At 37.1% G+C, this 114,595-nt stretch overlaps 7 protein-coding genes, 1 long non-coding RNA gene, 2 other non-coding genes and 4 pseudogenes across 20 annotated transcripts; 7 read left to right on the top strand and 7 right to left on the bottom strand.

Moving 5' to 3' along the window:
• Positions 1-3,323: 3,323 nt before the first annotated feature.
• Positions 3,324-4,814, bottom strand: LOC147936318 (S-protein homolog 25 pseudogene; annotated as a pseudogene).
• On the top strand, positions 4,048-6,688 carry LOC104719326 (uncharacterized protein At2g29880-like). Of its 7 annotated transcripts, XM_087468403.1 has the most exons (7): positions 4,048-4,184; positions 4,333-4,372; positions 4,870-4,952; positions 5,045-5,103; positions 5,238-5,332; positions 5,591-5,949; positions 6,037-6,688. In XM_087468403.1, the coding sequence occupies exons 6-7, from the start codon at positions 5,608-5,610 to the stop codon at positions 6,613-6,615; spliced, it is 921 nt and encodes a 306-aa protein (XP_087324529.1). In that variant the 5' UTR covers positions 4,048-4,184; positions 4,333-4,372; positions 4,870-4,952; positions 5,045-5,103; positions 5,238-5,332; positions 5,591-5,607; the 3' UTR covers positions 6,616-6,688. The 7 variants fall into 7 exon arrangements, with proteins under 7 accessions (XP_087324529.1, XP_087324527.1, XP_010435527.2 ...); XM_087468401.1 differs by lacking the exon at positions 4,048-4,184 and having other exon boundaries at positions 4,250-4,372; positions 5,242-5,332; XM_010437225.3 differs by lacking the exon at positions 4,048-4,184 and having other exon boundaries at positions 4,250-4,372.
• A 23,957-nt stretch (positions 6,689-30,645) lies between these two features.
• On the top strand, positions 30,646-30,752 carry LOC147936317 (small nucleolar RNA R71). Its single transcript, XR_015569768.1, has one exon. It is a non-coding gene; the product is annotated as a small nucleolar RNA R71 (small nucleolar RNA).
• A 10,168-nt stretch (positions 30,753-40,920) lies between these two features.
• On the top strand, positions 40,921-42,033 carry LOC104719325 (NDR1/HIN1-like protein 6). The gene is made up of 2 exons (XM_010437221.2): positions 40,921-41,467; positions 41,557-42,033. Exons 1-2 carry the CDS (start codon positions 41,017-41,019, stop codon positions 41,850-41,852), a joined length of 747 nt encoding a protein of 248 aa, XP_010435523.1. The 5' UTR covers positions 40,921-41,016; the 3' UTR covers positions 41,853-42,033.
• A 5,410-nt stretch (positions 42,034-47,443) lies between these two features.
• On the top strand, positions 47,444-49,730 carry LOC147936316 (uncharacterized). Its single transcript, XM_087468682.1, has one exon. The coding sequence runs from the start codon at positions 47,444-47,446 to the stop codon at positions 48,509-48,511; it is 1,068 nt and encodes a 355-aa protein (XP_087324808.1). The 3' UTR covers positions 48,512-49,730.
• An 822-nt stretch (positions 49,731-50,552) lies between these two features.
• On the top strand, positions 50,553-55,265 carry LOC147936315 (uncharacterized; annotated as a pseudogene).
• A 2,630-nt stretch (positions 55,266-57,895) lies between these two features.
• LOC104720502 (uncharacterized protein At1g43920, Chloroplastic pseudogene) lies at positions 57,896-58,442 on the bottom strand (annotated as a pseudogene).
• An 8,376-nt stretch (positions 58,443-66,818) lies between these two features.
• On the bottom strand, positions 66,819-68,404 carry LOC104719324 (uncharacterized). The gene is made up of 2 exons (XM_010437220.3): positions 68,123-68,404; positions 66,819-67,270 (listed from the first exon to the last, which is right to left on the bottom strand). Exons 1-2 carry the CDS (start codon positions 68,307-68,309, stop codon positions 67,044-67,046), a joined length of 414 nt encoding a protein of 137 aa, XP_010435522.1. The 5' UTR covers positions 68,310-68,404; the 3' UTR covers positions 66,819-67,043.
• A 356-nt stretch (positions 68,405-68,760) lies between these two features.
• LOC104719323 (protease Do-like 10, mitochondrial) lies at positions 68,761-72,124 on the bottom strand. The gene is made up of 8 exons (XM_010437219.3): positions 71,584-72,124; positions 71,269-71,514; positions 70,802-70,997; positions 70,290-70,549; positions 70,085-70,212; positions 69,742-69,945; positions 69,390-69,440; positions 68,761-69,160 (listed from the first exon to the last, which is right to left on the bottom strand). The coding sequence occupies exons 1-8, from the start codon at positions 72,041-72,043 to the stop codon at positions 68,909-68,911; spliced, it is 1,797 nt and encodes a 598-aa protein (XP_010435521.1). The 5' UTR covers positions 72,044-72,124; the 3' UTR covers positions 68,761-68,908.
• A 2,383-nt stretch (positions 72,125-74,507) lies between these two features.
• LOC104719322 (polygalacturonase-like) lies at positions 74,508-81,166 on the top strand. The gene is made up of 4 exons (XM_010437217.2): positions 74,508-75,014; positions 75,139-75,428; positions 75,567-75,627; positions 80,814-81,166. The coding sequence occupies exons 1-4, from the start codon at positions 74,553-74,555 to the stop codon at positions 81,039-81,041; spliced, it is 1,041 nt and encodes a 346-aa protein (XP_010435519.2). The 5' UTR covers positions 74,508-74,552; the 3' UTR covers positions 81,042-81,166.
• Positions 81,167-81,485: 319 nt separating this feature from the next.
• Positions 81,486-85,751, bottom strand: LOC104719321 (cationic amino acid transporter 3, mitochondrial). Of its 3 annotated transcripts, none has more exons than XM_087469280.1 (16): positions 85,399-85,751; positions 84,900-85,101; positions 84,707-84,791; positions 84,193-84,333; positions 83,977-84,095; positions 83,799-83,895; positions 83,547-83,719; positions 83,381-83,447; positions 83,085-83,243; positions 82,910-82,987; positions 82,608-82,770; positions 82,399-82,507; positions 82,177-82,289; positions 81,981-82,056; positions 81,778-81,892; positions 81,486-81,683 (listed from the first exon to the last, which is right to left on the bottom strand). In XM_087469280.1, the coding sequence occupies exons 1-16, from the start codon at positions 85,568-85,570 to the stop codon at positions 81,585-81,587; spliced, it is 1,968 nt and encodes a 655-aa protein (XP_087325406.1). In that variant the 5' UTR covers positions 85,571-85,751; the 3' UTR covers positions 81,486-81,584. The 3 variants fall into 3 exon arrangements, with proteins under 3 accessions (XP_087325406.1, XP_087325409.1, XP_087325408.1); XM_087469283.1 differs by having other exon boundaries at positions 83,085-83,168; positions 85,399-85,697; XM_087469282.1 differs by having other exon boundaries at positions 81,486-81,892; positions 85,399-85,718.
• A 2,540-nt stretch (positions 85,752-88,291) lies between these two features.
• Positions 88,292-89,657, bottom strand: LOC104719319 (uncharacterized). Of its 2 annotated transcripts, XR_756592.2 has the most exons (4): positions 89,454-89,657; positions 89,008-89,138; positions 88,849-88,884; positions 88,292-88,493 (listed from the first exon to the last, which is right to left on the bottom strand). It is a non-coding gene; the product is annotated as an uncharacterized LOC104719319 (long non-coding RNA). The 2 variants fall into 2 exon arrangements; XR_015568048.1 differs by lacking the exon at positions 88,292-88,493 and having other exon boundaries at positions 88,683-88,884.
• Positions 89,658-92,102: 2,445 nt separating this feature from the next.
• LOC147936314 (TMV resistance protein N-like) lies at positions 92,103-96,536 on the top strand (annotated as a pseudogene). The gene is made up of 8 exons (XR_015568244.1): positions 92,103-92,584; positions 92,732-93,801; positions 93,910-94,185; positions 94,268-95,179; positions 95,296-95,894; positions 95,971-96,030; positions 96,159-96,230; positions 96,494-96,536. The product of XR_015568244.1 is annotated as a TMV resistance protein N-like (transcript).
• Positions 96,537-103,301: 6,765 nt separating this feature from the next.
• LOC147936313 (small nucleolar RNA R71) lies at positions 103,302-103,408 on the bottom strand. The gene has a single exon (XR_015569747.1). It is a non-coding gene; the product is annotated as a small nucleolar RNA R71 (small nucleolar RNA).
• Between the last annotated feature and the right edge of the window lie 11,187 nt (positions 103,409-114,595).

Genomic DNA, 114,595 nt, shown 5'->3' with positions numbered 1-114,595 from the left:
ACAAATAAAATATTAAAAAAATATTAGTCAAATATATAGTTAATTTACTAAACAAATTACATTTTTTTTTAAATAGCTCCGCGGTATACCGCTGGTGAAAATCTAGTTTGTTAGTTACTTTTTTGTAATTTGTATTTTTGTAATGTAGTTTTTTATTTTGATTTATTTTATTTGTTTATATAGTGTTTATTTGTATATTTGGGGTTATGCGGTAAATTGGAAATCCTAATAGAGTAAGTAGTTTATAGAATGTAGCTTTTCACGGAAACAGACACACCGTAATATTGGATAGTAGTTTTGTAAGAGGATAGACACTCTGAAATATCCGATAGTAGTTTTGTAAGAGGATAGACACACGACAATATCGGATATTAGTTTTGTAAGAGGATGTGTTTTTCTTTATTTTGGTTTGTCGTCAAAAGAGGAGAAGTTGTTTGTTAAATTTTGGTGTGATATATTTCAATGGTTAGGAAACCATTGTATTTATAGTGAGATTAAGTATATTTAGGTTATCATTTAGAAGTTAGTATTTGATATATCAAATCTCAGCAAAATATATCTTGTTTCTTGTTTTGTTATAACTAAAAGATAATATTTCATGTGTAAGATTATCCCAAAAGATTGTTTTAGATTTGCAGTTAAAAATAATCTCTGCAATCAAGCAATTATGTAAGATTTGGAAATCAAAATATATGGTTTTAATTAAAACCATTGAAAAAAATATGTGGCCAAGATATAATTTTATTTTGAGAATCAACGGATAAGGTTTAATGAGAAAATCAGATCAAATAAACCAATTTAATTTATAGTTTGATAAAAATGCATGTTTTAACGGGTTTAACTTAAACTTTTTTTATATTTTAAAAATTTTCAGAGTAAAAATATTAATATTACATAAATATTTTATAGACTTTAAATATATTATCATATTTGAAACTTTCGACGGAGTTCAAATATTTATAATAATTTAAACATTCTGTAAAATTTAAATATTTATAATATCTAAAACTTTTTTAATAAACGTGAATATATTATAATATGTTTACTTTTTAAAATATTAAATATGCTCAAATATAGAACCGAATTAAACTGTTAAATTTGGATATCTAATAAATCAAACTTCCTGCTTATTTGTACTCAAAAGATATTAGTCATATATTTATAGTGATTATAAACCATATTCTATAATATTTAGTTGATGTGGGATATACAATACATTTTTTCTGTAAATTAGTTTACAACTTTACATATATATAATTTATGAGATTTTATTCTTTCCATTCATAATTAATTACTATAATTTTGTTAAGGAAATATTGATAAATCTAAACTAAATGATGATTTGTTTTTATTTAATTATACTAGGTTTTGAACCCACGCTATGCGTGGGTATATTTGATATATTTTGATGAAACTATAATGATTGATGACAGTAGTAAAATATTATCTTATAAAAAATTTGAATTAGTATTAAAGAAAAAGTTAAATTTCATATACACAATTTTTTGAAATATAAAAATCAGTTGTGTTATAAATCAAATCCGATAAAAAAAAAATCATGAATTTAACTTGACATCCAGGCGAGACGAATTAAACTGATGACCTCACATATCCTAAACCATTTCTTTGACCACCAGAAAAACAAAACAATTTTATCATCATAAATTTAAATCGTTTTCATATTTAATTGATCGCTACCACCTATGTTTTCGTGTTTTTTATTCAATGTTTTCTTATTCTTCATATTCTTTCTTGTCATTTCTATTGTCAAATTTTGTGGTAATTGTCATAATTACTTTTACCGCCTGGTTCTTCGCTGTACTCTTTTTCTTCTTCATCCTCGTCAACTTCTTCACATTCTTCCACTAAAAAAACCTTTTTTAGACTACCACACAACTTGTTAATCCATAAAACTCCAAGAACAAAATCATTTCTTTTCTCATAAAAATAAAAAATAAGATAAAAAATAAAAAATTAATGAAAGAGTATCAACTCATCTATAAAATCATACACAAAAATATGTTTTACAGCTCATAAGAAATAAAAAACAAAAACGTAGATAAATAAGATAATTTATTTTTTACATAAACACTTATAATATTTCAAACTTTTAAAAGGTTTTGAAATATAAATTTTGAACCTTTTAAAAAGTTTCGATATTTATAATATTTTAACTTTTAAAATTTTAAAATTATAATATTTAAAAACTTTTTAAAAGCTAAGAACTTTTAAAAGTTTCAATATTATAAATATTGAAATTTTTAAAATTTTTAAATATTAGAATATATTTTTTTGAAACTTTTTAAAGTTTAATTTGATTAAATAAAAAACTATATCAAACCGAATATACTTTTAAACTTGGACGCCTGATAAATCAAGCTTTTTTATAGCCGATGTGGGATATTGTACATAGTTATACTGGTACTGAATCATTGTTTAAAAATTTATAGCCGATGTGGGATATTGTACATAGTTATTTTATTTCTATAAATTTAAAATTTTCCTTTTTCTAAAAAATTCTGGAAATTCAAAAAATGTTAATGAATGACATGTCAAATCCTGATAGGTTGTTTAAAATAATTCTTAATATAGAAAATTCTGAAAATTTTTAAAAAGTTAATTAGTGAAGTGTCTAATCACAATTGGAGGTTTAAAATCCTAGGTGGACGCCTTTAGGAGCTTATAGCTTCTATTTTTTATTAGTATAGATTAAGTTGATTTGTTGTTTCCCTAAATATCTCACAATATAAAATCAAACCAAATAAGTTTACATATATATATATATATATAATTTCGTATTTAATCTATTGATTATTTTGAAAACAACAAAGTCACAATCGATAAGTATTAAAAATTTCTCATTATTATTAATATTCATAATAATTATAGTGATTAAGTATGGTAGTAGTTAATATTTGATATTACTGAAACCATTAAATACTCGGATACCAGTTTCCTTATTTATAGGGATTATACTCTGTTTGGTGACGGGAATAACTATTCTTGAATCAAACCTAATATACGATCCAAATAGTGTCAATCCGGGTTACTAACGGACTCACGTGTTTTGAAGTCTACTATTGTCGGGCCATACGGGATCCGCGTGTCAACCCGGTTGTAAATATGTTTCTGCCCTATGGGGTATAAATACCATTTAGATAAATCAAAACTATACGGTAATTTAATTAAATTAGGCAATTTTCTAACCATTTTTAATGAAAAACATACCAAATAAAAGTCATGCTCTAATTTGAGTTTAGTGAGTATTCATGCTTTAATAGTATAGATGTTTTGAATTATACTATAAAACAAAATTAGGTTGATGACTAAATTTCTTATGACTCATTTCATAAGACATTATATTCTTATTACTCAGTTACATAAACATTATGTCTTTAGGAAAAAAGTACATTATTATCCTTCATTCCAAAGCAACGCACGTACCAACGGTGTATTAGCCTTTCTTGCAAAGTATATTCCATCGGTTCTAGCAGCCCATATGCGTAGCTGACCACATCGAGGAATCACTCTTGCTCCTGCTTTGTATACTTCAACGTCAAATGAATACTCCATGCTAGGTCCTTGTCTTAAAATACAAGCCCATTTTGTTAAATTGGGTATTTCATCATGGAATCTAATGATATATGGAGGGCTATTGAAGTTTAACTTGTTCACGCCTAGATCATTATCTCCGGAACGACAATGAATCTCAAGAATACTATTAGGAGCGAGTTGGTTAAGAATTTCTACACGGTTTTTCACGCAAGCTTGATTTAGCACAAGATACGGAATAGTAACTAAAACAAAAAATTTGAGATGATTCATTTTTTTTTGGATCTAAACCCAACTATCGGAGTAATTACAACATCAACATGTAGTATTTATAATTATCTTGTGTGGAAGAAGACGTTTTTTCCCTTTGATAATATTTTTTTATGGCTTTAGCTAAATTTAAACATTGATAAGGACCAGTTAAAACCTTTAAGCTTATTTTGGACGTCAATATGAACCAATTAAACCTTTTTATGGTGTTTAGTTAAACCTTCTATATTTGATTTTAATCAACAGTAGGATAAAATTTTTATATTTAAAAAGTAGACTTTTAACTTTGATTTGTTTGTTTTGCAACGCCGTGTCATGAGAAATAATGAAATATTATAGTTTATATGAAGAATTGAAGTAGGGTCAGTTTAAATCTTATTGGTTGATTTATTGATATAACAAATGTTAATCAATTATTAGTTTAACCGAATTTTTGGTCGGTTTGACTTTAAGGGGGTGGTGGAAAAATCCTATAATTTGTTGATGTGTAATCGAGTTCATCTTCTGCAGGTTTCAATGGATGGTATCTGGAACTTCATAATAGATAAAGGTAAACTGTCTTGTATCTTGATTCTTGAGTAAAGCTTCAAATCGTTTTGTAATTAACCTCTTGAGAATCCTTACAGCTTATTTTCCCTAATCCTTTAAAATTTCTTAGGTACTTTTGAATTTGCAAAAAACCCAAAAAAAACTGCAGATTTGATTCACTTTTTGATGAAATTGGTGTTAATTTGATGGTATGATATCAAATTCATCAAACGTGAATCAAATCAAATTGGTGTTAAAAAAAAACATGTCTTTATACGAACCCATGATAGCAAATGCTTAGGCCTCTCTCTGATCAGATTTGTACGAACCCATGATAGCAAATGCTTAGGCCTCTCATCTGTTTGGTATTGGCTGCCATAAGAAAGTTTCTGGAGGCTGCAAATGGAAGAAGTTTGTATTGCTTTTGTTAACCTCATTATTTGGCTATTCTTGTTCACATTCATTCTCTAAATGCGATCCCACGGGTGATGACTACAAATTGCAATCATATCTTTGTAGGGACTTTGATTTTGCACTGGTTGCTATTTTTGCCAAATGGACTACCGGATGGGACTGAATTGGCTTACTATTGGAAATCAAAGGTCTGTTATCGTGCGCTTAATTGAATAACTCTGTTTATTCTTTTTGCAAATTTAAGTCTGAATGGTTTTGCTGACACTTGTTTTTCTCGCAGAAACTTCTGCAGGGTACAAGCAAGGAAGTGGTATAGTATGTAGCTGCTGCGATACAGAGGTAACACGCTGAATGCAGTGACTAATGTAAATTGACATTCTTTCTTTCTGGCAATTTTTTAGCATTAATGGGCTGCTCTTTTTGGATCAAAGAATTCTATAATATATGGGCTTTTCCCCTTCCTTTCTTGTTAGCTAGGGTTAGTTTATTGGTGTATATATATATTCAAGATCGGCAGCTTTCTTCTCTCCTACTATCATACTTGAGGTTTATTTTCTTCTCTGTCAAAGTGAGTATTTTCTATTACTTTTTACTTTTCTTTATTTCCACGTTTTGTATCATGTTGCTCACTTTGGGAATAAAGAAAATAGAGAATACAAAACATGTTTGTGTGTATGTTATCCTATAGATATACATACCAACGAAAGAAATTTCTTAAGTTGGATTCGATTTGATGGCCAGCCAGTTTATAAATAATACTTGTTTGAGATCTGTGGGATATATCATAACTCATGAATTGTTTTTTTTTTTTGTATGGTATGGATAGTTAACATACACACTACAATGGGAGATTCACAGGATGTGAAAGCTAAAGGTCAGTATAACCAGTGGTTAGAACATGAAAGCAAGATGTTAGTCCAGATGCTAGTGGATGCAATCAATCAGGGTTTTTGTGATGGTAATGGAAAGTTCAGTAAATTAACCGTGGAGACAAGAGTGTTACCGACACTAAACCAAAATCTTGGCATTAACAAAAGCTTCAAGGAGTATAAAAATAGGTTAAAGATCTTGAAGAATAAGTACAATGGCTTGTCAGATCATTTTCGTTTTAGTTTTTGTTTTGGGTGGGACCCTGAAACGAAGAAATTCACTGCTCCAGATGAAGTATGGGCTGACTATTTGAAGGTAACCAAATTATAACATAGAATTTGTGAACATAGTAGTGTTGCTCATATGTATCAAAATTACTAAAATGTTTTTATTTTCAAATAGGCTCATCCAGGTAAAACAAATCTGCGTGATGACTCATTTGAAGATTTTGGAGATTTACGAATGATTTTTGAATCAAATACTGCTACTGGAAGGAATGCTGTGGGATTAAGTGATGCCATTGATACAAATACATATGACGTTAGAGAGCATGAAGGGACAACTAATTCAAGTCGTGACCAAATAATAGAAGATGAAGAAATAGCATATGAAGAAACATCTGTTCAAGAAGTTTTCTCTGCATTAGAGACAAGAAGAGGGGGAAAGCTACCTCCAAGAAAGAAGGCTAGAACTGAAACTGATGCACTTAACTCAAACAAGGCTGTTGATGAACTGCAAGATTCAGTTCAGCAGATTTTTGGCATGATACAAAAAAGATGGGAAAAGGAAAATGAAGAAAAAGAAGCTGAGGACAAAGCTAATAACGTGTGGGATGCTATCAAAGAAATTCCTGATTTGGATGATGGTTTGTGTTATGAGGCCATGACATTGGTTCACAGCTTAGGTATGAAATATGGATTCGTCCATATGTCTATAGCAGATCGCAAGGGATGGATTCTAGGAAACCTTTGTAAACCATGAGATTGAAGTTGAATGCATCAACAAAAATTGAAGAGGGTTTTTATTTTATTTAATAGTTTTCGTTTTCAAATTAGCAATACCTTATGAGCTCTCTTTTTATTTTATTTTTGATTTAAGTCATTTCTTCCTTTTAAAAATAATCAACTCTTTTGTTGTTTCTTGAATGAAAGTTGAACAAGAGATATTTAACCAAAACAAAATTTGCAAAAGAATCATAAATTTGCATCTTTTACTTTCCTATGGCGGGTAAATTATGGTTCGTACCAATATTATGGCGGGTAAAAAACTAAAGACCATATTAGGGTGAATATATATATATATGATTTCTTTCCTTCTCTCATTTGTTCTCCATCTCCACACTAGCCGCCGCCTTCCTCCGCTGTTGCTGCTCGTAAGTTCTTCACTCCATCTCCACATTGTTATATTATTATATGATTTTGTGTCTTTATATAATACATGTTCTCCATCCTGGTACATGCTTGTTCTCCATTTCCACACTAGCCGTTGCATCCTCGTACGTTTTTCTTTTTTTAAATTAATTGTTATATAAAAATGTACGTACGAAGATACACGTTTCTCCATCCTCGTACATGCTTGTTTTTCTTTGTATCTTTATATAATACATGCTTGTTCTCTAGTCGATGATATACATGCTTGTTTATGTGTAAACTTTCTCTATATGATGATGTTTCTCTCTATAAAATACATGTTTTGTTTATGAGGTCTGTCAATGGTTTTGTGTAGGATTTGGATAATGGATCACATTGTTCATGAAAGCGAAGAGATACAAGCTAGAAAAAAAGAAGACGGATGAGAAATTTCAAGTTAGATATTGATATCATGATGCTGGTTTTGTCAATCATTGCGAAGATTCAATATTCCGTTCTGCAGATACCACGCCAGATAAGAAAGCCAGCTTCAAGACTTGGACATGAATACATACAATACCAATTGGTTCATGAGAAACGTGACACTTTTCGACGTTTGTACCGTATGGACCCAGAAGCATTTTTGAATCTATGCTCTATTTTGAGATTGGAGATGGGTTTGAAAGACACAAGATATGTTTCAGTTGAAGAAATGCTTGCCACATTTTTGTTCATCGTTGGTCAAAATTCAAGATATGTTTCAGCTGAAACTAGATTTCAGAGATCAAGATTTTCAATATTTTAATTTTTATGTTATCTAACTTATATTTGTATAACTTTTAAATTGTAGGAAAATATTATTTAGTTGATTGTGGATTCGCCAATCGTCGTCAATTTTTAGCTCCATTCCGAAGTACTCGCTATCATCTCCAAGACTTTAGGGGACAAGGAAAAGATCCTGTAACTACAAATGAGTTGTTTAACCATCGTCACTCTAGCTTACGAAACGTAGTAGAGAGGATTTTTGGCATCTTCAAGTCAAGATTTCTCATTTTCAAATATGCACCACCCTTTCCATATAAGACGCAAGCAGAGTTAGTACTTGCCTGTGTTGTTTTACATAATTATCTTCGTCAAGAATGTCGTTCAGACTTGTTTGAAGATGTTAGAAATGCAGAAGGAACTGACGCTGATGAAAGAGTTGATGATGGGAATAATGAAGAAGAACAGCTTCATGGTACTCAAGACCAACAAAGAGTGCTTGCTAATAACTGGAGAGCAACTATAGCGGAAAACATGTGGACAGATGCTATGAATATGGAATCATGATACAATACTATTGTGCTTTATATTAGATTGTTTTCATACTTTCTATTGGTTTATTATTTTTTATCCAATACTTTTTTTATTGAGAAATGCTTTGGCTCCTTTTAACTACAATGTCTATTTTCTTCTTAAGTGTGATCGAATGAAATGTGATTCTTCACATGACGTTGAATCAAGCTGTTTTTTTTTTTTTGTTTCTTTCCTTTTTTAATTCTAAAATCACCTAAAATTTATAATCAAATCTCACCAAATCTCAAAACCCAAATCTCAAAAAATCTGCCAAAATATCAAAATCTCCTAAAATTACACTCAAATCTCCCAAAATTCTAAAATATTAAAATCCCAGCAAATCTCCTAAAATATCAAATTCAATACACCCCCCTAATTCTCTCGGTTTATGGCCGGTATTAGGGGTTGTGTGGTCATCTAATTCCTTGGGTGAATAGAAGATTCACATGAGTACTGAAAGGTTGGAAGTAGCTTTCACTGAAACTCTTCAATGCCTTACAGGTTTGCTCAACTGCTTAGTCATCATGTGTCTAAGGACAAACCAACCGGCGGGTAGTGAGTCTAGATCGATAAATGAGCATAATGTCAATTTTGTGATGTGAATGGATGGAGGTACATGTACCAGTGGCTGTTGTGTGCTCATCTACAGAAGATTGTGTTACACAAGTTGTTGGCATGACCATCATGTTTGTACAATATGTTATTGTTCATTGAGTCTCATATTTGATCAATGTGTTTGATGCAAGGTACTGTTACTAGAAGCTGGATTGTGCTACGAAGCAAGTTTCCTTGCTTTACTAGTTGTTTGACGTGTACATCATCTTCACTGGTACATACACAACAAGTTTCACCTCAGATCACTACTTTATCAATTTTCAATGGGTTTAATAAAGACAATGAATGTTCTTGTCAAGAGCAGGGATTGGATAAACTTTCAGTTGTATGATCAACTCTCTATGTGATCGTGATGAAGTAGATGACAAGACTGTGTGTCTAAGGAGGACTAAGGTAAAATGTGTTGATGATCTTGTGTTTCCTATAGATGACAGATCACAGAAGGCATATGTGCTTAGTTCATATGTGCGTAAGAGCAACATGACCCTGTGAAGAATCGATCATAGAAACTGACTTAGATGCAAGAATGAAGGATATCTACAATCAATCAGAGGTAGTAAACTGTAGAAACTAATACACAAGATGTTGTTTCAGAATGGAAAGCTTATGTATGATCCAGTTCTTAAAGTAATCCAATCTAAGTGCTACTTGCTGTTCGAAGCCTCGACTATCAGCGGTCTATTGTTCCACCCAGTTGGGATTGAAGGGATAGTCAAAGCGTCTACATACAAGAAGCTTATCCAACAGGCGATGATATTAATTATCAAAGTGCTTTAGGATACAAAGCACTGTTTAGCAGGTAGTGATTCCCATAACTTTGCTTACTAATGTGATACATATGTCTGTTTTTTTACTTAGTTGATTTCTCAAGTAGGGGGAGAATGATTATGGTTTTGCTATGTGTAATGATGTTTCTACTTGATTTAGGGGGAGAATCATTGCTTATGGGGGAGACTTAGTGGATTAATTGGTTGATTGTAGTCTGTTTAGAGAACTATTTAGAACATGATTTCCGCTGCAGCCAGCTGAGGTTTCTGAATTTTAAGTTCTTAATCATATTTATGTTTGAACAAGATGTTGATTTATTTTGCTAGATAGTGATTGATGTTTTATTTAGTTGTTGCTTATTCTGGTTTTGGCTTGTGTTTGTTGAAGTATCATTTCAGGTTGACCCAGAGAGATGCTTGAGTATTAAACTCAGTAAAAAAGGAGGAGATTGTAGATGCAGCTTCTGGAACAGCTCGCTCTGAGGAATAGATTGATGTGTCGAACAAATCGTTCTGACGATTACGAAGCTGTCTCAAATCACAATAGATGACATGGATGTGTGAAATGATGTGGCAGAGCTTGAGTGGATGAATAACAAGCTAATGAGTTGCCGACTTAGTGAGGAAGCAAAAAAGTGTTGGAGTTGTAGAGATTCAAGAAATATTCTCTACAACAACTAAGGAAAATGATAAGCTTGAAGAACAAAAAATTTCATATTTCCGTGGATACTTGGAGATTCGCCTTCTAGGATTTTCTCGTCGTGGTATAAATATTATAGGAGTTGGCCATGAGCCATTCTTGAGCACTCTAGAATATTGTTGTTGAGTTGTAAACTTTGAAGCTACAGAAGGAGGTGAGAAGTTGGGTGTTCGATTCTCTTAGATCTTCACAGATGTGTGTTAAGATAGAAGAGGGAGACGCGTAGATTCGTTCTTAATCAGGGAAAACCCTTTTGAGTATAATAGGTTGGGTAAGGTCCGAGACCAAAATTGTATCCTTGTAAACAATCGGTTTTGTTTACAAGAACGAGTACAAAGCGTTGGCACTTCCCAAGTGAAAAAAGTGTGTGCGTCTCTATACATTTTAAATCATCACATCACATAGTGGTCAAATTTTTGTCTAACATAAAACTCTTACCCGAAAGTTGCTAAAGAGGAGTTGAGAAGGAACATATGCAACCGTTTTGAGAAAAGTGCACGCCTTAGCTTCTACGTAAGTCACGAATTTATAAACATGCTTAAAATCCCCAATCCCAAAAAAGGCTCAAGAATATAGAAAAAGATTATGGATTTCATATTACCAGACGTTGCATTAGGAAGTACTTTGTTTTGGGAGACAAAAGATATAAGTTCTAAAATCCAAGAGAAGACAATAGCGCTGCAGGAAACAAGGTTCACTTCCGATATTGATCAAGAGGGCCAAGACGCCAAGGACGTGGAAGACCTCCAAGTGATTGATCAAGCTACCCAAGAGGGGCTTCAAGAAGACTTCTACTTGAAGAAATAGAAGTATGATATGTCTACATTTTGCATTTTTCATGCATTTAGCGAGGATAACTCATTGTTTTGCATCATTGATAGTCTCTTTTGCATAGAATGTATTCTTAGGTAGTTCTGCATAAATCATGCATAAATCCTGCATTGCATTGTGTATTTTGGAGTATTTCAGGTGTTTAGGAGATAATCCGACTCAGGCGCACAACAAAGGACTCAAACCATCCGACTGAGGTGCACAACAAAGAACACAACGTCATACTTGATCACTACCGCAAGTAAATTGATACTAGGTTTTTTGTATGTCTATCCTAGCAGGTTCAATTAACCTTTTGTGTTGTAGTACTTAAGGTGTCAATCCAGTTGAGAACTTCACTAACAATTAAGATGCAACCAAGAAATCACAAGTCAAACCAATTCAAAGAGAGTGTTTTTGTCTAACAATCCTAGAATGATCAGAATGCAAAACGGAAATGTGTTCTAGGACTAGAAACGAGAATGTATGACATGAAGCGAAAATGAATGAAAACAGAAAACGAGTCTAAGCATGAACTAAAAGGCAAGACACGAAACAGTCTCGGGAATGTAATAAAAATCAGGAAGAAAGAGGTCCTAAGGATGGGAGTAATTGATGTCGGTGAATTCTCCTAGTCTACTAAGTGTTTAACATGCCACAAGCAATCTATCCCTAGACAATGAACATCACAACTTAGCTAATCCAATCTCTTGGTAAAAGCTACTCAGACTCAACCACTTCCATACCCAGCTTTCGCTAGAGAAACATGGTTGAGCAGGCATGACAAACAAGTTCATTCATGTCAACAAACATCCTAGAAAACTAATCTCTTAGGCTAGGAACGTAAGTCTCTGGCACTAGTTGGTCATACATTTCATCAAACACCTTTTGGGTGTGGAAATGTCTCGAACCTAGTTCTAATTGATCAGAGAAAAACTAGCATTTCTAACACTAGTCGAGAAGGGAATCATAAAAATCAAAGCTTAAACACTCTACATCCTAAGATCCTCCACCTAATCTATCCCATCCTCAAGGACTACTACACTACTCAGATCCGAAAATAATTATCCAAGATACAAACACATAAAACTTTGAAACAAGCATTATTAGGTAGATAAAAATAAGATGAACAACTTTTGAGAAGGAATCAAGTACAAAAACTGAATAAACTCGGAGATGTCGGATTACAAGTCTAAGAACGTTTTTAGGTGGCTAGGTTAACCTTAAGAACAAAAATGAAAATGAGATAAAAGATCAGATGTCTCAGCCAAGACTTAACAAAACGTATTTATAGTCATCCAACATGGAAACCCCTAAAACTTAAAACGACAAGGTAAGGAGTCGGTTTTGGGAATTCTCTCAAGCGTGTGAGATGGAACGTCTTCCCGGCATGTGCGAACGAGTGGTGGCTCGAGTGGTGTTGGGTCGGCTTGAAGGACGTCGACTCGAAGGGTGCGACTCAAAGAACGAAGGGTTGACTCGAAGGACGTGACTCGAACGGTGAAGGGTCAAATCGAAGGACGCGACTCAAGCGGCACGACTCGAACGGCGTCGACTCGAACGACGTCAACTAGAACGGTGCCGACTCGAACGGTGCGACTCTGACGTCTCCTAAACACCTGAAATACTCTGAAATGCACGATGTATGCGAAGATGATGCAAGAACTACCTAAATATGCAAAGTGTGCAAAAGAGACTAGACATTTATGCAAAACAACTAGTTATCCTAACTAAATGCATGATAAATACATGCTTAGCAGAGACAAAATATAGACATATCACAGGTGTGACGTCAGACTTGAGCACCACCTTAGGAACAAACGCATGCGACTCGACCGTGCGACTCGACCGTGCGACTCAAGCACCATGGGAGAGGTGTCATTCCACCCGAGCGCAACCAATGAGGAGACATTATCCGACTCAAGCGACACCATCTCCAAGTCTCCCACTCTAGCACCTCCAAGAGGATGACACCTCCAACTCGAGCGCACCTTCAATATTCCGTTGGGATTCAGCTTTAGGGTACTTCACAAAAATTATGTGAAATTGAGTGAGCTTTCCAGTGGAGGTGATATTAGGCCAATCTGATGTGTGGTTAGTGAGTTATTGATACTAGGACTTTTGTATTTCTCCTAGTAGGTTCAATTAACCTTATGTAGTTGTAGTAGTTAAGGTGTCAATCAAAATGGGATGATGCTATCACTCAAGATGCAATCAAGCAATCACAAGTCAAGCCAATTCAAAGAGTGGTTTTATATCTAACAATCGTAGGATGATCAAAATGCAAAATGGAAATGAGCTACAAAACTAGAAACGAAAATGTATGACAAGAAGCGAACATGAATAAGTAAAAACCAAAATGAGTCTGAGCGTGAATTAAACAGCAAGAACCGAAACACTCTCAGGAATGCAATAATAATCAGAAAGATAGAAGTCCTAAGGATGGGGTAATTGATGTCGGTGGAGTCTCTCAGTCTACAGAATGTTTTACATGCCACAAGCAAGCTATCTGTAGACAATGAACATCATGAATTAGCTAATCTAATCTCTTGGCAGAAGCTACTCAGACTCAAACACTTCCAAACCTAGCTCTCGCTAGAGAAACATGGTTAAGCATGCATGAAGAACCAGTTAATTCACGTCAACAAACACCCTAGAAAACTAATCTCTTAGGCTAGGAATGTAAGTCTCTGGCACTAGTTGGTCAGACATTTCATCAAACACCTTTTGGGTGTGGAAATGTCTCAAACCTAGATCCAATTGATCAGAGATAAACTAGTGTTTCTTACTCTAGTCTAGAATGGAATCATACAAATCTAACTTAAACACCCTACACACTAAGATCCTCCACCTAATCTATCCCATCCTCAAGAACTATCAACTACTCGGATCAAGAAATCATCATCAACAATACAAACTCAGAAAACATTGAACCAAGCATCATTAGATAGATAAAAATGGGATGAACAACTTTGTAGAAGTAATCAAATGCAAAAACTGAATAAATTCAAAGATATCGGATTACAAAGTTTTAAAACGTTCTAGGTGGCTAGGTAAACCTTAAGGAAAATAACAAAAACGAGATAAAAGATGTCATGGGCAAAAAATTCACAAAATACATATATAGGAAAACATGGAAATCCCTAAAACTTAAAACGACAAGGTAAAAAGTTGGTTTGGGATTCTCCTGCAGTGTGTGAGACGGAGCATCATTCTTCTTAACATGTGCGATCGAGTCGGTGTGCGTCCAATGGCTCGATCGAGATGGCTCGAGTAAGGTCGAGTGATGCGCGGGGAGGCTGGCTCGAGCAAGGTCGGGTGATGGCTCGAACGAGGTTGGGTGATGGCTCGAGCGAGATCGGGTGATGGGTCGAAGGTCGGCTCGAACGGATGCATATGCATCCACTAAAACGATGATGACTCTTGAACCACGCCTCTGATTGGCTTGAAATAAATGGCGTTGGAAATATGACTCAATACCCTACAACTTTGATGAAGATGTCGAAAGCTGAATCCCAAAGTAAAATATTCACTCGGCTCGATCAAAGATGTGGAAGGTTGGGTCGTTGGGTAGTGTAGGTTGAGTCGCATGATGTCTATTTTGAGCATGCTTGGTCGACTCGCATGTCTCAGTCTCCATTTGGTTCTAACAATCTGGACATCTCTTAAACACCTGAAATACTCCAAAATGCACAATGTATGCAAAGATGATGCAAGAACTACCTAAACATGCAAAGTGTATAAAAGAGACTAGAAAATGATGCAAAAAAATGAGTTATCCTAGCTAAATGCATGATACATATATGCTAAGGAGAGATAAAATATAGATATATCAACTCCCCCAAACTTATTATTTGCTAGCCCTCAAGCAAACAATCAAGAACAAAGTATGGAAGAGGTGTGAAGATGAGGTCTCAGAGCCTAAAACATGTTGAATAAAATAATTAGAATCAAGGTCCTTGTTTTTAGTTCTATGATACATGGTGAAGGAACTTTTTTTCTTTAATTTACACATGCAATCCTTTCAATCACTCCCTTTAACATTCATTAAAAGAGAACCGTGAATCAAGCTATGCAATAACGTTGAACTCATTTGGCTCGGGTGAAAGGTTAGAGACAAAGATGGTCTCCTTCTCAAGTGGTTTTATCAATACAGAATAAGGTTCTCTCATGAAAAGGAGTTGAGCTTAAGAGAAGGCTAAAGGTTGAAACCAACTAATACATACAAGAGCAGCGCCCTGTCTACCCAAAGGTCCCAAGGACACTTAGCTCTAACATTGTAACCCTGGAGTCGGTCCTATCTCTACTCTTCATCAATATCTCTTCTCAAACCTATTCTCTTATTCTTTGCACTTAGTCTTAGGAGAGGTCACTTATTATCATTCTAGTGGATTGAGAAATTTTTTTTATCACTATGGTTCTCTTTCTTTTCTTTTCTAAATTCTAGACATCTTATGTGTTTTACTTTCTCTTCCTTGTCTAATCTTTTTATTTTATGCCCAAAACCAATATTACTTTGCTCAACCGAAATCCTATACTAGACTTGTAAACCTTGAAAACACATTCCCCTCCTAATGACTCTTTACCCTTTTGTTTTCTCTTTTACTCTTCACTTTTCTGCTCAAATCCCATCCCAATACCCAAAATCGAGTTCTCACCTAGTCCTACTAGTCCGAATAATGAGAACTAGAACTACACAGGATCCTACTCTTGTCGGTTAGAACCTAACACTTTCTAGCAAGCTCAACTCGGAACAGGCCTGACACTCAAGAATATAATTGGCTTGAAAGAATGGTTGGTTAAGAGTGCAGGAAACTGTTCCAAAGATGGTAATCAGCTACTTGGATTAACAAGGGTGGTAAAAAGGAGAAAGATAATCCAAGTATGTATATGGCATCCATGAGTTTAACTTCTAGGCATAACGAGATAATTGCAATTCAGGATTAGGTTCAGGTAGATAGGGAATGATCTCAATTCAAAAAACATGCTTCAATCTTACATTTTCAAGCTCAATCAACATGCATCAAAGAACTAATAACAAGGGTCTCGATCCTATCCTATTGAATTCAGCATGCTAATAAGGTTACAATCATCATCAACCCCTTTGCGAAATGCAATAACCCTATATGAATAACACTAAATTCAATCCTAATATGCAAATGCAAACTACAAGAACACTCTCTTATTGTGGGAATTTTCGATTTTTTCAAATTTTTATGTTTTTCTATGCAAATAAATGAATGCAGACTCAAACATGATATGATGCAAAAAATTGAAATAAGAATAAAAAAACAACATCAGATACATCATCTCAAAGCCTCCCCCAAACTTAAATTACACAGTCTCTTGTGTAAGAAAAATTTGCAGAAGGATTTGAGAATCACAACAGAAACAATGCATGAATGAAATGGTATATACAAAGGAAAGGCAGGAGTGACTTCGGCTGGTTGGTCGACTTGCTGTTCAACCGCCTGCATGTTCTGATAAGTGTTTGGATGCTCGTCGCACTGCATGTCGTCGACTCTAGACTCACCATGGTCCGAGACTAACACTACCACCTCTGTAGGCTGATAGTCACCCTAATGCTCGGTTTTCTGCTCAACCTCCTGCATACCTTGATAATCACCATGAGCTTCATCCCGCTATTCAACCTTTTGCCCACCTTGAGCTGCAGAACAATGTGCGGATCGACGACTTGAGGAGGCTCTGGAACCACATGAACGTTGAATCCTTCTCTCCCTAGACTCATGAGATGAGTGTCGTGAAGGAGCGGGCGTACGCTGACTCTCCCGTCATGCATATGAAGATTGACGTGCTGGAAAAGGAATCAGAGAGGGTGTTCTCTGACGAGTTGGCTCGAGGCTCATGGAGGGGCGTCCCGACATTAGTCTGGTGTCTTCGGGGAAAGACCCTGGGCAGTACTCTTCTGTGTCCTCCTCCATCGGGTCTGCTCCTGCTGCCGCAACTTCCACATGCTGCTCCTCAACCTCAGAATCATATAGGGTGTCCGTGGGCGGGATGAACTCGATATGTTCACCCCCCAAGATCGTAGTCAACTGGACGCAAGGGAAGATTAATCTCAAGGGTCCGATCTCAGGATGCACAAACTTGTAAAGCAACCGTCTCTTCCTCAAACCCCACTCCAGAGTGCGTAACTGCCGCAAGTTTTTCACGTCGATCCAACGTGGTAGGTATGACTTGGATAGTAGCAAAACACCAGCAGGCTCAAGAAACCAAGTCACCACGCCGCCCATGCACATCACTCCTGGTGTGTGGTTACTGTTGAGTCTCGAGACCCAAGACCTGTACGACATTAGGTAGTTGAGAAGGTATAGCGAGACGGAAGTGTTGGACGTGTCACCTTGCAGCGCGGTGAAATCCATGGTAGTGAACGAGAGTCCCTTAAGCACTAGATCAATAATCTCAAGCTCGCCGTTCGTGATGTATTCCTTAATCTCTTTGGCGTAAAATGCATTGGCAACCGCCTTCTGGAAGTAATACAACACTGGGCTTCTCAGGTTCATCGCCTTTGTTTCCGATGAAGTGAATGTGGGCGTGCTTACGATCATTGCCCAGAGTGTGGATACCTCGTTCCTATCAAACTGCGGCTCAGTCCCCGTTCCGCTGGGAAATCCAAATATCTCTTCGACGGTCCAAAAGGTAAGAGTGTAGAACTGGATGTGAATGCTGAAGGTAATGTAGCCCAGACCTCCATCAGACATCGTGCCCAGCTCATCCGCATTTAAGTGCATCTCCAGAGTAGAGAGGAACTCGATTGTCTCCTTCCAATATCCATGCTTAGGGGTGTTTATGATTTCGTCCAGATGGCACCGCCTAAATAGATACTGAACATCCTTCGCAATCCCGAGTTGCTCCATCGTCTCAACATGGGGATATCTTGTTACATTGAACTCCAATTGCTGAAATAGCTCGTAGTACTCCTTGGGAGTCAATTTCGTCTCAGATTCTCTCCTTCTTACAGATTTCCTGCTGAAATAGCTTGTACTGGTCTCTTCCCGCGACTCTTGCTCCTAGTGAGCGGTTTAGCAGGTCTGATTGACCCTGTTGCTTGTCCGGAACCGTCTACAGCTTCTTCGACCATGTTCTTCATTTCTAAGAAACGCTTCGCCTTAGACTTAGGTGATGAGCGTTCTACAACCTTACAACCATATGCATCACTCATTTCATCGATAAGTTCAGTGCTCTTTCTACTTCTCTGAGACATGTTCAACTCAAAGCTAAGTGTTAATAGATTAGTGAACAAATAATAAGAGCAATAATCGAATGTGAAATTTGCAATGTTAAGAAACGTTTGTTACAAAGGGTGGTCGAGATGTCGGGACTGAACCGGATCGAGTGGAGAATGATGTCGGCTCGAGCGGGATGCTGGCTTGATTGAGTGGATTAGTGTGTGACGGTAAAGAAGACGGGATGAGAATGACGAGATAAGGTGAATGGACAACGGCTTGAGTGTGCTCAACAGAAACGGCTCGATGGTGTGGACGACTTTGTTGAGTGGTGCCTTGTGTTTCTCGAGCGGGTGAGTTGCAAGCAGTAATGGCGGATTGAGGGAGAGAGTGTGTTGACGGTGAAGTGCATAAGACGTGCGAGGTGTGGATCGAGTGGATGAATTTGGCTCGACACAGGTTGGCTCGAGTGTGATGGCAGTTAGGCGGGTGAGATGTGCAACGTGTGGATCGAGTGGATGACTTTGGCTCGACACAGGTTGGCTCGAGTGTGATGGCGGTGCATGAAGGGAGGCAAAATTGAGTGGTAAGCAGATTTCTGTGGAGTGAGAGGGCTCGAGCGTGCGAAGTCAGATTGATCGAGTGGGGGTGTGTTAAAATCGCAGAGGTCTGGTCTAGTTGGAAGGATGCGTCGAGGCTCGAGTCGCATGCTAGGACCTCCAGTTTAGTGGGACACGGATCGACTCGAGAGGGGCGGCTTGAAGGAACAAGAGGTGTCGGCGGTCAACAACACGTCGGTCGAGGCAGTGTCTATTGGTGCTGATTCAAGCTAGAGATTTCGGATCCGGTGAGTGAAACACATGCGGAGATTGCGAGACTATGACTTGGACAAGAAGGGTCACCATCAGTCGAGTCGTGCGCTCCCCCGGAACAAGTAAGGACTACGTGCAGGTCGAGTGGACAGCAGCTCGGGTCAATTCATACATGCGGGGTTGAGCGGGACTACGACGGCGGGTCAAACGGAGGCGACAGAGGCGGCTTGAGAGTGCTCAACAGAGGCGGCTCGAGAGTGATCAACGGAGGCGGCTCGAACAGAGGTTTTTTGAGTAATGCAGCTTCCTTCAGCGGATCAAGCGAGACGTCTTCTCTGGATCAAATGATGAGGCGGTGCGTGACGTTTGAGGGACGTGGTGGGTCGAGCGAACGCACCTAGACTCGAGCTGGTGGGATTGAGTGGATTTGTGTCTTGGTTCCGGTTGTGATGCGAGCGAAGGTTGAAGACGGCGGTGAGTGGAGTTGACGATAATACTCCGGTTGAGACTTCGTGAAGTCGAGTAGAGATGTGAGATGATGATGTTGAGTAGAGAGAGTGAGAGTTTTTTTTGGTTGGTGAGAGTAGAGAGTGAAGGACTGGTGAGGGTGAGGGTAGAGATGGATGTGAGTGAAAGAGAGAGTGTATAAAAGAGACTTGGTTTGATTTGTGGACAAGAAAAGTGAGGAGAGTATTTAATAAATAGGGGGTGAAGGATGAATGTCGAGTAGGGTTGGGGGAGAGAGAGAGAGTGGTGGTGGAGTGATGGGGGAAGATGGGAAAGAAAGTGAACATGTCTAGTAAGAGGGAACAAGAGATGAGGGAGGGTGAAATGAATGGCACGGGTTTGCGAAAAGGGGGGGGGAAGGTGATTTCGTGGGAGGTGGAAAAAGAAGTATGCAGTGGGGTCGCAAACAGTGAAGATTGCCTCTCTAAATTTTTTTTTCTGCTCCTGCATAACACCAACACACTCTGTATGACTCTCCCTTTCTTTTAATTTCTCTGTATCCTCAATTTCTTCTGTAAAACTCATCATGCTTGGCTTTGCTCTGAGCTCACTCTCTTGACTGCTACTTTTTTTCCTTTTCTTTTTCTTTGCCCAAACTTCCTTCTATAGGTTCCTGAACACCAGAAAACTAAAAACAAAAATCAAAAACACAAGGATTCTACAAAAATAATATTTACAATGATACCTTTGGGACTTCCTCCCAAGTGAGCTTGTTTAAAGTCTTTAGCTTGACTTTTCTGCTTTTTATGCTTTTTGAGGTTCATAGAGGAGCACAGAAGATCCCTCTGGTTGGACTTGATCAGATATATATTTCTGAACTCTCTAACCATTTACTGTGAATTCGCTACCATCCTTGTTCAGAAGAGTGATAGTTCCGATTGCCAGAACTTTCTTGACTTTAAAAGGTCCAGACCACCTTGACTTAAGCTTTGCAGGAAATAACTTAAGTCCTGAGTTGAAAAGCAAAACATGATCTCCAGCCTTGAGCTCATTGACAACAATCTTCTTATCATGAAAATTCTTTGTTCTTGCTTTGTAAATTTTTGAGCTCTCATAGGCATCAAGTCTGATTTCTTCAAACTCATGTAGAGCAAGAGTCCTCTTAGCCTGGGCTGTATCAATATCCAAGTTCAGCAACTTGATAGCCCAAAGCATCTTGTACTCAACCTTAACAGGGAGGTGACATGCCTTACCATTGACCAACTGAAATGGTATTTTTCCAATTGGCGTCTTGAATGCTGTTCTGTACGCCCTGAGAGTCTCGTCCAACTTGACAGACCAATCCTTTTCGAAACCCCAACAATTTTTTGACAAGATACCCTTGATCTGCTTGTTCGAAACTTAAACCTGTCCGCTGTTCTGAGGGTGATACGCAGTAGAAACCTTGTGCTTCACACCATACTTCTTCAGCATACTTTCAAACACCTTGTTGACGAAGTGAGTTCCACCAACACTGATTACTGCTCTAGGCATCCCATACCTTGGGAAATTATACTTTTGAACAACTTCAGAACAACCTTGTGATCGTTGGTAGGACTGGCAATGGCTTCAACCCACTTAGAACGTAATCAACTGCCACCAGAATATAGACATTTCCATTAGATGGAGGGTTGAAAGGTCTCATGAATTCTATACCCCAAACATCACATATCTCTACTTCTAGGATAGGATTCTGGGGCATCTCGTTTCTCCTTGTGATGTTGCCTATCCTTTGGCAAGCATCACACTTGGTGATGAAACTGTGAGCGTCTTTGAACAAGGTTGGCCACAAGAGACCTTCTTGAAGAACCTTCTGAGCTGTCTTGAATGTGGCGAAGTGACCTCCATAGGTGAAGTCGTGACAATGCTCAAGCACTCTCTGCACTTCCCCTTCTGCTATGCATCTTCTGAATAGACCGTCAGAACCTCTTTTGTACATATAGGGCTCATCCCAGAAGTAGTGGTTGACCTCTCTGAAAAACATTTTCCTCCTGTAGGGATCCATGTCTTCAGAAACTTCACCACAAACCTTGTAATTCACAAAATCCGCATACCATGGTGCAGTCTCAGAAATGATCACCATACATTGGAGACTGAGGTTCTCAACCTCTGTATCATGCATCTGCTCACAAACCTGGGCGACTAGAAGTTGTTCCTCAGGCATTGAGTCATCAATCAGAACAACATCTTCAATCCTCATTCTTGACAAGTGATCTGTAACTCCGTTTTCTATGCCCTTTATGTCAACTATCTCCATGTCGAACTCTTGAAGCAGCTGAATCCATCTCAACAGTCTTGGCTTAGTATCCTTATTCGAATAGATGTGTCTCAGAGCAGGATGGTTGGTATACACTATGACCTTCGAACCCACAAGGTAGCTCCTTAATTTTTTGAATGCAAACACAACTGCTAGAAGTTCCTTCTCTATGGTTGGATACCTTCCTTGAGTCTCGTCCAAGGTGCGACTTGTGTAGTAGATGACATGGAGCTTGTTGTCAATTCACTGTCCCAGATCTGCTCCAACAGCGAAGTCTGAAGCTTCACACATAATCTCAGATGGGTGATCCCAATTCGGAGCTTGTACTATGGATGCTGAAACCAAGGCCTCCTTGATCTTGCTGAAAGCTTCCAGACATGCTGCTTCCAGACATGCTGCATCAAATTCGAACTCAACTTCCCTGCACAGCAACCCTGTTAACGTCTTGCAATTTTTGAAAAGTCTTTGACGAATCTTCTGTAAAAACCCAGCATGTCCTAGAAAACTTATGATGCCCTTCACCGTCTTAGGCGGTTGAAGCTGAACCATGACCTCAATGTTCGCTTTCTCAACCTCAATTCCTTTCTCAGAAATCTTGTGTCCTATAACGATCCCTTCTTCAACCATGAAGTGGCACTTCTCCCTGTTCAGGACCAGGTTCGTCTCCTCACATCTTGATAATACCCTGCACAGATTTAACAAACAGGAGGAGAAATTAGAACCGTATACAGAGAAGTCGTCCATAATGATTTGTGTGGATTTTCACTCCAAATATTTTACCTGAAAAGACCACACGATGACTGAAAGTGCACAGTTAATCAGTGTAGTATTTTAGGATCTATCCCACAGAGAGTAATAGCTAACACAAATTGATTTAAAAGAGAATGAACTATGGCTAAGACTAAATAAGAGCTGGGGGGTTTGGTTTTCCTAATATGTATTGCAAATAAAGAAAGCGTAAATAAAAGCGGTTTAAAACTATAAGACTAAGGCATTGGGTGTTTTGGGAGTCATCCCAGGGTTTTCATGGTTCTAAGCAATATTAAGTGTAAGATATAACAAGTAAATACTAATTTCGGTCTAGGTTCTCAACTACGAAACACTAATAAACTAACAAGCTATTGTCATAGAATGAAAGTCTAAAGTTTTCATACTCCGTTACTCAACTTTCGCAGGTGATCAGCTCAAATTGTAATACCCTAATGGTACTAACAGCCTTGCATTTTTAATACTTTAGGGGTCGAATCCACAAAGACTCAAGATCAAACACAATAGATTATAGAGTTTTGTTATCACCTTAAAATAAATGGTTTATATCAACAAAAGCAATGCAAAATATGAAACTAAACTTGTTGTGAATTCAGGAAATCAAAAGGTTAGGCCTAGAGAATTACTCAAGCAATTAAAAACAGATCTAGAACTCTAAACAGTTTTGTAAAATAATTCAGTTCTCACTGCAAATATTATCTGTAACCAGAAAATCTAAATCTCTTTGTAAAATTCTAAGTTAAAAATCAGCTTTAAGAACAGGTTTAGAAAACTTCACAAAATTACTAAATCAAATCTCTTTGTAAAAAGTAATTTTGTTCATCAATGGTTTTAATCAGGAAAACAATTATAATTCTAGATGAAGATCATAAAAGATTAAGAACCCTTAAAATCACAGATCTAATATATCATAAAAACCCTGTGAAAAACCTTAAACCTAACAAGCAAATTACTCAGACATGTTAAATGAAGAAAAAATCATTATGAATAACATGCAATAGATATTGAAAAGTAAAAGAGGGAGTTTATCACCTTGAAAAGTAAAAAACACACTTATATCATGGTTAAAAACCGTAAAAACCATGATATATCAGCAGGCAATGACACATGTCAACCAGCTAGTAAAAAAAGTTTGATACATTCACCAAACTCCGCAACTCAACTTACGCAAGTTACGACGCGAGGTTTCGGTATAGCACTAGTTCAGGGAAGTAGGATAACGCGGTTAACGCTCACGTTCTCTAGATCAGCACTTGGTGATCAATCCAAGGACATGCATTAAGATAAATATTTCCCAAAAGAAATAAGAAGGAGTAGAAAGAGAGAGATGGTGGATCTTCAAGCTTCAATGGAACGGCAAGCAAGAGAGCTTCTCTGGTCGTGGCTAGGACTGCACGGCGGCGACGGTTTTTTGAGGCAATGAGAGCACACAGGCACAAAGGAAGCACACTTGAAACCCTAGGTATTTAAGAGTATTTATAGGGTTTTGTCTTGGATTAGGGTTTGTGACGGTAGAAACGTCTTTTCCTCTTGAGTGCAAGACAAGGGGCGGCGAAAGAGGCTTCTGGACTGTGGAAGAGGCTTGGACTAGGCAGCAGTGATGGTCGCTGGTCAGGCTTTCAATAAAATCCCATCGGCTGGATGCTTCTCTTAACGTCGGTTTATAACACGTCTCGGTAAATTAGGCATATCTTCCGGTTGGCTGGATGGATCGACTTGATTCAACTTTGAGGATAAAGATGACGCTTTCAGATTTCCATAGACACTAAACACGTCAATATGTGAGTTCTGAAAGGTTTTCAAGAGTGTCCCATACTGTAAAGCTCTGAATCTGTCCTGAAACGTATTTTCCTTGTCTTTTGGTCCTTTTTGCTAGAAAACCTGTAAAACCTTCTTGAAACCTAAAATACTTGATAATAGACCATTGATATCTAATGTCTCATCAAACTCTTCCTAAATGCATATGAAAACTATAGCTAATATGGGTAAAATAATGATGTTATCAACTCCCCCAGACTTAGACTTTGCTTGTCCTCAAGCAAATAATCAGAATAAATCATGGAAAAGAGGTTTTGAAAATGATGGGAATTCACTTATCTTTGGGGATATCGTCTTTGCAATTTTTGTCACCTTGACATTAGGAACTTACATTTGTAATCGTCCATGAGAATCATCAACGCTCCTTGATCCCACAATTCTTTGGAGTTTCCGGAATCTCCATTGTCATCTCTTTACATAAATTAAAGCAATAATAAAAAGTGAAATCTTACCAAGGAAAATCGATCAAAGGTTTTTCGACTCTCTTCAAGCCAAGACTTTCTTCGTATGATTCCTTTCCTCTTCCTTTTCTCACTTCCAAGAGATCTATTTTTCCTTAATTTTCTAGGGTACCATTTTATTTTATTTTATAGATCCCTTGCTCTTTTTTTTTTTAATATATACTGGACAGGCTTCCATGAAATCCAAAGTATGCACAGGTTTACGCGACATCCCTTGGCTCACTTCTTTGCTACCTATATCCTTATTCTTTTCTTATTTTTTTCCTTTTTCTTTTCTTTCTCTCTTTTTTTTTAGAGTTTCGAAGGGAATAGAGAGGGGAACATACTTTTGAAGAAGTGCAATGTCTTGTGTGGCTTGAATGTAGAGATCTAGTCCAATGTATACCAATTCTCAGGGCTTGATAATTAAGTCCGGTTTAGGTCCTATAAAAATTTAGAGACAACGTTAGATCATCTGTATATCCATCGAATAGGGACTTTGGAGATTGCTGCGTTGGCTCACAGTCTTTCCAAACTTTGGTTCTGTTGTCAAGCATAAGAAAGATTCATAAGAGTGTTAATCCAAATCAAATAAACTGTTAGAATAAGATCATAATCCCCTACTAGTTTTGACTCAATAAAAAAAATATGACTCGATAAAAATGTCAAAATTATTAATGTAAAAAGTGGAAAGAGGTCTCAAGTCAACAAAATAGAAAGTAGCATTGATATATGATGGAACATCCTTCCCCAGACTTAAATCACACCGTCCTCGGTGGGCTAAAAGAAAGATTTGTGGATTAAAAATCATAAGGAAAAGTGTAGGGTTTAAGAACAATGTCACCTTGATGGAATGATGTTGTGTCGACTCTAGACGTTTATATTCGCCCAAAAATTGTCTAGAGGTCGGCTGTGGAATGAAAATGTGGTGACTAACCATTTGTACTTCCATTGGTTGCTTGACATCGAGTATGAACTAGGCTAAGTTCATTCGAATTATGTTTGATATATCTCTAAATGCATCCTCCTTGAAACAAAAACCTAAAACCATCAATAATAATGATAAAATAAAAATAAGAAAAACATACCTAAGTGATAGAATGGTGATGGTTGGTGGTAGGATGGTGGTGGTTCGGAGTTGTCTCACGGTACACGGAAGAACGGCCGCGGACAACAGCATTTGGTATGGTGAGTGTGGGATGCGGTACACAGGACATGGTATGTGGTACGTCGTACATGGTACACGGTATATAATACATAGTACATGGTACACGGTACATGGTACATAATACATATTACATAGTCCATAGGACATGGTATGTGGTACGTGGGACACGCCATTTGCTAAGGTTGGTATGGCTGGTGGGGACTCTCGGCATCGATCACATGAGGGTTGTGATCAATCTGTTACCTTCAGCGTACGATGGTCACATTGAACATGTCCGGTCAGTAGGTGTTACTTGCCACTAGTCATAGTGTGCATTGCCAATCCATGGACCTTCTTCTTCTTCTTTTTGGCTTTTCTATTTTCTATTTTTTTTGTGTGTTTTTTTATGAAAACCTGAAACTAAAATGCAAAAATATTTAAAATAAAAGAAAATAAATCCTAAAAATAAAAACTTACTAAACATGGGTTGCCTCCCACGAAGCGCGCTTGTTTAACGTCGTTGGCTCGACGTTAGCGGCCAAGTTAGGCTTGAGAAGCGTTAGCTTCGGGAATCAATACTCCTTCAGCTCCTTTGATATCTTGATAGTCTGCTCCGGGTTCAATAACAAGTTGTCCTTTTGCAGAAGTTTCAAAAACATTTGTATGAAGAAGAACTTCTTTAGTATGCCTTACCATCATTTGGATATGTTCCTTGCTATCGCTACTTAGCTCAGGAGGAACTATGATATTGATCTCTAAATTTGAGGTGGCTTAGGCGGTTTAGGTTGCTTGGGTAGTAGGTTTTTGGTACTTGTGGATGCTCCTTGGTTGAATTGCTTCAGCTTGTTGGTGTTAGGATCCATCGGCTCATCATGTAATGAGTTGGCCGACCATGGATTCGGTCTGGAGATAGTCGGATATGAATTTTTCTTGTTGATGTTAGGAAAGGTTGTCCTCATTGACTTGTGATCGATGATAGCTCCAACAGTAGCTAGGAATGGTCTTCCGAAAATCATAGGTCTCTCGATCTTTTCTTCCATCTCTAAGATGTGAAAATCAGTAGGAACTATGAAATCTCCCACTACAAGTTGTAGGTCTCAAACTAAACCGTCGGGAACCTTTTATGATGAGTCTCCAAAGACTAAACTGAGGTTGGACGGCGATATGTTTCACAATCCTAGTGTATCGGCTACACTTCTTGACATAACATTAACATTAGAACCAGAATCACAAAGAGAGTTAGAGAATTCAATGCCTGTTATGGAGCATGAGCAAACAAAGCATCCTGGATCTTCAGCTTTAGGTAGTCTCCTTAAGGGATAGTGGCTTGCGGTTTCTTCATCAAATGGACATGTCATACGAATAACATCTTCATAAGAGTCAAAGAGTGGTACCATAGTTTGGCTTTACGGTAGGTGAGGGCTGGTACGGCTGAGATAACATTGCAATATCCTTTAGGATTCTCTTCGGGTTTTCCCGGAAGTACACCAACTTGGCGTGGAACGGCGTTAGCGGTCTGATCAACTTGAGTTTCAAGCTTCTTAACATGGATATAAATGCTTTAAAACTTCCCATTCAGTTAAGCATATATGTTATCCATCCTTGTGTTGATGTCTCTTGATTGCTTTTGAAAATCAATAAGGAGTTCTTGCATCTTTATATCGACGTTGGCATCAGCTTGAGAGGTAGGCGCTTGGGCTGTTCTAGATTGGAAAGGTGGCTTGTTGTTCTTGAATTCAGCTCGCGGCTGAAAGTTGTTGTTGTTTCCACCGAAGTTGTTGCTTTGAAAGCGGTTAGCTTGCTGAGGATAATTCTGATCTTGGGGATTCTCCACATTCGGGTTCCTATAAGAGAGGTTAGAAGTATTTCTAAAATTGTTGTTAAAGTTGTTGTTGTACCCTCGGTTTTGGTAGTATCCTTGAGCACCAATATAGTTGACATCTTCTTCTTGGTCATAAGAATCTCCTTGGAAAGGCTCCATGTTTCCATTGTTAATAGTCTCACAAGCGTTTACTCCACGTTGTTGGTTCCTTAGAAGTTGGTTCATCATGTTCTTAAGATCGGCAACCTCCTTAGCGTCGGAATTGCTAGAACGGATGTTTCTATCAAAATTGGTGCAAATTTTGCTACTATTTGCGGCAAGGTTGTTGATGGGAGCTCGTCCTTCTTGAACGGTCTTTGTAGTAAAATCTCCATTGCTGGTCGTGTCGAGTGAATGTTGATACTTAGGGTGTAATCCTCTATAGAAAGTACATAAGATGTTACCTTGAGCAAAACCATGATGGGGACAGTCATGTTCATAGTCCTTGAAATGGTCCTTGTTGAAAACTTTGCAGCTTGTTGCGAAGAGAGTTGACTTTGTGTAGAAGTGTCTTAGAAAGGCTGACTTGCATCCTTCCCAGCTAGTGATCGATCCAAGAGGTAGAGACTTTAACCATCTATGAGCCTTATCGGCTAGAGAGAAAGGAAAAAGCTTACACTTCAAGTAATCTTCGGGAATTCCATTGGTTCTTGTTGTAGAGCAGATTTCTTCAAAAAGATCAATGTGGTCCATCAGATGTTCAGTAGAAAGGCCATGGAACTGATTTTGCTTCACCAAACCAATAATTTGAGGTTTAATCTAGTAATCACGTCGCGGAGGGTGAGTGATTTGGATGGCAGCACGGTCTTGAGGATATTTATTAGGAGCATCATAGTCGGCGATGGTACGATTTGGAGCGGCACGTCTTAGAGGGTGCACATAAGCAGGTTGTCTTCTGCCAACTTGAGGTAGTGGTGGATTAGCGACAAGAGCAGGCTGGTGAGGAGGAGCATCGAGGTTGTCTCGCATGCCTAAAGGATTAGCATCACGAGGATCTTGTTGATGGTCTCAGACAACTACAGGGCCGAGTTGAGGATCATCGGCTTCAAGGTTAGGATTGCCACTTTGTGCGAGAATTGGTTCTCCTTGCTCGTTGAGGGCAGGAGGTATCAGCGGTTTGTCAAGGTTAAGGGGACCTTGGTCCTTGTAACATCTGCGAACCGAAATCCCGGTTTAGTGCAGACAAATTAAGTTAAACGCTGCGTTTTAGGTAAAGGAAAACCCTTAACTCGAGTTTTTGTCTCATTAGTCGTGTTTAGCCGCTTTTGAGAGAGAAAAAAAAGAGGGAAAAAGTTCCCTAAGTGTTCTTGAGTGTTCTTGGTGTTTTCTTGGAGTTGGAAGTTTTTTCTGTAGAGATTTGTAGCTAGGATCGTTGTAGGAGCTTCCTAGGAGCATTTTCTTCCTGTGTTAGGGTCGGATTTCTTTTGTGGCAAAGGTAACTGCATGACCATGGCTTATCTAAGCCAGAGATTCTCTGATCTCTGTGTTTTTGTGTTGTGTATCTTGTTAGAATATTTTTTAGGTTTGGGTGAGGCTTTCTTGTGGCTTGGGATCGAGTCTTGTGGTTGTAGAAACAAAGATCCAGGGAGAAGCTTCAGGGAAAACGATGCTCGACATGTGCATCGGCCGATGATGCAAGTGCGAGGACGGCGCATGAAACCTTAGGGTTTTCGTGCTATGTCAAGCATGTGTCGATCGATTCAATGGGAGTATCGGTTGATGCAAGTAACCCTTGCATCGGTCAATCATACCATGCATCGATCGACGCAATCCCAATTGGAGTCGTTCGATGCATGTTTGGTATCGGTCGATGAAGAGTCCTGGTTTGTTATTGTGGATTGTTGATTGTTGGTTGATGGTTATAGATGTCTCTATTGCTTGTGTGTATAGCCCAGTAGATGGGAGAATTGCCTTACTGAGTGTTTATAAAATACTCATGCATTGCAAATTGTGTTTGTGGTGAAGGTAAAGGCAATGTCTGATTGTGGAATCAAGGCAATGAAGAGGAGGATGTTCTAGGGACTTGATTGGATGTTGTCTGGGATTGCTAGGTTGCTAGAGTTGGATCATTAGAAACATTTCTAGGTTGCTGGTTCTATGTTTCCGGAATCCTGGCGGTGGTCCTGAGGGAGTTGGATAACCTTGTTGGAATTGTTGTTTAGGCACGAATCCTTGATTGTAAGGCGAAAAAGGTTTTTGTTGAGGAGGGTACAGTTGATCCTGTGGATTTGCAACGTTGGTGCTCCGGAAAGACAAATTGGGGTTTGTCTTACAAAGGTTGTAACCCTTGTTGTATCCACCTTGATTTTGGACGTAGCTGATTTCTTCAGACTGCTCACCCTCCCCATCCTAAACTTGAAAAGGGTCATCCTCAGATACGAAATGGACAGTCTACTGCTGACTTAGCAAGAGGCGGTCAAGTTTGTCATTGATATTCTTAAGGTTCCTCTTGTACTTCTCCTCAGACCCAGCGTCGCCTCTAACTATGCGGTCATAGTCTTCATTGTAGTTCTCATCAGACTGGGCAAGATTTTTAACCAGTTGCCATCCCTCATCAACGTCTTTGTTCAGGAAGTTACCGTTAGAAGCAGTGTCAAGCAGCATGCGGATTTTTGGAGGTACACCACGGTATAGAGTGCTCAGCAGTGACTCGTTGCTGAAACCATGGTGTGGACACTAGCTCTAGTAACCCTTGAAACGCTCCGAGGCTTCACAGAATGATTATGAGTTCTTCTAAGTAAAGCTGGAGATATCATTCTTGAGACATATTGTTCTGGAGTTGGAGAAGAACTTGGCTAGGAAGGTGTTCTTATAGTCGTCCCAAGTGGTGATGGATCCTTTGGGAATTTTTTTCTCCCATTGATGAGCTTTATCTCCCAGGGAAAATGGGAAGTGTCGCAACTTGTAACCATCCTCACGCACTCCATTAATCTTGGTGAGACTACACAGACGGTCGAACTTGTCCAGGTGATCGAGTGGATCTTCCATAGGCTAACCATGAAACTTGTTCCCTTGGATCATGGAGATCAGACCACTTTTAATTTCAAAGTTGTTATTCTGCATCGAAGGAGGGACGATTCCAGCACGCCGAGTATGAGAGTTCGGTGCATTCCCAGCACCAATGTGTCGCGGTCTCGGATTGGGTCCGTTAGGTTGTTCCATACTAACTTTTGCGGGATGATTAGTGAAAGTACGAGTTTTTTATGGTCTTTGCAACTGATTGATGTCGTCGATTGCAGGAAGGAGACTATGATGTCCTTTTGATCTGATGTGCATGCAAGGTTGCAATCAACAGGTTCCTGAAATGCAAAACAAACAAGCAGACAACCAAAACAAGTCAGTATTCAGAATGATAAGTGTAACAGAACTTAATCTTGCAAAACTTGAAATCTTAAATGTAGCAAAACGAATCCTAAATGGCAACGGTGCCAAATTGATACTAGGATTTTTGTATGTCTCCTAGCAGGTTCAATTAACCTTATGTAGTTGTAGTACTTAAGGTGTCAATCCAAATGGGATAATGCTATCACTCAAGATGCAATCAAACAATCACAAGTCAAGCCAATTCAAAGAGTGGTTTTATATCTAACAATCGTAGGATGATCGAAATGCAAAACAGAAATGAGCTACAAAACTAGAAACGAAAATGTATGACAAGAAGCGAACATGAATAAGTAAAAACCAAAATGATTCTAAGCATGAATTAAACAGCAAGAACCGAAACAGTCTCAGGAATGCAATAAAAATCATAAAGATAGAAGTCCTAAGGATGGGGGTAATTGATGTTGGTGGAGTCTGTCAGTCTAAAGAGTGTTTAACATGCCACAAGCAAACTTCCTTAGACAATGAACATCACGAATTAGCTAATCCAACCTCTTGGCAGAAGCTACTCAGACTCAAACACTTCCAAACCTAGATCTCGCTAGAAAAACATGGTTAAGCAGGCATTACGGACCAGTTCATTCACGTCAACAAACACCCTAGACAACAAATCTCTTAGGCTAGGAATGTAAGTCTCTGGTACTAGTTGGTCAGACATTTCATCAAACACCTTTTGGGTGTGGAAATGTCTCGAACCTAGTTCCAATTGATCAGAGAGAAACTAGTGTTTCTTACTCTAGTCCAAAAGGGAATCATACAAATATAACTTAAACACCCTACACACTAAGATCATCCACCTAATCTATCCCATCCTCAAGAACTATCATACTCCTCGGATCTAAAAATCATCATCAACGATATAAACTCAGAAAGCATTGAATCAAGCGTAATTAGATAGATAAAAATGGGATGAACAACTTTGTAGATGGAATCAAATGCAAAAACTGAAGAAACTCAAGGATATCAGATTACAAAGTCTCAAAACATTTTAGGTGGCAAGGTAAACCTTAAGGAAAAGAACAAAAACGAGATAAAAGATGTCCTGGGCAAAACTTAGCAAAATGTATATATCTTCAAACATGGAAAGCCCTAAAACTTAAAAAGACAAGGTAAAGAGTCGGTTTGGGAATCTCCTGAAGCGTGTGAGACAGAGCATCTTTCTTCATGACATCTGTGATCGAGTCGGTGTGCGTCAAGTGGCTCGAGTGAGGTCGAGTGATGCGCGGGGAGGCTGGCTCGAACGAGGTCGGGTGATGCTCGAACCACACCTCATATTGGCTTGAAATAAACGGCATTGGAAAGATGACTCAATTCCCTACAACTTTGATGAAGACGTCGAAAGCTGAATCCCAAAGTAAAATCTTCACTCGTCTCGATCAAAGATGTGGAAGGTTGGGTCGCTGGGTAGTGTAGGTTGAGTCGTATGACGACCATTCCGAGCATGCTTGGTCGAGTCGCATGTCTCAGCCTCCATTTGGTTCCAACAATCTGGACATCTCCTAAACACCTGAAATACTCCAATATGTACAATGTATGCAAAGATGATGCAAGTACTACCTAAACATGCAAAGTGTATAAAAGAGACTAAAAACTGATACAAAACAATGAGTTATCCTAGCTAAATCCATGACACATATATGCTAAGGAGAGACAAAAATATATACATATCAGTTATCATAACTTTAGTAAAGGTATATACATCTAGATTGTAGATGCATCCTCCCACTCAATCCACCATGTCACTCAACCTCCGAATCGAGCTGCAGGAAGACCGATCGAGTGGGAGGAGTAAAACTTGAGAGAGAGACGCTCCGCTCGATCCATATTGCTCATAAAGACCTATCAATCAAGACGATGAAGCATAGGAGAAGAATCTGTCATATTCATAACGATCCCCTCGACGATCGAGTTGAATGAAGATTTTCAGTTGGGATTCAGCTCATCACGTCTTCATCAAATTTGTAAGGAATTGAGGTATCTTTCCAATTCCTGTTATTTCAAGTCAATCAGAGACGTGGTTCAAGAGTTAGTACCGTTTTAGTAGACACATGTATAACCAGATTTCCGACTCGGCCATCACTCATGGGAGAGATTTAAGCGACCCGTCTCGCACGTTCCAAAAGATTTCTGAACCGCCTCTCTATCTTGTAATCTTATGTTTTAGAGTTTTCTATGTTTTGCTATAGATACTCTCTTAAGTGTTTACCCAAATGACATTGTTATTACCCTAGAATTTATGAGTACCCTAGAATTCAAGATTTCTCTTAATCTATTTAGCTTTTGCATTTGGTTTCTTCTACAAAGTTGTTTATCTCATTTTTGTCTATCTGATTATGTTTGATTTAATGTTTTCTGGTTTTGTGTTTTTGGTGATGATGATTTCTAGGGTTTGTGTTGTTGGTGATGATGATTTCTGGGTTTGAGCAGTGTTAGTGTTCTTGAGGATGAGATAGATTAGGTGGAGAATCATAGTATATCGGGTATTTAAGCTTAGATTCGTATGTTTCTCTTCTAGAATAGAGTTAGAAATGCTAGTTTCTCTCTAATCAATTGGAACTAGGTCTTAAAAAATTTTCACACCCAAAAGGTGTTTGCTGAAATGTCTAACCAACTAGTGCAAGAGACTTACATTCCTAGCCTGAGAGATTAGCTGTCTAAGGTAATGGGTTGACGTGAATGAACTTGTTTGTCATGCATGTTTGATCATGTTTCTCTAGAGAGAGTTAGGTTTGGAAGTGGTTGAGTCTGAGCACTACAAGAAAACAGGACATTTACGACTACGATTGGCGACTAAACTCGTAGTCACCAAATTTAGTGACTATATAACGACTGCTTAACCACTATTTTACAACTGATGACTATTAGTCGTAAATTAGTCGGTTTTTACCGACTGAAATGAGTAGTTGGTTCAATAGTCGTTAATTAGCGACAACTTTACGTCTGAAAGACAAGAAAGTAAATTTGTCAACTAATAGTAGCTAATTTGGCGACTACATAGGGACTACTGCGGCTAGTCATTAATTTGCCTACTAACATACGACTACAACTGTTAGTCGGCCATTTGCCGACTACTAACCGACTAATGAGGTGAGTCATAAACATGTCGGCCAAAAAGAAACATGTTTTATTCGTTTGTGGGGTTGGTAAGCTTTGTTTTTTTTGCGACTGTTAGTTTGAGTCACTTTACAGTCGTTTAATAGTCGGTAAGTAGTCGCCAAAAAACTCTATATATACCAGACCTTCGTTTCTTATTTCATTCACACCACAAGCAAGAGCATTAATAAGAAAGAAATCCAAAGTGAGAAAAAAAAATCGAGAGTGAGAAAAATAAAATCTAGAGTGAGAAAAAAAAATCAAGAGAGAAAAAAAAACGAGAGTGAGAGATCATTAATAATGGAGGGAAGTTCTAATTATAGTCATTTTCGGGAGTGGATGTATAAGAGGCTTGATAAAATGACGGGAAATTTCACGGAAGAGTTCAGCACCGAGGTAGAGGAGTTCATGGCTTTTGCAAATAGTCAGCGTTTAGCACAAAATAATGATGGTACGTATGTCGATCGCAAGGCCGAGAAGATCTTTACAACTTATGAGAAAAACTTACAAGCTAAGCTATCTGAGATCGAGTCAGATCCTTCACGAGTTCAGGAGCTCACAGCAGAAGATTATACCGCTATCTTTCTTCAGGTAAAGTTACATTTCTCACAATCTATATTTAAAGAGTCTTTAACTTTCATATTCTCTATTTACAGTTTCACCTTTTCTTTTCTCAGTCCACTGAGAAGGATTCACGAGGTAATATTTTTGGGCTCGGAAGCCTCAAGGATCATCTTCAGGATCTTCTCAATGGCAACATCTATCATCAACAAGGACAGTCGTCATCGTTTGTAGCATTGCAAGAGAAAATGAAGGAAGCTCATCATATCATTGAAGAACAAGTTGCCTATAATACAAAACGTGATGCTGAGATTGCTGGTCGTGAAGCAGAACATTCCAAAGTTGTGGCTGAGCAAAAGAATAAGATAGAGCACTTGGAAAAGTTCATGAGCAAACTTGATCTGGCCTTTGTTGAATTCCATGAGTCTGAATCAAGTGATGCATCCATCGACCCTCCTACATAAAGAGCATCTCCTCCTTAGATTAATTATTAGGCTACTTATCTCTCTCTATTTCTTACTCTAATGAACTTGACACTTTGGGATGATGTGTTGTTCCTTGTCACTTAAGAGAATCATAGTTTTAGGATTTATCATTCTGGTTCTCTCTTTTGGTTGTTATAAATATGGTTCTCTCTTTTTGTTATTGCTAATGTGGTGTACTAATTACAATTATGGTAAACTTTTGGTTATTAAAAATGCAAATTTTAGGGCTTTCTTTGATTATAAATTCAAATTATAAACAAAACAAAAATAAAAAAATTCTGGTTTTTAACCCCTATAGTCTTCAAATAGTCATTAAATCTGGCTTTACATAGTCGCAACACAGTCGTCAAATATTCGCAACACAATCGTCAAATAGTCGTCACGTAGTAGCCACGTAGTCGCTACATTTAACGACTACATCACAACAATTCTCAAACTAATCTCTTTCACATCGCATTAATCGTTAAAACTGTCATCAAATAGTCGTAAATGTTTACTGACTAATTTACGACTACATGTACACTACGAATGCTCACACTTTTATTAATCGTAACATGGTCACCAAACAGTCGTAAAATGTTACGACTATATTACGACTAATTTTACGACTACGTGTATTAGTCGTAAAGGAGTCGCTATTTACCGACTAATTTACGACTGAATTTCTAACCGACTAATGTTTTACGACAACAGTGATTAGTCGTAACGTAGTCGTAATTTTTGATTTAGCGACTACTAAGCGACAATAAGTGCAGTCATAAATTGCATGTTTTCTTGTAGTGGAGTAGCTTCTGTCAAGAGATTAGATTAGCTAAGTTGTGATGTTCATTGTCTAGGGATAGTTTGCTTGTGGCATGTTAAATACTCTGTAGACTAGGAAATTCCGTCTACATCAATTACTCTCTTCCTTATGATCTCTACCTTTCTGATTGTTATTAGATTCCTGAGACTGTTTTCTGTTCTTGTTGTTTAGTTCATATTTAGACTTGTTTCTTCTTTTACTTATTCATGTTCACGTCTTGTCATGCATGTTCTTTTCCAGTTCTCTAGTTTATTTTCGTTTTGCATTTTGATCATTCTAGGATTGTTAGACATATACACTCTCTTTTAATTGGCTTCACTTGTAATATCTTGATATTGTCTTGATTGCTAGTAAAGTTCCCAACTGGATTGACATTTTAAATATTACAACTGTATAAGGTTAATTGAACTCGGTAGGATAGACATAAAAATCTTAGTATCAAAGTAGAAGAAGGGATTTAAGGAGCAAATCAACTAAGTAGTATAGGAAGTGACTCGAGGAGCATCAATTCAGCTTAAATCACACTCGGATAAGTTTTAATGAATTTATAGTATTTTTGCAAGTTCAACCAGCCCCAACAACAACTTGACTCGTCAGAAAAACAACACACAAAAGAGAGTTAAGTCAGCAAAAGTAGTTTTCTTATTTTGTTATTTTACTTTTCAAAAACGATAGGTTTGTGTTTGTGCGTTTTTCTTGTTTCTTTGTTTGCGTTTTGTTTTTCTTTTTGGCTCTAGGGTAAACTAAAAGACTCCTTCAAAGTCCTTCTGCATCAGTTCTAGGATTTTTGACCTTTGATTATTAATAAAAAAAAATATATATTACTTCTTCCCTTCGAGTGTACTGGAGAGAATAAGTTTTGTTCTTTGTCTTGTTTGTGTGATTCACCAAGGTTAAGTTCTTGTGTAGTATCAGAGATCAATCACAACTTTGCGATCTACTTCAATACGTCGACACTTCCCCTCAATCTGATTTAACACAAGAGAAGCAAACGCCATCATGTTTAACCTCCATATCTCAACGACCATCGTGTCTGTCCTCCATCAACGTTCATCAGTCTTTGGCAAATGCGAATGATCGTCAATTTGTGAAGCCAGCATCTCCATCTCCGTACAAATGACGTGTCACTACCGAATCTTGTGTCAATTGATAAAAGAAAAAACATTTACTGTAAAAACCAATATAGATGGAGTGTTCTTTTTAAAACAAACACATTTGTATAAATAAAGATATGGTGTCATAATTTAAAAGATTAATCAATATACATGGATATCAAAGGAAATAAAACTTTATTATAATATTTTGTAATATATTATAAAACAAATTTGTGTTGGTGTGATTTTTCTGTGGCTTAGTTCTTAAAGATGGAGAAATGTCCTTTCATAAAGCACCTTATGATTTGTTCCAAGATAACACGCGTACAAACGGTGTATTATATTTTCTTGCAAAATATATCCCATCAAGTTTAGCAGCCCGAGCGCGTAACTGACCACATCGAGGAATAAGTCTTGGCCCTGCTTTGTATACTTCAACATCAAGTGAATACTCCATCTTAAGTCCTTGCCTTAAAATACAATTCCATCTTGTTAAATTGGGTATTTCGTCATGGAATTTAATGGTAAATGGAGCGGCATGAAAGCCTAATTTTTTTATGCCTAGGTCAATATGGTTTGAATAGCAATGATGTTCGAGAATACGATCAGGAGCGAGTTCGTTAATTATTACTACATGGTTTTCTTCGCAAGCTTGATTTAGCACAAAATATGTAATAGTAACTAACAAAAAAAGGATGAGATTATTACTCATTGCTGGATCTAAAACCAGTATTGGCGTAGCAAAGACATCAACATGTAGTAGTATTTATAGTTCTCTTGTGTGGCAGACGTTTTTTTATATATTTAATTACTAGATAATGTTTTTATGGCTTTAGCCTTTAGGTAAATTTAAACATAGATGTTAACCAATCCAACCAATTAAAGGTTTTACCTAAATTTAAACGTAAATATGAACCACTTTAATATTTTAATGGTTTTTAGCTAAATCTTATATATTATATAGTAACATTTCTCTTAAATACAATCTTGTGAAGCTCACTTTTGGCCATTTTTGACATGTGTTTATTTTCTTATTTAGATATACTATTATCTATTTATTGAATTAAGTTATATCATTATACTAAAAATATATCAATGATACACAAGTTTTTCTTTATCATTTAATGTTATATCAATGCTATAATAATTTCAAGACAAAAAGATATGTGTTTTTGGATAGAAACAAGGGGCCGGAAGTTTGCAAAAATACATATTTCTATGCCATTTTGCAAAAGTACATATTTCTATGTCATTTTGTAAAAATACCCTCGTTTATTTTCTATTTTTAATAATATCATCTTCTATGTACAAAATGGCTAATGTCTAAACCCTAATCTCTAAATACTAAACCATATATCCTCAAAAGTCAAAACTATATCCTAAATGTAAAATAGAGAACTCAAACCTATAAAATAAAAACAAATTCTAAAAATTAGTTTAATATATTGTAATTGTAGTGTTAAAAGAGTGCAAAAATAAAAATAGTAAAAAATGTATTTCTAAAAAAGAAGTATATACAAAAGGGTATTTCTAACATTTTCTCTAGAAACAATTTCATAATACCTTTTATACATATATCCAAATATCTGAAAAACTTTTTTTTTTTTTGAACAACTCCAAATACCTGATAAACATAACTCACAAATTAAGAAGATTCAACAGAATTATTTTGTTATTATTATATTTTCCATATGTGACATTTTCCCATAGAAAGTGTCATATTTTTACCTTTTTGTAATATTATCTCTCCTTATATTCATAAGAGCCACAGTTTTTTCATTTTTAATACTATTTTATAATAAATAAACGTAAGTAATTTAGAAACAAAAAGGTTCTCTCTCTATATATATATATTTATAGGGACACTATCTTAAAACCTCTATTTTATAAATAATAACATGTACTTAAATTGTTGACAAAAAGACATATCATTAAATTAAAATATAACAACCTAATTAATATAATTAGTAATGCTCCAAATTCAATTTCTTTTAAAGCTAACAATGCATAAATTTTTAATTTTCCTTGAATCTTACAAAAATTTATACATCTATATTGATGTCTCATTTTTTAAATGGTTTTAAAAGTTTATTTAACATCCACTTGTAAGTTCTTTTGCCGAGAATTTTTTTTATTTTAAAGTATTGAGTCAGTGTCAGCTTAACTAGGAGGGCGGACAGTGCGACCGCCCCGGGTACATAGATTAAAGGGACATATATATATATATAAGAAAATGGGCACCAAAAAAAATTTGTAAGTTAATAAAGCATTAAAAATGAAAATTTATAAGTTAAAGGGGCACAAAAAAATATATTTAAGCTAGAAAGGGCACAAAACAAATATATATATAAACAAAAAAATCCAAAAAAAATTAATAAGTTTTTAATAGATTAAGGGGCATTTTTTTTTTGTCCAGGGACATGTAATATGTTTAAGCCGGCACTGTATCGAGTCATTATAGGTTTTCGCACATGATGGACTCAAGAGAGGAGTTTTGGATGATAAATTGATCAAAATATGTTAAGGGAAATAAGATGCAAGGCAAAAATCAATCAGTACACTTATGCCATCGATAGGTAGAGAATACACCAACATCGGTACATTAAGTGTACCGATCGATAGAGACTTTATAGAAGTTCTTGTTTCCTTCTTTCTAACTCATTATTTATAAATAATGGGTCTTGATCAAAATCGCAAAGAGATACTTATGAGCGATTTGAAGCTTTATAAATCTGAACGCCTAGACAAACTAAAGACATTTTCGAAATTTCTCCATATTTATAAGTATTTACTTATTTTTACATTAATGTTTAGGGGTTGATGAATTGTATATATATAATATAATATAAACTTATTTTAGTAACAATTCATAATGACAGATAAATTTTCATGCAAATTTTTTCTCCCAATAATTATTTTCCCAAAAAAAAAAATTTCCGCCAAATTTTTTCCGTAACTCCTTAAAATCCTTAAAAAAAATCCCTTTGAAATCATTGAAAACTCTTGGAAATCTTTAAAAAAAATCCTTGTAAATTATTTTAAAACCCTTGTCAATTTTTTGAAAATGCTATAAAAACCCTTGTAAACCTCTTATAACCCTTGTAAATTATTTTAAAATTTTAAAAACCACTTAGAGTATGATGTCGCACATTAATATGTTTCTGGTGTAAAATTAACGTAGCTCGTTTATAGAGCGGCACATTAATATAATTTAACACACAGTCCAGTTATAGAGAGGTTAAAAAAGCCGACTTTTCTGTTGTCATACACACCTCATTGCATATCCGAAGTATGTAAAAGAACTTTCGTAGCCGCCGAACCCCAAAATTGACAATTAACTTATTCTTGCTTTAACATTAATCGAGCAGTTACGATTACGGTCCAAAAAAGGCGCAGGAAATTCAAAAGACACGTTTGGTATGAGAATTAAAATAATTCGTTTATTACGTGCAAGAGTCGCTTTTTCTACTTTTCTTTGCATACTATTAAACAACACCTACCAACTTATATATACAATTAACCAAAAGAAAACATGAAGATCCGTTGCTTCTCTTTTGTAACATTAAAAAGACTTGCTTAATTCTCTCCAAGCAGAATCAAGAACGTAACTAAACATGTCCGAGCAACAGAAAATTTATCCGGTAAGCGACCCTGAAGCTCCACCACATCCAACAGCTCCACTGGTTCCACGTGACTCCTCGAGATCAGAACACGGTGATCCCACCAAGACTCAGCAAGCACCGCCGTTGGATCGTCCGAGGAACAAGAAAGGATCAAGAAGCTGTTGGTGCAAATGCGTTTGCTACATGCTTCTCGTCATCTTTCTCCTTATTGTCATCGTAGGAGCCATCGTTGGTATACTCTACCTTGTCTTTAGACCGAAAGTTCCGGATTACAATATCGACCGGTTACAGCTCACCCGGTTTCAACTAAACCAAGACTTGAGTTTATCCACGGCGTTTAATGTCACTATTACGGCCAAAAATCCTAACGAGAAAATCGGAATTTACTACGAAGATGGAAGCAGAATTAGCGTCTTGTACATGCAAACAAGTCTCAGTAATGGTACGTCAAAAAATCGGTTCGCTATTCTAGTTTTGTTTGGTTTAAATTGGTTCAAAATGGTTAACCGGGTTTTGTGATTTTTTCTACAGGGTCCTTGCCAAAATTTTACCAAGGACATGAGAATACAACTGTTATAAACGTAGAAATGACTGGTTTTAACCAGAATGCAACAAGTTTAATGAATATATTGCAAGAGCAACAACGGTTAACGGGAATCATACCGTTGCGGATTAGAGTTACCCAACCGGTTCGGATCAAACTCGGGAAATTAAAGTTGATGGAAGTGAGAGTCTTGGTTAGGTGTGGTGTATCCGTTGATAGCTTGGCTGCTAACAGTGTGATTAGGGTTAAAAATAGTAACTGCAAATACAAGTTTACACTATAATATAATTTCATTTCTTATTCATAATTATTTTAATATTTATTCATTACAATTCGGAGGGGTTGAGTGTTGTTGTAGTCCCCCCCCCCATCCACGGTCGTCTCCTTAAATTTTTAAGAAAGAACAATTTTGTTTCACACTTGTAAATAATTAATAAAAGAAACATTATATTTGCAATTGTTCATAATTTGGTTGTTTCTATCTACTAAGAAGTTTTGGATCTCGAATCTTGAACTATTTATTGTAGGGTAGATAAAATTTGTTAGTTACCTCTTCTTTTCGAATGTTTGATTTAATTGAAGGATAAAAAGACTAATGAACGGAAAAAAAAGGAAAAGAAAACAAAACAAAAAAAAAAATCTCTTGAAAAGAAAGAATCAAGAAAAAATGAAATTATAAAAGAAATTTTCATCATGCACGCTTAATCAATCTTAGATTGCATAATAGAGTTAATGTATGTCGAAAGATGGAAAAATTCTAGTTTGTAGAGCCAATATAAGTTTTGCTAAGCTTATTGTTGAGATGCGATCCAACTTGAAACACTAAGTTGTATTGGATCAGAAGCTTGTTTACGTTGGTTTAACATGGGCCTGTTTGGTCTGTTAGAAACTAGGCCAGATATTGGTCTGAAACCCATACAAGAATCGACTATGTATTAGGTATAAATACATAAGGTCAAACAGATGAAAGGATAAGAGAGAGCAAAAGAAAAAAGGAGCTGCGCTGAACACTAGTTCAGGCGGTTCTGAAGAGGTGGACAGAGATAGAGAGAGATGTAGATTCTCGGTGTATCTAAGCTCAATCTCTTGTTATTCTTCTTTCATATGTTGTTCTTGTGAGACTCTATCTAGGATGTCAGATGAGTGTGAGAGGTATGTTGTAACCATAACACATATGTAACTCTTGATCTATAATGGATGTTGAGGACTCTGTTTCCTCCCCAAACGTAGCTGCTGATGCAGTGAACTGGGTTACCAAATCTCTGTGTTATTTGTGTTTATATGTTCTCTCTATTTCCGTGTTTAAAGCTTGTGTCAGATCCATCAGTGAAGGAAAGTGATAACTTTATATCAGATCTGTAGTTCGCAGAGAGATGGTGCTACATGAACATGAAAGAAGAAGATGGATGCTGTTCTGGGTTTCAGAACATCGATGTTGGAGGAAGGAAGATTCACTACAACGGATCCAATAAGATCAGATGTTTTCAGGTTTACGAACTCTGAAGGATCTACAGCTTGTTTCCTCCAATGGCTCGAGAGTTGAACATCAATGTAGCGCAACCAAATGGAGATTAGTTTGAGGTGGAGTTAACCTCTACTTGCTTTAGGCTCAAATATTGAAGACGTCAAGTATGTCTCCTCTACAATCACAAGGTCAAAGTGTGATGTTCTGAAGAGTTGTTTATATTTGTTCATGGTCTGCTTGAGTTAAGAGAATCCAAATCTTGGTATAACACAAAAGGTTGGATATTGATTTTGCAAGGGATTATCCAAGATTCAATGCTGGGTTTCAGGTTGTGTTTTGGTATATTCAGTTTGTTGAAGGTCTGATGCAGCTTGTGTGCGAGTTTCAGAAGTTTGAACAATCCATATGAATAGGATTCTGCTACAATGGGACGCCATAAAAGCTTAAATTCCTGTGTATTAATGGTTGTTTGAGTATCAATAAAGTTTTCTGGTTCAGATCAAAGAAGAAGTTGTAGATGAGCATGAAACAGTTTCAGGTTAATTTGTTGGAAATCTGTTTCAGGTTAATTTGTTGGAAATAAGACAGGTTAGGATCTTTGAGGAAATTCAAGTCTGGCTAAGATTTGAGAAATTGTGTAGTTGATTGCAGGATGTGAGTATCAATATCAATGGTTAGATTCTTGTGAATCTAAGGAAGGCTCAGAGTGTTGATGATCAAGCGTTAAAGGAGATCATCATGGAGCTGAAAGGAGTCTGAAGAAATTGGCTCAAGACTACAAGGTTTGTTATTTACTATTCTGTGGCACACGAGTGCTGATGAGGAAGGAACAGATGGGTGTTCTGTTGGAATAACATGTAAGTGTGTATTCATTTTTCAGGTTTTTGTGGATGTTGCAGAAACTGGTCAAGCTTATGATATAGCTGACGTTACACATGAGTTTTGTGAAGACGAGTACATACTCATGGTGAAAGCTGATAAGGAAAAATCAGTGATGTGAAGACTGAAGGCTTCAATTTCAAAAGATATGAGATAACTTGGTTATAGTGAAATTCAGACGTGGAAGACTCAAGGTCTTAAAGTTTTCATAGTAGGCCATCATTGTCGGTTTGACATGATGATCAAGAGAAAACATGAGGTTGCATTGATAATTGGTAGCTGATCAGATTGATTGTCATCAAGGTGGAGTTTACATTTGGTGATAGAAATCAATATGATTGTGTAGCTCAAACTGGATTGGTAATGTTAGATGGAAGCTAGTTTAATCAAGAATCATATGGTTATTCTTAGAATATATCATGCATCTCGCTCTGATATATATTGCGACTAGTGCAGAAGTATACAAAGTCTTGATAATAGCAGTCAAGGGAGTATGTGAATGATTCAAGATTGTTTGAAGCTATAACAGAGTGTGGAAATTTACATTCAGGAGATGTTTGTCTACATGTTGAAGTGTACCAGAGGTCAGTGTGAATTGAACAAAGGTAAGCTAAGATGGTGATTGTCAAAACTGTTGGCTGAATATTTGTTATGTATGGTAGATTGAACGAAGTTTTGTGTCGAAAGTCTTCCTAGCCTTAGGACGTTAGGCGGCGTGACCTGTTGGAAACAACAGCGGTGTATTTTGGGATTCAATCTATTGTTGTCATACAAATTGCTGCTGAATCGAAAACTGTTTCAGGTGTTTGGAACATATTTGATTCTAGAGTTCTGCTATGTGGTTCAGAAGGATTTTCTGAGTTAGTAAGCAGGGATTTAAAGGTTTTGATTCAGTCACTAGGAAAGTTTCTGTGGAGTCAGTTAGAACCATAGAGGAAAGACTGTTTTGATTTGAAGACACATAAGTGATTGTGTTGTGTCTAAGGTATACAATCATGGAGTGGTCTCTGGTATTGAAGTATTGTCTCTGTAATTCATATCAGGAAAGTCTGTTGTGCCTCTCGCATGGAAACAAGTTTTATCTCAAGGCTTGAAGTATTTGCAACTAAAATGAAGTCATAGAAAGGCTGATAATGCAAGAGAGTCAAATTGCGTTAGTTGATCAGTTGAAGACAACGACTTGAGAAGTTGTAAGTTGTATGTTTGCATCATAAGGTGGAGTTAGAATAATCTCCTTGGTAAAATGCTGATGAAGGCTTGAGAAAATATATGATTTTGTACCAAGTTGTTTGGTGGATTCTGAATACTGGTGAATGTGTTGCAGAGTTGGAGTAACACATCATGAGCTTAAGGTTTGATGTAAAGAAGCTTTAAAGTATTGTCTCAGACATATCACATGTTATGATGACATGAGACATGGTTGAAGTGACTGACAACGTGTCACAAGCTGTTGGTGGTAATTCTGTTTTACCAGGATGTTTGAACCTGTGAAGTGATTCAGGTTGATATGTTAAGACATATGATTGTAATGGGTGATCTCGGGTTATACAGTGGTGTTTCTGGATGTTGAGATTCTTTACATGTCTAACAAGCTCAAGAAGGTGTATGATCATACATGTGAGAGACAACACTTGTGGTTTGAGTTAACCCGGTTTGGTTGTAACTCAAACAGGTACAAAGAGTCGATTGAAGATCATTGGTTAAGTGGTTGTTATTTGGTTGGCTCAAGTTATAACCGGCTCACTCTATCTATATGAGTGATAAGGAGGGTTTGTTATTGTGATAAGTTAGAATCAGAGAATTGGTTCAGGTTGAAATAAGGGCGTTTCAATATTTTTTTGTAGTTGACTCAAGTAAAGGTTTGTTTTCTGTCTCAGTGCGCACAAAAGTTGGAATTCAAGGGCTAGCAAGTTAGAATCAGGTGTTGCAAAATGAAATTCAATCACTAAAACATCTATATGGTGATTGACATAAACCATGATGAAAATTGTGTGATTGTTTAACTCATAAGTGGTTTAGCTTATGAAGTGATCTGTTGAGTGAACATGTTGTTGGTGTTGTTAACATATTATTGTATAGCTTATGAGTGGGAGTCTCATGATCAAAGCTACGAAGATGTCAAACGCATGACAAGGACGACACAAGAATGTCTTGGGTACTTGTTTATCTCTGAAGGAATAGACATAAGAATTGTCAAGATTCAGGGGTCTGTCTGGCTATTCACAGAAGGATGCGTTGATGGTTGATGCAAATTTCAGGAGTTGAATTTGCTGATATGTTTGTTGTATGAGTGTGACTTATAGCAGGTTATTGAAGATTGCTTCGCCAAGTTTAGAGCTGGATTCCAAAGGTTTTATGGGCGTGTTTCTTCAAAGTTTCAAGCTTGAATCAAGGTGAAGTTTGTTGAGATGTGATCCAACTTGAAACAGTAAGTTGTATTGGATCAGAAATTTGTCTACGTTGGTTTAACATGGGCCTGTTTGGTCTGTCAGAAACTGGGCCGGATATTGGTCTGAAGCCCATACAAGAACCGACTATGTATTAGGTATAAATACATAAGATCAAACAGATGAAAGACGAACCCTAGTTCAGGCGGTTCTGAAGAGGTGAACAGAGCTAGAGAGAGATGTAGATTCTCGGTGTATCTAAGCTCAATCTCTTGTTATTCTTCTTTCATATGTTGTTCTTGTGAGACTCTATCTAGGATGTCAGATGACTGTGAGAGGTATGTTGTAACCATAACACATATGTAACTCTTGATCTATAATGGATGTTGAGGACTCTGTTTCCTCCCCAGACGTAGCTGCTGATGCAATGAACTGGGTTACCAAATCTCTGTGTTATCTCTGTTTATGTGTTCTCTCTATTTCCGTGTTTAAAGCTTGTGTTAGATCCATCAATCAGTATTTGATTGAATTTAAAGTTGTTGTATCGATTTACAACACTTATAATTAATGACCTCTTTTGGATTTTTAGTCTGATTACCAATGAGAAACGAAAAAAAAAAGAGCAGAATATATTTTAATAAAGTAAATCAAAGTAATCAGTTGGGTTTCTCTGTTTTTTGTTTTTTACAATGAGGAAGTAATAATTCTCTTTGTCATAAAATGAGAAATTCATACAAGTTTTCAATAAGAGACTAATAAAAAAATGAAAGTCTTTCTCATTGACCAAAAAGACAGATACATTCTTCAACGGGAAAAATGTCATTAAAATCCCCAAGTCTATGTTTTCGTTGATTTTAATCACGAAATCTGTGTTTGGAGGAATAAAACACTAACTAGCTGTTGACTTCAAAATAAATCCCAAACTTTCGTTGACTCAGCCATTTGAGGCACCACGTTAAGTGGTCAAACAAAGCAATTTAAACGGGGTTAATTATCCATTAACGGTTTCCGTTTACAACAAAACGACGCTGATTTATTTATCTCTAAAACCCGACAAACCCTAATCGATTTCTCATTTCCCCCAATTGACAAACCCTAATCGATTTCAGTTATCCCAAATAAGAAACCCTAATCGATTCATCAATGACTCCAAGAAAGAAGATTGCTACTCGTCGTTCTAAACGGAAGAAGCCTGATAATGCTGGTGAATCCTCTGCTCACGGTTCAATTGCTCTTGAGTCGACTACTTCTGGTTTAAACGCTCATGAGTTGACTGTTCCCGAATTGGCTGGCGGGGTAAGTACTGCAATTATTCCGTATAATTCTAGTCCCTTAAGTGAGCCTCTTCCTTTAGAAGAGCGTGATTGTTGTCCCTTTGAAGAATTTGATGTCGTTAGTGGAGATGATTGTGAGGTTGGTGGCGACGAAGATTGTGATGATATTGGGTACGAAGCTGGTGTCGAAGAAGACTTCAATGAAGAGGAAGATGATAATCAGGGGAATGGAAATGGAAACCAAGTAATTGTAGAGGAAGATGGTAACCATGTTGGTGTAGAAGAAGAATTCTGCGAGGACTTCGATGCAGAGTTTGGAGATGCTGCGAGAGAAGAGAAAGACGAGACTGATAACGACAATGGAGATGATATCTTCGATGACGAGAAGATTCCAGATCCTTTCTCAGAAAGTGAAAACGAAGATAATGGCCAAGGTGATGAAAATGTGGAAATTGAAGATCCAGAAGTGTTACTCGAATTGGGAAAAACTTTTAGCTCACCAGAGGAATTTAAGATAGCTGTTTTGAGGTATTCTCTGAAGACTAGATACGACATTAAGTTGTATAGATCGCAGGCTTTGAAGATTGGTGCAAAATGTGCTAATACCGATCCTAAGGTGAAGTGTTTGTGGAGATTTTACTGCTCATACAATAAGAAGAAACACAAGATGCAAATCAAGGTATATGAGAATAAGCATGTATGTGTGAGATCAGGTTTTAGTCATATGTTAAAGCGAGGAACGATAGCTTGGTTATTTGTGGATAGGTTGAGACAGAATCCAAAGATCCGACCGAGAGAGATGGCTGCAGAGATTAAGAGAGAATTCAATCTAGAAGTTAGTAAAGAACAATGTTCTAAGGCTAAGTCAAGAGTGAGGCAAGAAGCAAAGGCTGGTCATCAAGAGCATTTCTCACGGATATGGGATTATCAAGCATAGATTTTGCGATCAAATCCAGGATCAATTTTTTAGATAGAGAGTATTTCTGGTCCTACAATTGGGAGCGTACAAAGGTTTTATAGGTTATAATATGAGCATAGACAGCTTGGAACAAGGAGTTACAGAGCAGCTTGAACATGAGAAGCTTCTCCAGGAAGAAGAAGGCATTCTTCCAAAAGAGGAAGACGTTCTGCCGAAAGAAGAAGGGGTTCTTCCAAAAGAGGAAGACGTTATGCCGAAAGAAGAAGGGGTTCTTCCAGAAGAGGAAGACGTTCTGCCGAAAGAATAAGGCGTTCTACAGGAAGCCTTGTATGTTCTGAATGGTCCCTTGACGAGGTCAAAGACAAATCTGCTAAGTCAACCAAATAATGTTGTTTATGGGTTTAATCCCACTACTCCTTTGGATTTAATGTCTTTACCTTTGAGTGAAAGTGTCAATTTAGATGGTCAAAAGAAGGCAGAACTGGTGCACCAGATTCATGAGAAAGCAAGGAAGAACGTTGAGGAAAAGACTAAACAATATACTAAACATGCTAGCAAGGGCCGAAAGGAAATCATTTTTAAAGAAGGTGACCCTGTTTGGATTCATCTCAGAAAAGAACGATTTCCTAAGGAGAGGAAGTCTAAACTTATGTCAAGAATAGACGGATCATTTACAATTCTTAAGCGGATCAAAAACAATGCCCACACTTTGGATCTACAAGGTAAGTATACTGTAAGTAATACCTTCAATGTTGCTGATCGTATCCCTTATTTTGCAGGTGAAACAGATTTGAGGACAAATCCTTTTCAAGTGGGAGAGGATGATATGAGCATAGACAGCTTGGAACAAGGAGTTACAGAGCAGCTTGAACCTGAGAAGCTTCTCCAGGAAGAAGAAAGCGTTCTTCCAAAAGAGGAAGACATTCTGCCGAATGAAGAAGGGGTTTTTCCAAAAGAGGAAGACGTTCTGCCGAAAGAAGAAGGGGTTCTTCCAAAAGAGGAAGACGTAATGCCGAAAGAATAAGGCGTTCTACAGGAAGCCTTGTATGTTCTGAATGGTCCCTTGACGAGGTCAAAGACAAATCTGCTAAGTCAACCAATCACTACACTTCTACATCAAGTTCAGGCCATTCTTGAGTGTGTTTATCCGACCACTATGGTTGTGATTCAAGGCTCTTGAGAAGGATGCAATGGAGGTGTGTGGACTTGTACTCTTTTTCCCTCCACTTGGTTTTGTCCCACTGGGTTTTCCAAGAGAGGTTTTTAATGAGACAAGCCCACATACTTATTCCAGAGACCCATTGTGATCCATTTAGGCCCATTTTCTATCTCTTTTGTGTTCAAACTTTGCATTTAATGTTTTGTCATTTCCTAGACATCTTGCATAAAATTGACCTTGTTAAAGCTCTTGCAAGACTGTTTTATTTCTCTCCTCTATCTCGTCCCCCCCCCCTCCCCCTTCTCCTTTTTAAAGACCATGTATTTCTCATTTGCAAACCATCAAACATTTTAATCAAAAACTTTTTTTCTATTTGTTTGATCTGAGGAGTGTGTAATATCTTCTCAACTTGTTTATTTCTTAGTGAGTCATATCTAAGTTATACTCAAGCTTGTAGTCTAAGAGATTCCCATCTCTCTTGGAAGTATAATTCATTCCCCCTTCGAATCTCTTCACCTTCATGGCCATTCACCTATCAATTCTGCTGCATCTCCAAAGTTCAATCCATTGTTCATCATCATTTCGTCCATCCCACTCCACAACCTAGCAAAGTGAATCCTTGGGAATAGATCCTCACCCAGGAGTTTATCATGTGGTATCAGAGCCACTTTGTGTCAGGTTGTGTCTAACAAACTCTTCACCTTCCGCTTTGTGTTTATCTTGATAAGGATCTTTTTTTTTACTGTTCTTGCTAGATCAGTTGATGAAACTTGTTAGATCTATTGTTTATGCATCAGATCTATAGGAATCTTGGTTTTTTGGAATCTGACCTTTCAACTTCTTCTTTGAACGTTTGCAAAGAACGTTTCACTTGTTTTCTGTTTTGACTCTTGTAGAGGCATGGGGGACAAGGAACAAGAGGAAAACAACTATAACCACAACAACAAGTTGTTATTTGAAGCTCTCACAGCTCACTTGACTAAGATGATGGATGCAAGGTTCGAAGCTTTTCAGCGTGGTAATCCTGAACAAGTAAGAGAGACACCAGGTCGTGGGCAAAGAAACCATACTGAAGCTGCGGAGTCAGGAAGTTATTACAGTTAATCATCATCTAGAAGGAACAGCCACAGAAGGAGGAGGCGTGAAAGAGAAGAACCGTTCTTCCTAAGGATAATTTAGCTGGGCTGAAACTTCGAATTCCCTCTTTCCAAGGACGTAACAATCCATAAGAGTATCTAGAATGGGAAAAGAAGATTGAACTTGTGTTCAACTGTCAAGAGTACACAGAGGAGAACAAAGTAAAGGTGGCTCCAACAGAATTTCAAAATTATGCTTTGAGTTGGTGGGATCAGTTAGTTAATGCAAGAAAGCGTGTAGGAGATTATCCAGTTGAGACTTGGACTCAAATGAAAACTATAATGAGGAAGAGATTCATGCCAAGTCACTATCACATGGAGCTGCACACCCGCTTGAGAAATTTGGTCCAAGGAAACAGAAGTGTTGAAGAATATTACAAGGAAATGGAGACTTTGATGGTGAGGGCTGATATTCAGGAGGATTAGGAAGCCACAATGTCTAGGTTCATGGGAGGCCTGAACAGAGACATCATAGACAGACTAGACAGATTGGAGGTGCAACACTATGTGGAGTTAGAAGAGTTGTTGCATAAAGCGATCATGTATGAGAATCAGTTAAAGAGAAGGAGCTCCAGGTCTGGTTCTGGAACAAGTAAGCCTAACTACCAGCGGGAAGAAAGAACAGGTTCTCAGAAGGACTTTAGGCCATATGTCAAACCAAAGGTGGAAGATCTTGACCTGAAAGGAAAGGGTAAAGCAATGGAGACAAGGACTCGTAATATAAAATGTTTTAAATGTCATGGACATGGCCATTACGCAAGCGAGTGCTCTAACAAAAGGATCATGATAATCAGAGATAATGGTGAGATTGAATCTGAGGATGAGAAACAGAAAGAGGGTTCTTCTTCATCAGAAGAGTTTGAGTTGCCGCCTAAAGGAGAGCTCCGGGTCGCAATAAGAGCTTTGAGTGTTATTGCTAAAACTGATGAACAAGAGCAAAGAGAGAATTTGTTTCATTCAAGGTGTATTGTCCAAGGAAAGGTCTGTAGTCTGATCATAGATGGTGGTAGCTGTACTAATGTTGCCAGTGAGACTATGGTGGAAAAACTTGGTCTGAAGGTTCTTAAGCATCCAAAGCCATACAAGCTGCAATGGTTGAATGAGAATGGAGAAATGACTGTGAAGAATCATGTGAATGTTCCATTGTCTATCGGAAAGTATGAGGATGATATTTTGTGTGATATTTTACCTATGGAAGCTAGTCATATCTTACTTGGAAGGCCTTGGCAATCAGATCGCAAAGTCACTCATGACGGCTTCACTAATCTCCAAATTTTTGAGTTCAAGGGTAGGAAAACTATTCTGGTTCCTTTGACTCCTCATGAGGTGTATCAAGATCAGTTAAGCATGAAAATGAGGAAAGAGCAGGCTGCTAAATCTACTAATCTCATGATCACTGCAAGTAAGCAAAAGGGAAGTTCTTCACAGAGACCTAAACTTTTATTTGTTTATAAAGAAACACTTTTGAGTTTAACTAACCCTGAGCAGGCTATACCTAGCAAAATTAAGTGCTTATTGCAGTAATATGCTGATGTGTTTCCAGAGGAAACTCCAGAGGGTCTACCTCCCATCAGAGGCATTGAACACCAAATTGATTTTATTCCAGGAGCCTCTTTGCCAAACAAGCCTGCTTATAGATCTAATCTTGTGGAGACTAAGGAGTTACAAAAACAAGTAATAGAGCTTATGGAGAAATGCCATATTCGTGAGAGTATGAGTCCTTGTGCAGTACCAGTGTTACTTGTACCGAAAAAGGATGGAAGCTGGAGGATGTGTGTCGATTGCAGAGCCATCAACAACATAACAGTGAAGTATCGCCATTCTATACCTAGATTAGATGATATGTTAGATGAATTGCATGGTTCTAACATCTATTCTAAGGTTGATCTGAAAAGTGGATATCATCAAATTAGGATGAAAGAAGAAGATGAATGGAAAACTGCATAAAAAAACTAAGCAAGGCTTGTGATGTCATTTGGTTTAACAAATGCACCTAGTACATTCATGAGATTGATGAATCATGTTCTGTGAGCTTACATAGGACATTTTGTTGTTGTTTACTTTGATGACATCCTAGTCTATAGCAACAATCTAGAAGAGCATGTTATGCATTTGAAGTTGGTCCTAGAAGTGCTTAGAACGGAAAAGCTATTTGCCAACTTTAAGAAATGTACTTTTGGAACAGATAACCTTGTCTTTTTAGGTTTTGTTGTGAGTACAAATGGAGTTAAGGTTGATGAGGAGAAGGTGAAAGCTATTCGAGAATTGCCCAGCCCCAAATCTGTAGGAGAAGTGCGAAGCTTCCATGGAATTGCTGGCTTCTACCAGAGATTTGTGAAAGACTTTAGTACCTTGGCAGCTCCACTCACTGAAGTTATCAAAAAGAATGTGGGATTTAAGTGGGAAAAAACCCAGGAGGATGCCTTCCAAACACTGAAAGAGAAGCTTACTAATTCCCTTGTTTTATCTCTCCCTGATTTTATCAAAACATTTGAAATAGAATGTGATGCCTTAGGTGTTGGAATTGGTGTTGTTTTAATGCAGGATAAGAAGCCAATAACTTATTTCAGTGAAAATCTAGGAGGAGCTACTCTCAATTATCCCACCTATGACAAAGAGCTTTACGCTTTGGTGAGAGCCTTGCAAACATGGCAGCATTATTTGTGGCCTAAGGAGTTTGTGATTCACACAGATCATGAATCTTTGAAACATCTGAAAGGGCAGCAAAAGCTTAATAAAAGACATGTTAGGTGGGTTGAATTCATTGAAACATTTCCTTATGTCATCAAATACAAGAAAGGTAAGGAAAATGTAGTTGCTGATGCATTGTCAAGGAGGTATGCTTTACTCTCATCTCTTGATGTTAAACTGCTTGGCTTTGAGCATATAAAATCTCTTTGTGCAAATAATTCTGATTTTGGAAAAATATATACCTCTTGTGAGAAGTTTGCTTTTGGAAAATATTATAGACATGAAGGGTTCTTGTTTTATGAAAACCGCTTTTGTATTCCTAATTCTTCTTTGAGAGATCTGTTTGTAAGGGAAGCACATGGTGGAGGTTTAATGGGACACTTTGGAGTTTCTAAAACTCTTAAAGTTTTACAAGATCACTTCCATTGGCCACATATGAAGAGAGATGTTGAGAAGTTGTGTGAACGGTGCCCAAATTGTAAACAAGCTAAGGCTAAATCACAACCCCACGGTTTGTATACTCCTCTTCCTATTCCTTTGCATCCTTGGAATGATATCTCTATGGATTTTATAGTAGGCTTGCCAAGGACTAGGACAGGTAAGCATTCCATTTTTGTGGTTGTGGATAGATTCTCTAAGATGGCACATTTCATACCATGTCATAAAACTGATGATGCTAAGCATATAGCTGATCTATCTTTAGAGAAATTGTGCGTTTGCATGGCATGCCTAAGACCATAGTATCAGATAGAGACACTAAGTTTCTTAGTTATTTTTGGAAAACTCTTTGGTCTAAGCTTGGAACTAAGTTGTTATTCTCTACTACCTGTCATCCGCAAACTGATGGGCAAATTGAGGTTGTTAATAGAACTTTGTCTACTCTCCTGCGTGCCTTGATTAAGAAGAATCTAAAGACTTGGGAGGATTGTTTACCTCATGTAGAGTTTGCATACAATCATTCTTTGCATTCTGCTTCTAAATTTTCACCATTTCAGATTGTTTATGGGTTTAATCCCACTACTTTTTTGGATTTAATGTCTTTACCTTTGAGTGAAAGTGTCAATTTAGATGGTCAAAAGAAGGTAGAACTGGGCACCAGATTCATGAGAAAGCAAGGAAGAACATTGAGGAAAAGACCAAACAATATACTAAAAACGCTAACAAGGGCCGAAAGGAAATCATTTTTAAAGAAGGCGGCCCTGTTTGGATTCATCTCAGAAAAGAACGATTTCCTAAGGAGAGGAAGTCTAAACTTATGTCAAGAATAGACGGATCATTTACATTTCTCAAGCGGATCAACAACAATTCCTACTCTTTGGATCTACAAGGTAAGTATATTGTAAGTAATACCTTCAATGTTGCTGATCTTATCCCTTATTTTGCAGGTGAAACAGATTTGAGGACAAATCCTTTTCAAGTGGGAGAGGATGATATGAGCATAGACAGCTTGGAACAAGGAGTTACAGAGCAGCTTGAACCTGAGAAGCTTCTCCAGGAAGAAGAAAGCGTTCTTCCAAAAGAGGAAGACGTTCTGCCGAATGAAGAAGGGGTTCTTCCAAAAGAGGAAGACGTTCTGCCGAAAGAAGAAGGGGTTCTTCCAGAAGAGGAAGATGTTCTGCCAAAAGAATAAGGCGTTCTACAGGAAGCCTTGTATGTTCTGAATGGTCCCTTGACGAGGTCAAAGACAAATCTGCTAAGTCAAGCAATCACTACACTTCTACATCAAGTTTAGGGCAGTCTTGAGTGTGTTTATCCAACCACTTTGGTTGTGATTCAAGGCTCTTGAGAAGGATGCAATGGAGGTGTGTGGACTTGTACTCTTTTTCCCTCTTCTTGGTTTTGTCCCACTGGGTTTTCCAAGAGAGATTTTGAATGAGACAAGCCCACATACTTATTCCAGAGACCCATTGTGATCCATTTAGGCCTATTTTCTATCTCTTTTGTGTTCAAACTTTGCATTTAATGTTTTGTCATTTCCTAGACATCTTGCATGAACTTGACCTTGTTAAAGCTCTTGCAAGGCTGTCTAGGGTTTTATTTCTCTCCTCTATCTCGTCCCCCCCCCCTTCTCCTTTTTAAACACCATGCATTTCTCATTTGGAAACCATCAAACATTTTAATCAAAAACTTCTTTTCTATTTGTTTGATCTGAGGAGTGTGTAATACTTTCTCAACTTGTTTATTTCTTAGTGAGTCATATCTAAGTTATACTCAAACTTGTAGTCTAAGATTCTCATCTCTCTTGGAAGTACAATTCATTCCCCCTTCAAATCTCTTCACCTTCATCGCCATTCACCTATCAATTCCGCTGCATCCCCAAAGTTCAATCCATTGTTTATCATCATTTCGTCCGTCCCACTCCACAACCTAGCAAAGTGAATCCTTGGGAATAGATCCTCACCCAGGAGCTTATCAGGTTATTTGTGTGTTTTCAATCACAAAGGAGTTTTTGGAAGCGGACATGTAGACCCATCATAGGAGTAGATGGTGAATTTCTGAAATGGGATATCAAGGGACATCTCTTGGCTGCTGTTGGAAGAGATGGAGACAATAGGATAGTTCCACTTGCTTGGCCAGTGGTTGAGATAGAGAATGATGACAATTGGGATTGGTTTATGAGGTTACTCTCTACTTCATTGGGTCTTGAGAAGGGAAGACAAATAGCTATCATTTCTGACAAACAATCGGTTAGTTAAAGACATACTTTAATTTATTATGTTATCATTACATCAATTATATTAATTTATAATGTTTCATTGATTTGCAGGGTCTTGTTAGAGCCATCAAGAACGTTCTCCCACAAGCTGAGCATCGTCTTTGTGCTAAACATATTATGGAGAATTGGAAGAGAGACAGTCATGATTTAGAACTACAACGTCTGTTCTAGAAGATTGCTCGAAGCTACACCACATGACAGTATCGTAAACATATGGAGGCATTAGAGAAATATAACCAAGGTGCATTTAATTCTCTACTACGCACCAATCTGATGACATGGTCTAGAGCCTTCTTCGGGTTAAGTACCCATTGCAATGATAACTTGAACAACCTTAGTGAGTCTTTTAATAGAACAATACGCCAAGCTAGGAGGAAGCCGTTACTAAAGATGCTTGAGGATATTAGGAGGTAATGTATGGTGCGGAATGAGAAGAGGTACATAATTGCTGGAAGGTTGCAGACAAGGTTCACAAAGAGAGCTCATTTAGAGATAGAGAATATGATAGCAGGGTCTCAGTTTTGCCTCAGAAGCATGGCTAGGCACAATCAACATGAGGTCCAATTGGGAGATGAAACTTATTCTGTGGACAGGAATGCACTTACATGTTGATGCGTAAAATGGCAGATGACAGGTACTCCTTGTGTCCATGCTGCTTCTGTGATCATAGGTAGGAGACAGAAAGTTGAAGATTATGTTGTCGACTGGTACATAATAAGATTGTGGCGTGAAACATATAGAGATGATATTCACCCTGTCCAAGGTCAGAACGAATGGCCTAGAATGAATAGATTAGGAGTCTTTCCACCACCTTGGAGAAAAGGAAATCCGGGTAGACCAAATATCCATGCGAGGAGGAAAGGTAGGTATGAAACTGCATCTTCATCAAGCAACACAAGGCTGCCACGCAATGGAAGAGTCATGACTTGTAGTAACTGCAAACAAGAAGGACATAATAGGCTATCTTGTACAAATCCGACAGTTGAAGCTCCAGCTGCAAGACCAAGAGGTCGACCAAGGAAGAATCAGGTTTGATGCTTTTGTTTATTTAGTATTATGAGACTTAACACCATGGAAGAAACCGTTAATCAGGTTTTCGTATTTTTGAAACAGGAACCAAGGAACGCATTGTTTGGCCAAGGGGGATCACAACCATCTACACACAGTTCATCACAGCCAGTTTCTCAAGGAGAATCCATGCCAGCTACACACGGTTCATCACAGCCAGCTACACAAGGGACATCACTACCAGCTTCACAAGGAGGATCACTACCAGCTTCCCAAAGAGGACCACAACCATCCTCACAAAGGAAGAAGAGACAAAGGAAGCAATCAACACAAGAGAGGGCATCAACATCAACACAGTGGGAACCTCCTCAAGCTCCACAGTGTGAACAAGGACTAGGAGGCTGGAGATCATGGTTTGAATGCTCAAGCTAGAATGTATGACATGACATGGTGTAGTTTTTTTTTTGTTGTGTTTGGTCAATGACCTTTCATGTTTGTTGCGGTGTAACATGGATTTGTACTCTTCTGTTGTCAAAACGATTAGTTCTATTTTGTTGTATGCCTACTTTAATATTTAAAACTTAAGACTTCCATTCACAAATTAACCACCAACATACGCACAAGAGCATTTTTCATCAACACCAACAAGAGCATTTGTCATTAACGAACAAGAGGAAGATGCATTACACACACTAATAACCAAGAGCAAACGAACCAAAGTTTGTTTGCTTTGCTTTAACAACCACTATGTAAGCAATGCCAACTGATACAAAACAAAGATAAACGAAACACACTCTCAACCACTTTGTAAACTTGCGGATTTCCATTTTGCTCCATAATGCTTCTTCCTTCAAGTCTTGTAAAGCACCAATCAAATCATTAACCTCCGTTTTTGTTTTCACAATCTCATTGGCCATAATTCCTAGTTTTGGTAATGCATCTTGAACTTCTTCATACACAGCATCCTCCACCCATTTAAACAAGTGACTCTGTTGCAAAAACAAACACCATTACTTACCATTGCATAAATAATCAACATTGAATTTCTTAGTGACTGCTTACATCTCTTTTAATTGTCCACGAGCTAGGATCCCTTTTTGTTATACACCTGAAGAACGGTCGACCAGGATTCTCTTCAGTTCTTGATGTAAAGATCATTACACCGGCTCCACAAACACACTTCGATGGCACTCCATGGTCGAACCCAGCTACCACCGATGTCTCTGAGCTAGAACTCATCTCGTCAACTCGAAGAAGAAGAGAGAAATCAAAGAAGAGAGATAACTCGAATAAGAGAGATAAATTGAACAATCGGGATAATTGAAGTTGGGGCAAATGAGAAATAAGGGTTTGTCAATTGGGGGAAATGAGAATTTGATTCTGAATTTAGGGGTTTTAGAGATAAATAAACCGGCATCGTTTTGTTGTAAACGGAAACCGTTAACGGATAATTAACCCCGTTTAATTACTCCATTTGACCACTTAACGTGGTGCCTCAAATGGCTGAGCACTACAAGAAAACTCGCTATAGCCGACTACATTTTACGACTATTATTCAGTCGCTAAATTTAGCGACTATTTAGTTACTCTGTTTCGACTATTTTACGACTAAATAGAAACGACCGTACCGTGGTCGCTTAATTGCGACAACATATAGTAGTCGTCAAAGTAGTCGCCATTTAACGACTACTTTACGACTAATATATAGAATTACAAACGTAGTCGTAACCTTGTCGTCAGATAGTCCCTCAGTTACGACTAATTCGGTAGACGCATACAAGTCACCAATTAGGCGACTATATTGCGACAATATCGGCGGGTCGTACAGGTTGTCGCTTAATAGTCGTTATTTAGCGACTATTATGTGACACTTTTGGCGGGTCGTAACATAGTCGTATAATAGTCGTAATCTGCCGGTATTAAAAATCACGTTTATTTCGTTCGGAGGTTGGTGTACTTGTATTATGCGACTGATTTTTATTAGTCGCTTGGTAGTCGCCAAAATTGCCTATATATACCAGCTTTACCACTTCTTCTCTCCTCCCTTACCATTTCTTCTCTTCTCACTCGATCAAAACAAACAGATTTGTGCAAAGTTAAAAAAAAATCTTCAAAAAAAAATATATATATATATTTTCTATTACTCTTGTATAATGTCACGGAATTACAATTATAGTAATTCTCGAGAGTGGATGTATAAGAGGTTCGATGAAGTGACGGACAATTTTTCGGCGGAGTTTACAACGGGGATGGAGCAATTCATGGCATTTGTAAATAGTCAATCTCTAGCACAGAGTAATGGGGGTATGTTCCACTGTCCTTGTAGTCGTTGTAAGAACGATCAATTTATGTCGGAAAACAGAATTTGGAATCATATTTTTAGCAATGGATTTATGCCTGATTATTATATTTGGTATAAACATGGGGAAGAAATCAATATGGATATAGGAACAAGTTATGTTGGTAGTGATCAAGAAGTGGATAATGTAGATGTGGGTAATGTAGTAGAAAATCCATATGTGGATATGGTGAATGATGCATTTCGTTATAATGTAGGTTTAGATGATAACTATCATGAGGGTAGTTCTCAAAATGTAGAAGAACCAATACGTAATCATTCAAAGAAATTCTACGACTTGTTAGAAGGCGCAAAAAATCATTATACGATGGTTGCCATGAAGGTCACTCACAATTATCGTTAGCTGCTCGAGTCATGCAAAATAAGGCGGAGTATAATATGAGTGAAAAGTTAGTGGATTCGGTGTGTGAAATATTGAATGAGTATTTACCAGAAGGAAACCAGGCAACGGGTTCACATTACGAGACGGAAAAATTAATGCGCAATTTAGGTCTCCCATATTATACAATTGATGTTTGTATTAACAATTGTATGATATTTTGGAAAGATGACAAAAAGGAAAAGACTTGTCTATTTTGTGGTGCTCAAAGATGGAAGCCAAAGGATCCCCGACGTAGAACCAAAGTACCATACAGTCGTATGTGGTATCTACCTATTGCTGATAGATTGAAGAGATTGTACCAGAGCCACAAGACTGTGGCGGCGATGAGATGTCATGCTGAGCACAAATCAAAGGAGGGAGAAATGTGTCATCCTTCAGATGCGGCGGAGTGGAAATATTTTCAAGAACAAAATCCTCGATTTGCAGAAGAACCCCGTAACGTTTATCTTGGATTATGCACTGATGGGTTCAATCCGTTTGGCGTGTCTTGTAATCATTCATTGTGGCTTGTAATCTTGACTCCATACAATCTACCCCCCTAGTATGTGCATGAAAGAAGAGTTCTTGTTTCTTACAATTTTGAATTCTGGGCCAAATCATCCGCGAGCTAGTCTGGATATCTTCCTCCAACCTTTGATTGAGGAGTTAAAAGAGTTGTGGTCTAATAGAGTCGATGCATATGATGTGTCCTTGAATGAAAATTTTAACCTAAAGGCAGCGCTAATGTGGACGATAAGTGACTTTCCGGCGTATGGCATGTTATCAGGATGGACAACCCATGGAATATTGTCATGTCCAGTTTGCATGGAAGATACAAAGTCGTTTTATCTCCCTAATGGAAGGAAGACGTGTTGGTTTGATTGTTATCGAAGATTTCTTCCTCACGGTCATCCATTAAGGAGGAATAAGAAAGACTTCCTCAAGGGAAAAGATGCTTCGAGAGAGTATCCACCTCAGTCGTTGACGGGTGAGCAAGTTTATTACGAGCGGTTGGCTGAAGTAAAACCACCAAAAACCAAGGACGTAGGTGGAAATGTTCATGAAAAGAAGACTGCTGGCTATGGGAAGCAATACAACTGGCATAAGTTAAGCATATTATGGGAGCTGCCTTACTGGAGGGACCTCAATCTTCGACACAATATTGATGTGATGCATACAAAGAAGAACTTTTTGGATAACATCATGTATACTCATATGAGTGTGAAGGGTAAATCAAAAGACAACATCATGTCAAGATTGGATATACAAAAATTCTGTTCTCGGCCACAGTTACATATTGATAGTGATGGTAAAGCTCCTTTCCCACCCTACACTTTGACAGAAGAAGCGAGAACAAGTTTACTAGAGTGTGTCAAACATTCGGTGAAATTTCTTGATGGCTATTCGTCAGAACTAGCTAGTTTTGTTGATATGGAAAATGGAAAGTTTTCATGCATGAAGAGTCATGACTGCCATGTTTTTATGGAACGACTACTTCCATTTATCTTTGCAAAAATCCTAGACCGGAACGTCCACCTTGCATTATCAGGTATTAATTAATTTCATATATATACCTATATTTATGAAGTCATTTAATAGTAATTTTAAAGTAATTAACCCCAATATTTTGCATTGTATATTGTAGGGCTTGGAGCATTTTTCCGGGACTTATGTGCGAGAACTTTGCAGAAAAGTCGCATTCAAATTCTAAAACAGAACATAATTCAGATCCTATGCAATTTGGAAAAGATCTTTCCACCATCATTTTTCGACGTGATGGAGCATCTACCTATACATCTCCCCTACGAAGCTGAATTAGGAGGTCCTGTCTAATATAGGTGGATGTATCCTTTTGAAAGGTTTTTAAAAAAATTGAAAGGAAAAGCAAAGAACAAAAGATATGCATCCGGATCAATTGTTGAATCTTATATGAATGACGAGATTGCTTATTTCTCAGAGCACTACTTCGCCGCAAATATACAAACAAAATCAAGGTAAATTCTAAAATCAATCAAGGTAGATAAAACTGTTATCATTTATTTGAAAGTCATTTACTTTTCTCATTCGGTCAGGTTAACACGATTTGATCAAGGTGAAGCCCATGAATATCATGTCCCTGGAGTACCTCCAATATTTACTCACATCGGCCGTCCAAGTGGAGAAATGAATGAAATATGGCTGTCTGAAAGAGACTATCAATGCGCACATGCATATGTTTTACGGAATTGTGACTATTTTCAGCCAATTGAGAGGTATATAATTAAGTTTATATCGATTAAGTAAAATAAATTTCATTATATATATAATCCACACATAATTTCTCATATATTTGTGTTGGTCTTGTATATATAGTATGTTCGAAGATTTTATTGGTGCAAAATATCCAGGACTTTCAGAAAAAGAACTCTCCACTAAAAAGAGCAGACAAATATCATTTATGGGTTAAAAAATATGTATGTCTTTATATAATACTTATTAAAAATATTTTTATTAAATATTATAAATAATTCTAAAATATATATATATATATATATATATATGTTACATATATGCAGGTTTCTTACTGGAACGCCACAAATCCATTTCCTACTTGGGTTCAAAAGATAGTGCATGGACCTTTGAACAATGTCAAAACATGGCCAATGTATTTTACAAGAGGCTATTTGTTTCATAAACGTGATCATGGTGTTGGACGAAAGACTTGTAACTATGGAGTTTGTGTTAAAGGTGAAAATTACACCGATACAGCGGATTTCTACGGGACTTTAACTGATATCATAGAACTCGAGTATGAGGGGATGGTCAATTTGAGAATCACACTTTTTAAGTGTAAGTGGTATGACCCTGTTATGGGTAGAGGCATTCGGATGAGCAATGGTGGCGTTGTAGACGTTCTTTCATCGAGAAAATATAATAAATACGAACTATTTATTCTAGGTACGTATATATATATATATATATATTATTTTTTAATGTCGATAATATATATATATATGTGTAACTCATATTTGTGTTGATATTCCAAACAGCCTCCCAGGCGCATCAAGTTTGCTATATTCCCTACCCATACACAAAGAAACCGAGGAAGGAATGGCTCAATGTCTTGAAAGTTAATCCGAGGGGAAACATTACAGGAGAATATGAGAACAAAGAACCAACTCTTTTGCAAACAAAAAATGATGATGTTGTATTGGTGACTACTATTGAAGATCTGTTTTTCGATAATTTAGTAGAAATAAATGAACCAATCGATCTTGATTATAATGTCTGAGATGGAGAACTAAAAGATGAATTTCAATGTAATTTATCATCTTCAGACGATGAACTAGATGAAGATGGAGATCCTCCTAACTAATCATGCTTGTGTAAAATTTGTATCAATTTGGATAATTATGCTTGTATCAAATATTTTTAATAATTATGTTTGTATTAAAATAGATAATTATGTGTTTATATTAAATTGTATATTATGCTTCTATAAAACTGAGTAAATATGTTTATATCAAATTGGTATATATAAATATATATTGTGACAGTTTAGCTGTTATTTAGTTTCTAAAAATTAAACTTTTAGTTTAATTACTATTGTGACTAATTAGCGACTAATTAGCGACTAAATTAAGAAAATATGAATTAATTTGATCCGGGAAACCAATTAACTCAAATTAACCCGAGAAAACAATTTTAATTTCTTAAATTTTCGATTTCCCCCAAAACCAAAATTGTTTCGATTTCCCCCAAAACAAAAACCAAATTAACCAAAACCCGGGAAACCAAAATCCCTAATATTTTTCCCCCTTTAACGAAATCCCTAATTTTCTATTTCATTTCTATCTCCATTTCGATTTCTCTGATACTCTCCTCTTCGAATCCTCGATACTCTTCTGTTTGATTTCTTTCCCGGATCCTTCACTTTGAATCCTCTTCGATTTCTCTACTCTATCCCCAATACTCTACTCTATCTCCCGATTTCTCTTCTCTACTCTGAATCCTCTTTGATTTCTCTTCTTTCCCGATTCTCTTCTTCACGATGGCTCCAACACAATGTGCAACGAAGTCCGCAAGTAAGGCTCCAACCAAAGCTCCAGTTAAGCGAGGAAGAAAGAGGAAGATGGACCCTAATTTCTTCCAAAGAACCGAAGGGTCGACCCCCATCAAGGAAGCGAGAAGACCAAACCCTCTACCGAGTCAATACAACTTTACGCCGGCAGCAAATTTACCCCATCCTCAATCACCCCAAGAGAAATACCACGTTTTCCCTGGACCCTCACTGTCAAGAGCACCACAGATCCGCAACTATCCACCGCCACAGACGCTTTTCCAGACCTCGGTGAACCAATAACGTCAGACTCAACAGCCTCTTTCGTCAGAGGAGGTCCACAACAATCCGCGACAGTCTCCAGCTGATCCTCCACTACAAGACGCTCCACCATCTCCAGCTGATAACTCTCAAGCTCAGAGTCGTCCATCATCTCACGGTAACAACTACCATGAAGGTTCTGAGGCTTCAAATCCGGAGCTCCAGGAGGACACGATTATCACTCTAAATGCCCTGCTTAGAGTGCCAAACCGTGAGAAGCTTACCACCGTCCTCTCCTCCACACCGATGCCAAACACGACCTGGTATTAATACTTTCTTCTACTTGATTCTTAAGTAAAATAATTTTTTGCTTTTGTGTGATGGACTGTGATGCTCTATGATGGTTAGTTTTAGAACATTGATGTCTGTTTTGATTGTTCTTAATAGGTTCTGTTTTGTGTTGGTCCAATATATATGTATAAGTACTCAATCTTTGACATCTATTTCATGTGTTTGCAGGTTTACTCGCGACGAAAAATCGCGACTGGTAAGGACCATTACTAAAAAATTTACAAATAAATTTGATGGTCCATACTATAGCTGGACATGTGTGCCTCGGGACAGACAACAGAGATGGTTCATCGAGTTTGCTGTACAGTTTTTTTTCTCTCTTAACCTTTTCACATATAGGTTTACTTGTTGAGTTTCCACTAACATCATTATATTCTCTTTGCTATATAGAAAATACACACATGGGATCCTTTGATTACTGGGACAGTTCAACAGTATTTCGAGCTCATCTGCCAACGCCGGATGGAAGACATGATTTGCAATGTCAAGACGAGTGGAGAGCGGCCAAATGGATCAGATATACTATTTGGCAAACAATGGTTGAGTATTGGGAGACTGAAGAAGCACAACAAAGGAGTCTCACCTACTCTAAAGCTCGTATGTCTGATCATGGTGGTCTTGGTCCTCACGTCCACTTATCAGGGCCAAAGTCTTATCAACAAATCCATACCAAAATGGTTAGTAACTTTTATATACCCATAAATTTTGTTTTTCTTTACATTTGGAGCTTTAAATGATGTCATAACCCTTGATTCTTTTGTAACATTGCAGGAAAGGGAATTGGGAAGACCGGTGAGTCTTGGTGAGGTTTTTATTAAGACACATACCAAGCCATATGGTACTTATGTTGACCGGAAGGCGGAGCAAATCTCTCTCAATTATGAGAAGAACTTGCAGCAGAAGTTGTCCGACCTTCGAGAACATACTTCACAGCCTCCAGAGCTCACAGCAGATGATTACACAAGCATCTTTATTCAGGTAAAGTATCACTTTTCACAACCCACATTGAATTATCTTTCGACTTCTACAGCCTCTTTACGTAGTGTTTTTTTCTTTGTTTTTGTAGTCTACTCATAAAGATTCAAGAGGAAACATGTATGGAGTTGGAAGTCTTAAGCATACTCTTCAACCTCTTCTCAATGGCAAGGAAAACCAACGACAAGAGTCTGCAATGTTTCAGTCATTGCAAGAGCAAATGAAGGAAACTCAACGTCAAATCGAAGAGCAGGCTGCTTATAATTCTCGTCATGATGCTGAGGTTGCTGCTCGTGATGCAGAGGTTGCTGCCCGTGAAGCACTACATTTCCAAGCTGTGGCTGAGTAGAAGGACAAGTTAGAGCATTTGTCCTTAGTGGAGAAGTACCTGCGCAAAACTGACCCGACCTTTATGGAGTTTTTGAAGTCTCAGTCAGCTGAAGCAACCACAGAGCCACTCTCAACCACACTTCCTGCAACAGCTCCACCTTCAAATCCGGTTCCTTCTCCATCTCCAAACAGTGATGCTTTTTAGGTTAACTTCTCACCCTCCAATTTCATAGACCTAACTAATGAGCTTGTCTCTTTTGTTGAGCTTGTCTCTTTTGTTGAACTTGTCTCTTTTGTTGAGACACATGTATACTGGTATGCATTTGTCTCTTTTGGTTTGTATATTTGTCTTGTGAGAAACTTGGTATGCATTTGTCTCTTTTGGTTTGTATTATGAATCATTGGTTAATATGAATTTATTGTCTCAATCTTGTTTTTGTTGTATTTACAATATTGGTTTCATAATATTTTGAGAAACATATACCAATTTCAATTTAAAACATTTACAAATTTGTTTTCCACAAAACTTTAGTCCCTAAACAAATGTAATTTGGGGCATAATAGAATAGTAGCCAAATAGTCGTAAATCAATAGCTAGTATGTTACGACTACAAGCAAATTTAATGTATATCATGATTAAATGTTACGACTATACTACGACTGCCTATATAACTGCTGGTTAATCGTAACTCTGTCGTATTATAGTCGTAACTGTTTACGACTCTGTTACGACTATTTTTACGACTACGGAATTTTATCGTAAAGTAGTCGTTAAATAACGACTATTTTTACGACTAATTCTTTTACCGACTAAAGATTTACGACTACATGTTTTAGTCGTAATTGAGTCGTAAACAGCAAATTAGCGAGTACTTAAAAACTCTTATTGCAGTCGAGAATGGGCTGTTTTCTTGTAGTAGAGTCAACGAAAGTTTAAGATTTATTTTGAAATCAACAGCTAGTTAGTGTTTTATTACTCCAAACATAGATTCCATGATTCAACAAAAACATAGACTTGGGGATTTTAATGACATTTTTCCCATTGTTCAACCCTCTATACCTACTTTTCGAGAAGCATTTTACTTTTCATCACTTTGCAATACATTTCTCGGACGGTAACTATTTTTCCTTATACATTTCAGCAGAAGATGTAAAAAAAAAAGGTCAACACAAAGAGGCTTTCACGTCTCTTATCTTCTGGAGACAAAGTTGAGCTCTCTCAAGAACCATTTCAACTCTATTTTTTCTCTTCGTGACCACTCTCTGACCCATCTTGTTATTATTGTTCTTGTGGATCTTTCCCACTGTTGACGACGACACTTGGTCTCCAAAATTGTCCATGACACACTTTCTCTTCTTATGTTTTTGCTTATTCTTACAGTTTGATGACTCTGTCCAATGCATCAACAACAATTAACAGCAATTTTCATGTAGGTTTTTTTTTTTTTTTAACTTATGCTAGATATAACGGATATTTTAATACTGAAAATTAGACAAATAAATCTTCACTGTCATAGGCAAGTGGAAAGATATTTTTTTCCTTTTCTTGTTCGTCCCAATTCTACTTAATTACTCTAAAAAGTACAAAAATCATATATGAAACTATTTGCATATAAAATTTGAAAATTCCATCTGTGCTTCCAAAAGTGACGACGACCAAACAAACGATTCCATAAATGTGGTTTATAAGACGGACAAAAAATTGATGTCGACCGGACAATTGATGAGAATAACGACGACACTTTTGAGGTATCCTATTTTTTATTTTATTTTTTCCCTATTCATGGTTTAGAACAAATTATCAGAAAATATTTCAACATGGTTTTGACAATTAAAAAAAAAAAGAGAGATTCAGCAAGGACAAAGCAAAGATTTATCATCCTTAAAAAAAAAAAGGTCATTAATTATACTAGTAGTATCACTTTTAATCAATAAAGATAAGTTAAAATAATTTTTGCATAAATAAAAAATATATTTGTTAAAGAAGTTGCATAGAAATTAATAAATACAAAATAATTTTTGAGTATAATAGAAAAAAAACAAGGATATAGTAGTATTTCTATTGTTGCAAATTATAGTGGCGGCCTTATGAAATGTAATAATCTTACTCATAAGGAAAATAATCTCAGAACTGAGTAACAAAAATAAATGGAGTAACAAAGCAAAAAAATAAATAAACAAACGGGTTATTCTATCATTCATCAGTCACAAGACAAACGAAAAAACACATGTATTGAGAGTACCTTGAGTGAGGACTACGGAGGAGGAAGAGGCTGACAAACGCGGCGGCGCGTGATCTTCACTAAGGTGAGAAATGAAAGATTGAAGATCGTCTTTGAGGTGGGCGAAGCGGCTAGGATACTGAGATTGAAGAATCTCGAGTTCCTCTTTAGCTGTTTCCACTAGTTGCATCTCCCACGACGAAGTCATCTTCTCAGAAAAAGAATAAAAACCTTCTTTCTTCAATTCTTTCACTGCCCGAGAAAGACGAGAAGAAACCAGAGAGAGAGTGTGAGTAATAAGTGATAACTAGTGTAGTTGGAGGGTGTTTTCGTCTTTATACGATGCACGTACGGATGTGACAGTTCGCTTAAGACACGGAAAGGGATTTGTGTTCTCCTTTCTTGTTTTGTTTTGTCTCGTTTGTCTCATTGGAACGTGAGAGCAGACAGCAGAGTAATGAAAAGCAAGAAGACAAAAAAATAAAAATAAAGAGTCTGGCTTTCTAGTTTGTTTCCCTACGCACTAACTAAAATTTGGGGTCCAATTCAGTTTTAGGCGAAGACTCGAATTTGGCAAAGAGAATTCAATTTTGAACTATACCACCACTAATTCTCACCTGGAAAATCATCCGCGTAACTTAGAAATGAAGATACTAATATTTTTGGAGTAAAACACTTTTATCTATAAATCACATTCAAAATTCAGGCTCATAAAAAGCCTCTTATCAAATCCCTAAATGTTTATGAGGATACAACATTGTGGTTTTACAAATATGGAATGAATTTGAATATGGCATTGGCCTTGGCTCAGACCACAGAACAAGAAGAAGCCAACTCGGTTACTGGATTTTGTTCAATAAGCAGATCGCTGGACATTGCAGATGCTATTCTATGCCGTTTCAAAATCAAAGAAGTGGCGATTTTTGCGGATTGGTAGTTCAAGAAGATTACCCTCTCATCATCCTCTAAATCCACCCTCAAATTCTCGGTGTTGCAGTTCTCTATGAGCTGACATAGATGTCTCAGATTATCCACTTCCACTCCGTTCACTTTCTTCACCTGTTTTCAACACAAATACAGTTTTTTTTGTTCATCAGCCTTAGAAACAATAAACCACGCAAATCTATCATGCCAAAGTTATATAGACAAGTCATGACTGTTCATTTCGAACTTGCTGTTATTAGAATCATATGGTATTCCGTTAAGTTGATTTAGGATTGCCGATTCCTAATATGTCAGGAGTAATTTGCAGTGATTACAAAGAGGCTTAAGATTAGCTTTTACTTACTTGTAGCTCTGTGAGACGCTCGTATCCTGTGTTGATGTCATCCATTAACACCTATACCACACAGAGATTAAATTATCACTAATGATGCCTAAATGGCAAGACATCATTGTTGGTATATTTGCTATCAATACAAAAGCTCTAAAGCAAGCTTTCGTTGTTTAGAAAACACAGGACATCAGGTCAACTGTAAGTGCTTATTATCATTGTAGCTCAAGTGATTTTCAAACCTTCTAACAATTTAAATTCAGAAAATAGTATGAACCAGAATTATTTGATTAAGTTTGTAGTGAAAATCTTTTTAACAGAACATAATTGGTAAAAAGAAAAGAACTAGGGTAAAGAAGGCACAAACCTGAGAGACAATGACAAGTTGTTGACCGGCTTTTTTGGGCAAATCTTTCAATGCACGCACGCATAAACTGCGGGGAGAAGTGTTGTACCAATCTTCTCCATATTCATGAAGGTATGGCTGAGTGAGAGGTACAAATACAAAGCCCGCAAAAATGTAATAACTGGGGAGCTGATCAAATTGATGCACTGGAACCAGCGGTTGCAGCTGCATACAACACAAAAACTTTTAAGCTCAGAAGAACAGATGATTGTCCATTATATAGATGTAATATGAACCAGCGATTAAACGACATACCGTGATTTAGTTAGTAATATCTTTTATTGGTCAAGAACAAATGACTTACAGGTTTTAGTGTGATACTGAACTCCTGTTCTTTTCCCTCCCTCAAGACTTTAACCAAGGCTGATTCATTTGGTTTTTTCATAGATACCAGATGATCAAAAGTGATTCTCTCCCTGTTCCGGAAAGGAACTGCAATACACGTCATCAGCAAAACAGACAAACAATTCAGGACTGAGGTTCATGGGGATAACGGAATAAATATATACCTGTTCCATCATTTGCTATAGAAACACTATCAAATGAGAGAATAACATCATCCTTCTTCAGAATTCTGTAAGCATCTGATAGAGGGTTTATTTTGCTTATAAGAACCCCTGTCATTTCAGGACTCATCTGAAACCCAATACGGAGTTGAGCATTCTCCATAGGCTGACATGATACACCCATTGAGCAGAAACCAATGTATTTACCACATTGTTCAACACCAGTTATGAAATGCTTAATTACTGGTGTTGGAATGATATAGCTGCAGTTTGAAACGACAAAATAAAATGTTAGTTTTTTAAAGTTTGGCTTGTCAACACACACGTATACTATACTTCGATTATTATGCATATTGGTAACCAAGACCAGAATCTTAAATTTGGGAGATATCTCAAGACAGCAGTGAAATCACATAGAGATAGAAACTTTGTTTTTAATCCTCTTCCTGATTACGTTAGCTTTGTTAATGCAAATAGAGCTAGAAAGGTATCAAAAATTGATAGTTCCTACTCACCCTATGTTCTCAGCACCTGAAAGATTCTGAAACGCTACACCAGCTACTTTGTTTCCCATAATTGCTGGACCACCACTATTCCCGGGGTTAATCGCCGCATCTATTTGTATAGCCATTAGCTGTGTGGCACCGTGAACATATTGTGTGGGTTCAACTCGAGACACAACACCGGTTGTAACAGAGATGTTGTCACCACCTGTATTCATTACAAAGTCAAAACCATTACTTAACACAAAGTGCCAAACATGATCATTCATAACCCAAAGTGTAATAAACTTTGTTATTTAATCATCATCATACATCACATTTAGACAACAGAAACGTTTTACAATTCTTTGAATGCATTACAAAAATGTACATGTTTAAGAACAGACCAATGACATGACAGAGCTAGTAGCCAAGATACATCAACAAGTGATACCATCTTAAGCCCTACTTTACTTGATATGTCTCCAAGAACTATTTACCTTGAGGATAGCCAACTACAGCGACAGCTTCCTGAAGAAAAGGTATATCTCCTAGCTCCAACGAATTCATACCTTCCCAAAACACTTCACTATCAACTACCAATACAGCTAAATCACATTCATGACCAACCGCTTGTACTTCTGCTCTATGCTTTATGGACGAACCATGCTTTCTAACTAACACAAACGAGTGATCAGCCACCACATGAGCATTCGTTACAATCCTTCTTCCCGAAATCACAAATCCTACATCAATTACCAAAGAGACTTAGAACAATGGGGAAAAACAAGAAAAGAAGAGATTGAGAGTGGTACCAGAGCCCATTGATTCTCGCTGAGACTTATTCTGCCAAGGAAGAAAGTAACTAGGACTTGTAGAAACAGTGAAGATCTTCACCACCGAGTCCAACGCCAAATCTACCGCATCAGCCGCCGGCGAGTTTGTTGGTGATTTTCCCGCCTGCCTCCGCCGTGAAATCTTTCTGTTATAATTAATTCGCGGTGTGATTTTTCTGTTATTAGTCCGCCGTAGAGAAACCGGTGCTGACGCGTTCGTGTCTCGATTCTCATTTTGTGGACTCACGCTAATAGAATAACAGTGGCGAGAGATATGAGTGGGGAAAGGAGTCTCTGATGTTGTTGTTACTCCGTATGGTAAATAGCTTTGAACGCCATTGCAACGTTGTAAGAAGAGAGGAGAAGTGCGAAATCCGGAGACTGAAGAAGTGGAGATTCGGCGGAGCAGCTCGACGGTGCGAACTGACCGGAGCAGCATAGTTTTCCGATACTGCTTATTTGGGTTTCCAAATGAGGTTGTAAGCGACTAGGTTATAGAGTTTGTTAACCGATTCGTAACGACCGGTTTATTCTGAGTTATAAGTTTTAATGCAACTCTTTACCAAACCAAAAAAAAATTGGTTTTACTGGAATTACACTATTCGCAAGTCTTTTTTTTTTTCTTTTTTTTTTCGTCCACTATTCGCAAGTCTTATTTTTTTGTTTTTGTAATAAAAAATTTTAGGAGGGAGCATTTTTGAAAACTAGTTTTGAAAAGAATAGTTTTAAAAACTAGTTTTGTTGTTATTATAACAATATGGATATTGGTTTGCAATTATCTAAGGGAGGCTACGAGACTCTCAGATATCGCCAGGAAACTTATTTTTAATAAAGTATTTCTTACAAAAAAATATTTAGTTACATATATTTATTAAATTATTGTGATCATAAATTTATACGTTATATCGTAAATATTTTTGAAAAATTGTTAAAAACGTTTATAAATAAAAATGTAAAAAGAAGAATGATGACTAACACACTATTTATATAAATATTTTTTAAGAAGGCAACAACATTTATAAGTAAAAATACAAAATGAATATTTATAGTAAAATATGAGACAATCCAAACAACTTTATAGAAAAGTGATAAAATTAAAACTATATTTTAAGAAAAATCCTATAACTCTTTTGTTAAAGCAATAAGCCTGAATAAAAATTCATTCTTGTAATAAAATTTGTTTAGTACTTTAAAAAAATACTTTTAATCATTGGTCATTAAAATTTGGATCCATTGAACTATTAATATATATAAATGAAAACAATATTTTTTAGTAACTTCAAATAAATAGGATTAAAATTACATGAATGGTAAATGAATACACATGGTGAAAATCTACATGAAGAATATTTATAATTAGAAATAGTCTGAAAATGTGACTTTCTAAATTATTTTTAGGATTATTAAAATGGTTATAAGTCAAAAGCAAATGTATATAACAAATAGGTATGATATAGTGACGTAAATATGTGAATTATTTCTAGAAACTGATTAAAATTTATTTTCAAAAGAACGTTGAAAATAATAGGAATTTTTCAGTTATAAACTAATATATGTTTAGAAACAATTTTCGAATACATGAAAATTCATTGGTTGTTAAATTTTGAATTCATTGAAGACTTAAATTGTTGACTTTTTGTTTGTAAATAAATATATAGATTGGGGAAGACATAAGTGATTGATAGTTGGATAGGTTAGTGAAAATGTACACGAAGAAGATTTAATTTACAATAATAAGAAAATATAACCTACAGTTAAAAATATAAATAAAAATAAAAGTTTGATAAAACGATTTGACATTTCTAAACATTTTTTTACACTTATACCATAAAAAATTTGATAGTTATTTAAAATTTATATAAATTATATATACATATAAATTTTAGATAGACACAACTATTAGTAAAACATACAATTATTTGAAACGAAGAAATGATAAAAAAAAAATATAATAATAATAATAAAAATAGAAAACGGAATATTATGGTAAAAAGACACAATCCTAAATGAAAAAGAACATAATGAAGAGTCAAAGTGGAAAAAAGATATGTCCTTTTATGTAAAAAAGTGTTATGCCAAAAACAATTTTTTTTTCTTTCAAATATGTATCACACTAGAAGAGTTTCAGTAACATTCTTTTACGTAATCTTTATTAAAATACTTGTGCCATTAATCCGTTGTACTATATGTTAAAAATCATTAGAATGTATTTAAAATTGTTTTGTTCCTAGCTATTGTAGTATTCGTAGATTCACTGTATCTATGAATATAGTTAATTAAGCATATGTTGATTCAATCTATCCTAATCTGGAGGCGACAAAAGGCCATGGATATCTTTCAACTAAAGATTTAAAAAAGATTCAATGTAAATTCTAAATTCTAAACGAAAAAGGTAGTTTGATTCGAAAAAAAGAAAGCTGCGCCTGTTTAATTAAGTCGTCGTTTAAATTGTTTTGATGGTAAAGACCAATACATGAGTTTTATTAATTTAGTTAAGTCTGCCTAAAAAAAAAATTAATTCACATTATATATATATATATATATATATATATAATGTTTGTCCAAAAAAAGAAAGTTTCTTTTAGTTTTTATTTTTTTTTTCAGAAAAAAAGTTTCTTTTAGTTTTTTTGCTCCCAAAATATTAAATATCTGCAACATTAATTACTCTTGGTCGTATATACCATATTTTTATTTAACAATTTTAATAACTTTTTAATATCAGTATTTTTTTATAACAACAAAAACAGAGAATCGAGTAACAAAGATACTCTTGATTATAGTTTAGAACTTAAGTAATCCATGCAGACGCGCTGTGTCATTGTCACCCTATTAAATTGTTTAGAACTTAAGTAATCCATCAATTGTTTTATTACCTTTTTCTACTCAATCAACCTGCCAAGAAAATCAAAACTCGTTTTCATTTCTCCAAATCATTAAGCAAAAACAAAATGGAGAGGGTCCAAAGTACAAATCTACACGCTTACATCCTTATTGCAATAGCCCTCTTCTTGTCTTTATCAAGACCATCTCATGCAACAAAACAATTCAATGTGTTGAGCTTCGGAGCTAAACCTAACGGTATGGTTGACTCAGCTCCAGCTTTTGTCAAGGCATGGGATGCAGCGTGCGGGTCCACTGATGCAGCCGTTATATACGTGCCAAAAGGACGGTATCTGGTTAGCCCTGTTCGTTTCAATGGTGTGGGTTGCAAGAGTCTTAATATTGTCTTCAGGATCGATGGTACTCTAGTTGGTTCGGAGGATCACATGTTTCTTGGGAAAGAAGCAAACTGGCTCAGCTTTGAACGAGTCAGTGGAGTTTCCGTTATCGGTGGTTCTCTCGACGCCAAGGGACCCTCGTTATGGTCTTGCAAAGCTTCATCTAGCAACAACTGTCCAGCTGGTGCTACGGTACGCCCATTATCCTTTATATTTACAAAATTAATTAAAATAATGTTGCAAGAACTTATATCAATATCTTTTGAACAAAAACCCTAGATCTCTGACTCTTTTTTTGTTTGTGTGAATGATGTAGACAATGAGTTTTGTGGAGTGCAGTAGAATCAATGTGAAGGGAGTACTATCACTGAACAGCCAAATGTTCCACATTGTCATCAACCGATGCCGTGATGTTAAGCTCGATGATATTCAAATCGTGGCTGATGGAAAAAGTCCTAACACAAATGGCATCCATGTTCAGCTATCGACCAATGTTGAGATCCGCAACGCTTCCATCAAAACCGGTGACGACTGTATCTCCATTGGCCCTGGAACCAAGAACTTGTGGGTCGAACGAGTCACATGTGGCCCTGGTCATGGAATCAGGTGAGCCCCATATGTCAAGAATAGAAAACTATACTTTTATAATGTGAAATATAGATTCTTTGAAATAAAACGCTATATATGCACCCATATGAAACATATGCGTGTATATAATACAATTTTCTTTTATCTAAAATGAAGCATTGGGAGCTTGGGAAAGGATAGAGAAGAAGAAGGAGTTCAAAATTGGACGGTGAAGAATGTAAGTTTAGAAAGTGAACCGATTGAGTGTATAGAACAAGAGAGGTTGAGAGTGGTTGAGAGAGAGTAAGAGGTAAAGTGTAGAAGAAGAAAAGAACTTCTTACTTGATTTAGTTCATGGTTACATTCCTAATATAGACATAAAGCTAGAGAATATTCTACACAAGATGCTACACGATTTACATGATGAAAATGACATCTAAGACTCTTAACACAACATGTGACTAATGGTTGACTTCTCCCTTCCCACTTGCTTCAACACGCCAATGGTCATATGAGAAGGATTTAGAGATAATGTTTGAGCCTCGCATAGGTCTTGTAAGGGTTCGAGTGGGCTTCTAAACAAGATTGTATGGACGGCCCGGTGGAGGTTGTACGGACGGTGGCTGTACGGACATGGTGATCATGATCCCAAATTATACTCCCCCTCAAGCTTTAGTCATTGAATCCCATGACACAAGCTTGAACCATTGATCACCTACCTCGTTAAAAACCTTAGTATAGAAAACCTCTTGGGAAAAAAAACTATACTTAAGGGAAAAAGAGTGTAGGCTCTCAAGGTTTGGTGAGGTCCATGAGTCCAAGCTTTGAGTGTATGTACTCACATACTTGAGGGCTTGCAGCCTTGGTGAATACATCGGCCAGTTGCTCGGAACTCTCGGTGTGGCAAGGGAGGGTTACGCCTAGTTGGATTTGCTCTCGGACTTTGTGACAATCAACTTCAATATGCTTCGTTCTCTCGTGGAATACCGAGTTGGTTGCGATATGAATGGCTGCTTCATTATCACAATGCATCGTGATAGGCTTTGTGATGTTGACTCCAAGGTCTTTGAGTAGATTCTTGAGCCACATCAATTCGGTAGTCAGCTTGCACATTGCTCTATACTCGGACTCGGCGCTGGATAGGGACACCACCTTCTGCTTCTTGCTCTTCCATGTGACTAGGTTGCCTCCAAGGAAGGTACAATAGCCTCTTGTTGATCTGCGGTCTCCCTTGTCTCCTGCATAGTCCGCATCACAATATCCTACGAGCTCCGTGTTGTTATTGCACCCCATCCATATTCCTTGACCCGGTGATCCTTTGATATACTTGAGAATCCGGTTGACTATGTTCCAATGGTGCACCTTCGGAGCTTGCATATGCTGACTGGCCTGGTTCACAGCAAAACAGATATCTGGTCTAGTGATAGTTAAGTAAATGAGCTTACCAACCAAACGCCTATATTGTGTTACATTCTTGAATGGTTGATCTTCGAGCTCCCCCTCACGACAAACCTTGTAGTTCTCATCCAATGGTGTAGTGACCGGTCTTGATCCAAGTTTACCTACTTCATTTAAGAAATCAATAGCATATATTCTTTGAGATAGAAATAATCCCTCTTCCGAGCGACACACTTCTATCCCTAAGAAATATTTCAACTCACCAAGGTCCTTAATATCAAAAGCGACTTTAAATATGTCTTAGTTTCTTGAATCCCTACTGTGTCATTCCCGGATATGATGATGTCATCAACATATACAAGAATGACAATGATACCTTGGTCACTTGGGTATGTGAAAAGCGTGTGGTCAGATTCTGATCTCTTGAATCCACGCTTAGTCAAGGTCGAGCTTAGCTTGTGATACCACGCCCTTGGCGATTGCTTCAACCCATAGATTGCTTTGTTGAGTTTGAACACTTTGCCCGGGCTAACCGTGTCTTCTAGGCCAATGGGTGGTCTCATGTAGACCTCGTCCTCCAATTCGCCTTGTAGAAACGCATTCTTAACGTCCATCTGCCACAGTTCCCATTTCAAGTTGACTGCTAACGAGAGAACTACACGAACCGTGTGTAGTTTAGCTACCGGAGCAAACGTATCCCTATAGTCCTCCCTGTATGTTTGCGTGAAGCCTCTCGCCACAAGCCGTCCTTTGTACCGTTCAATCTCCCCGTCACTCCGATATTTGATCTTGAAGATTCATTTGGACGTAACCGCCTTCTTTCCTTTAGGTAGATCAGTCTCGTCCCAAGTGTGATTTTTCTCTTGAGACTCCAAGAACTTCACATCCCGAGAGACTACGACTCTTTTGGCTTCATGATCATAGCACTTACACCCCTTTTGTGTAGTCGAATAGCCAATGAACATTGCTTTGGTGCTTTTGGCCTCAAGTTTGTCGCGTAATTCCCCTGGTCTCAACACGAAACAAGTACAACCAAATACACGTAAGTGATCAAACGTAGGTTTTTCTTTGTTTAATACCTCAAATGGAGAGACGTCTTGTAGGATCTTTGTAGGGATACGGTTAATAAGATAACAAGCGGCAAGGACTGCGTCTCCCCAAAACCTCCGAGGAACGTTGGTGTGAAACATCATAGACCGAGCGACTTCCATAAGATGTCTATTCTTTCGTTCGGCCACACCATTTTCTTGTGGAGTGTAAGGGCAGCTGCTTTGGTGAATGATTCCATGGTTGGTCAAGTACTGTTTGAAGGCATGACTAGTGTATTCACCACCATTGTCCGACCTTAAAATCTTAATTTTAGCATTGTAATGATTAGTCACATAATTTTGAAAGCTAATAAATGCTTCAAGAACCCTATCCTTAGTAGGTAAAAGAGTTAACCAAGTATATTTAGACTTCTCATCAATAAAAGTGACAAAATATTTTTGATTTTCTCTAGACAAACATGGAGAAGTCCACACATCCGAATGAACCAAATCAAAACAATTCTCATATATAGTTAAAGACTTTGGGAAAACAGTTTTGCAATGTTTACCAAGAATACAAGCCTCACATTCATTGTTTTTAAAAGAAATACTTGGAAACATAATTTCTAAGGCACGAGAATGAGGATGTCCTAATCTAGCATGCCATATAGCATTGTTTGCTTTAATAGAAACTGAACTAAAACAAGATGCATTAGGGGAAGATAGATTTAAGTCTTCAAGAACATATAAGTCACCCTTGGAACCTCCTTGTCCAAGAACTTGACTGGTCTCAATATCCTAAAAATTCACATTGTTAGGACCAAAGATAGCATAACAGGTTAAATCGGTAGTGGCTCGTTTAACCGAGAGGAAGTTCGAGGTAAAGTTAGGCATATAAAACGCTTGAGTTGTCTTATCAAATAACTTTAGATTACCTATTCTTTTAACTGGAAATTTCTCACCATTAGCTATAATCACATTTCCATTGGCCGGTTTAATTTCACTAATTAGCCTAGAGTCACTAATCATATGATGCGAAGCTCCGGAATCAACTATAAGCGGTTTAGTTTGATTTAACACAAGATAGGAGTTACCGGAGTTTTCTTTGAGGGCCTTAATGAGAGCATCGAGATCAGACTTCCTCACTAGGTCAAAGTTGGCGGCAAGGGCGGTTCCGTTCACATCTGAGACTCACTGGTTTGGCTCGGCACTCGGCGGTTCCACGGTGGCTTGATGTGCTCTTGGTGTTCCACAGTTATTCATCGACCGGTTGGCTCGAAGGTGTGGGTGGAGAATCCAGCACTGATTCTTGAAATGACCAGGCTTCTTGAAATGATTACACACTGGAGGGTTCTTGTCTTCACCTTGATAGTAGCCCTTGTTTGCGGTCGCTACTTCAACCTTGTTAGCGGTTACAAGCTCCCCCTTGTTTCCAAACAGCCCCATGGAGCCATGCTCCTTTTGAATCTGGCTACACACGTCCTCTAGGCTAGGAAGCTTGTTCGACCTCAAGATGTGTTTGATGAGGTCATTGTACGAAGGGTTTAGTGTGAGGAGGAGTCCGAACACCTTGTCTTGCTCTCGCCTTTTATTCAGTATGGTCGGATCGAGTGTGGCTGGCCTAAGCATCTCAAGCTCAGCCCAAAGAGACCTAAACTTTCCAAAGTGTTTGGTGAACTCCATGTCTTCTTGGTTTAGGTTTTTGATGGCCCTCTTGATTTCAAATACTCGGTTTAAATTGGTAGTGTTACCAAACACATTTTGTAATGTGTCCCATAGATCTTTAGCCGTCTCGCAATATGAGTAGGCTTCGAGTATTGGAGCATCAAGGGAGTTCTGGATTATAGCGAGCACACTCTGGTCTTCTTGAAACCATTTGTCTTCACCGCTGGTGACCGCTTCTTTGCCGTCTTTGCTAGGCTCTTCTTTGGGAGCCGCACTCGTGGTAATATGGGTCCAAAGCCCTCGACCACATAGTGCCGTCTTTGTGGTTCTTGCCCAAAACAAGTAGTTCTCTCCTTTGAGAGTAACTGGAACAATCAAGGTCTTTGTGCCTTCCATGGAGTTTTATCCGCCGGTCTGTAGTATTACCCAACAGATAAAGAGAATCAACTTTTGAGATTGTAATGAAAACGGATAGAAGAGATAGAGCGGAAGTTTAGAGATGAGAGTGAAGGGTTTGAGGTTAGGAACAATGAAGCTCTGATACCATGTAAGTTTAGAAAGTGAACCGATTGAGTGTATAGAACAAGAGAGGTTGAGAGTGGTCGAGAGAGAGTAAGAGGGAAAGTGTAGAAAAAGAAAAGAACTTCTTACTTGATTTAGTTCATGGTTACATTCCTAATATAGACATAAATCTAGAGAATATTCTACACAAGATACTACACGATTTACATGATGAAAGTGACATCTAAGACTCTTAACACAACATGTGACTAATGGTTGACTTCTCCCTTCCCACTTGCTTCAACACGCCAACGATCATATGAGAAGGATCTAGAGATAATGTTTGAGCCTCACATAGGTCTTGTAAGGGTTTGAGCGGGCTTCTAAACGAGATTGTACGGACGGCCCGGTGGAGGTTGTACGGACGGTGGCTGTACGGACATGGTGATCATGATCCCAAATTATAAAGAAGACAGTGTTTGTAGGAACAGACAATGGATTAAGAATCAAGTCATGGGTTAATCCAACATCTGGTTTTGTTCAGAGGGTTCGGTTCTTAGACTCTCTCATGTTCAATGTCAAGTTTACCATAATTATTGACCAACACTATTGCCCTCATAACATCAACTGTCCTTCTCAGGTAACTTATTTATTTATTAGGTGCAAAATTTTGCATCTTATATAATAAAAGATGAGTTGAATTGGTCTACATGAACGATTACTCTCACTACTTATATACGTGTTAGTTAAGGAAAAAGAAACAATGTACATTAGTTAGAGAGGAGTGAAGCATCTCAGTTTATAATTTCTTTTCTTGTTGATAATGATCTAGGAATCGGGAGTGAGGATAAACGATGTAATTTTTTATCAAGGCATAAGAGGAACATCAGCTACGAAAATTGCTGTAAAATTGGACTGCAGTTCTAAAACTCCATGCACACGTATAAGAATGAAGGACATTAATTTGAGATATGCTAATGAAGCTGCCCAATCTTCATGTGTCAATGTCCTTGGTGACAGTACTCTTGGTAATTTGGTCAAACCCCAAGCCTGCTTCTAATTCTCATTCAATTCAATGAAGATCATAAAGATACAATGATGGGGTTGAAAAGATATATGTACATTTGAAGAAACCCAATTAAAATTTCATTCACAAGTCTATCTAATTAGATCTTCTTATATTAATAGTAAGGAGTCATATCATGATATCTTTAGTTGTTTGTTATACTTCAGTTGTTGTTCCAAGTTTGTGGGAGCTTAGTTCCATCTCTTCTTCTGTTTTAGAAATGAAAAAAAAAAACTAAAGGTGGTCTAAACTATACTATAAAAAGGATATTGTGTTTATTTCAAGAGCAATAAAAAGAATAAGAATGGTGATATCATGAATCATGGTTCCGATCAACAAAACAAACCCAAATAGAGGATGAAAGAAGATTAATACTAATTTAGAAACCAAAAATAAAAAGATTTTGATACCATGAATCGTATGAATATAACTGAGATATATGATAAATGAGAGATACTTTTATAAAGCTTTAAACAAAACAAATTTACAGTTTATATATATACAATGCCTATAAGCAGCGGCATTTGAACTTTTTTTTTATTTACAACCTGACTTGATCATCCAATTTTTTTTTAAAAAAATTATATTACAGATTTTGTTGAACCATATATGACAGATCTTCATGACATTCTTTGGCTTAAATCTACATGAACAGATTTTGAGCCTCCAGTGATGGTTTCATGTAGATTTAAGCCAAAGAATGTCTAGAAGTGGGACGAATCTCCTTGGCATGAGCAGTGGGGACATAAACTGCATTCACAAGAGAGCTGTTTCTTCGCCCATAGAAAATGTAAACAAGCACTCCGATGAAAAGCCACACCGATACACGAGCCCATGTCGAAGCTCTAAAAAATTAGAAAGACAAAATGTTATATTTACAGTAAACTCATCCGCTAGTAATTTACAAATGTGGTGTAATGATCCATAACTCACCCAAGGTTTACCAAGAGGTACATGTTGATAAGAATGCATACAACAGGCAAAAGCGGAACAAACGGGCAAATGAAGCCTGTAATACGAAATAGTTATAAGTTACAACTCATGAAACTTTCTTATTTGTAGCCAAATGAAATGCTTACTACAAAACATTAGGCTGGTTTGTTTTTAGGAAAATCAAAGACATCAGTACCTCCAGAATGCCCAAAACTGTGTCTAGCATCATCCTGATCTATGCAACTCAGAACAATCAAACCAACAAGAAGGAACAATCCACCAACACCACATACAGAATATCTGAGGACTCTGTTGATAATTTGCATAAAAATGGAGCTAAGTATTCTATAAAAAGGCCCAAATTTTGAATTCCAGTAAGAGACATTAGCTCAAGTAAATAAACGGTTGATGAACTAACCCTGGCAAGCGGAAGCTTGACGCTGCATAGCTTAAAAGGAAGTTTCCAATACAAGTGAACGTAATGTTCCAACCAGCGAGTTTTCTTCTGTTTTCTTTGTTGGGAACCCCTACAGAATCAACAACAAATGTGAACCTTTTGCTTAGTCCAAGACCAGAGATGATGAGCAGACATATAGAGCTACTTTGCAAAAATGATTAGTAACTTACATCCTCCTTGAGCTTCTTGCTTCTCCACAATTGAAGCATCAGTGTGGCAAAGTAAAGGTTCTTTACTTCCAATGGAAGTCCCAACGTGACTGGATGAGTTCTCTTCATCACATTGGAAGGGAACAGAACAAATGCTCTCTAGAAGTGATGAGGGAAGGGGTACCTGATAAAAGCGTAGTCAGTCTAATGCATAGCATTGTAAAGGAGTTGGGGATTTTGGTTTGTCCATTGGAAGATAGTTAGAGACTTCTCTCCTTAACGAAGTATAAAGAAAACGTTTATGGTTCCGATCATATTATTACCTCATCTGGAGGAACATATCGGACTATCAACACTGATACTGCAACCATTGTAAATGCAACAAGTGTCCCGACACTCACCTACACCAACTAAAGCTTGTCAAGTTCTAGTTACAAGCTAAGTTGTGCTTTAAGTACTTGACCAGGTAATTTTGGTTAATCATAATGTGTTAATTACCATTCCCGCCAGTTGCGAAACATCCATAAAGAAAGCTAAGACTGCTGCACACAAACCAGTTGTTATGGTTCCATTAACAGGTACCTGTGTGCGTTGATTCACATTTGAGAAAAATGAAGGCAAGAGACCATCCCTAGCCATTGCCATCAGAATCCGCGGCTTAAAAACGAATAAGTACTTTAATGAATAAGTTGGTCTTTCACCGCTCAAGCAACAATTACTTAGCAAAGAGTATGGTACAACACGAATCCTGAAATCTATAGATCTTAACACTTGAATTATGTTTATTAGTTTACCTGAGGGAGAATGGAACCCATTAATGCAGAACAAAGAGCCATGACAGCACCTAAAGTTATCAAATACCTATAAGAGAAAAGGGCAATGGAAAAAAAAAAACAAATCAAACTCTAAACAAGTCCTGTCAATGAACAGTATTGCATCTTAACCAACTCATGGACTTACGCCGCCCATTGAATTCCATGACTAGCAAATGCGGAGGATATTGGAGTGTCAGGGTCCATAGCATAATACGGCACTAAACCAACAATAACAACAGAGACCATCATGTATAGCAAACAACAAAGCAGCAGTGAAAGACCAATACCGAGTGGTAAATCCCGCTGGGGATTTTTCACCTGCATATGAAACAGCAATGTTAAGTATATAAACCAATGCATCCTTCAATATGATACTGCAACATTATATGATACGGACCTCCTCTGCCATACTTGCAACTGAGTCAAACCCAATGTAAGCAAAGAAAACAGTAGCAGACCCAGTAAGCATTCCATCAACACCATATGGAAAATACCTAAAGAAACAAAAACAATATGTATCATATAACTTCCCTCTGACAACATGATGGTGGTAGCATAAGGAATGCTCAATTTACCCTGTTGGAAGTTCATAACCAACCCAACCCGTCTTGAAACACAGATAACTTCCAGCTATTATGACAAATAGCATAACAAAGACATTTGCTGTTGTTACAATTCCCTGAGCAAATGTGCTCTGCAGAGAAGAGAAATTTCACTTTAAAAACCAAAAACAGTTCAGCAGAGTTGAGTCTTTCCATACAACGTAATTGAAATAAATATGACATCTATACCTCCTTCACTCCAGTGCACAAGAGGCCTGTTACAATGAACACTAGTACAGCAGCACACGGGTCAACAACAATATCGAGGCCTGGGATTTGATGACGAGCTAATATTGTAGGCAAACAATCTTCACCACCAAAAATCATAGCCTATCATGTTATATTAGAATGTCATTACATGATAACAAAACAATTTCCAAACGTTCATGTAAAAATTAAAAAAATTCCCTTTATTGTTATCTATAGCTATAAATATCATTCCAGATATCACAAGAATCCTTGATAAAAGGAGGTCATTGGCTTAAGATTCCAAAGAGAATGATCATGTAGAGCTTTGTAGGCCTGTATGGAAATCAATGCCAACCAAAGTAATAGCTCTAAGAAAAGAATGGATCAGCATGCATTGCAACACTACTAAACTTCAATTCAACAAAACAAATATAACAACACTTTTCAAGAAACAAAACAATGAATGTAAGCGATGCAAGGAAGAAGAGATATCAATGAGTGAAAGGGTAAAAACCAGATTGGGAGATATGCCACGAGCAACTGTTGAACCACCAATAGTGTATTCCAGAATCACTGCCCAGCCAATCAACCAAGCAACACTGCAATAACAAGAATTTCATAACCAAACGCAATGAGTAAAAACATCGAGTGACGAATAAAATCCAGAGAAACCGCTACATAACTATATAAGCAAGTAAAAATGTTACCCTTCACCAATGCAAATGTAAGAATAATGATAGGCACTCCCAGCTGAAGGGAAACGACTAGAGAGTTCTGCATAGCAAAAGGCGGAAAGGGCAGCGGATATTCCAGCTATAAGGAAGGAAAGAGCAAGAGCAGGTCCTGAATGCTCTCTAGCCACTGTTCCCACAAGTATATAAACCCCTGCTCCAATCGTTGATCCAACACCTAAAAAATTGTGAAAACCAAACTCTTAAGGTCTAGTGAAGAACAAAGCCAAAACAAACACAAACCCAACATTTAATCCTTAAAGATACATATATATATAAGTAAACAGATGGAATCATCCTCCCAAAAAAGAGCAGAAACAGAGGATTATTACAAAGTCAACACACAAAAAGCTTTAATCTTTGGAAACCATCTACGAATCAGATTACGTGATAAGAAAACTCATCGTGTATCTAAGAAACCCAGATTTCATAAAACATCATTATTACGAGCGTTCAGTTGAAGAAAATAAGATACCAATTGCAATCAAGTGAGGAAAGGTCAAAGCTTTGGCGAGCTGGTGATGATGATGAGTCTTGGATGATGTGCCATTTGAAGAGTCGACTTGTTTCCTTCTTACTAAATTTCTTAAGAAACCCCATGAATGCTCACCACCACCTTGGTTTTGCGTATCCACCATAAAACCCATTAACACACACAAAACAACACTTGGGAAAGTATTATTTGACAGAGAAATATTCTTTTAGATAGACATTATTACAAGTACGTCTTTTGTTTGTTCTTTTTTTCTTTTGGACAAATACCAAACTACAAGTACCGTACGTCTTTATTTGCTTAACAATTGACATAAAAGTGTCGGAGTCAGTATTAATTACATCTGAACTAGTATTCAGCCATATAATAATTCTGAATCTGTATTTGGGAATTTTAAGAATTAACTAGTTGTCGTATGTGTGCTACTAGCCTTCCCTATCCGTTTAATTTTTCTGTCTTTTGCTGGTAAAATAAAAGGGATGTCAGTTAAAAATTTTGATGGTACATAAATTAGCAGTATAGTTAAATATGGTACAAAATGATATTAAAATCGTTAAATTAATTTTGTTAAGTTTATAAAAGTTTAAAATAGTTTCTTATTACATAAATTTGGCTTTCAAAGTTAATAACTGAAATAATTATGAGATTATGAGTAGATAAAAGGGGAAAAATCTCAAGAAAAAAGGATGACTTATATAACTAAAAAAAAATATTTCTTTTTTTGGTAAATATTAAATAAGTCATATTTTCTTTACGATTTTTTCCATAAATATTCTTTTTTATATAATTAATTTAACATAAGTGTTTAAAAGAAAAGATGTTTATCAGCTCAAAATTATAATACTAATAATAATAATGAAAAAGGTATTGAGAGAAAGGAGAAAACGTCACTCGAGTCGAGTGGTATCAAATAAAATAGCCATGTGTCATTTAATCATTGATTTATTTAATAAAAATCAATTAAAATATAATTATAATTTATAATAAAAAAGTAAAATTTTCTTTTTTGAGATACCAACAACAAACAAACGAATCTTCTTCCAATGAATATGCTGCTAATATATATAGTAAAAACGTGTTTAATTTCTTAGTTTATTACTTTTTTATTATTAAAGACATCCAACCTCTCTATTATTTACTAATGGAGATGACCTAGGCTTTGATTAGTAACATCATTTAAACAAGGCGGTTAAGATTTTTTAGCTGTTATAGAAAAAATGGTTAAAAAGAAGGCAGTTACAAAAGATGAAAGAAAAAAAATAGTTAAATTCAAACGAGCGGTTTATTAATAGTTATGATTGGTAACGAGCGGTCGAATAGTAAAAACATTATTGTACAAAACAACAAAAATAGGTTAAAATTTAAATAAATTTTTTGAAATTTTCAATTTCATTAATAATATAAATACATAAATATTTTTTTATAAATAAAAAGTACTTAAATAATTTAAAAAATTTCAACCGCTTGTTTTGTAAACAAGGTGGTTGCAAACTCACCTATTTTAAGGTGGTTTCCAACCGCCTCGTTTAAGCTTCTAACCACCTCTTTTAACCACTTATTCCAACCACTCGTTTCATCCGCCTATTTCAATCGCTCATCCGATTGGTAAAAAAATAAGCGATTGAATCTCCAACCGCCCTTAAATGTGTTACCAATCAAAGCTTAATATATTAAAGGTCTCATTGGTGATCATGTTTAAACGAGGCGGTTCAAAAATTTATAGTGGTTGTAAAGAATACGGTTAAAAAGTAAGCAATTATAGATAGAAGATGAAAAAGATGGTGCAGTTCAAAAATTTATAGCGGTTGTAAAGAATACGGTTAAAAAATAAGCAATTAAAGATAGAAGATGAAAAAGATGATACAGTTAAAAAGAGCGTTTGAATATTTAGCCTGATTGATAACATTATACTGATTAAATAGTATAAGTTCTAATAAATAATATTAAAAAATAGTTTAGTTAGAAAATGAAAAATATGGAGTAATGAATTTTCATCTAATTCATAATAGGAATATAGTTAAATGAAGCATCATATTTACAGACTACTTAGCATGCTAAATGATTTTAAATCTTCATTATATGATATTAACAAAATACTAAATGTTTATTTCATAACAAAGTATTCAAATATTACATGCATGATCGTCCATTTAAAATTACATGTTTTCATTGAAATTATAATCTTGACTTAATTACAAACAAAAACTTCAAATTTTCATATATATATATATATATATATATATATATATATATATATATATAAGTTTTCATGTATATACTAAAAAATTAGGAGATTTTAAACAATACTCTCAATGAATGGACTTCAAAAATTGACTGTGAGATAAGAACTAATTGTTGAGCAAAAGGAAACTGTATTATGACAATGGCTTTTTACGAAGCACATATATATTATATTCACTATTTTTTTCTTTTTTTTTGTTAGATAAAGAATTTAATGCAGAAAACAATGAGTAAAATGACATGATAAAAACTGTCTAAATTTTTATACAAACCCAAACTTGGATTCTCCGAGTGATTGGAATTGGTGTTTGTTAACCATCAAGATTAAGCTTTAACCACCTTCTCCAAACTCTTTCTCCAATCAAAGTCTTCAACCGCTCTCTCCAAACGTCATCTTGATTGGTGAATATTAGAGCGGTTCATTTTGCAATAGTTAGTGTAACCAATCAGAACCTAAAAAGCTAAATCTTATCTCATCCATCAACCAATTTGGTTTGAAAACACTTGAGGAAGGCCTCCGCATCTGGTTTCGATCTCAAGTTCTCAACCATCACTTGGTTATAATTAATCTGTGTTTTAAGTTCTCTCCCTTCGTTTTTTTTTTGTTTTCGTTAAAAGATATAAAAGTGTTGCTAGGTGGATTCAAACCTAGAAACAAACAAATTTTCTCCCTTAGTTTAAAATTCAAAACTCTAAAGAGAGAAGCATTCTATGTAACATAGTATTTTGTTTGAATATAGCTTTTACATTCATACAATAAATTTATCAGAAGAAAAAGAAACCGCCATGTACCATGCAAAACGCATCTACCCGCCCCGTCCCAATCCTCCATGTCACTATTGGAAGCGTTAAAAAAATACGTTCAGCTAATTTGACGTTAACATGTTGATGACTAGTTATTGACTACCAAACCAGCAAATATTAGTTTTCGCAACTGGCTAATTGGCTTTGAATATTTAATGTAGTTGATCCGTTATCCTTCTTGCTAATTAACCCGTCAGAAATTTGACTTTTGTGGCCGGTCATCAAGAACATATATATATATATTTTTGAACATATGTATAATCTTATATATAAACGATAACAACATTGACGATACCTTAAAATTTTACCAATATTTTTTGAAGTCAGAGAAAATGACGCAACTGCTATGAGCCTATGACAGACAAAAACATATAAAATAAAAGTTACCTCGCACAAATGGACTCTTCATGCCTTTCAGCCCAACTAAAGAAATAATAACAGGGAAGTTAGAAAATCGCATATATATGTTTTATCAAAATTCTTGGACTTGTTGCTAATATACTTTAACTCTAGCTTGTAAAGGGATGAAGACGGACGTTAGCATACCTCCAGACGCATCTTGTATTTGCAGTTATATATGGTTTTGGAGGATGTTGTTGTTGTCTACAGAGTTTTCGTTTTCTTGTCTTTCCATTCGCTTCCTCAAAGACTAGATGGTGGCATGTATGCACTGGCACCTATATGACCATGAGCCTCATATTAGCCGATATATGTACAAAGAAAATTATGACAAAACTACATAAACACAAATTTTAAGTTCTTTTGATGAGCTTATATCTGTTTCCTCCTTCAAATCCAAACTCCATGTTTTTCAAACAATTTTTTTTTAAAGTCTTTCTTTTTATTAGTATATATATCATCTTAATGAAATATAAAACTAATATTAATCTTGTAGCTTTCAAATTCAATCTGGTTCAAAATTTTGGTAATAGAGAATTGTTTTTGTGATAGGTGAAGATAGATTTTTATACATAGATGATATATGTACTTACGTAGCATGCGGTGTGTAGCTCCAACACGAGGAGAAATGAGATAAAATGAGAAGAAACAAAGACAGGAACAGAGAAATATATGCTGTCTTCGTAGCCATTGTTGACTCTATCATACGTTCCTCTAAATTATAAATGCTTACAGGGATTATCATGCAGAGAAACTAATTTTTGTAGCTAAACTAACTTTTCGATATGTTTTATGTTGGAATGGTCCATATTGTCCAGTGTCCACCATATAATACATGGCCCATATGATTGCGTACAATTCAATATGAAGTGGAGAGAGAGGCTCCTACGTAAGTTTTTAGACTCCATAAATTGATCCTTTAACATATATATATCATCATGAAATTCATAGTGATTTTTAATCCCCTATATAATAAAACGAAATTATACGACCTTTTCGTGTAAACTATATAATATGAGTTATAAGATTAATTATTTGATTATTTGATAGGTTATAGGTTATAGGTTATATGGGTTGTAACCATTAGTTAAATCTCAATTCAGATCCTCTTAATAAGGATATTCCAAAAACCAATATCCACAGAATATTTAATTAACCATATATAGGCAATAAAATCTCAAAAATTAATCACTCTTCCACGGATTAAGAGTGATTTTCAATTATACTAGCAACAAAATCTCAAAAAAAATTCAGATCCTCATATTTAGCATATGATTTTATTGCATGATGTTTTATTCACAACAACTTTTAAAAACAATCACATAAATTATATTTTATATAAAAATTACAATATAAATAAAATGAAGAGCACGAGTCTTAATCTAGTTTATTTATAAATTGATATTTCTTATTTTATCTTATAAAATAAAAATATAAAGAGGTTTTATTTAATTATTAAAACTTCTGAAAAATTGTAATGAGATAATTTTTCAAAAATAAGATTAGACTTTTAAGTTATAACTTTTATGGTTTTGGAATTAAAATTCTAATATCTAGAACTAAATTTTTTGGCAGTAAAATACAAATAATTCACTTTTACACCTGATATACATAAATCCAAAATTATGATTATCGACCTAAGTTTTCGTATCTTAGCAGTTTATAAGACTATCAACATGAAATGATGCATTTTTAGAAGTTAAAATTTCAAAAAAAAAAGTGGCTATTTTTATGAAATGTTATAAAGTATAATACAACATTTTCATTTGAAAAGTATTCTTAATAATTATTTTACAAAGATGAGCTACAGGAAAAAATTCATTTAAAAAATATATATTAATATATTAACTTATATATATATATATATAATTCAAAAATTTATGATATTAGTGAGATTATATTGTTATATAAAAATTCTTTAAAAAATTATAGTTTTATTAAGTTTTGTTAAGTTTACACCAGATAATATGACCAAAAGATTGTTCAGAATTATTCAACGTTAAATGACGTGACTAAAACAAAATTCTTTAACGCCACCATTTTAGATAGAAACTTAGAATGCGTCATTGACCATTGTAGATTAAGCTAAGCCATTTAAATTTAATTATTATGAGTTGACCAAAAAAAGATACTGTTCCCCACGACTTATTCAAATTGCATCAATTAATTAATTAACTTTATTCATTTCATTAGTTTCACCGTTGACGTTTTTGTTCATCTCTTTTGTTTTGTTTGCATCAATGAGTATTTGAGTTTTTCGTAGTTTGTTTTTAAGTGTAATCGTAAGTATTTCTTGGTCTCTATTCTCTAACTCAACTTTTAAGGTGTGACTTTTTTTTTTTTTCTGTAAAGTTTTGTGGTGGATTGACCAGAGAGAATAAGGCCTTGAAGGTGTTTGATGAATTGTAGGCTTTGTAGCAGTGAGTGTATTAAATAAAGGTGTTTGAGATATTTTTCATAAGATTCTAACTGGAATTCCGAATTGATTTTGAAAAGAAAAATAAAAGTCAACTTGTTTTAAATCTTGTTTCAAATGCTTTCCTTTATCTACATGTGAGAACAGGAGAAATGATTCAAGAACTTGTTTCATCAAGTAAAAGATCTAAATAAGTGGATTTGATCATTCTAAAGTTACTTGATTTCATCATCCGGAAGCTATCTTCTTCTGTTGAGCTTTCACTTTTCTTATTGTGGTAATGTTATTCGTCTTCTCACCCTCTTATGTAATTTTCAATGTATATATATCTATATTGTGAACTTTGTGGTCTGGCAGATTGTTTTGCTGAATACATTTTAAAACAATAATCATCTGTAAACGTTTTTCAAGTTCAAAGCAGTACTACAAGATAACTTGTAGTTGTCCATGCTTCCATCTGAAGCTTCTTTCTGTGGTTGAAATTTCCTTTTATTGTTTTACTGTTCTTTTTCTTTTCCAGATTCTAAAGAGCTAAGATTTATTTGTTACAATTTTTTGCCTTAGCATGCTTGTTTGGAGAGAGGTATCACTAAGCAATCTGCCATGATAATGTGTATTTAGGAAAGTGAGTCATACATTGATTCTTGCTCTTGCTGTGTTTTATATTCTTGTTCCTATCTCCACATTCCCTTCATATATAGTTTTATTGTCAAAAAACATGGTTTTTCCCTAAGCATTCATTTTTAAGTTGTTCAATTCTTCTTCTTCTGAAAATCTCGTTCTAATGGCACTTCTTCATGTCCTTAAATTCATATATTAGGTATGTATGGCTCACGGCGGGGAGCAAATTCCTGAGCGTTGGACCTATGATGTGTTTTTAAGTTTCGGGGGGCAGATGTGCGGAAGAACTTTGTAAGTTATCTCTACAATGGTTTCGGAAGATGTGGCATAAATATATTTATGGATGATGTGGAATTGGAAAGAGGAGAATATATTTCCTTGGAGCTATTAAAGGCCATTGAAACCTCGAAGATTCTCATTGTTGTCTTATCAAAAGACTATGCATCATCAACTTGGTGTCTTGATGAGCTTGTTCACATTATGAAATGCCAGAAAAGTAAAACCCGCCAGTTGGTTTTTCCAATTTTCTTTTATGTTGACCCATCATATATACGGAAGCAGAAAGGGTCGTATGCTATATCATTTATTAAACACAAAAGACATTACCCAATAAACAAACTAAAGGATTGGAGAGAAGCTTTAAAAGCAGTAGCTAATCTATCCGGGTGTGACATGAAATATGGGTTAGTTATTCTCATGGTTCTTGTTGATTCTCTTAAATTCTTTTATTTTCATGCCAAAGTATAATGCATCTCCGTACAGACTAAAGTCATGGGTTCCAAATGAAACTATATATTTTCATATTTCTTTTAACTAGTATTTATGTTATTTAAGAAAGAAGCGGAATGTATAGAAGATATCACCAAATCGATTCTTAAAATGCTGCCCAGCCGTTACTTGCATGTATCAGCATACGCTGTGGATATGAGATCACACCTACAACAAATTTCTTCGCTACTGAGCATAGGTTCAAACAAAATTCAAGTTATAAGAATCTACGGAATGGGTGGGATCGGTAAAACAACACTTGCAAAGGTGGCGTTTAACGAATTCTCACTTTTTTTTGAGGGATCAAGTTTCCTAGAAAATTTTAGGGAATACTCAAAGAAGCCAGAAGGAAGAATTCATCTTCAACATCAACTTCTCTCTGACATTATAAAGAAGAATGACCTTGAACAGGCGATAAAAGAAAGATTTCGCAGTAAACGCGTACTTATAGTAGTTGATGATGTTGATGACATAAACCAACTTCATTCATTAGCGATAGATCCAAACTACTTTTGCCATGGAAGTAGGACAATAATTACAACAATAAACATGCATTTGTTAAAGCAACTACGAGTGGAAGGAAGCTATTCGTTAGAGGAACTTGATGTTGATGAATCCCTTGAACTCTTTAGTTGGCATGCTTTTAGAACAAGTGAACCACCTAAAGAGTTTCTTCAGATCTCAGAAAAAGTAGTTGCATACTGTGCAGGACTACCCTTAGCTGTGGAAGTCTTGGGTGCTTTTCTCATCGAGAGAAGAATTCTTGAGTGGGAAAGCACGTTGAAATTATTAAAACGAATCCCTAATAACAACATTCAAGCAAAACTTCAGCTCAGTTTTCTTGCATTAAATAATGTACAAAGAAATGTATTCTTGGATATTACTTATTTTTTCATTGGGATGGATAGAGACTATGTAGCATGCATATTGGATGGATGCAACTTATATCCTGACATAGTACTCAATGTACTGATTGAAAGGTGTCTCATTACTATCTCCGATAGCAATATAATGATGCATGATTTATTAGGAGACATGGGAAGACAAATCATTCAAGAGATGTCACCCAAGAACTGTGGAGAACATAGCAGAATTTGGAATTCTGATCATGTCTCGGAGTATTGACAAAAAAATCAGTAAGAAAAAAGATTCATATGCATGCATTATTTGTCTCAAACAAAAATTATATGGAGAACTTGGCAAAAGATTGTTTCTGATAATTCATCTGCATGTTTCAATAATAGGGTACAAACGCAATATAAGGACTTGGCATGAAAGCTGAAGTTATGAATGTTCAGTACTTCGAGGTTGAAGCTTTTGCAAAGATGCATGAGCTGAGATTATTACAACTTAGCTATGTAAATCTTAGTGGAAGCTATGAGCATTTCCCAAAAGATCTACGATGGTTGTGTTGGCATGAGTTTTCATTAGAATCTTTTCCAACAAACTTAAGTTTAGGGTGTTTAGTCGCTTTGGACATGCAGTTCAACAACCTTAGACGACTTTGGAAAGCTCACTTGGTATGTGGAAATATTGTATAAACACATAAAGCTACATTTACTTTAATATAGTGATTTCATCTTATTCTTTATTTTCTTGTAGCATCCTCAACCGGCTAATATGCTGAAATACCTCGATCTCAGTCATTCTGTTTACCTTAGAGAGACTCCAGACTTTTCTTATATCCCAAAGGTCGAGAAGCTGATACTGATAAATTGCAAAAGCTTGGTTTTGGTTCACAAGTCGACTAATACTCTTGACAAAATGCTAGTACTATTAAATCTAAGCAGTTGCATCGAGCTTGACTTGCTCCCTGAAGAAATTTATATGTTGAAGTCACTCGAAACTCTCGTTCTCTCAAACTGTTCAAAACTTGAGAGACTGAGTGATTATATAGGGGAATTGGATCCTTGATAAATCTTTTTGCAGATTTTACTGCTCTAAGAGAAATACCCTCTACGATCAACCAGCTAAAGAAACTAAAGATACTATCTATTAACAGTTGCAAAGGATTATTGAGTGACAATATCAGAGATCTATATTCTGAAAAGAGCCGTTCTGCTTCTCTGTTGCGTCCACTCTCATTAAACGGTTTGAGCTACCTGAGAACTTTATCTCTGAGTTACTGCAATCTGTCTAATGAGTTGATCCCAAAAGATATAGGGAGTTTATCTTTTCTCAAGAATCTTGATTTACGTGGCAACAATTTTTGCAATTTGCAATCCGAATTTGCTAGTCTAACAAATTTTTACGATCTCCAATTAAGTGATTGCTCAAAACTTCACTCTATCCTTAATTTACCTAGAAGCTTGGGTTTTTTAGATGTGGGAAAATGCATCTCGTTTGGAAAGAATTCCAGATCTTTCTGAATGCTATGATTTGTATATACTAATCCTCAAAGACTACCTCAGCCTTGTTGAGACCCCATGGATCTATAATCTGGACAAGTTGGGTTCCATCAACATGGAAAGGTGCAAACTTACATCTAAGACTACTATTGAAATGATGCTCGAGGTTTGTTATAATTGATCTGGTTTTTTTCTCTCATATAGGTTAATGATATTTCATCAAGCATGATAATCAATACAAGACTATCTTGATCGTGATTAATTAAATGGTTTGTGTTGTAGAATTGGCTTAAGAGGAACCACAAATGAATTTATCTTTCAGGACACATCATTCCAAACTGGGTTAGCTACAAGGAAGAGTTATGCCCATTCTGTCATATTGTTCCTGAGATTCCCAACTCTGATCTAGTGGTAGGGTACACCTTATGGACAAATTTTGTGAGTCCAATATTTCCTCGGGCAATCACGGTGAGGAATCTTACCAGAGGCGGTACATGGATATATATGATCAAGAAATCAAGCCCCTTGATAAATCTGAACTTTTTGACCAACGATTTCTGCATAGAAATAGGGGACCAAATGGAAGTTAATGTGGACTGCGATGATAAAACCATTATTCTTGAGACTGGATTTGCTCTTGCTTACAACACAAGAGACTCCTCAGAATTTAGCTTTGGTGATATCCAATTTACATTTGAGGAAAATTTTCTTTTCTATATTGGTGATGGTATGTGTTTACGTTGTATCCGGTCAAAGTTTGGACATGATCCAGTACAAGCAGTTGTACATTTTGAAACGAGAGATAGGGAAAGCAAAAGTTATTCGATGAATGGGGTAATGCCAAACTTATACGATTGTAGCTTTTTCCCCGAAACCTACAGGTATGAACCCTTCTTGAAATGCATGCAGTTACGAACTACATGCTGTTGTTTACTCTTATAAGCTTTAATATTCTAGGTACCAATAAAATAATCAACCAGATGTGGATGTGGAGGATAGCTATCACAAACCCAACATGCAAGTATATAGCCCAAAACAAAAACGGCTACAATAATTTTTTTTGCAAGTGGTTCTTAATTAATTTTGTGGTTCTTAACTAATTTTATTGTTCATTTTCTTATGTCTCTGACTGATTTGCGTTTCAGGAAAATGAGAATGGGTTTAAGGACAGTTTTGGGGGCAATCGGTTTCTTGACACTTGTTGTAAATCTTCGAAAGTACGGAAAACCCCTGCTTTCCATCCATCCTCACCATATCAGTGAAAAGGTTGTGGAGAAAATTGATCAGGAGATAAGTCGAAATTTATGTAAACCTGTTACCTTTTACTTTCTAGACACGAAGCAAATATGGTTTTTACAAGAGAGTAAATCTTTGAAGCATATACTTATGTATAAAATGTTTATAATGCATTCATTAAAATTTGGATATGCAACGCTTATAACTTGTGAGGTGCAAACAAAACTATGTAATTTGTGAAAAGGAACAACAAGTTTGCTAGTTCTGCAACTGGTTACCTTATGTGACTATTGCAGAACTCAAGGTTAATTTTTCTTCACTTGTATAGTTTATTTATCCCATCTTTAAATCCTTTATATGTTTGTGATAGTTACATGTCTAATTGTAAGGAACTTTAGCAGGTTCAAGTCACCGGCCAGAAAGTGGAAACTCACGTTTTCTCAGACTGCTTGAAACTTGAGATGTTTCAAGAAGCTTTTAGAATAAATGGAATCATTGACATCTATTGTATTAACTTTGTAAAGTATGTTTCTCATTAATCAAACAAAGTGTAAATTAGTGCCTTTATATACAGTTTAGTAAACAAGATAAGTAAAAGAAAGTTTAGCTCATTTGTCATCTATATAATACTCAATATACCCCCTAAGGCGAATCATCCTGCAAGAAGAGGCTTGAAACTGATAAACAGTTAAGAATGGACTGTAAAGGACCCGAATGTAGAGGCTTTGCCAAGATATCAGCCAACTGATTGATAGTTGAAACCTGTAAAACCTTAGCCTTCACTTAATCTTTTCTAATATGGCAGTTTATCTCAACATGTTTAGTCCTCTCATGAAACACAAGGTTGTTAGCAATATGCATAGCAGATTTATTATCGCAGAACAACTTAGCTTATGTTTACATGACTGTTATGTGTAAATCATTCAACATCTAATTGAGCCATACTAGTTCTTTAGTAGCAACAACCATACTCTGGTATTTGGCTCCTATATTGCTGGAGCTAGCCTCATCGTGCTTTTTAGACTTCCAATTTATCAAAGAAGAGCCTAGAAAAATACATATACTAGAAACAAAACACCTTGTATTGGTACATGTTCCTTATTCAGCATCAGCAAATCCATCAAGGCAGATGTCAGTATCTTTCGAGTAGAATAAGCCTTTCTGTGGATTATTCTTAAAATACTTCAATAGTTAATGAGCCTCTTGCATGTGTACATCAGTTGGACAAGAAATGAATTTACTACAAATGTGATATCATGACGTGTAATACACAAATACAATAAATGTCCAACCATTTTTCGATAAGGTTTAGCATCTTCTAGTAACTTCCTTGTTTCTTTCCTCAATGGTTCTTTAGGATCCATAGGGATTGACTTAGCACTACAAAAAAAGCATGTTGCATCAGTTAATTTGTGTCAAATAAGTAAATAATTTAAATTTGAATTACTTTTCTATGAATGATAAAAAAAATATTTAACATCAATTCAAATAACTGATGCCATCAGTAATCTGATTTACATCAATTCAGTATAACTGATATAAATTTATATTAATTTGCATCACTTTAAAATATTGATACAAATTATAATTTGACATCACTTAAAAAATCGATATAATTTCTAATTTATACTAAAATTACTTAAAATAATTGATACAAATTTACATCAATAAAAAGTGATGCTAAGCATATGATTTTGCATCAATTGTAGAAACCGATATAGCTATTTAATTGTTTTATCGATTAAACGAACTGATGTGATTTACTCTTAATTTTGTATCAGTTAAGAAATTTGACGCTAATAAAACCAACATGCATAATCATTAACAAATATATATAAATTTATTAGTTTTCAATCATTTTCAGTTTTTTTTAACTCTATTTAAATATCTAGTTACTTTCTACGTTTTTCTAAATTACAAAATAATATATAATACTCTTTCAACCATATGTTCACTGTTTGATTTGGCAATATATAAAAAATAATAACAAATAATTTAATTAAAACTTTAAATCTTTATTTTTTTGTTAAAAATTGTTTATGGTTTCGAAATAAACTCAATTTCGAATTTTGGTAATCCGATTTTGAGTTCACTATTTAAGTACTTATTCAATTTTGTTTATTTTTCTTCCCCAATCTTAGGTTTGATAACATTGGAGACAAAGTTGTTTAAGTCTGAGGGAGACAGTTATTAACTACGTTTTTGTTTTTGGAGTGTCAGTTGTGTCAATCAAAACCGTATTTTAGATTTTATTGAGTCAAATTTTTCTTGTGGGAATTATAATCTCTAACTAACGGTTTCTATTCTTTGGCTTAATACTCTAATGAATCTTGATTAAGCTTGATCTCAAAACTGAAGTTTGGTAAAGGTATGAGTTGTATCCACAATCCTGAAAGCCCTTATTCAATGGATATCTGGTTAAACAAACATTATCTGATTGGAATATAGTGGACTAGATTTCTTCTTCGAGCCACATAAGACATTGCACTTCTTCACAAAATACGTCTCCCCTCCCTTTTTCCTTCGGTATTCTAAAAATAAAGAGTAAAGAGAAGAGAAATAACAAAAAAAAAAGAGGATATAAGTGAGCCGAGGGATGTCGCGTAAACTCTTGCAAGGGGTCGATAAAAAAACTGATACTCTACAAAATTAGGGAGAAATTGATATCTTACAAGTGAGAAAAGGGAAAGGAAATGAGATATATGAAGAATATTGATATGATTCTTGAGGCTCTGATACCACTTGATATGATTCTCCCAAGGAATCGGAACCTTCGAGTTGGTAGATAGAGACACCTTGATTCTAAAGACGATGAAGCCTCAAGAATATGGATGGTGGAACGAATGGTCGCACAAGAGTTGCGAAAAGACTCTTGATATACCGGTTTGACCTTTCAGCCTCGCACCGAAAAGATCAGATCTCTCAGCCTCACACCAAGGAGATCAGAATTTGACTATTGGAATCACACCAAGTAGTCAGTTTTGATTGTTGGAATCACCCCAAGCAATCGGTTTTGTTCACAAAGAGCATAAGAGAATCACTCTCAAAAGAAAAGAAAAGGTTTTATAAAAAAGTTGGATTGATTATTTCATTGCTCTTACATGAGTTTATATAGGAAAGAAAACTTGGTAACAAAGCCAAGTATTAACTAGTTTTGAAACTAAAAACAATAAAGATAGATAGTTCACCTGATTTCTAAAATGAATATCTCCTTCATCCGAACTCTGATTAGACTTATTCCACCTCGAGATATGCTCTAGATGAGGTAAAAATATATCCCAAATAGTATTTTGACTGGAAGAGTTGATCTTCAACTTCGTTCATGTTGAACAAGACTCAAGGGTCGTCTTGGATGGTCTTATGATCATATCACATATCTTGGATTGAATAGAATCCATATGCCATTGATCGATATTCCCATGGTAAGAACTAGTCTTTATTTTTTTAAAACCTATGTAATGAGATAACAATGGTAAGACTAGAGATTCAAGAATATCGTGGGATTTGAGTAATGAATGTTAATGCTTTTTATTAGAAAGTATATGAAGTAAGTTCTGGAGTCAAGGTGATGAAGAGTGTGAAGTACAATTGCATGTGGTTCAGTGAGTTCCCATGTTTTCAAACCTCTTTCACAGGTTGAGGTTCTGTTTTGCTTGAAGGCAAGCAAAACCTAAGTGTAGGAGAGTTGATATGTTATGGTTTTTACGGATTTTAACCATGATATAAGTGTGTTTTTTGAGTCTTTTGATTTGCTTTTTAGGGTCTTATTAAGTATTTTTAGGAGTAGGAACCATTTGGCACGAATGGGAGCATATTGGAACATTTTTTGGAGATTTTTGGAGTAAATAAGCCAAAGATATCAAGATGGAGTCGAGGTTGAGCGTTGGTGTCCATAACGAAGAGAATCAAATTTTCTCAAGTTTGAAGTTCTGCCCCAAAATTTTCCTTTATTGCAATATTAGTCTCTGACGTGTATGAGACATATTTATTGACTTTTTGGATTTTAGAAACCCTTATGCTAGATTTTGGCTGCAACTTTTGAGAGAGAGATTTTCTAGGAGATTTTGGTGAGACAAGTTAGAACTCGATCTTGTTAAGAGAGATTTCGAACTCCCTTATTTTCCTACTCTTTTTCTTAATATTATTTATTCAGATTATGATTTCTATTTCTATAATTATGTCTAAGTAATTCACATGTTAGGTTTAGAGATTGTCATTGGAATTTTTATTGTTTGATAGATTGATTGATTTATTTGGATTCATATGCTTTTTGTTCTTCATCACTGGTAGGTTTTATTGCTTAGTCTAGTCTAGATTGATTACCTAGAATTAAGATCATAGAATAACAAATTTATACAAGAGTCTAGTTGATTTCTTGATAAAACCTTTGGTGAACAAAAATTATTTTTACAAAGAGATTTAACTTAGTCATTTTGTGAACAAACTAAACTTGAATTTTGTTGCTGGTTTTTTTGTTTTTTTTTTTTTTTTTTTTTGTCAAACTGATGGTTTCATTACTTCAAAAGCCAAACCATACAAGGTAAGAGGTCAAAGCCTCAAAGTTTAAAAGGATTACAAAGAGATTACAAGGAGAGGCTTTTCCCAAAGCCATAAACAAAAGACAATAAAACATCAAACAATGGCCCATGAGAGCTTTGATGCAAATGCTTGTGATATGTCTATATTTTGTCTCTCCTTAGCCTAGTTTTATCATGCAATTAGCTAGGATAACTCATTGGTTTGCATCGTTTTCTAGTCCTTTCTATACACTTTGCACGTCTAGGTAGTTCTTGCATCATCCTTGCATACATTGTGCATTTTGGAGTATTTCAGGTATTTAGGAGTCGTCTGAGCCATTGTCGTCTGAGCCATTGTCGTCCGAGCCATTGTCGTCCGAGCCATCCGTTCGAGCCGTCCCACTCGAGTGGGATTTAGCTTTCGACGTCTTCATCAAAGTTGTAGGGAAATTGAGTTATCTTTCCAACGCCGTTTATTTCAAGTCAATCGGAGGTGTGGTCCAAGAGTTATCATCGTTTTAGTGGATGCGTATACACCACGCTCGAGCCATGCTCCTCAGCCACGCATTCCAGCTTGTTTGATCGAGCCATGCTCCCCCGCCACGCTCCGCAGCATCCGTCCGAGCCATGCTCCCCAGCATCCGTCCGAGCCATGCTCCCCAACATCCGTCCGAGCCATGCTCCTCAACCTTCCGTCCGAGCCATGATGACATTGCATTCCATTCGATGCACACAAACTCGATCGCACATGTCGGGAAGAAAGACGTTTGGTTTCACGCGCTTCAGGAGATTACCGAACCGACGCTTTACCTTGTCGTTTTAAGTTTTAGGGCTTTCCATGTTGGACTACTATATATACATTTTGTTAAGTCTTGTTTTGGACATCTTATCTTTTATCTCGTTTTCGTTCCCAGAAGGTTTCTGAACCTAGCCACCAATACGTTCTAAGACTTGTATTCTGATATCTTTGAGATTTATTCAGATTTTGCATTTGATTCCTTCTAAAAAGTTGTTCATCTTATTTTTATCTACCTTATAAGGCTTGTTTCAATGTTTTCTGGGTTTGCATCCTTGACTATGATTTTCGGATTTGAGTAGTGCGGTAGTTTTTGAGGATGGGATAGATTAGGTGGAGAATCTTAGGATGTAGGGTGTTTAAGCTTGATTTGTATGATTCCCTTCTGGACTAGAGTTAGAACTACTAGTTTCTCTCTGATCAATTGGAACTAGGTTCGAGACATTTCCACACCCAAAAGGTGTTTGATGACATGTCTGACCAACTAGTGCCAGAGACTGATGTTCCTAGCCTAAGAGATTAGTTGTCTAGGATGTTTGTTGACGTGAATGAACTTGTTTTTCATGCCATGCTTGATCATGTTTCTCTAGCGAGAGCTAGGTTTGGAAGTGGTTTAGTTTGAGTAGCTTCTGTCAAGAGATTGGATTATCTAAGAAGTGATGTTCATTGTTTAGGGATGGTTTGCTTGTGGCATGTTAAATACTCTATATACTAGGATACTCCACCGACATCAATTACTCCCACCCTTAGGACCTCTTTCTTCCTGATTTTTATTACATTCCTGAGACTGTTTCGTTTCTTGCTTTTTAGTTCATGCTTAGACTCGTTTATGTTTTTATTCATTTTTGCTTCTTGTCATGCATTCTCGTTCATAGTTCTGTGACTCATTTCCGTTTTGAATTGTCATCATTCTAGGACTGTTAGACAAACACTCTCTTTAAATTGGCTTAACTTGTGATTTCTTGATTGCATCTTGATTGTTAGCAACATCCCATTTGGATTGACACCTTAACTACTACAATTTCATAAGGTTAATTGAACCTACTAGGACACACAAAAATCCTAGTATCAATTTGGCGTCGTTGCCATTTGGGATTCGTTTTGCTACATTTAAGATTTCAAGTTTTGCAAGATTAAGTTCTGTTACACTTATCATTCTGAGTACTGACTTGCTTTGGTTTTCTGCTTGGTTGTTTTGCATCTCAGGTACATGTTGATTGCAACCTTGCATGCACACCAGATCAAGAGGGCATCAGAATCTCCTTCCTGTGATCGATGAAATCAATCGGTTGCAACGACCCCGACAAGCTCGTCAACTCACTGATCATCCCGCACCAGTTACTATAGAACAACAGAATGAACCACATCCGGGACCTCGGAACATTGGTGCTGGGGATGCACCGAACACTCATACTCATCATGCTGGAATCGTCCCTCCCGCCGTGCAGAACAACAACTTCGAAATCAAAAGTGGTCTGATCTCCATGATCCAAGGCAACAAGTTTCACGGGTTGCCTATGGAGGATCCACTCGACCACTTGGACGAGTTTGACCGTCTGTGCAGTCTTACCAAGATCAACAGCGTGAGTGAGGACGGTTACAAGTTGCGCCTCTTCCCATTCTCCCTGGGAGACAAAGCTCATCAATGGGAGAAAAACCTTCCCAAGGGATCAATCACCACCTGGGATGGTTGCAAGAAAGCATTCTTGCCTAATTTTTTCTCTAACTCCAGAACAGCACGTCTCAAGAATGAGATTTCCAGCTTCACTCAGAAGAGCTCAGAATCATTCTGTGAAGCCTGGGAGCATTTCAAGGGTTACCACAGCCAGTGTCCACACCATGGTTTCAACAACGAGTCATTACTGAGTACTCTCTACCGTTGTGTCCTTCCCAAAATACGCATGCTGCTTGACACTGCTTCTAACGGTAACTTCCTGAACAAGGACGTACATAAAGGTTGGCAACTGGTGGAGAATCTCGCTCAGTCCGATGGCAACTACAATGAGGATAATGACTGCACAGTTCGCAGCGACGCTGGATCTGAGGAGAAGTACAAAAAGGACCTCAAGAATGTCAATGAGAAGCTTGATCGTATCTTGCTGAGCCAGCAGAGGAGCATCCACTTCGTCTCTGAGGACGACCCTTTCCAAGTTCCAGATGGGGAGGGTGAGCAAAGTGAAGAGATCAGCTATGTCCAGAATCAAGGTGGATACAACAAAGGTTACAACCCCTACAAGACGAACCCCAATTTGTCTTACCGAAGTAACAATGTTGCTAATCCACAAGATCAGGTGTACCCGCCTCACCAACAACAGCAAGGTTGGGTTTCACAAGGTTTAAGGGATGCGACATCTCCCTCATCCTTGCAGATAGATCAGTGAGACTTCCACATGGTATCTTAGAGGACCTACCTGTCAGGATCAGAGACGTGGAAGTGCCAACCGACTTTGTGGTTCTGGAGATGGACGAAGAACCAAAGGATCCTCTGATCCTAGGAAGACCGTTCCTGGCGACTGCTGGAGCCATCATTGATGTCAGAAATGGCAAGATTGATCTCAATCTGGGCGACGACTTCATTATGAAGTTTGACATCAAGGATACTTTGAAGAAGCCAACAATAGGAGGACAAGTCTTCTACATTGAGGAGATGGATAATTTGGCTGATGAGCTGTTGGAGGAACTAGCTGAGGAGGATCATCTCAAAACTGCTCTAACAAAGGATGGAGAAGAAGGGTTCCTGCATGGGGAGACCACTTGTTACAAGAATATGCTAGACTCCCACAGAGAAACGGACGAAACAGAGGAGTTCGAGCAGTTGCCTGTCGCAGAAGAGGTATGTGTAGTTGAGACAGAGAATTCGGAACGTGAAACCTCCCACTCGACCAACGTCAAGACCCGACTTGAGTCACCGCTCAAGACACCGTTCGGACCGCTCGAGACACTGACCGCTTTTGACGCCTATGCTGACGAATGGTCGGAACTGAGAGCTCCGAAGGTAGAACTCAAAACTCTCCCTTCCGGACTCAGGTACGTTTTTCTGGGAACCAATTCTACTTATCCTGTCATAGTAAAATGAGTGATGATGAATTGGGGATGCTAGTAACTGAGCTAAAAAAGTATAGAAAAACTATTGGTTATTCTTTAGATGATATCAAGGGAGTTTCACCTAGTCTTTGCACCCATAGGATCAATATTGAAAATGAATCATATGCTAGTATTGAACCCCAAAGAAGATTGAACCCTAATTTGAAAGAGGTAGTTAAAAAAGAAATCCTAAAACTACTTGATGTTGGAGTTATCTATCCTATCTCTGATAGTACTTGGGTATCTTCAGTGCACTGTGTACCTAAAAAGGGAGGAATTACTGTCATCAAAAATGAAAAAATGAGCTAATCCCAACTAGGACCATCACAGGACATAGGATGTGCATTGATTATAGGAAGTTGAATGTTGTATCTAGGAAATATCATTTTCCTCTTCCTTTCATTGATCAAATGTTGGAAAGACTAGCTAGTCATCCTTATTACTGTTTCCTTGATGGGTATAGTGGATTCTTCCAAATCCCTATCCACCCAAATGATCAGGAAAAGACAACATTTACTTGTCCTTATGGTACTTTTGCCTACAGACGCATGCCATTTGGTTTGTGTAATGCTCCTGCCACCTTTCAAAGGTGCATGACATCGATTTTCTCGGATTTGATTGAGGAGTCAGTGGAAGTATTTATGGACGACTTCTCTGTATACGGTTCCACTTTCTCCTCCTGTTTGTTAAATTTGTGCAGAGTATTGACGCGATGTGAGGAGACGAACCTGGTGTTGAAGAAGGGATCGTTCTGGGACACAATATTTCTGAAAGAGGAATTGAGGTTGACAAGGCAAAGATTGAGGTCATGGTTCAGCTTCAAGCGCCTAAGTCAGTGAAGGACATCAGAAGTTTCCTGGGACATGCTGGGTTTTACAGGAGATTCATCAAGGACTTCTCAAAAATTGCAAGACCTTTGACAAGGTTGTTGTGCAAGGAGGTTGAGTTTGAATTTGATGCAACATGTTTGGAAGCTTTCAACAAGATCAAGGAGGCCTTGGTTTCGGCACCCATAGTTCAAGCTCCGAATTGGGATCATCCTTTTGAGATTATGTGTGACGCGTCAGACTTCGCAGTTGGAGCAGTTCTCGGACAGCGTATTGACAAGAAGCTTCATGTCATCTACTACGCGAGTCGCACCTTAGACGAGACTTAGGGAAGGTATGCTACCACAGAGAAAGAACTCCTAGCAGTTGTGTTTGCATTCGAAAAATTCAGGAGTTATCTTGTGGGTTCGAAAGTCATAGTGTATACCGACCATGCTGCTCTGAGACACATTTATTTGAAGAAAGATACTAAGCCGAGACTGTTGAGATGGATTCTGCTACTTCAGGAGTTCGACATGGAGATTGTTGACAAGAAAGGCATAGAAAATGGAGTTGCAGGCCACTTGTCAAGAATGAGGATTGAAGATGCTGTTCCAATAGATGATTCAATGCCTGAGGAACAACTTCTGGTCGCCCAGGTTTGTGAGCAGATGCATGACACCGGGGTTGAGAACCTAAAAATCAATTGTATGGCGATCACTTCAGACAATGCACCATGGTATGCTGATTTCGTGAATTACAAGGTCTGCGGAGAAGTTCCTGATGACATGGATCCCTACAGGAAGAAGAAGTTTTTCAGGGAGGTCAACCACTACTTCTGGGATGAGCCCTATCTGTACAAGAGAGGTTCTGACGGTCTGTTCAGAAGATACATAACAGAAGGGGAAGTGCAGGGAGTGCTTGAGCACTGTCACGGTTCCACCTATGGAGGTCACTTCACCATATTCAAGACAGCTCAGAAAGTTCTTCAAGCAGGTCTCTGGTGGCAAACCTTGTTCAAAGACGCTCACAACTTCATCACCAAGTGTGACGCTTGTCAGAGGATGGGCAACATCACAAGGAGAAACGAGATGCCCCAAAATCCGATCTTGGAAGTGGAGATATTTGACGTTTGGGGGATAGACTTCATGGGACCATTCAACCCCCATCTAATGGGAATGTCTATATTTTGGTGGCAGTTGATTACGTTTCTAAGTGGGTCGAAGCCATAGCCAGCCCTACCAATGATCACAAGGTTTTTCTGAAGCTGTTCAAAAGTATAATCTTTCCAAGGTATGGGATACCCAGAGCGGTGATCAGTAATGGTGGAACTCACTTCGTCAACAAAGTTTTTGAGAGCATGCTGAGAAAGTATGGGGTCAAGCACAAGGTGTCTACTGCGTATCACCCTCAGACCAGCGGACAGGTTGAAGTTTCAAACAAGCAGATCAAGGGTATCTTGTCAAGGATTGTTGGTGTTTCGAAGAAAGATTGGTCTGTCAAGTTGGACGAAACTCTCTGGACATACAGAACAGCGTTCAAGACGCCAATAGGACGAACACCTTTTTAGTTGATCTATGGTAAAGCATGTCATCTCCTTGTAGAGGTTGAGTATAAGGCACTTTGGGCTATCAAGTTGCTGAACTTGGATATTGACACAGCTCAGGCTAAGAGGATTCTTGATCTACATGAGTTGGAAGAAATCAGACTTGACGCCTATGAGAGCTCAAAGATCTACAAAGAAAGGACCAAGAATTTTCATGACAAGAAAATTGTTGTCAAGGAGCTCAAGACTAGGGATCAGGTTTTGCTTTTCAACTCCAAACTTAAGTTATTTCTTGGAAAGCTTAAGTCTAGGTGGTCTGGACCTTTTGACGTCAAAGAAGTTCTGCCATTCGGAGCCATCACTCTCTTGAACAAAGATGGTAGTGAATTTACTGTAAATGGTCAGAGAGTCAAGAAATATTTAGCTGACCAAGTCCAACCAGAGAGGTTTTGCTGTGCTCCTCTATGAACCCCCAAAAGCCTAAAAAGCTGAAAAGTCAAGCTAGTGACTTTAAACAAGCTCACTTGGGAGGAAGTCCCAAAGGTATCACTGTAAATATTTTTCTTTTTTTAGGATTCTTGTGTTTTTAATTTTTGTTTTTGGTTTTCTTGTGTTCAGGAATCTACGGAAGGGAGTCTAAGCAACAATAAAAAAAATGCGGTTAAAAGAGTGAATTTAGAGTGAAGTCGAGTAAAATGAGTTCTACAGAAGAGATTGGGGATAAAAAAACATATATAAGGGAAAAGCAGATTCAAGGAGAGACTGTTGGTTTAATGCGGGAACAGAAGATAATATGGAGAAGGAATCTTAATTATTGGTTTTATTAATCTTCTCCTCTCACCCACGTGCCCATCATTTGACCTCATCTCACCCTTTGTTCCCCCCAATAGACAAACAACATTTATGTCTCATCCTCTCACATCATTCCACCACCACTCTCTCTTTCTCCCCCACTTGCACGACTTCTTCACCACAACTCTATTTATTTAAGCTCACTTTCACTCTCAATCCTCACCAACCAAAACATATCTTTACACTCTCTCTCGCTTCACTCCCTCTCGCTTCACTCCCTCTCGCTTCACTCTTTCACCATTATTCAAGCAGCCTCATCATCAACTCTCGTCACTGCAACCTCCGCCGCCGTCGTGCTTCACACTCGATCCTCAGCTATGGACCGCTCCGCTCGAGCTCATCTCAAATTCATCGACCGAGCCGCTCTCCACTTCACTTCGCCCGTCTAGGTCCCGTTCGAGCCGTCATCCCCGTCTGTCACCATCTTGTTCTCGATCGAGCTACTGTCACCATCTTGCTCTCGATCGAGCTTCTGTTACCATCTCGCTCCCGTTCGAGCCGTCATCCCTGACTGTCACCATCTCGCTCCCGTTCAAGCCGTCATTCCTGTCGCCACTCTCAATTGTCGATCGAGCCGTCTTCAACGCGCCTCACCCAACGCCGCTCAAGCCACACGCGCGAGACACGCTTAACTTTCGTTCAAGCCGTCATCCGCAACCCCGTCCCGATCGAGCCATTGACATCGTCGCCGTCTAAACCTCCGTTCGAGCCAACACACGATCGTCACTCGATCGAGCCATTCTCAAAATCACGCTCGAACAACTCACATGCGACACCACTCGATCGGTTATCTCTCCCTTAGCACTCTTCATTTTCAACTCGATAATTGGTTTTGTTATTGGCTCACTAACCTATTAACGCTTAATTTTGAGTTTACATGTTTCAGAGAAACAGAAAAAGTACAGAGCTTATACACGAGATGAGAGAGGCATACAGTTGTGTTGCTGGAGAACGTTCATCCCCCGAATCCATGGCAAAGCGTTTCATGAAAATGAAGAACATGGTTGTCGAGGTTGTTGGGAGTTCAGAACAAGCAGCGGGTTCCAGCAGACCGAACAAACCGCTCTCTAAGAGCAAGAGTCGCGAGAAGCGACCAGCACGAACTTCACACTCAAAGGAGGACGGGAGTGATTACGAACAGGAAGAACCTGCGTTGCGCTCAGAACAAGCTCCTAGAAAATCGGTCAAGCGGAAGAACACTGAGACAAAACTAACACCAAAGGAATACTACGAGCTGTTCCAACAGTTGGAATTCGATGGCACAAGGTATCCCCATGTTGAGACGATGCATCAACTAGGGATTACAGAGGATGCTCAGTATCTGTTTAGGCGTGCCATTTGGAGAGAATCATGAACACACCCAAGAATGGATACAGGGAGGAGACAATTCAGTTCCTCTGTACTCTAGAGACGCACATGTACGTGGATGAGCCGGGAATGATGTCTGATGGAGGTCTGGGTTACATTACATTTCGTGTTCACGGCCAATTCTACACTCTCACCCTCAGAGCCGTCGAAGAGATGTTTGGATTTCCCAGCGGAACGGGGACTACGCCGCAATTTGAGCGGAATGAGATAGCCGCACTCTGGGCAACAATTGGGAGCACGCCCACATTCACTTCATCGAAGACCAAGGCGCTGAACCTGCGAAGCCCAGTGTTGTGTAACTTCCAGAAGGCGGTTTCGAATGCATTCTACGCGAAGGAGATCTAGGGATACATGATGAACGGAGAGCTTGAGATGATTGATCTAGCGCTTTAGGGACTCTCATTCACTGCCATGGACTGCACCGTGATGCAAGGTGACATATCCAACACGTCCATCTCGCTCTACCTTATCAACTACCTGATGTCATACAAGAATTGGGTCTCGAGGCTCAGCGGCAACCGCAAACCCGGACTGATGTGCATGGGAGGCGTAGTGACTTGGTTTCTTGAAGCTGTTGGCGTTCCCCTACATTCTGAGTCGCACCCACCACGTTGGATAGACATCAGCAACCTGCGACAGCTACGCACTTTGGATTGGGGTTTGAGGCATGGAAGGTTGCTCTACAAGTTTGTGCATCCTGCGGTCGGACCCTCGAGATTACTCCTCCCTTGCGTCGAGTTGACTACAATTTTAGGGGGAGAGCACATCGAGTTTATCCCTCCCACGGATATTTTATACAATTCTGAAGCTGAAGAGGATCATGTAGACGTTGCGGAAACACGCGCCGAGCCAATGGAAGAAGACACAGAGGAATACCACCCAGAGCAGTTCCACTTCGAGGAATACTCGGATCCGCGAATGGCCAAGGGGGTCAGAGTAGCTCATCACAGACTCAACCAGCTACAAGAATGGGGGAAGGCCAGAGACAAAACGTTGAGCAGATTCACCAAGCCTGTCATGAACTTCATGCGTAAGTTTAGCTGTTCGACTTTCACAACCGCGGTCCCTAGGTCTATCCAAGAGGATACCAGACCAATGCCAAGAGCCCTTCCGCGAACATAGAGCGAACACCTACTCCGATTCGCTCTCCCGCACGTCAATCTTCATATCTGCCTCGGGAGCGTCCGCCTTCACCCGCTCCTTCACGCCACTCGTCACACGAGTCTAGGGAGAGACAGAGACATGGTTCGCGAGGTTCTAGAGCCTCCTCTAGTCACAGATCAGCGCGTCGCTCTGCAGCTCGAGATGAGCATGAGGTTGAACAGCAAGTTGAACATCAGGGTGATTATCAGCCTACCGAGGTTGTTGTGTTGGTCTCGGACCATGGTGAGTCCAGAGTCAAGGACATGCAGTGTGACGATCAGCCGAACATGTATCAGAACACGCAAGCGGTCGAGCAGCAAGTCGACCAACCAGCTGATGTTACAATCGCGGATCCCGAACAAGGCGAAGGACAGAGCCAGTTTCACGCCCCTCCTTGGGCGAGCACGGACTCCTTCTTCTACTACTGAGGTACTCCGACCTTCCCTTTGTACATACCATTTCATTCCTGCATTGTTTCTGTTGTGATTCTTAAATCCTCCTGCAAATTTTTCTTACACAAGAGACTGTGTAATTTAAGTTTGGGGGAGAGTTTGAGATCATGTATCTAATGTTGTGTTCTGTGATTCTTATTTCAAATTTTTGTATCATATCATGCTTGCGGTTGCATCCATCTATTTGCATTAAAAAAAAAAAAAAAAAAAAAAAAAAAAAAAAAAAATCGAAAATTTCCACAAAAACAGAGTGTTCACGTAGTCTGCACTTGCATAGTAGGATTGCGTTTAGGTTTATTCATATAGGGTTGTTGCATTTAGCATAGGGGTTGATGATGATTGTAACCTTGTTAGCATGCTGGATTCAATAGGATAGGATCAAGGCCCTTGTTCTTAGTTCTTTGATGCTTGTTGATTGAACTTGAAAATTTAAGATTGAAGCATGTTTTGAATTGATATCATTCCCTATCTACCTGAACCTAATCCTGACTTGCAATTATCCTGTTATGCATTGAAGTTAAACTCATGGATACCATATTCATACTTGGATTGTCTTTCACATTTTTACACCCTTATCAATCCAAGTAGCTGATTCCCATCTTTGGAACAGTTCCCCGCACTCTTAACCAACCGTTCTTTCAAGCCAATTGTATTTTTGAGTGTCAGGCCTTTTTCCGAGTTGAGCTTGTTAGAAAGTGTTAGGTTCTAACCGACAAGAGTAAGATCCTGTGTAGTTCTAGTTCGCGTTATCCGGACTAATAGGACTAAGTGAGAACTCGATTTTGGGTATTGGGTATGGATTTGTGCAGAAGAGTGAAATGTAAAAAGAAAGTATGGGGGAGAAAGTCTCTAGGAGGGGGATGTGTTTTCAAGGTTTACAAGTCTAGTAAAGGATTTGGGTTGAGCAAAATAATGAGTTATTGGTTCTGGGCATAAAACGAAAAGATTAGACAAAGAAAAGAAAGTAAAATATTTAAGATGTCTAGATTCCTTAGAAGAACAGAAAAAGAACCTTACTGATAATAAAGATTTTCCAATCCGCTAGAATGATAAGAAGTGAACTCCTCCTAAGACCAAGTGTAAAGAATGAAAGAATGGGTTTGAGACAATGTTTGTGATGAAGGGTAGAACCAACTTCGGTTTGGAACGTTCTTTGGGTAGACAGGGCGCTGCTCTTGTATGTATCAGTTGGTTTCAACCTTTAGCCTTCTCTTAAGCTCAACTCCTTTTCGTGAGAGAACCCTTTTCTGAATTGATGAAACCGCTTGAGAAGGAGACCATCTAAGTCTCTAACCTTTTACCCTAGCCAAATAAGTTCAACGACATTGCTTAGCTCGTTTCACGGTTCTTTGTTAATGAATGTTAAAGGGAATGATTGATAGGATTGCGTGTGTAGAAAAAAATATAGAGTTCCTTCACCATGCACCATAGAACAAAAAACAAGGACCTTGATTCTAACTATTTTATTCAAACAAAGGAGAACTCTCGACAACGGATGAACCGGTCATAACAATTTTAATAGCATGAGACTAAGGCCTAGACATAGGAGGAAACTGTCGTCTTTGTTGAAAAAATTGAGTAGGATGACTCGAAGGTCTCTGAGATACCTGATAACCTGAGTAGTTACACTTATATCAAGGGATGTAACTTGGTGGATAACCATGTGACTTAAAGCACTTCTGAACAACATGCCCACTCTATCCACAATGAGTATATAATGGCCTAGAAGACCTTGGTCGAAAATAATTGTGAACAGCAGCATAGATGTTATTATCATTATGACCAGTATACAACACATTCTGATAAGATTCCTGCATTGCAGGCTCACTGTGAGAAGCTTGAAAATTAGAACCATCATTCTTTGAAGCACGCTTGATAGTTCTCTGTCTCTCATCTTGTGTGACCATGTGAAACACTTCCTGAATGGACGGTATTGGCTATAACATCAGAACATGAAGACGTGTAGACTCATAAGATTCATTCAATCCCATCATAAATTTAGTTAAACGACTGCGTTGCTGTAGTTTTTCCCATACCACAGCAGCATTGCATTCACACTTATCGCAAGTACACATAGGAAGCTCAACTTAATTACAATATTCTTCTCAAAGCGTTACACGCTCAGCGTAGTAAGCACTTACATTGAGACAGCCCTGCTGAATGTTACTCAAACGTTGTTCAAATCTCATAGATGTGCAGAGCATCATCTTGCTTAAAACGTGAAATAATGTTCTTCCATACACCTGCTGCGGTAGGGATGAAAATAATACACTGTCCAATCTTCTTGGAAACAAAATACATCATTCCAAGTGGACACCAAATCATTACAACGTGATCACGATCCAAAATCACGATGATCTTCATATGGTTTAGTGATAGTATTATTAATGAACCCCAATTTGTTATGCACATTAAGTGTCATACGCACAGAACTACAACAAGAGTGGAAATGATCAAAACCAGTAGTTAAACGATCTGAAACTAACACCATACCAGCATGATCTGAGGTATAAAGAAAGTAAGGATTGTTGTATTGATTTGTGAAAGGACGCCCATTATCATCAAGCAATGCCATTAAACCAAGACTCAAAGAAAAAAGCTGCTACAATCGAAGATTCCTAGATAACCTAACAAACAATACTTCAATCAAGTACTCTGAAATCTTAATCACAAAGCCAGAGCACAAGCAAAAACAATATCGCAAAAGCTAAAAGCTCAAGAGCAGTAACGAAGACAGCATAAAGGCGGAGGCGAGCTGATTGACCGATGTAGTCATCTTCGATTCGAGCTAATTTTGAGCTGGATTATCACAAGAAAATGATGAATCGTTGATTACAAACGATAAAAGCAAGATCAAGAAGAAGAATTTGAAGATCCGATGATAATCTTCAGATTTTTGATTTTTTTCTTGAGTTTGTTAAAGAATGTTCTTGAGAAAAGAATGAGAAATTGGAAACCGTTTAATGAAATTGCTCTGATACCATATTAACTTTTTGAAATATATTTCTCATTTATCAAACAAAGTGTACATTAGTATCTTTATATACAGTTTAGTAAACAAGCTAAGTAAAAGGAAGTTTAGCTCTTTTGTCATCTATATAATACTTAATATCTTGATTTAGGGTAGTATATTTCTTAGGTAAATTTTCATCAATCATCCAACACAAGAAAATGAAAAAGAAAAAAAAACTGAATGAGTTTGCCGACAAGCACTCTCAAACTGAATGAGCTACTCCTTTTTTATAGCATCGGTGGTTTTACTAAATGGTTTAAGCTGCTTCAAAAGTTTTTGTCTAGGTAACTGCAACCTAACTTCTTGAGAGGTTATATCCGATTTTTCGAAGAAATATAAGTTGTATTGCTAATCGTTGACTTAGTTTGAGAGTTGAGACCTCAGGGATTGGTTTACTAACCTGTGTAAAAGGGTTTCAAACTATCAATCAGTATAAAATTCTGGTTGAGAGAGAGAGCGAGAGAAAGATCGTTTTGGTTTTCACTTGCATGAACTTGTTAAGAAATATTTCCTATCCACATATGGTTATGGTCTTATATAACATGAGGGAATTTTTTTTCTCCAACTCTTCGTAATATTCCTACACTTAGACACTCTTTTGGTCACACATGTACTCTCTAATCGCAATTTTGATTTTTTAAAAAGAAAATAGTTAGGAAAAATTCATGAAAATACCTCCAACAAAATAACATTTGCTAATATATCATACTTTTTCGGTTCTCCGAATATGAATACATCAAGCTGACAAATGTCGTAAGTCTTATTACAG

The sequence above is a fragment of the Camelina sativa genome, chromosome 10, assembly GCF_030686135.1.
Source record: "Camelina sativa cultivar CO46 ecotype springtype chromosome 10, ASM3068613v1".
Taxonomy (NCBI): Eukaryota; Viridiplantae; Streptophyta; class Magnoliopsida; order Brassicales; family Brassicaceae; genus Camelina; species Camelina sativa.
Note: the sequence above shows the minus strand (reverse complement) of the source record. Positions and strands in the feature narration are given on the sequence as shown.

What these genes read in the sequence shown, in the direction of transcription:
- LOC104719323 (XM_010437219.3), bottom strand. Translation starts at nt 72,043, where the DNA reads ATGCTGCTCCGGTCAGTTCGCACCGTCGAGCTGCTCCGCCGAATCTCC. An exon ending in TGTAGTTGGCTATCCTCAAG is followed by an intron (nt 70,998 to 71,268) that starts GTAAATAGTTCT and finishes TAATGAATACAG; the next exon opens with GTGGTGACAACATCTCTGTT. An exon ending in AGCGTCTCACAGAGCTACAA is followed by an intron (nt 69,161 to 69,389) that starts GTAAGTAAAAGC and finishes TGTTGAAAACAG; the next exon opens with GTGAAGAAAGTGAACGGAGT.
- LOC147936316 (XM_087468682.1), top strand. Translation starts at nt 47,444, where the DNA reads ATGACTCCAAGAAAGAAGATTGCTACTCGTCGTTCTAAACGGAAGAAG.
- LOC104719324 (XM_010437220.3), bottom strand. Translation starts at nt 68,309, where the DNA reads ATGACTTCGTCGTGGGAGATGCAACTAGTGGAAACAGCTAAAGAGGAA. An exon ending in CTCCGTAGTCCTCACTCAAG is followed by an intron (nt 67,271 to 68,122) that starts GTACTCTCAATA and finishes TGCATTGGACAG; the next exon opens with AGTCATCAAACTGTAAGAAT.
- LOC104719321 (XM_087469280.1), bottom strand. Translation starts at nt 85,570, where the DNA reads ATGGGTTTTATGGTGGATACGCAAAACCAAGGTGGTGGTGAGCATTCA. An exon ending in TGGGTTCCATTCTCCCTCAG is followed by an intron (nt 83,244 to 83,380) that starts GTAAACTAATAA and finishes TTCGTTTTTAAG; the next exon opens with CCGCGGATTCTGATGGCAAT. An exon ending in TTTATGTCCCCACTGCTCAT is followed by an intron (nt 81,684 to 81,777) that starts GCCAAGGAGATT and finishes TGTAGATTTAAG; the next exon opens with CCAAAGAATGTCATGAAGAT.
- LOC104719325 (XM_010437221.2), top strand. Translation starts at nt 41,017, where the DNA reads ATGTCCGAGCAACAGAAAATTTATCCGGTAAGCGACCCTGAAGCTCCA. An exon ending in GCAAACAAGTCTCAGTAATG is followed by an intron (nt 41,468 to 41,556) that starts GTACGTCAAAAA and finishes TTTTTTCTACAG; the next exon opens with GGTCCTTGCCAAAATTTTAC.
- LOC104719326 (XM_087468403.1), top strand. Translation starts at nt 5,608, where the DNA reads ATGGGAGATTCACAGGATGTGAAAGCTAAAGGTCAGTATAACCAGTGG. An exon ending in TATGGGCTGACTATTTGAAG is followed by an intron (nt 5,950 to 6,036) that starts GTAACCAAATTA and finishes ATTTTCAAATAG; the next exon opens with GCTCATCCAGGTAAAACAAA.
- LOC104719322 (XM_010437217.2), top strand. Translation starts at nt 74,553, where the DNA reads ATGGAGAGGGTCCAAAGTACAAATCTACACGCTTACATCCTTATTGCA. An exon ending in ACTGTCCAGCTGGTGCTACG is followed by an intron (nt 75,015 to 75,138) that starts GTACGCCCATTA and finishes TGAATGATGTAG; the next exon opens with ACAATGAGTTTTGTGGAGTG. An exon ending in GGCCCTGGTCATGGAATCAG is followed by an intron (nt 75,429 to 75,566) that starts GTGAGCCCCATA and finishes TCTAAAATGAAG; the next exon opens with CATTGGGAGCTTGGGAAAGG.